Genomic DNA, 108880 nt, shown 5'->3' with positions numbered 1-108880 from the left:
TTGGTATTTTTTATTTTATATTTTCAAGATTTATTATATATGTATGTAATAAAAAAATTTAATTATATAAATAATTTTTAATTAATTAATTAATATTTTTAATTTGATAAATTAAAATAATTTCATTATAATTAACAATTAAAATTTAATTTGTAAAGGTAAATTATTTAAGTCATAATACTATCTCATATGCATATATTTCAAATAGTATAAAATAAAAAAAATTAATTATTTAATTTTTGTTTATTTTATGTCTTTTTTAAAGTCAACAGATTTCATTGCATATGATCTACAATTTGACACCTTAGACAAAATATGTGAAGATGGATTTGAATGGATAAATTTATGTATTCTTTTATATGTATTTGGAGGTTAAAGTGAGTGAATGTGGGGTGAATTTTGTAAAAAAATTGTAAATGATTTGACGTGATAGATAAAATATAAAATATACTAAATTACCCTTTATGGTAAAACTAATACAAAGTTTACTAAGTTACCTCTTGAAGACAAATACAAATAGGAAGCATCGTTTAGATCCACTTGCAGCAAAAACAACCACACCACAACAACAGGAAAACTCCTTAGCAAAATCTACCACCTACATAACAAATTTGGTCAAATTAGATCCACTATAAAATGAACCATACAACAAAGAGCATAAACTGTCAACCACACACCAAACAAACACCTCGACCAACTTGCAACACAACTCCAATATTCAACCTGTAGCATCCATCATTTGGTTAAAAATAAGCACATTCAGAACCCACCCACACTGCACATATCATGAACCATCATGACTCCCACAATGACATAGCTCTCTAACTCACACACACACACACACACTCTCTCTCTCTCTCACACACACACACACACACACGAAAAATCACTCCTAGACACATGAGAATCAGTTACGTAAACACAAAACACCTCATGGAACCAATTAGCTAATTGAATTCCCCTACAACAACAACACCTCCCCCTAGAACACTACTTCATCTTGACCAACACTTCTCTAAAGGGAAATTTCATTACTTACCTACGAAGGTTACAAAGGCTGAGGACCACCACCACCATATAAGCAAAAGCAAAAGAAAGCAAGTGCACTCTCTTTATAGTTTTAACTTGTAAGGATGAATATGAGGAGAAAAAAGATAGTAAATACATGCATCAATCTCTTTAAGCAAACACAACATATTAACCTTGAAACATTATATTATCGTGTATTCTTTTTAAAAATTGTTGAGATTTTCACAAAAACCTAAAATGCAATTAAGGTAAATTTCATAAGACTGTTTTGAAAAGAGTATGTAAAATTGTTTATGGACTAACAAATATATTGCTATGTCTTGTGATTATAACATTACATGATTAACATCAAAATAATTTTTTTTTTTTTACATTTGAAAATAATTAACCATTTTAAAATCAAGTATTTGTACGATGGATTCAAAATATTTTTTTAGGGTTAAATATGTTTTTGGTCCCTCAAGTTTAAGTGAAATTTGGAATTAGCACCTCTTAAAAATTTTTGATCAATTTAGTCCTTCACCTTTAAAAATGCGCGAATTCAATCCTTTTAACCAAATTTTGTTGACGTTTCAAGCACATTTCATGATAGTATTTGAATTGTTTACACCGTTTGACACATTTTAGCTTCAATGTTTGTAACACCCCATTTAATTAATAACTCTAATTAAAAGAATTGTCACACATGAGAGTATAATAAGAAGGTCGATCAACAATAGTTCAAAATAAAACCTAGAGGCAAGACAATACATAGCCCTAAAAGAAAAGCCCAAGTAAACAGAATCCAGCCCATGCAAGCTATGCAGCGGAGTCACCATTCCCCTGTTGACCACGAGGATTTCTCACATATGCTCACATCAATAAATTGTTGATCATCGCAAAAAGAGAAAACCACACAAATAGAACATACAACAAACAAAAAGGTAAGCTAGAGCAGAAAATGATTTATCATACAGTTATATAGAATTTTATAGCTCAAGATGTATATGTCAACCATTTATGTTATGACTTGCAAGCAATACACTAAGACTCAAGACACGACTCATCCGGATACATACACTACGCCAAAATAGTCAATAGACAACGTTTTTTTTGCTAATAGATAGCGCTTTTTAAGCGCTATTGGAGCGGTATCTATTAATAGAGAGCACTTGTAAAAAAAGTGCTATCTATTGAGTTCTTATAGACAACGTTTGGCAAAACAAGCGCTTTTTCTATGTATTTTCACAAAGACAACACTTTTCATAGAAAGTCCTCTCTATTAGTGTTCTTTTATACAACACTTGGTGACATAAGCGTTGTCTATGTATTCTTCAAAAAGACTTCAATAGATAACATTTCTCAAATAAGCATTTGTATTGGTTCGATTATTTCTTTTTATAATTTATTTAATTTTTCATTCATTCCTTCTTTTTTTATTGTTATATATGCAAAAAACATATTGCATGGGAATGTGATTCATAAATCTAACCAAATGTGATTCAAAAACATGAATGCATTAGCTAGGCAAGTATTTTCTTTCAAAGATAATAAACACTTATAAAAAATAAAATTAAAGATAGTAAACAAAGAACTAAAAAATAACATTTATACTGAAAAAGCGTACCATTCGATATCAAATCAAGCATCTAACCCAAAATGGTCAAGTAGCCGACCAATATCAAGCCACAAAGAGTTTATACATAAATATGAACTAAAAATAATAATTAATAGTATAAATTCTAGCATCTGGCTTGAAGTGAGCATTATAAATTTAGGCAACAAAATTGAACATAACTGTACCGATTGTTATGACATAATGATCAAGATTGTTATCTCCTTTGGATCCATCTATAGTCATCATTTGCCACCTTGTTTTGTCAAAACTTGTATTGGATCAGCCACTTTCATGGTCTACGTTCTGCCACACTCGCAACTTTTCTCTTTTTTGACACCCCAGTTTTCTTCTCAAATCTCTTTCTCTTCATAGCTTGTTTTTGGAATGATTGTGCAACTAAAGAGGGTTGTCGTTTCAATGCAAAGCTTTTCGCTACGTGCCCCAAGTGAAGTTTCTTAATCATAAATATTATTTTCAACTCTTCACGATGGGCTGTGTATGCTTGAACCCAAGAGCAAAATGCCTTCTCAACAAGTTTATATCTACCTCGGGCTGAAAAGAACAAGGCAAAAATTGGTTTGCGAATACACAAAAGCATCAAGTAATCCTCTTCATGAGAGTTTTTAGCTAAATCTTACGAAATATAACAACTATGGCCCATAGATCATTGATATAGTGCATGCTTTAGCACAAGGATTATGGCATATAAGAGAACCATCATTCACACATAAAACCAAGAGATATGTAAAAGGCGTGAGTAAGATGTAACATAACTCAAAAGATCAATCCAAAAAGCTTTTTTCACACAATATACAATTAAAGTCCATTAGAAAAAAAAGGGAGATGTGATGTGGGGACTTCATATTCTGATGTAACAAAGTAAGTCCATTGATGAAAGTCCTTGAGGATGCTATAAAAGATCATATCAACTTTAAGTTCTCATGATAGGATATATGCACAAATACACTTTTTTCACCAAAGGAAATTTCAAAAGAAGCTCATTTCATAGTACCAGAAATCATTTTAATAAAATAGAGTTGAAATTCATAAATTAACTAGTCAAAGTGCAGGACAATATCACATCATATATATAATATAACAATTAATAATGAGATGGTTTCTTAACTATTATTTTAATAATTTTTTACTTCTTTTAATATTGCCACGCATGTCTCGGAAAAACATCTCTTACTTTTTATCATCTATACAAAAATAATTAGTGATAAAAATAAAAAATACTTGCTTGTATAATTCTAATAATTAATAAAATATACTATTTTTATAATTAAATTTTAGATATTTTATTATAATTTTACTTTGTACATATTCACATAACACACACATAAATATATTTATTTAAGAAATGAAGTGTAACATGATAAAGAAGGACACATACCACATCATATGGGTCATAGCAGAGTGTTGTCATAGAATCAGTTTCTTTGTCAGCAGAGCCATAAGAAATATAGAGATATGGTCCAATCTCACGTTTTGCACTCCCATGTGGCAAATTTGTAGCTAAATTCAGAAAGCCCGACAAGGGATGCATGTATTCTTGAACTGGTAGAGCATCAATTACCTCAAAAAAATGAGCTGGAAACTACTCTTTGAATATTTGTGAAGAAAGCCACCTTTTTAGTTTGAGCGTCTCAGGCCAAGTATTTCTTTGAGGATGACGTTTTATAGACCTAGTAAAGTACTACCTAATGTTATTTCAACCTGTCAATAATAATACACTTTCAGTAGCTACAACTTGGTTCAATGGCAATACACAAAATTTCACTCCACAATATAAAAATGCGTTGAATTGAATAAATATTATTGTAAGATAGTTATAACTCTTTTTAGACAAATAACAGTATCAGTTAAGCAAATTAATTTAAAAGAATTGTGACACATACAATATAAAATTAGTTGGTATACTTACATCCCACCAATCCAAACAAGATTCAAGCACATTTTAATTATTCTCATATCTTATAATATTCTGCTCAAGATAAGTACAAAGCATGATCAGGGGATCCTAGCTGAGCTCTAGTGTACTTTGGAGAACATCTTGGACCACTATAGAATGACCTTTTCCCAATGTTTCTGAAAGTGCTCAAAGTTATCACAACTTATGTCCAACACTGTCGAACAAAACAAGTAATTATCATTCAAATTTTCGCTTAAAGCTTCTTCTTGCAACTGCTTGTATCTGTTAGTATTGTGATCGATGTCAAAACACAATGCGTAGCTTGAACTTTTATCTGAAGTTTCAGATAAGTCATAGTTGCAAATAATTTCTTCTACCTTTACTTCCATCTCTTTAATCCAATTGAAGGGAAAACACGTCTCAACTGAAGGTGGCTATTACCACAACCACCAAGCTCTATAGGAAGGTATGACAGACTATAGATGCCATTATAATTGATCCTCTCAGGAAATATCGAAGTATCAATTAAATTGACTGCATTCTGCAAAATCTTTTATGGTGGTGAATGTTTATTTTAAAGTTACAAAATGCTTTTGTAAATTTCAATTCATGAATGGCAAAGGAAAGATTCATTGCTTCTGAAATAGAAGTATATTTTAAGCTTTAAATCAAACAAGCATGTAGTAATTTGAGATAGGAATATTAGAATAGGTAGCATTTTTCATAATCGAGGCTATCAATTAGAGGTTATCCATATCATACATACAATGGATCAAAGCGGAGTGTGATATTATTGGTTGTAGGCATAGAGTAATGAAAATGAGATATTTGTAGTAAAGGTATAGGTAGTGGAAACCATAACTTCAAACCTGATCAAAGGGAGGTTGTGGTTTTCCCTTGCAGAAAATCTGCAACAACCTTCCCTAATGCCCAAGAAGCCTGATTATCCTTAAAACACAGAAAAATATTCAGCTTAGTTAAATTCACAATCAATCACATTAAAGAGAACCAACTAACTATATATACCTAGTGAAATTCACAATATATACACCTACAAACACTTGCATACATTTTTCTTAACAACGTTTGAGGATTGGGGAACAACAACAACACCTTTGTTGGAGTTAAGTCGGTATGAGTTTGGCACGACACATACTGGGATAAAATGCAGCATTCTGGTTTGCTCAAAGTCGCACTAACACACCGCACATTAAAACGAAATTTAAGGTTGAAACGAAAAAGGATTTAGGGATTATCAAAATAGAACAAAGAAATTTTGTGCAAAATAAAGTAAGGGATTTTGATAATACCTTGTAATTTCAGTGTCCTCTTACAATGGTGGGCTGGGTGCAGATGTCACATACCACACTAAAAGTGATGTGGACGGTACTGATGACGTAGATAACGGGACACAGATGCCGGTGATGACGAACAACACGAATGACACAAGATGTCAGTGGGAGTGAAGTTGAGAGTGAATTTTCTAACTATTCGCGAATGAAGTTAAGATGTGTGTGAGATGAGGGCAAAGTTTTTGAGAGTTGAGAATAATTTTTTGTAGGAGGAAGCAACATGGTGATGAGAATTTTCTTAAAATTTATTCAATAAATAATACCATTGTTTTAATAAAACCCTATTTATTGATATTAAAAAACATAGCACTTTCATTTGAAAACGTTCTCTATTGATATATTTAAATTTATTTTTCTTAAAAAAATATATATATTAAATATAGATGGTGTCTTTTGGATGAAACGCTATCTATATGTAAATATTTTAATAGCGTTTCTTTCATAAAGCGTTGTCTTTTGATTCTCTGTGTTGATTTAGAGCGCTTAACTAAAAAAGCGTTGTCTAAAGAGCGTTATCTATTCACCATTTTGGCGTAGTGATATAATTAGTCGAATTCAGCGGATGCTTGCACTTGTGGTGGCCTTTACTGCTCTACCGAGCTACTCTACCGAGCTAATTGTTACAATGTCTCATTTCCCTTACACACGGTTAACCCTTAAAGTGTTTCAAGCCTCCTGCTACTCTCACCACTAGAGTTAATACGCTATATGTGAGACTAACTGACTCTTTAGAGCATTAGGATGCAATCCTTATCTTGAATCCTTACTAAATTATATAAATGAGGCACCACCATGAACTCCCACTAACAAGGGTCATGGAATTACATCCTGAGCAACTGAGGCACCGCCATGAGATCTCACCTAGAGATTCATGGAATTATGTCCTAACTAATGAGGTACCACCACGAAACTATCGTGAGATTACGCCTTAACCACATACAATTCATGTTCCATCAACCAACTATGTACTTGTCATGCATACTAATCTCAAGCCAACATTCATAACCAACCTTCATTCATATTCCATACCAAAATCATGCCAAACTAATCATATTCAACTCATAAATCATTTCATATATTTTACTTCACTCAAAACATGCCTTAACACAATAATCCAACTAAACATGTAACATTCATCCAAGAACAAAGAAGTAAAAAAACAAGAATACATCCTCGCCCAACTCCTCGTTCAGGCAGAAAGGTCTCGCTCAGACGAGCTCCCTTCGCCTAGGCGAGAGCTCGAAAAGGGGAACAATGGCTTTCTGCGATTTCTCGCTTAGGCAAGCCCTCATTGCCTGAGCAAGACTGCATCTCGCTCAAAACGGAGACTCGTCGCTTAAGCGAAAGCTCGAGCAGGAAACTTGGGTTGTTAGTCTCGCCTAGGCGAGGCGTGCTCGCTTGGGCGAGAAAACCAGTGCTCACCATTGTTCTCTCATGTAACAGCCAAACATTCAAATCAAATCATGCTTTAACATATTCTCAATCAAACACAACAGCAACCAATCCATACAAACCTAGAACAGAAGTAAAACGAGCTGAAAATCGTAAGAAATAGGAAACTCTAGCTCCCCTTACCTGGAAAGAGCTAGTATAAGACCTCGACAACGAACAACAAAGCACAACAGCTCTAGGAATAGACTTAGAAGATTGAGCGGAGAAACGAGATCGAGCTTGAGCAAACTTGACCAAGATTGGGGTTAAACTAGCAGAGGAAGGGACTGCAACTCTAATAGAAAGGGGGAAAGCTTTTTCTGAAAAGTGAATGGAATGAGAGTGTTAGCTGGTTTGGGCCAGCCCTTAAGCCCATTAGACTGTGGGGCAACCCTTAAACATTGGGGCTGAAATAAGAGGACCTTACAATGTTAACTAAATATTATCATAAAATGCGTTTAAAATATCAAATAAACTAACAAAATTTGGTAAGAATGACTAAATTCACACATTTCTAAAGATGAATGACTAAATTAGTATAAAGTTTCGAAGATAGACTAATTCCAAAATTCACTGAAACTTGAGAGACCAAAAACATATTTAACCCTTTTTTTTTATTATAAAATGACCATGATTTCAAAATCTATTTTTTTCTTTTAATTTTGTAAAAATGGTGATTCTAAAAAGGGTAAAATATGTTTTAATTTTTTACCTTTAAGTAAAAATTAAAATTAATCTCTTTTAAAAATTATGGACAGATTTAGTCTTTCAACTTTATAGATGCATGTACTTAATCCTTTTAATATAATTTTGTAAGGTTTATTTAAGTTTAAACGAGTTTCATATTAAAAAAGTAAATACATGTATTTTTAGAGTTTGAGAAATTAAATTAGAATAAAATTTAAGAGAAATTAATTTTTTATTTTTCAAAAATTAAGAAGTAAATATATATATATATATATATATATATTTTATTTTGTTTTTCAAAACTAAAATAGTACTTGAGAAGAAGAAGGTCTTATCCATCTTCAAAATCGTGGTCGTGTTTTTGTGGCACTTGAGAAGAAGAGACACCAAAAATGGCTTCTTCTTCTGTTCAATGTTGCTCTGTTTGGTTTCCTTCTCTTCCCAAACTTAACACTAACACCCTTCGCTTCCTTTCAGTTAATCCAAACTCCGTTTCTTTCTCTTCCCCTTCTTTCAGAATCAGAGCATCTTCTTCCTCCCCAACCCTCGAAGAAGCTGCTATGAGCATCGACAACCTGCGACGCTTCATCAACCTTAACTCTGGAAAGTGGAACGGCTCTTTCTATGTACCATCTCAAAACCCCTTTTAATAATTTTTTCTCATACCCTTTTTCTTTCATGGACAAACTTTGTTTTTACTTCTTTCACTCTTCTTACTGCCATTGTACTTTGTCTTAGAATTCAAACACAGTTATAAGGGCTTTGATTTGTTGGTAATGTTTTTACAGAGTGTGGAGATTATATGCTGTTTACATTGTCATCCAATCCAGTTATAATTTCACATGTATGCTAACTTTGTTGAATTTCATGATAACTACCTTGAGAAATGCTAGAATCGCATATGAACACCCTTCCTTTAATTAGTTGAAACTTAATGAGTTTGAAGTTGTTAGTGTGAATTTTCTGTTGCCTAAAAAATCAAAAGGAAAATGATATCTGGTTCTGTTGGGGTACTGGCTAAATAATTAAAAAAAAAAATTGTTTTGAGTTATGGGAAAAGATGTTGTAAATCATTTTACAAGACCCAGAAATTAAACTACCTCATGAACAATCTAAAGGCATTTTACACTGTCATCTGATCACAAATTGACATGAAGGTTAAGTTTGGTGATTTTCAGAGTAACTGATGTAAAAGTTCAGCCAGAATGATTTCTGGTTAAATAGCAATGTAAAACTTTTTACTGTGGTAGTGTGTACAAATTAAAATTTATTGATTATTATGGTCTATTAAGTTGAAATTTCGAAGGAAAAGTACTCAACTTAAACAACTGTGCCCAAGTTATTTGCTATACATTATTGATCTCATTTCTTTCATGAGTAGCAATGTTTTCCTCTTTTGTAGCAATTTGATTCATGTGGGAATATGTTACAACAACTGAGTACCAAGCTTTCCGCTAGCTCTTACGGGGAAGATGAACTCATGAGTCTCATTCAAACGTAATAAACTTTTCTCTCACTCTTATCAGCATGCTTCTTTTCTCATGAACAAAGCAAAGGAAAATAGTGCAACACAACTAGAAGTTTAGAGGAACTGTAAGAAAAGAGCATGGTTGTTTTTACCTTATTTTTGAATTGATATAATGTTTTTTTTTGGACAAAATCTTCTTTTCTTTTACCTTTTGTTTTATGGTTTTCAGAATTTACAAAATAAACAAAGAAAATAACAAAATATTGTTTTCACTCTCTCCTCCTTGTTTTATAAACTTTGTAAAACAGGACTAGAGTTTAAAACGAATGACATTTTTGTTATTTTTAATAGAAAATGTCAATTAAAATAAACAAAATGCATCGGAAATTTTGTGTTACTTGAATCTGAAACACAAATGATATGGACCTTAACAAGGAGAGTGGATTGAATAAAATCATTTAAGTCTTAGAATTATTTGTTCATCATCAGGTTGCTTAGAAGTTTAGAGGATATCTTATGTTAATTGTTGCTCCTTTCAGGCTTTATATTAAACAACCTTCATCAAGCACTTCAATTTCTGGAGATGACAATGATGCAGAATGGGCTGAGTACAAAATTAAAGAAACCAATATGTTTACTGTCGACAAATATCAACAAGTGAGGTTTCCTTCTCATGCTGGAATGTAGAACTTGATGTAAACATCATCTTTTCAAAACATTTTTTGGTTCCTTCTTTATGATCCCATTGTTTCTTTAGTGTATCCATCACAATTAGTTTGCAGATAGGCTTTTTCCCATCTGAGAGGGCATTTGCATTGAGATACCAAACAGCTGGCATGTTAGAAACAGTATTAAGGCAAGGCGTTCTCGGAGAAGATGACACCGGTGAAGAATCACCAAGGTAAAAATGCTTGTTTTCATAGAATAGACCAGTTAGCACTGTTTGACTGATTTCTATATTGGTGAAGTGTAACAATTGCTGACCTTATGACATTTATCATGCATTATTGCATTAGTAAATGAAGTCTAGGCTGCATTTGGTTTGGTGAAAGACAATAATGGAGTGTGCTTCACTTGTTCAGATTGCCGTGGCATAGAGATAAATGGCTAATGAGTTCTTGTCAGATCATTTGGCAGCTTGCATAATATAAGTGCTAATCTGAGAAGTGTGGTGTGGTGGCACTATATCTTTATTGCTACTGTTACTAAAATATTAAACTAGCAAAATAACTTTTCTAAGCTCAATTTAAAATAGAAATTGAAATTGTGAAATGTCAACATTTAAATGTGACTCTTGATGATAGTAATTTTCAACTTGATGTGAAGTTTTATTCCAATGTAACATATGCTGGTGTTGCCTTATTATTTACATCATATTATTTTATCAACCTATTTTCCTTTATGCTGTCCAACTGTTGAGGCATATACTAAAATCATGACTTGATGCTAGTATTATAGTCTTTCAGGAAAAGTAGGGAAACAAATGTTTCAAACCCTGATTCTTTGGTTATAATTAACAATATATCCTGGCAGTTGCTTACTTAGTTACTTTGAAACCTTCGGACTTAATGTCATTTTGATTAATCTGGAACATCATAGAAACCAAGTTTTATTCGACTAGGTTGTTTTTCACATTGATTACTTGATGTCATTGCTGTATCAAAAACCAAGATCTTCTTTAGTAGTTTTTCTTAGGTTTTCTTGGCTTTTTTTAGTTTTACTCTTCCCCTTTTAGCAGCCTAATGTGCAAAACTACACCATTTGCCACCTTGCATTTGAAATGAGAACCTCTTCCTCTTTGGATTGAAGGTTTTATTGTTGAGTGATTTTACCATTGAGCTCCGACATGGTAAAAGGAAGGCATACTAAATTACTGATATGCATGTCTTATTTCATGCTTTAGATTATTTACTTGACACTTCCATATGGTGCAGAAATCTCAAGCTTCCCTCTCGGCGACCTTCTGTTGTATGTGAGAATTGCCTGTACTCTCTTCAAAGAGATAAGCGAGCAAGAGCCTTTCACATTTTGGAGCCAAAAGGTACTGTAGATATGCTTATCGTCTTCCTAGAGGAAAGAAGTGATGGAGCTCCTCCTCTACTTGACAGTTCTATGGTGAGCTTAACTGAGATAGGTGTAACTTTCTTTTATTGTGTGTATGTCCAATGCATATTTGATAACTGAGTTTTTGCTTTGTATGTTTTACTCATGTTGACAGCAGCAGAACAGTGTCTTATGTTTATGACTCTATAGTTTCTTATGACCTTTTTCATTCATTTTGAATTCATTTCAGGATGCAAATAGTAGGATTATACCTTTTCTTGGTAAATGGAAAGGTCATTCCATTACAAAACGAAGTGGTGTATATGGTTCTACAATTGCTAAAGCCGATACCGTTGTGTTACATGAGATGGATGACAATGGCCAACTTATTCAGGTATTTTACAACTCAATAACAAATGTCGCATAGTCATAGTGAAAGTTTAGTTTGACAAAATTGTTAAAGCACTGAATTATGCTATTTGCCAGTGAAAACAAATCAAAATATTTGCAGGCCCTGTTTATGCCCCTTTTTTTGTCTTCTGTTTGAATGTCTTTTATGAAGTTTTTACACTGTAATTCCCTTTTGCAATATTAGTGCTACTATTCAGATGTTTGAAATGGATTTATTAGCATACCACAGAACCAAAAATAACATCAAAAAATTTTCAGAAGATGCAGAAACATACTATATGAGATGCAGAGAATCTCTATTGAATGACATTTTCTTCTGTATACTTCATCACCCATTTAAAATTTATTTTATTGGAGCAATGTACTAACCAACATTTGATAAACAAGTTATTTCTTCTATTTGACTCAACATGAGTCTTTTATGTTGTAGACGGTAAGATATTTTAAGATTATGACCATTTCTGAATGCTGGAGGTTTATGTTGTTGCTGTTTTTGTTTGGATATCAGGATGTTACTTCAATATCTGATGGGGAAAATGTTACGACCAATGTGCATTGGAGTGGCACAATATCAGAGTATTTGGTGACATTTGATGGAGGTTATCAGATGATACTATTACCGGGGGACATGTACATGGGGTGCCCTTGTGATATAGCAAAAAGTGTGGCAGAATCAAAATCGTTCCATTTGGAGTTCTGTTGGTTGGAGACACCTGACAAGAGGCAAAGACTTGTTCGCACATATGATGTGCAAGGCTTGGCTGTCTCATCTACTTATTTTTATGAGACCAAATTGTGAATCCTATGTTGTCCTTTTTTTTCCTGAAAATCGATCCTATAGTTGAGTATGAAAATGGCCTGTGCAATAAATCTTCATATTTGTCTTTACATCCATCGGAGGAATGTGCTTTTCTAGTATATTGATTGAGCCTATGTGGGAATACAGGTTTTTTTTGGGTTACGTAATAGTGATGGTATGTCAACATAGATAAAAGTTAATCTGTCACCTTAAATATGTTTTTAGTCTTTAAATTTAGATATATAATTGAAATTCGTCTTTGTCTCAAATTTTAATACATTTTGATAAAAAAAAATGAATGAACATAATCTCTTCAATTCAAAGACATCAATATTTGAGTCAGAACATGTTAAATAATGTAAACAATTTAATTGTAAGTCTAAAAAGTCGTTTAACATGTCAAAAAATATTCACGCAATTGAGTTAGAAGATGATTATTTATTCATTTTTAAAATTCGAACATCTTGAGGTAAAAACAAATTTTAATTTTGTGTCCAAATATAAGGACGAAAATATATTTGACCTTTTAATTTTATAACCATTTCTCAGTCAATTTTTATTTCTTACACAATGAGACCTTAGTTACATGGTGATGGAAATGTAGTTTAGCTAAATAACACACAATATGTAAAACCCTAGAAAATGGTATTTTAGAAGTGATAATGGTTTTAAAATAGTGAAACTTGATTATTTTAATATTAAAAGGTTTTAGTATAAATAAAATTGTTATAAATGAATTTTATTATTTTAAAACACACAATCTCTCTATAAACCACTTTTCTAGATTTTTCTTACTTCTCTATAAGTGTTTTGTCTTTCTGATCGTCTGATTGAAGAACCAAGATCGTAGGATTGATCCTCTCGGTGAGCTCTTCAATTTGGACCGATTAGGTTCTCCGTTCGCGTAAGTTAAGTTTCCACTCTCTTTTTTTGGTTTTTTTCTGTTTTTTGTTGCATGTAAGCCTTCTTTCGCTTGCATGCGTCTGTTTTATTTATCAGCATGAGTCTCTGCTGATCAATGATCATAATAGTATGTTCTGATCGTTCTTGTGATGTTTCTATGTGCAAATAGAGCATCATGTGGAGTTAGAGGCGTTTGACGTTTATAGAGTTATTTAAGCACGATACGAGGTAAGGAAAGCTAATATCTATTGTTGAAATAATTATTAAATTTATGTATGTTAGAGTAATTAAGTCTAAAATAGGGAGTAGTGTGTCTTATGAGTCTAGTGCATTCTATGAGTTGTACCTAGGTATTTAGGGTAGTCTTTTGATCTTTTATCTTATAATGTATCAGTTTTTATCATTATAAATAAAAGGTTATCAGAGGGATCTAAAAAAGACCCTCCAATTGTGTATTATCCTTTTATTTTCACATGGTATCAAAGCAAGTGGTTTAAGTTTCTTTCAGTCCTGTTTGTGTTGCTCGCCGGCGGCCAGTGGTCGTCGGCGACTACCAGAGTCAAGTCTTTCAAAGACTCATGTCTAAAGCATCTCAATGTGCATCTTGCGTTCCTAATCTCAGTTCTGTCCACCGCATTTTCATTGTTGTCCATCGTTTGTTGTCGCCTTCCGCCTTTGGCCACCTGCCAACGGCTGTCCAACTTAGTTCATCCCTATCTAAAGATACCCACTCCCTTTTTTTTAAATGTTCAACAATGTGAACCACTGTTCTCTATTAGTGCGCCTCTGTCCACCGCCTTTCACCGTAGGCTGCCGATTACCGTCGCAGTTTCGTCCAGCGACCACCAGATCAGGGTCTCGTCCTCGAGCGACGTCCAACCCCGCCGAGATCAAGGCCAGTTTCCTCGCCACGAGCCACAACACGCACCGTCTCTGACGCTGAAGCCAGGCGCGTGCTGTCCACGCGCCACCGTCCTCTCATCGGAACGTCACCACGCCTCCTTCATAGCTTTTGCCGGAGCCTCCTTTGTCGGTTATGACCTTCAAAAGTTCATTTTGGGTGAAGTCCAGAAGCCACCCTCTTGATAGTCCCTCTAGGGTTTTTGGTTTTCCTTTACTGTTGTAGCATTACCTCACTGTTTACCAAAGTTAACGGTTGAAGGTTGCTCACAGCGTGAGGGGGAGTCTGTTTATGGTCATTATGTCTTCACAAAGTTGCTTTTGCTACTATGCGTATGATGTTTGTCTTGTCAGCCACGCCGTTCCATACATGCATTGTCTATTTGTCATTGTCCACGCTCAATGGTAATCTTCTAGTCTGCTGCAATTTGTAGCAATCAACCACTGTTGGGTCTGCTGTAGTTTGTTGCAATCAGCCACTGTTGGCCACCATTTGTTGCTGATGGCAATCTAGTCTACCGCAGTTTGTCGATGTCAGCCACTGCTAGCCACCATCCATTGTTGATGGTAATCTTGTCTGGCCGCAGTTTGTCATTGTCCGCCACTGTTGGCTGCCATTTGTTGTTGATGGTAATCTTATTCGTCGTAGTCTGTCGTTGTTTGTCATTGTTGGCTGCCATATGTCGCTAATGACAATCTTATTGGATTGATTCATCCTAATTGAAGTTATGTGCTTGTGCATCACCATTTAATATTATTCTCCATAATAGTTATCATAGAAGCTTAGAAGCTTTGTAATTATTATGAATGATGAGTATATGATATGAGATTGTTTATGTGAGATTGAGTTAAGATTGATTGATGATAACCCAAGGAGGATTAATAGTGATTGTGGTAGTGTATGCATTGAGGTAAGGATTGTTTTGGCAGTTATCCCGATGCTCTAATAACCATTCAAATTCTCAAGTAGAGAGGAATGGGGTATGCGGTATGTGGTGAGAGGAGTAGAAGGTCCTAGCCTAGGGGTTTTTCCTTGATCATAAGTGTCAACGGACTGACCTTGTATGTGGTAGAGTTTTCACTCTTAATATGTCGCTTTATAGAGCATGTGATGTCACTACAATTGCAGAACTGACTGGATCTGACCTCAATGCATGTATCCCGATTAGTTGAGTCGTAGTTTATATATATATATATATATATATATATATATATATATATATATATATATATATATGTATGTATGTATGTATATATCAATATTTATGATTTAAATTTTTTTTAAAAGTCATTAGTTTACCTTTCTTCTGTGTTTCTGTCTTGTGTTGTATGTTTTCCTTTTGTGATGGTCACCTATTCGGTGGGAGCAATGGTGGTTGAAGTTTTAGAGGCGCCTCTGAAGGTTGAGGAACCATCTTTTAGGTCAGAAAGAGGTCTCAATGAAAAGTTGTTGTAAGTGGTTAGCTTGTGTTTAGAGTGAAAAATGTTTGGTATATATAATTGATATATTTATATAATTGGATCTTTATAAGACTGTATTAATATATATTTGTTTATCAATTTTAAATATCAGATGGAACATTCTATTTTATTAGTTTTAAGCTGTTAAAATTATAATGTGACAGAGTATGTAAATAAATATGATCAAACCAATTTTCTATGACCACTCCAGTTGAACCAAATCCAAAAGGGAGAATAAAATTGATGAATCTGTCGTCTGTTCAACTTAAAAGAGGAGTAACCAATGATATTAAGGTTAAAATTACTCTTAGAAAACATGGAAGAAAGGTCTAAAACTATATGTTTACATTACTTTTAATAAATTTATGTACTAAAATATATTAATGTTTTTTTTCAAAAGATGGTGAAATATATTTATTTTAGCCTTTAAATTATTTCTCAAGAACTTTCGCACGACCTTTGAAATGTAGATGATTTTTTAACAATTAAATTATACATGCACTTACGTTATCATCTACCAATAAATCATAATCTATAAGTTTTTGGGCGATGATATTTCAAAAAAAAAAAATACCCACTTCAAATATTAACATTTTAATCATATATATATATATATATATATATATATATATATATATATATATATAAACTTAAAGTAATATTACATATTATTGTCTATAATCTATACGTAAAGGACATTTTCTTAATTTATAGTTGTAACCATTATTTTAAACTAAAATAATTATATTATAGTTTTTATTATGTAAGTGATTGTTAATTTAAACTTAATTATTTTCTAAATTATAATAATCATTTTATTATCTTATCTTTTTAAATAATTACTTATTCAAATTTAATTATTTTTTCAAAATTAAATTAATTATTTATAATAAAAAAGGACACACATAAAAGTGCATATCTCTTTCCACTAGTTTTATTCAAATAAAATATTAAGCCAGTGGTTTTTTGTTTTGAAGGATATGAAACTATTAATTTCCATGTTTTTTTAGTAATAAATATTATGGACCGAAAAAACATTATAGAAGCAGCATATTCCAACATTAGAACCGAGATGCTGATAACATGCCACCTAGGCGACAACGTATGGCACAGAAGTTGCGTTAACTACTTTACTTCAAAATCATGTCTTTTACAGTTACACCACAGTGATCAACCATGTTAATGCTCTGTTTAGTAACCCTTAACAATACAACATCATAAGCAGAAAAAAAAAAAGTTCAGCCATTCCTTCATTTTGTGTCAGAAATGAAAATCTGCAGCAGCACCTTATGCTTGCTTCTGGCCATGGTTTTGGTGATGATGAGCACCAACTTCATCACCATCATGACAGTGACTGAGACTCACATTCCCACCACTTTGGATGGCCCATTTGAGCCCGTGACCCGCCGGTTCGACCCGTCACTGCGACGGGGCAGTGATGACCTTCCCATGACTCATCCAAGGCTCAGAAAGAATGTAACTTTGAATTTCCCTGAACAGATTGCTCTTGCAATTTCTTCACCAACTTCTATGTGGGTTTCTTGGGTTACTGGTACTTTACCTCTTCTCCTTAGAATTTCCAAAAAAGCTGTCATTTTTAAGAGTAATTAGTCCATGATAGTTCATAGGGGTTTTATCTGGCATCTGATCTCAAAAGCTTGATAGTGAATTTGATCCTTAAAAGACTGTCTTTTAAGGTGGTTTTTGTTCTTCACATTCATCACTACATGTTATCATTAAAATGCAGTGCAATCTAGCATCTCCAAGTACGAATTAAATTGCATTTTAATGATAATATATAGGGATGGTAGGTAGCTACTTTAATGGACCTTTTTTTCTTAATTTATTTGAATTACAGGATTATATTGAATCTGTCATACACTTTGAGGAACGAAATGGAACATTCTACTGTCATAACAAGGATGGTTTATGATTTTCTGACAGTGTAACATTCTTAAAATTGAAAGTGGATGGAAAATAAGTTATTTTTCGAATGTTAATGGTGTTGTGTTCTAAAGCATTGTTACTTGGTTGTGTTGTTTGGTTTCGGATAAGGGGATGCACAGATTGGACTCAACGTGACCCCAGTAGATCCTGCATCTGTTGGAAGTGAGGTGTGGTTTGGGAAAGAGAGTGGCAAGTACACAGGTGTTGGGAAAGGTGATTCTGTTGTTTACAGTCAGTTGTATCCCTTTGAAGGCCTATGGAATTACACCTCTGCTATCATTCATCATGTGAAACTTGAAGGTATGTTTGAGTTTCCTTTTATTTGTATTTCTGCTCAAATGGAGGGTAGTAGTGTAGGGAATATAAATGTCAGTTTAAGTTCCATATAGTGTGAGTTTAAGTCCCACATTGAATAGAGATAAAAAAGTTAACTAACATATAAGAAAGAATATCATTGTCTTAAGGTTTTAGGTTGGAAGTGATGTCAGTCGCTAATGTAAGTTAAACTCATATTTCATTGGTGTTGTCATTCTTCAGTAGTAAGTCCCTCCTCAAAAGATTAAGTAGGGCAGCCTGCACATGATCTAGTGGAAAAAAAGGCTTGATTGTTGTTGTTATTGTTAATCATCTTAAGTTCTTGGAAGCAATACTTTACAAAGTTTGATGTTTGTCATGTGATACAAATGTTGGATAAAAGAACTTACATTTGTGATGTGATAAAAATCCTTTAAAAGAATGTGACATATTTTGTGTGAGTTTTTTAAGATACAAACTATAAGATATAAACCAAGTGAATAAGTGCAATGACACAAATTTATTATCAGTTTGGAGAAAGTTCAGAGACACTTCTTTCCTGGTGCAGGTCTTGAACCTGGAACAAGATATTATTACAAATGTGGGGATAGTTCTATTCCAGCCATGAGCCAAGAGCGTTTTTTTGAGACTTTTCCAAAACCTGGTCCAAATAATTATCCAGCTAGAATAGCAGTTGTTGGAGATCTAGGCCTCACAAGAAATTCTACATCAACTATTGATCATCTAATTCATAATGATCCTTCAATGATTCTAATGGTTGGAGACTTAACATATGCAAATCAGTATCTCACAACTGGTGGAAAGGGAGTTTCATGTTATTCATGTGCATTTCCTGATGCTCCTATTAGAGAAACTTATCAACCTCGATGGGATGGGTGGGGAAGGTAAACTACCTCATGTTCTGAGTTCTATGACAAATTATGTAATCAAGTCTTAGCAAAACATAACTTGAAAAAAAAATTCTACTTTAAATGAGTCCAAGTTCCACATCGAGTAAAAATAAGAAATTTGAAAACCAAATAAAGAAGAACACTCATAAATTCATTGTCTTAAGATTTTGAGTTGAAAGTGGTGTTAATCCCTTATGTGAGTTGGACTCATGTCATATTGTTGTTGTATCTCCGGATACACATAGTTGAAAAGCAATATGGTTTCTGAAACATCAGGTTTATGGAGCCTTTGACCTCAGAAGTTCCAATGATGGTTATTGAAGGGAATCATGAGATTGAACCTCAAGCTGGTGGGATCACATTCAAATCATACTTGACACGATTTGCAGTTCCTGCTGAAGAAAGTGGCTCTAAAAGTAACTTCTACTACTCTTTTGATGCTGGAGGCATACACTTTATCATGTTAGGAGCATATGTTGATTACAATAGTACTGGTAAATGATAACTAATGCTTCCCTTGTGTAAATTAACCACTGAATGCACATAATTTCAGATGCTTCAACTTGACTTGAAGTATTTCAGGTGCACAATTTTCTTGGCTGAAGCAAGACCTGCAAAATATAGACCGTAGTGTGACCCCCTGGTTAGTAGCTGCAATGCATCCTCCTTGGTATAACAGTTATGCTTCACACTATCAAGAATTTGAGTGTATGAGATTGGAAATGGAAGAGATTTTCTATCAATACAGGGTTGACATTGTTTTCAATGGTCATGTGAGTTAGATTCTGTATCTAATTCTGCACACAGTTTTTGCAGTTACTCTTTTGAATAGAATTATGAGCAATAGTGTTGAAATTAAGATTGTTTTACAAGTGGGGTTTTCCTATTTGTGTTGTCACATGATGTCCATGTTGCAGGTTCATGCTTATGAGAGGATGAACAGAGTTTATAACTACACATTGGATCCTTGTGCACCAATCTACATAACTGTTGGAGATGGCGGAAATATAGAGAAAGTAGATGTTGATCATGCAGATGACCCTGGAAAGTGTCCTTCTCCTGGAGATAACAAACCAGAATTTGGAGGAGTTTGCAAATCAAATTTTTCCACTGGTCCTGCCAAAGGAAACTTTTGTTGGAACAAACAACCTGAGTGGAGTGCATTTAGAGAAAGCAGTTTTGGACATGGGATACTTGAGGTAAAATCTTCATATTGTAATTTTTTTTCACAGTATAAGGAAAATTTACAATATATAAGTGGGTGCAAAACCTCACCTTACAAGCTGGTTTTGTAAAGTTGAATCATGTTTAAAATACACTATTTAAGATGATATCAAAGAAATTTTAAAGCCTATTTTAGTGAAAATTATTGTTTATTAAGCCTATTGTGCCACCTTTTATCAGACCACCCTTAAATACCTATTCCTTGCTCGAGACGTATATGTCTTGATATGATGAGGTGTGTTGGAAATTTCATGTTGACTAAAGACAAGGAAAATTTTCGGTATATAACTCGGTGCAAACTTTATCTTACAAGTTGGTTTTGTAAGGTTGAGTTACACTTAAAATCTACTTCTTAAGAATTTTTATTGCTGGGTTCAATTAGCTTAATCATCTATTGTTTTGTTCTGGTTAAAGTTCATTGGAATATGAATAATACTATTACTCAAGAACTATGAGTTTGTTTGGATAAAGTTTTCTATACACTTATAAGAAAAAAAATGAAATAAATTTCTCCATAAGGTAAAATAGGTTATGTATAAGCTATTTTGTAGAACTTGTCTTAGATAAATATTTTATAAGACAATTTTTTAACGAGTTGGAGAAGATTAGAGAGAAAAAACAGAAGTAACGACTACATTATCTCGTTGATGACAAACTCAAAGAACAAAATACTTAAACAAAAGTAAAAAAAAAAAAAATATTTTGAGCACTCAGGTAGAACGAAACCTTTTTTATAATTGAAAAAAAAAATCCAAATTTACAAAGTACTTAAAATTTAATCAAATCTACTATAATTTAATCCTTAAAATTGGAGAGTTCTCACAAGAGATTACAAATTCAAACTTGTGTTGTGTGTGTATCATTACTTCTCATAGAAAGTCTTAAATACACAGTCTCTCCTTTATTGAAAATTACAAAATTTTGTAGAACTATTGGTGTGTAATGATAAGATACAGAATATTTACACAACATGAATTGTATACTAATAATTAACAACAAGATTACTAAGCATGATTAAACAATATACTAACATCTGTAATTATATATACTAATTAATTTTGTTAGTGATACAAACATTCAAAAACACTAAAAAAATCTGTCTATATATATATTTTTTGGATGAAAATTTTCTTTGTATGTGACTATATATAATGTATTTCATTGAATTTTTCTCTGTTCATGACATTGATATCTATCCTTTTCTTCAAAATTTTATCATCAATCTTGTTGCAGGCTGTGAATTCCACATATGCACTATGGACTTGGCACCGAAATCAAGAAAACTATAAAGAAAATGCAGTTGGTGACCAAATATACATTGTCAGGCAACCAGAATTGTGCATGAAAGACTTAAAAGTAATGGTTTCATAAGCTTTAGTATGCACAAGCTTTTTTCTGAACGTGAGGATTTTAGAGATTTTATATCGATTAAAAATAAGACAAATTTACAATATATGAATGGATACAGACCTTACCTTACAAACTAATTTTGTAAAGCTGAGTTAGATTTAAGATGGTATGAGAGTCATTTAAAAAGTCTATCCTAATGAGGTTTATTGTTTATTAGGTCTATCGTGTTATTATAGGGGTTGGAGATCTCATTCTAGGTAGACAAATTTACAATATTGGACACTGGTATTTTGTCAAAAAGTCGTCAAAGAACCTTTTTCCTTACCGTATTTGAATTGGTTAAGTCAGTTTTGTAAGATTAAGTTAAACTTAAAGTTTACTTCTTAAAACTTTTGTTTATAACTCCATTTCTAAACTTTTCATAGCATTTCAAGTTTTATGTGACTTCAAGTGTGAACTAACATTCTCTAAAACAAAGAAAAATTGTTTTATTCACTTAAAATCCTTGTTTTGTTGTTTTCTACTGACAAGTTTTAGAAGGTGCATTCAATACCATTTCTAACCAAGATTTTTTTTTTCTTGTTGTCTTCTCTTTCTAAAACTGAATTTATATCACTAAGGATTTATGTTATGTTGATTTTCAGTTTGATGAAAACATGTTTGATCATCCTATATAGGTTTTCACATTAAAATTTTGTCTTAAACCTTTGTGCTTTGTAGAAGTAAAAGTTGTGTTGTTTTTTTAACAGACTAAAGACTTTCCTTTGGAGTGTTTTTTTAATTTGAATTCAATCTATTAAAATTTTATCCATACATAGTAAAATTCACTTGATAAGTATTATTTTTTTTGCAATTTTTTCCAACTTGTTGGTTTTGGCAAGAGTTTCACTTTGATTTCTATTTGTGTAGAATAGAAATTTTTCACTTGCTGTTTTACTTATTACAAAAGGGTTTTTTTTTTCATTTCTATAGTTGATATTATCTAATATTAATTTTGTTTGCTTTACTTTAATTGTCAAATTTTCACACACTAAAAATATTTAAGTTATTTTTTAGTTTTGCTATGATTTCAATTTTCCTTTGGCTTTGTTGTTACAGCCACAAGATTCACAACAATCACTTCCATACAATTCAAACCCTAAATCCTCTCATGCTCCTACCCATCTTTCTAAGGTATGCTCCTTAGTGTTTATTTTTTACTTTAAGGGTTTTTGTTTGGAAACATTTTTTTCATAAACAGATTTAAGAGAGAAATAAATAAATAAAGCAAAATGAGTTTTTGAAATTAGTTCATATGTAAGTTAATTTGAAGAAGCTTTTCAATTAATTTTTATTTTTTAACTTGTGCATAAATTAATTTTAATTTATGAAAAAAAAATATTTTATTTTTTTCTTTTTATTTGTCTCTCGTAGAATTCTATCATCATATCACAAATCCTTGGGCTTCTCTTTTTAAATGGTCTATATTCTCAGGTAAATATGTTCTAAGTTCTGTTGTATTGGTGTTGAAAAGAGTATTGTTCTTTTCTTAATTTATCGAAAAATGTATACCTAAAAACTTGAAAAATTATTAATGAAAACTATGTTGAAGAATTGATTCTGATTGTTTTATTTTTCTTTCATTTTGAAGGTGAAATGGAGCTAGGTTTCATTGTATAAAACACAAGACTATTTGAGTGTAAAAAATTGTGTCTTGATATTTCATGGATATACGAGATTTTATTTAGGTTTCTAGAGAGGAAAATCACTTTTTTTCTTCTTTAAATAGAAAAAAAAAACACTTATTACCTGTTCACTAAACCAAGTAGATTTTCCTCTCTAATGCTTTTAGTTATGTATACATGGGATTGTTAATTACACTCTTATTGAGATTGTTTAGCACTTCGATGAAGGATTTATGCATTTGCTTGTATTTTTATTGATATTTGTTATTCAACTTTAAATTCGGTCTTATCATTAGAGTTAATTGTCATATATTTAGAGTTCAAATAGTTTTGTCACGATTTTATTCTTAAAAATCATCTTAAAGAATTGAAGGATAAATGTAAATTTTAAATTTTTTTGTCTCAATTCTTAAATGATATAAGATTATTGGACATACAAAATCAAAGCAAGTATAATTTTTATCACGGTTTTGTTTTTAAAAAACATTTCGAAAAATTGAAGGAGGAAGATAAATTTAATTTTGTTTATTTTCAATTTCTAAACTATACGAGACTATTAAATGTATTGAAGCAAAACAAATCTCTAAATGGAGATAAGAAAGATAGGAGGATTCATATTTAGAACCACCCTTTTATTCCTTCAATTGAGGACTAATTTCCTTGAAGAAGAATGATATAACATGTTAAAAATACATGTTAAAATACAAAGGATATAACATGTTAAAAAATATAGAGTAAACTCTTTAAAAACATAAATGATAGACTATGCAAAAATATATAGAATATATTCGTTGCAAATACAAATCGATGTATGGACATATTGGTCTAATGTGTATTGTTAGACTCGTATGATCAATGGATTGACAAATTCATCTACTATCTAATGTTAGACTTATCTAATCAATATATGGACACACTAATCTAATGTGTATTGATACCCTCATCTAATGTGTATGGACAAACTCGTGTAGTGTGTATTTCAAGACACTTCTAATCAAATAATGGATAAAGTTGTCTAATATGTATTAATAGACTTGTATAATATGTGTATAAATAATCTTGCCTAATGTATATTGCTAGACTCATTTAATTAGTGTATAGACAAACTCATCTAATGTGTGTTGCAAGATTTGTTTAATCAGTGTATGGACGGATTCGCCAAATGCGTATTCTTAAACTTGTCTAATTATTGTATGAAATGACTTGTTTTATGTTTTATGCATAAAATACTTGTCTAATTCATGCATGTATAGACTGTCTAATGTGTATTACTAAACTCATCTAATTAATGTATGAAAAAACTCATATAATATATATTGAAATATTCATCTAATTTTTTTCTAGACTTGTCTAATTATTGTATGAAATGACTTGTTTTATGTTTTATGCATAAAATACTTGTCTAATTCGTGCATGTATAGACTGTCTAATGTGTATTACTAAACTCATCTAATTAATGTATGAAAAAACTCGTATAATATATATTGAAATATTCATCTAATTTTTTTCTAGACTTGTCTAATTATTTATGAAATGACTTGTTTTATGTTTTATGCATAAAATACTTGTCTAATTCGTGCATGTATAGACTGTCTAATGTGTATTACTAAACTCATCTAATTAATGTATGAAAAAACTCGTATAATATATATTGAAATATTCATCTAATTTTTTTCTAGTGATGATTAAAATGTGTCAACCCTAAACCCTAAACCCTAAATTTTTAGCGAAGTTTCTTAAGAAATTGATTGTGCTTACTTTATAGACTTCATGAACATAATTAAGAGTAAAGTTTTTGGAATAATAACATAATATATCAAAGTCTTCTATTCACAAATTCAGAAAATTGAAATAATACTCTTGAATAGACAAATTATCTTATTTGTAATTATTTATTAGTATTACTAGCGTAAACACAGACACTATCGTGCCTGTGTATACGCATTTTTTAAATATGCATGATATTATATTAATACTGAATGATATTATAATGTTATAAGCTAATAAACAAAATAAAATTATATTTATAAAAAATAAAGTGAAATATATGGAAAAAATATGAGAAAATAACTGTTGATGAATAGAAGATTAAAGAAGAAGGAGATAAGTAGATAGTTTTATAAAAACTTGTAAAAGTAACCGTTAATTTTAAAAAATTTAACAAATAATTACATTGTAAAGGGTAAAGTTGGAATTATGAAATGTGGACACAAAAAAGAGGGAATCCCCTTTATATATAGTTATAGATTATTATTATTATTATTTAAAATATATAATCTTTAAAAAATGGAAAAATTGTGTTTCTTTTAAATTGATTTTGTAAAATAAAAGAAAATATTATTTGAGAACTTTAGTTAATTATTATTTTTTATTGTTTGATAAACAATTGAAAATTAATGGTTGTCATTATATTAATACTATTAATATTCAAATATTATATATTACTTTGATTTCATTTAAAATGTTTATTGAATGTATAAATTTAATTTGACTTACCATACTTTATTTTCAATAAAAAAAATTATATTATATTGATAAAATACTAGTTTATGTATAAATAAAATTATTTTCTGATTACAAGCATATTTTATTGTATTAATTTTAATACTATTTTTAATTATTTTATTAAATTAAATATTGGTTCAAAATATTTTATATTTTAATTTTACAATATAATTTAGGAGTATATAATGTGTTAATTGCAACTATAAATAAGAATAAAAGCTCATGTACATGAATGTTACCCTTCATTTTACCATGTCATATATTATACCTTAGTCTTGTATTTTCATATTGTCTCTCTTCTTGTTTAATCAAAACTTGAAATCAATAATGAGGAAAATCAAATGATAACTCACCATTACACCCTCTAAAATTAATAAAGAAAAAAAAAATCATCAAAACCTCATCACGTGTTTGTTTTTCTAAAATTTTCAACAACCCATTTGGATGACTGAATTGAAAGCCATGAATTTCTAATTCTCTCCTTGATTTTTCTCCAACCCCTTATTCCTTCCGAAATGAATGGAGGACAGAGAGAAAAACAGGGGAAGAGAGAGAAAATTTGGGGAAGGAGGGGGTTGTTCATTTCCTTGTTCTATTCCACAACAAAGCCACCATTTTTCCATGTGCGTCTCGCACACCCTCTTGGGAAAACCCAAAGGGTTGCATCGAATTGCATAGAACAAAGACAAAGAGACTCAAAATCAGGGAAGAAGAGAAAAAAAACCAACAACAACAACACAGGAGAAAACAAAAAACAAAGAACAAAGAACAAAAGTTGTTGTTTTTGTGAGAATTCGAAATGCCCCTGTTTTCGGGTTTTTCTCGTCTCCCTGTATTCTGAGCTCCTTTGTTCTGGGTGTAGCAACCACATTGGAGGTGTTGATGTAGGGGAAATTCTCCCCTACAATCGACATCGTCCATTTTCTTGTTGTTTTGTTTTTGTGATCATTTTCTTGTTAATCAAATGGGTTGCATTAGCTCCAAAAATGTGGTTGCCAAAGCTTATTCTCCATCCCCATCGACGGTGAAAACTTCAGAGACGATTCGCGCTTCTAGCAAGGGCCGTTCTGGATTGACCATTTTGGATTCTAAAGGAAATGTAGATAATGAGAGGAACAACAACACCAACAAGTTTAAGAAAAATAGTTCAAAGAAGAGTAATGGATCTCTTAGCTTAAGGCAAGGGTTGGTTCACAGAAATGTGGAGGCTGAACAAAACGCTGTTGGTTGGCCTCCTTGGCTCACTGCTGTTGCAGCAGAAGCCATTCAAGGATGGATCCCTCTCAAAGCAGATTCTTTTCAAAAATTAGAAAAGGTAAAAAATAATAATAATAACAAGGTTAAAAACTTTATTTGTTCATGTTTTTGTTTAAATATTTCAAATTAGGTCTTAAGATATTTTTTAGTTTCAATTACGTACGTATCGTAACAATTATATCTAATTCCATTAGTGTCATCTCCTATTATGTGTCATCTCCTATTTTTAGTATGTATTATGTGTCATCTCCTATTTTTTTAACTTTTTTTAATTTTTTTTAAAATTATTCATATCACATGTCACATCAATATTATATCATATGTTAAATCAATAAGGTGACACACGTCAAATCATTATCTGAATCTTAATTTGATCCCTATATTATTATTTTGATTATAATAGGTATATTGTTTATGTTTCTCTTCTTGTCTCTCACCAAATAAAATAAAAATGTGAAGGTTGTTTTAATGACTTTAAATTTACTCATTAATGACAAAGTGTTTAAACCTTAATAATCTTTTGGATTGTCAACTTAGTAACATGACAAAATTGTTAGAAACTTTCCTATTTTGTAGACAAATTATGAATTTTCCTTCTTTCAAGGATGGAAGTATCAGCAAGATACACATTTGAAGGCAAAATTGATTATTTACCCTATCGAAAATAAACTAAAATACTAGTATTGATATTTAGTATATATTTTATCTACGTGAAAATTTAGTATCAGTATAACAGTCATTTAAAATTTCAACTATGGATTATAGGTTAGTATTGATATTTATCATTTATTATTTATTATAACATTTTATTTTGACATAATATAAACCATGCCATTGACATAAAGTTTTCATTTTTATCAGAAAAGTAATTGAAAATCAACTAAAGTGTTATACTTCAGTTTTGTTTGGTTCATGTAATAGTTGTTGCTTATTGTATTGTTACATTTAAAATTTTCCCACACTTTTCTTTTCTTTCTCGTTTTTTTCTTCTTCTCATAATGATATGTTATTTTGAAAATAATATAAATCATGATACTCTATTATTTTACTTTTAACTTTAGAAAATAATTATCTTGTGAGTATATCTTGTTGTCATCATCTATTAAAATATTTTTTAATTTTGAATAGATTGGTCAAGGTACATATAGTAGTGTGTTTCGAGCTCGTGAAGTTGAAACCGGAAAGTTGTTTGCTTTGAAAAAGGTGCGGTTTGACAATTTTCAACCTGAGAGTATTAGGTTTATGGCAAGAGAAATAACCATCCTTCGAAGACTTGATCACCCAAACATCATGAAATTGGAGGGCATAATCACTTCTCGTCTATCAAATAGCATATACCTCGTATTTGAATACATGGAACATGATCTAGCTGGTCTAGTGTCACGTCCTGAGATAGTATTCACTGAATCACAGGTTTGTTTACATCTTTGAACGATTTTTAAAAATTTTGTTTCGTTCTTGATATAAATTATATATTTATTTCGTTCATACACTTTAGAAAAATGATGTAAAACATTATTTCCAACAAACTACGTGTGAAGGTTATTATTACCACATCCGTATGTTGTTTGTTGGAAGGATATTTTACATGACTTTCATAAAGTGCAAGGATGAAATAAACATACAGATTATATTAGAGATAAAACACAATTTTGAAAAATAGTTTGAAAACGAAAAACATATTTAACCATAAATCTTATCTGTTGTGTATATTAGACAAGATTCATTGCAAGTTTGGATTATTTTTACATTCATGTGTATTGTTTCTTTCGATAGATAAAATGTTACATGAGGCAACTTCTAAGTGGACTCGAGCATTGTCATATGCGTGGTATTATGCACAGAGACATCAAAGTATCAAATATCTTATTAAACAATGAAGGTGTTCTCAAGATAGGAGATTTTGGATTAGCAAATACAATTAGTACAAGTAACAAACATCCTTTGACAAGTCGTGTCGTGACTTTGTGGTATCGTCCTCCTGAACTATTGATGGGATCAACTAACTATGGAGTGTCAGTAGATCTATGGAGTGTTGGTTGTGTATTTGCAGAACTTTTTCTTGGGAAGCCTATCCTTAAGGGAAGAACTGAGGTAATTCTAACAATTGATGTATGTTAAGTATAATTTATATTTAGGTTAAATATGTTTTTTGTTCCTAAACTATTGTCATAAATTGTGTTTCATCCACAAATACTTTCCTACACTTTAAAAAATTCATGTAAATCCTCCATAACAAACAATATGTAGAGTATTTCTAATGTGACAAACTGAGTTTCATAGTGGACTATGATATAACCTCTGCATGCCATTTGTAGAAGATAATGTTTTACATGACTTTCACAATTGTAGGGACAGAATTATCTTATAGTTTTAGTTTTAGGACGAAACACAATTTTTAAAAATAGTATAGGGACAAAAAAACATATTGAACTCTTTATAATTATATATGGTCAATTTGCACTTTAAATTTTTTGTTGAAAACAAATTTCCATAGCTTGAATGTGCTAGCAAACACTAAACTTATTTTGTAGTTTGACATGTGTGTATTTGTTGAGTGTATAGGTTGAACAATTGCACAAAATTTTTAAGTTGTGTGGTTCTCCACCTGAGGAGTTCTGGAAAAAGACCAAACTTCCTCATGCAACCATGTTTAAGCCTCAAACAAATTATGAAAGCTCTCTTCGAGAAAGATGTGCAGATTTTCCTGAAACTGCTATAAACCTACTTGAGACTTTATTATCCATTGACGCAAGCAATCGAGGAACTTCCTCATCTGCCTTAATGTCTGAGGTAAACATTTCATTAATTTGTATTTTTGTATAGTGTATTCTTCGTTTTTGGAAAAGTTCTTCTTTATGATCTTACATTGTAATAAATAGTTAGTGTTTTATGCATATGACTTCATAATTGTTTTGCCAAAAACGTTAACTTATTAGGAAGTTTGTTTAATAAGGATCAATTGTGTACAACTAACTTGAATTTCTAATTTTCTTTTTGTTGTATACTCTTTATAGTATTTTAACACTAAGCCATACGCTTGTAACCCATCAAACCTTCCAAGATACCCACCGAGCAAAGAAATGGATGTAAAAGTTCAAGATGATTCATCCAGGTACACTAGTGTAGTATTTCTTGTTTATAAAAGGATAATAGTCGGTTCGATACAATAAACATTGACATATTTCATTTTTAGTATAATAAAAAAAATACTATTTGAATATATGAACTTTAATTCCATTAATTTTGTTTGAAATCCATTAATGGTTAAAGTATTTAAACACATGTTTGATCTACGATAATGGTTACATGCATTTATTAAAAGAAAATATAACACTAACATGTAATCAACCCTGAAGAACCTATAAATTTTGTTTTTGTAAATTTAAAATCCTTAGAGATTCTCTTAAGTTCAAACACATGTTTAATGTTAATTTCCGCTTTAATAAACACATGTGACAATTACTAAGACAAAATACATGTTCAATTACCTTAATCATTGTCGGAGTTCAAACAAAATTAACAAAATGCAAAGATTTGTACTAAGATTGTAATTTTCTTCTTCTTATATTAAAATGAAATATGTCCATTTGTCCTGATTATTTAATCTTCATTGTCATAGATATAATTATTTATTTAGTTGAATTATTTTACGCACTAAGAGTTTGAGTTTTATTAGTAATTACGGCACATGATGTTGTAATTGAACTCACTAGAGAAATAAAGATTTATTGTTAATTTTTAGTATTTTGGAATATCTCATTCCAATTAAATCAAATGCATTTTCTCTTATTTTTAGGACTAACTCTTAATCCTTACTCTTAGGAAAAAGATTGAAGGCAAAGTGAGAGAGGTTGCAACATCAAGAAGACAACCAAGACGAGTCAATAAAGTTTTGCATGATCAAAACAATTTTGGTAAATCAAGTTCAAAAGAGGTATTAATTTTCAATGGAATGTTACTACACCACTTAAATATCATTATTTTTACAATACTTATCTTAGAATTTAGATTATTTGTTGGATTATTTGTATTGTTCCTCTATTGTGCTTTCAAAACACTTTGATGGTCACTGATTTTGAAATTTTAAAATATATTATAAAGATATTTAAAGTACCAACATAGTGTATTTGTAGTGTTCAGCAGAGGACAACACCAAAAAACTTAGAAGAAAATCTAAACTCACTTATCTTACCTTCTTTATGTAGAGCATGCAAAATATTTCCCAAAATGGTCATAAAGATGATGGTAAAACACATGTTACAAAAGGAAAAGGAGGAGGCATGTACAAAGAGCACACAAAGCCTGCAATGGATACCATGTCTGAGACCTCCCAAGTGATGAATGTTGTTAATGGTAATGGATACAGTGTGCCAGTACAAGTCTCAGGATCTACTAATGATTATACATGGGTAAAAAGAAGAAAACAAGATGCATCATCAACTTTATCAGATGGATCAAGAAGCAAAATTAGTGCACTAGATCCCAACTTTGCCAAAGGAACATATGATTTAACTAACCAAAGGGTTTCAATGGATTTTGATCCTGCTGAATTGGTGAATGCTCAGGTAAACATTATCCCCAATTAAATATTTTAAATTACCAAGTCACAAAACCAACAACTGTATGTTGTTAAATTAAACTTGAGGTGTTAATAGTTGCTAATACAAATTAACATAAGTTTTAGTATGGCTAGTTAAAATTAACACATGACATATATGGCTATAAATTATTGTTAGGAATTCAAGTTTGAGTTTAAGTTTCACATTGAGTAAAGAAGAAAAAGTTAGGTACTATATAAGAAAGAATGTCCATAAATTTAGTTTTAAGATTTTTTGTTAAAGGTGATGACAATCACTTACATGGATTACACTAATTACTCATTATTATTAAATTTTCACATAAATTCCCTTCAAAATACTCATTAATTAGTACGTGGTATAATATTATAATTGTCTTAGATGACAATCTTTACATGACATACGAGCTTTATAAAAACAAATTCTTGTTAGTTAAAAAAAGTAAGCTAGATGTTAATTTCTATTATGACATCTTTTTTCTTGTAGACAATGAACTTGAATGTCCTAGCTAAAATATTTGTGTATTCTATTTATATCAAATTAATTTATATTTTATATGTAATGTTTTACAGGGTCGTAGAGAACATGATGCACAACGTGCAATTCGTAAATCGAGATTTGGAAGAGGTAAATAAATATATTTATATTTGAAAAATATCATTCATATGAGAGAGAAAAGACAAAAGCTATATGTGAAATAATTTGTATGATAAATTAGACAACAAAAAAGAAGAAAAAAATATGAATAAATTAAAATGTAATAAATTATGAAGGGATAGAGATAAAAAAAATTATATTGTACATAATTTTACTTAAATTGTCTTCACAAGAAGAAAGAAATAAAAGAAAAATAGTAATGTTATACAAATTGTTATATAACTTGCATATATAACACAGTTAAAAGTAAAATAAACAAGGTAACTTTTATATTTGGGGTGAATAAGAATTTGTATTGTAAAAAATGACATTATAGGTGAACTAATGATGAATACTTATAGATGAATTTGTTGTTTACAGATAAATGAGATGACACAAGGATTGTGAAAGCGGTGTAATCTTCATCATTACAAGGGTGACTAAAAAACATTTATGCTATTGATGAACTCTAGTAGGGACATTTGAACCATTTTAGTTTTTTACTTCACCTTTGTTGACATCTTGGTGTCATTTCCCTCCTTTTGATCTCACTAGTTAATTGTTCACACCCTTCAATCTTTAACATTATTAACATTCAAAAACAAGATTACACTATATACATGCAACAAGAAAAAAAAAATGGAAGATGATACAATACAATAATGTTTTTCATTTGTCATGAATTTTCACTTTCCCCACATGCAAATTTTGTCCAAGTGTAAGTTTGGTTTTAAGAAAAAAAAAATATAAACAAATACTCTATCATTGTGTGTTTCACTATCTCTATCTTTATCTCTAAAGTAAAAATTCATTTTTCATCATATTTAATAATTATAAATTATTCATTTCATCCTATATCTATTACTCACGTATGTTTTTTTACTATTCCAACTATTATAAATAATTTTAAAAAAATTTGCTAAGGATTTAATGTGAAAAGAATATACATGTCAAGAAAAGTTATAATTGTAAGGTCAAATAATTATAAAAAAAAGAGTAAAATTGATAAAATTGTTGATTCAATGAAATTGATAATAACATTCATTCTATGTAATATATCATTTGAATGCAGTCACACAAATGAAAAAAAATGTGTAATCAAAGTGGTGACAAAAAGAAAAATATCTTGGAGATATAAATAAATTTGGTGGATATAAAATTGGTTGAATTATTGAAACATAATGAAATTTTTTAGTGAAACAAAGGTTCTTCAAATAAAACAAACTTATGGATTAAAAGGGAAAAAAGGAAAACAAATTTTTAATATTACCTACTAAACCAAAGGTTTACGTGATTGAATTTAACACATAAAATTGAAAGTGAAACATTTTCATGTAAAAAATAATAATGAATAAAAGTACTAAAACAAGTATATTTGAAAGATAATAATTAAGCATGTGCTTTCAAAATTATTTGATAAAACTTGAGGCTTGTATTTCCTGAAATTTATACCATTTACCATTTGAACAAAATCACATAAAGAAAATTATGTTATCAAAATTGTGATAAGAGAGGAAGTTTCTTCATATTTGAGTGAACCTTTTAAATTTTTAACATGTTGAATAATTAACCAAAGGGAACAATGAATATAAGTATTTTAGACTACCTAAGTGTTTTAATTATTTTAAATAGGGATGGTAACAGCACATCCGAATATTACTGATTTAATAAAAGATAATAAGAAAAAAAATTATAATTTCTGCATTTAATGAAAGCATTTCCCATGGCGCGGGAATTTGAATTTTTATTAAACCGCCGAATTAGAAATTTCGGATCCAATATAACATAAATTCTTACAATTTAAAACTCAATCCAACTGTAATTAAAATTACATCATTTTATTCAAAACATGAAACTAAAAGCTTCAAAATTAAAATCGCATGACAAGCCCCGCTTCGACTCTACTCCTCTGCAACCTCACCTGAAACATCATCTGCTCCTGCATAACGATTTACGTGATCATCGCCAAACACAAATAGATAGGGTGAACTCAGAGAAATAACATAATAACAACACCATTATCTTACAATAACATTAAACTCCTATTCCCCGATTTGCTAAGTTAACTAGCTGGTCTTGTATTTCTTCCATGCATACTCAGTGCCCACCACGGTTGTTACCGTGAACATTCGGGTTCTACGCTATTTGATGAATACCTATGCTGATACTTGTCGCACGAGTGTCTACTCGCCTCTCCGACTACCAGTCACCACTGAAGTAGTCCACACACGAGGATAATTTATCCCTACCTCTCATCGAGATTCAAGTGGAGTTTCCCAGCATGAATCGTGGTTCATACTTGTCCCCAGACTACCAAACTCGCTGAATACAACCAGGGAGGGCAGTTTGCATGGACCCATCCGTGCTAGCCACCACTAAGCACACTCGCACTGAACACCTCAAGACCCAAAAGGCTATACCCCTAAAATGGGCACGTGTTTCCCCAATATCGGTTGCACTAGTAATTGGACCCCCAACAAGTCATCCTCATAGCGTATGTCACCCAGAGCCTCGTAGAGTTCCCTCCATCAAGCCATCTCTACCGTAAATTCCCTGGTGCGACTCCAGAGTTTCCCAGCAAAATTTGTGTAGGCCGTTTGGTGAGATGCTTGGCACCACCAAGCGCTAGCCCACTAAGTTCTACTAGATCTCCGGAATTCACGTTTTCGCTTGGCAGCCTTATTCTACCGTCAGGCGTCAAAGCACTGGAAGTATTTCTAGATCAAAAGCGTCCGCCTGGCCGGACTTAACTGCGTTTCTAGGCGCCAGTAGTTCTACATTCCTCAGCCACCTCTGATGTGTTATCCGCCTAGCACGCTACCTCGCGCCGCCAGGTGCCAACTCCTAATAGGGTTCTCCCCACTATTTCTTGTTTTTAGGGCACATTGAATTGGTCCCCATTTAGACTTAATTCCATCACACATGTCCTAGTGAATAGAATACACATGTATATGCATATATCCAACCAAGGCAACTTATCACAATCATCATTCATACATAAAATTCATAATTAAGTTAAACTCATACTTACACCCTTTAACACCAATACATATCAACATAATTCAATTTCAATACTTTATATATATATATATATATATATATATATATAATATAATGTTTATATATTAATTATATATACGAAATATTTATATACATTTATATTATATAATATGTAATATTTATATCACATGGATTGTCCCTACTGGCCCTACAACACATTAACATGTGATATGAGAATTATAAAGCTTGCACCAAAAGTACAAAGAATGAAAAAATACAAGGGTATGTCGTGGGTTCCCCAAAGTACCAATCTATCAATTTACTACTTAACATGGGTCTCATGGGTTCTAACAACCCCTAAAAATGTGAAAGAACTTCAAAGAAGCAAAAAGGGATACTAAAGCAATGTCTTATCATTAAAAGGAAAAGGAAGATCCCACTATTATATGGTTTGAGTATTTTATGGTTTGACATAGGTTTCCCTTCTCTCTACTCATTCTTAGTTTTCCAAGCCACCTCTTGTAAACCCACACAATACTACAATTGCATTTCATAATTTAAGAATGTATATATATATATATATATATATATATATATATATATATATATATATATATATATATATATATATATATATATATACTTAAATACCTCTTTGGTTCTCATTTTCGCATAGTTTGTTGCGGTTGGTCCTCATTTTTTTTAAATGTTTAAAATGGTCATCATTTTTACAATTTGGGCTTAATTTGGTCCTTTTATGTGACGCCGTTTAAATGAGTAACGGAGCATTATACAAGTGGTACTGTTTGCATTAGATCTACTATTTTTTTAATTATGTGGACTGTTTCTGTATAGTGAAGTGCACAAATGAGTTTTAATTACAAAATTGGGGATACATAGGTGAGGTAGGGTTTTGAAAAGGAGATGGTGGCCTGAAGAAAGTTTGAGAGTAGTCCTTCCTCCATCCACAATCCCTCTTGGTGCCTTCATTATCTAGGTATGTCACGCTCCCAATCTTCTTCCTCTGGTTGTAATCGTTGGAGGCAACGTTGTTGTAGTACTTCCTACGATCCAAAACCCCAAACAAGATGATGTAAACCCTAAACCCAAACACACAAAAAACACACAAAACGTTCGAAGTTCAAAACGAAACTACTAACCTCGTCGATGATAAAAACTTGCGAAGTTGAAAACGAAATCCCCAAAGTCTTCATACCAGGCTCAATGAATCCAATCTGCTGCAACCTCCTATTTGAATTTCTGCTCCCAAAATCCCTAATTACATGGTTTTCCCTAAATCCCTAATTATAAAATTCATTTGTTCACCCCATTGTTCACAAATAGTCCATGCAATTACAAAATGGTTGATGACATGATACAAACAGTGTCACCTGTACAGTGCTCTATTACTCATTTAAACGACGTCTCATAAACGGACCTAATTAAAAACAAATTGCAAAAATTAGGACCATTTTAAATATTTCAAATAAATAAGGATCAACCACAACAAACTATGCGAAAATGAGGACCATAAATGTATTTATGCCATATATATATATATATATATATATATATATATATATATATATATTCTACCCACAAAAACTAGACGTGATAATAAAAACAAGACAACCACAACCCCAAACCTCTGCTAAGGCAATTCACAAAAAGAAGAGAGAAAATCAAAGAGATGGAGGACGTGCATCCTACTGTGACAACAACCAAAATGTCAAAACATTGTACCTAAACGTAAATGGTGGAAAAGATTAATACCATACAATTGAGACAAGGCACTTGCATGAATTTTATGAATAACGAAGGCACTACACCAATTATTGTGAAGGAAAACAAGACTGCAACCTATATTTGTGAATGGATCAACTAAAACAACATTGTTATCCCCTATCCTCTAAAATAAGCCACCTCGTGATTCTTTACGATTAAACAAAGCACTCTTAGAAAATATGATACCCACGCGTGTGATATGCACATAAAAAATAAAGAGAGCAAACAAGAACGAAACATCAATTCCTACAAAGAGAAAATAGGATAAACGAGTTCAACTCCCCTATATTTCTTTGTTCAAAAAGATCTTAGACGCTTGATTCTTAATTAGAACGTCGAACTCTCCAAGTTCTTCCTAGCTTTGCTGAATTCCTCTCCAGTCACTTTTCTCTCACGTCTCTAATATTCAAAAAATGTTTTCCCCCAAAGTCCTCCAAGCTGTTATACTAAAAAATATTTGTAAAATAAAAGAACTTGTTTTGCCTTGGCCAAGGTTCAAACTCACCATCATATAATCACGACAACCTACACGTCCATACCATATTAAATAAGTTAATAAATACAAGATGACATACACAGGACTTTCTTAGACAACCAAAGTACTATCAACCATTTGACCTAGTACTATTCCACATCCTATCTCTCCTCATTAATTACTTTAAGGTCTCTCCCTCTCGCATTAATTAATTAAATATTATTTATTGATGTTGGATCTTACAAGAACGCTATGAGAGTAAAAATGGGTATGAGAACGAGAACATGACAAATATGTACATACTTATTCTCATCCCATACCCATATCTAATCAATAAAAATATTTATAATCAACATTAGGATAACTTTTATATAATACTTGTATGGACGAATTTATTTGTCATTCCTAAGAGTAACACTACATTTGAATATATAGTTTCACATTTTTTAAGACATTCAAATGCATTCAATTTGAATTGATATCATATATAATTTCGTTTTCCAATATTTTTTGTATAAGGTAATTTGAAGTTAAGAAATTTTAATTTTCTCATTCGGATAACATATTTTAATTTTCGCATTAGGATAAAATATTTTAATTACCATTAAATAAAAAAAATTAAATAACAAATAATTGTTAATTAAAAAAATATTAATATTAATAATTATCGGTTTATGTTAAATACTAAAGATTAAATCTATGTTTAATTACCTAAATATTGACAAAGTTCAAATAATTATCAAAGTTAAATCTTTTATATTAAGATTATAGTTTTTTTTATTATAGTAAAAACAAAATATGTTGATCTATTAAACCGATTATTTACTCTTTATCTTTTAAAATTCATAAGATTTTAATGGTTTTTCCTTAATAGCTTTTCAAGCGTTAGATCTTGAATCTGATTTTATTTTAATATGTCATTTTAATACACAACAAATAATGAAAAGTGCACATTTATTTGATAAACGATACAAGTACAATCTTATTTTATGCTTGATAAAATACTAATATTTTTAGGTGATAAAATGCACATAATTGAACTAACTTTGTATCAAAATAAAAAATACAAAAATATTATTCTATATCGTAGGACATCTTTACTTCTTTCCTCTAAAATAAAAAAACACAAAAATATTATTCTATGTTGTAGAGAATCTTTACCTCTTTCTTGTAAAGAAAAACTTATTAGACAAATGGCAAGTAATATAAAAAGAATAGAAAGAGCCAAAGTTGTTTTTTTTTTCTTTTCACTAAATCATTAAACAAAACATTTTCAACATTAAAAAAATGGTCTATTTTTAAGATGAATTAATAAATGCGTCTAACTATGGAAATGTTTTGTTAAAAAAATATTTAACAAAATATTTCTATAAAATAAGTAAATTAGTTAAAACTTAACTATTCATCTAACAGAATATTATCATTATTGATATATAAAACAATAATTATCTGAATATATCATACTTGCAAAAGTAATAAAAAAATTTAAAATCATAATTCAATTTTTTTTTTGTATTTTTTTATTTTCACAAAATTATTCATAAATTATAAAATGTTAAAAGGAAAAAAAAACAAATAAATTGCTAAATTGAAGACCAAAAATAAAAATATTGACCAGATGTCATCGGAGTTAAATTGAATAACCATATGCTTGGATACAGAAATTAAATCATAAAAAAAAAGAATTTAATAAAAATTTATTAATATATATATATATTTTTTTTTTTATATTTTTAGAAAAAACACATTATTTATATTATTATTTATTTGTTTATGGAGAGTTTAAGAAAAAAATGAAAGAGACAAAGAGTTGAATTGCGTGGCGTGGCGAAGGGAAGAGAGGGGGTAAGAGAAACGCAGCATCTCACCGTAATAATAGCAGCAGCGCGCACCAACGAAGAGTGCAAACAATGCTCTCTTGTATCTTCCTTCACAATCCACCACTCTAATCTTCCTTTTGCTTTGGTGAGCGTGCTTTTCCTCTTTCCAAATTCGTCTTTTCTCTTATTGCTTTCTCGGATCTTAATTCTCTCATGCCTTATCTCCCTTCCCTTCATTCCGATTTTCTCTTCTCGTTCGTTTGTTTCCTGGATTTGTCGTTTCCTTTTCAATCTGTTCGACTCAACTTCTAAAATGTTTTTCTTTACCAGATTTTTTGTTTTTGTTTTTGCTTCTTTATTGAGTTCGCGGTGTTTGTTGTTGTGCGTCGGTTTGAATACATTTTGCACGCCTGATTGGGGGGAATTTCTTGAATGGAGGGAATTAGGGTACGGTAGATTGCGACATTGATTTGATGGATTACATTGATTTGATGCTAGTGTGGAACACTTGAGAGAAACAGGTTATATTTGGTGGAAACCGGAAAGGATTTGATTAAGGTATGATATAGGAGGAGGTAGGTTTTTGAGGAGAGGGGTTCTTTTGTCTTGGGTTGAGGTTGACTTGAGGCCCTGAAGGGTTTAGATTGGTTTGACCTGAGAGGCACCCGTAGGTTGCATTATATGTTTAACAGAAGAGAGGTAGGTGCCAATGGGTTGCATTTCATGTCTAGCAGAAGAGAGGTGCCAGTAGCTTGTGTTGTGTGTGACGTAAAGAAGATTTTCAAAGGCCTGGCAATTCGGTAGATGTCTGGATATTTGGAATCTTTTTTAACAGCTACTAGTAGAGTGTGCCTTGTGTGAGCCGACAAGGCTTGCTGAAAGGTGCCACGGGTGTGGGCTGGGGCAGCGTCTCAATCAGCGGGAATGAGAAAACGCGATCCAATAGCTTGCATTTGCCGAAGGGGCCATAGGCATTGGCTGGGTAGTAGTACCTCAATTAGCATGAGGCGCCAAGTAAGATGTGCCTTATGGTGCATATGTTTCGATTTTTCCCTCTGTCAACTCTTCTATGGTAAGTGAAATTTTTTACACCAACTAAATGCCAGAAAAATTATATCGTTTTCTTAGTTGTACACCATATGCTTGCAATTAAGGAGCTGTTTTCCATGAAATCAATGGAGCCTCATTGATATTGTTTTAATCTACGTGCTTGTATTGCTTGCGGTTTAGAGTCCCAAACACTCGATGATGGTGACAGTAATTTATTTAGACTATTTGTCAGTTTTTCAGTGTAACATTCAATACTTTAGATTATTGGGCATGCTGTGTTATTTATGGCTATCAATTACTCTGTCCATTTCAAAATAATTGTTATTTTTCAGGTTTCCAAAAGCACTCATTACTTTTTTCAACTTATCCTTGTTCTTTTTGGTATTTACTTTTGGAATGAGAAAGCATTTATGAAATGGGATGGTAATGTAGTAAAAAGGAACTTATTTTTTTCTTTAAATTTTAAATAGTCACAACTTTCTTAATCCTCTGCAAAACTTTACAATGACAATTATTTGGAAACAGATATAATTGGCAGGTGCTAAAGGTGAGTGCCTTACTTGCACTATAAAGGTATGTATAAGGGTTTAATGATACATTTCGTTGAAAAGCAGGGTGCCTAACCAGTAAGCAGGGCTGACAACCATTTTGATGGCTTGCCTCAATGCTTCTAGCAGTGTGCCTTTTGATGGATTGGTTGATATTTGTGGGTTCTGTCCATTTTATATCTATAAAAGAAAAAAATTGTCGGGAAAAAATCAAGCTGATTTCATATTTACTAGAATTTGAGTTTAGGACCTAACTTAACCATACAAAAACCAGTTTGTAAGTTGAAGACATCCCATACCTTATATGGATTGCATTTGCCATATATCTTGTCCGCATGGGATTGGCACCTCAAAATACCCGACACTAGACAGCTGGAGTGTGGACAAGTGCTGGTCACCCAATAACAATTCCCCTTTGTGCCTGGAAATAAACATTTATGGAATAGATAATTAGGGTGGTCCTATAGTAGATCTAGGTTAGGCTATGTGATCATATTAAAGTTTTGGGTTTAGAGCTCAACTTAACTCTACAAAACAGCTCACTTGTTAGGTGAGGATTGCACAAAGTTTGTAAGGATGACATTAGCCATACCTCTGATCAATGTGGGATATCAATAATATTGGAAGATAGCAAGTTCAGATTATTGTCTCGGTCCAAAATTTAGCCTCTGTAATTGGCACTTTGCATACTTTTGGGTTTGGTTTCTTGCAATACAAGTGAAAATTATATGGATCTATCCCTCCCTTCATGGAAAAATGGGACCACTGCCATTCTTTTAATAAACAAAGAAGAATTTATTGAGAGAAAGAAAGATGCAATGGCAAGGATAAAAAATATCCAAGGGAAAAAAGAGAGCAGAGTAAAGTCTGAAAGGAAAAAAAAATGCCAAAACAACAAAGATCAAGGTCCATGAAGCAAAGCAGGCCAATCCCTCTGAAGATGTAATAAAGAGACACCAACAGTGACACTCTCATAAAATGACCAGTAGCAGACTTCCACATGGCAGGTTCAAAAACTACTCAATCCCAAATGGGCTTAAGAGAAGACTGCTCTGACTAGAGAAAATTTGAGCATTTGTTTCTGTTCACCAAAGAACTGCAAACTGGGTGCATTCACAAAGCTTTTTGGTGTCTTTGGTAGTATCAGAAACTCTCAAAGTAGTTCAAAAGAACTGCTCAATATCTGTGGGTGTTGTGACAAACCCAATGTTTACTTGTAACATCATACAAATTATTCAAAGATTCGAAGCTGCCGATATAAAAACCAAATCTAGAGTTGGAGTTAGCAATGACAGACTATGGTGGGTTATGGCAGATGGCATTACTGTTTATGGTAGAAGCATGGTGTACATGTGCATGTGTGTGTTTATCTATACAATTCAAAATTGCAATGTATAGGTATTGTCTAGCAGTCAAAGAGTAGTAGTAACATTGAGTTAGAGAGACAAGAGTGAGGTTACAAGCAGAGACAATTTAGAGAAACCAATTGAATAGTGGGGTGGAGGGAGTTGAAGAAGGGTTGTAATTGGAGATCACTATTGCTAGTAGTGGTTGTCAGAAAATCACATTAAAGATAGGGGAAGTTCATTGCTTGTGGCTTGGGCTCATTGTTTGAGAAAATACAATTAGTTTGGGTTTTAGGTGGGTGGTCATTTTTGTTAATGGCTGGGTCATTGGTTGGGAGTTTAAGGTCTTCTAAATTTGGGCTTGGGTCTAGCTTCTGCTTTTTTTAATCTAAGATTGGGTTGTGGCTGAGATGATCCGAGATCCATATATTTTCGCATCAAATTTTTTCTCTCATCACAACTTTCCCATCTTTGTCTTCGATTCTGTCATGACTGTTGCTTTTTGCGTTGGCTACTGCATGAAAATTGGATGCCATAGAACTGCCATGTGAAACCTGCCATGCCGGTGCCATTTAATGGCTGCCAGTGAGAAATCCACATTGGCTGCTTTTTAACATCACTGTCCATAGCTTATGGGGACTAAAGCAAATGAGAACCTTAATGAGTTAAAACAATGGGGCTAAAATTTTGAATCAGATTTTAGTCCGTACTTCCTACAGTTTCTATCAATTTGAGTTTTGATCCATAAGGAAGGGGTAGGGATCAATCCTTCATGGAAAATAAAGATATACCTTAATGAGTCAAACCTATCACGAATTCTAACTCAGAAACTGACATGTACTTGACAAATGTCATGCATAGAGTGTCTAACATTTCGTTTGGAGGAGACGTTGTTAGGAATCGAAGTGTGAGTCTAAGTCCCACATTGACCAGATATGAGAAAGTAGAGCACTATATAAGAATAAAGACCCATAAACCTATTGTCTTAAGGTTTTGGGTTGAGAGTGGTGTTAATGCCTTATGTGGTTGGGTTCAGGTCTCATTGTGTTGTATCTCCCCAATGAAACCCCCTCTGTAAAACCTGACAGGCGTGTCTATGCTTTACAGCTTGCTATAGTATTTTTATTCTTAGCTGCCACACACAACTGTGTGAGCCCTGTTGAAGTTTTACTAACTCACTGTAAAGTTGTGCTTGTTATGCCAATGGAATTTGTACAACTATTACAAAAACTCTTAGCATTGTTTTAGCATTTCACGCATGGTACCAGTATATTTGTTTCATTTGATGTGATGAAATTCTTCAATCTAATTTTCATTTGTGAATCTGGGATTGTATACTTTTATGTGACTGATTTCTCATTTTTTTTTCCTGAATTGTCTCTAGATTATAGAAATGGACAGATCAACTGGCCGTGGTGGTGGTGGTGGTGGAAGTGTGGACAAGTTTCTACCAAATTATAAGTTGGGAAAAACACTTGGCATTGGATCCTTTGGCAAGGTGAAAATTGCCGAGCATATACTGACTGGTCATAAAGTTGCTATAAAGATCCTTAACCGCCACAAGATAAGAAACATGGAAATGGAAGAAAAAGGTCTGAGTCATTTGCATACATTCAATATTTACTGTTTGTCTAACTGTGGGACCTGGTTTTAATTGTTTTCAGTCTTCCAATACTTTTCAGTCAACTTTATATGTATATGTACATGTACAGCTGTATTCCTATCATTAGTTTTAAAATTCTACATGTTTATACCACTATGTTTTGGGATATTGTTGAGAATTTTCCTTAATTGTTGTGATCCATAGCCTGTCTTAACTCCAGCCAATTAGAGTTGGTTGAAATCTTCGAAGATTGACTGAAATGTTTTTGTGTGGCCGGACATTGACTGTGTGGGGGGTGGTGGTTAAGAATTAAATATTCTATCTATATTTTCTTACCTTTAATTTGTTGCAGGGTTAATAGCTGAATCACCTTACTTATGGTTTTCACATTTTGCATGTTTGCTATTGGTATCTAGCAAATGGTTGAATATACTTACAAGTTGTAATGTTTTTCTTCTCAAATATGCTTACATGTTGTAATGTTTTTTACTTCAATTTGTTGCAGTTAGAAGGGAAATCAAAATTTTAAGATTGTTTATGCATCATCACATTATACGACTTTATGAGGTCATAGAAACCCCAACGGACATATATGTTGTTATGGAGTATGTGAAATCTGGAGAGCTCTTTGATTACATAGTGGAGAAGGGTAGGCTGCAAGAGGACGAAGCCCGCCATTTTTTTCAGCAGGTGTAATTTGTAATATTTTTGTGCTCTTCAGAAATTTGTGCTTGTTACTGATTATATAATCTAACTTGTGTTATGGAACATTGGAAGCAGATAATTTCTGGTGTGGAGTACTGTCACAGGAATATGGTGGTTCATAGAGACCTGAAGCCTGAGAATTTACTTTTGGAAAAATTTAATATCAAGATTGCTGATTTTGGCTTGAGCAATATCATGCGTGATGGTCACTTCCTTAAGACAAGTTGCGGAAGTCCTAACTATGCGGCTCCAGAGGTTTGTAAATAATTGGATTGTAGTTGAATAAGATATTAATATTATTACTTCACTATTTCTGAGAATTTACATTTACCTCCTTTTGTGATTAATCTATCAAAGAATAAACTGTTTTTCATAGGTTATCTCTGGGAAATTGTATGCTGGACCTGAAGTAGATGTCTGGAGCTGTGGTGTAATTTTATATGCTCTTCTCTGTGGCACTCTTCCTTTTGATGATGAAAACATTCCCAATCTTTTCAAAAAAATAAAGGTAATATTGCTCTCAATTTTCCTTTTTCTGTATATGTTCAAAAGATTGATAGACAAATTTCCTGCCACTGTCATGTCAAGTTATTTTCTGACATTGTTGCTGATGGAGATTTTGACAAATCTAGAGTGGTTTAATACCTTTTAGGTCAATGCATTATATCTTTTGCTGTCTTTGTTTAAAGGAAGGTTGATATTGTTCCTCCTATATTGCGAAAACTAGTGGTTATCCATAACACTTCTACTTATGAAATACTCCTCGGAAAATCAGTAAATTATCTTTATAATCCTTACTAAAGGCATAAGTAACCTGCGTAATTCTCGGTGACTCACTAAAAAGGGATTTAAATTATTTCATTTAGTTTGTCCAATCTTTTATGTTAAAATGGATGATGATTTTGGATTTATCCATAGCATATTTATACAGTAAATGATGTTATCTGTAAACAGATTTAGTTTATCTTCTGATGCACACCTTACTAATTACCATTTTTTGTAGGGTGGGATATACACTCTTCCCAGTCATCTATCACCTGGTGCTAGAGATTTGATACCGAGGATGCTCGTGGTAGATCCCATGAAGAGGATGACCATACTTGAGATACGTCAACACCCATGGTTCCAAGTTCGTCTGCCACGATATTTAGCAGTGCCACCACCAGATACACTGCAACAAGCCAAAAAGGTTTTGATTTTACTTGTTTATGGGTTTCTTCTTTATTAAGTTTGGTCTATGATAGACGAATACAATATGTGTATCTGAATAATGCGTGATATATATATATATATATATATATATATATATATATATATATATATATGCATGTTGCAAAACATACTAAATTTTGTAAAAACATGATAAATATGTGATTGTTATAAAATAACATGTATTAAATTTTGTCAAGAACAAAAAAGTTATGAATTATTATCATCATAAAAGTATTAGTACTTTATAAATTAGACATAAATAGTTTTTTTGTTTACTTAATTTTACACGATTGTCACTTTCCAAAATATTGGTGGAAAAAGCTGTATGCTTTTGTCAATGTGTTTTGAACTATGCTGTTATTAGTTGTGTAAGTTACTTTAATCCAGTGGTGTTGGAGCTGAAGTAAAATGTTGCATTTGCTGAATCATATAAGCTGAGGCCAAAGAGTTCTGTGTTTCATTAGTTTGCTTGCATCATTATTTGTTAATTCTATGTTGTCTAAATACACTACCTTTTTATCAAAGTGCTTAGGTACAAGCATTGAGTATATTTGCAGGCCATCTGTCAGGACTCTCAAGAACAGAAGCCAGTGTATGAGTGTTATTGAATTGTAAAGAACTGAGCCAAAACTCTTTTAAGTTCACAACTAATCCCTCAGGTCCTTCAAGAAAACTATCTCTATTTCTGAAAAAGAAAAAAAAAACTTACAATTTCCTGACTTGCTTCACACATCTTTTCTATGTTCCTACCTCTCTCCTAATCAAATCATAATTCCCTTTCCTCGTGCCATTCCATTGCCTTCTGAAATGCAGTGTTTGGATCACATGTTTCTTTGGGCCGTGTCCAAATGCAATAATTGTCTAAGCCAACTATTTGGTCATCTGATTTAGGCCCATAACTTAGTATCCTATCACGATATACCTTTTTATGGTTTTTGTTTCATTTTGCGTTTCTGTAGCATACTAAATGCTTCAGTGGATTTTGTATGTATTTTTTTTTCCCATAGTTCAACATCAAACACATAAGTATTACAGATTGTTTGTTACTTGATTTGTTATTTTCAATCAAAGAAAGGAAAATCAATGAATTTCATGGTTTTGTAGATTGACGAGGAGATTCTTCAAAAAGTGGTTGAAATGGGATTTGACAGGAATCAATTGGTTGAATCTCTTGCAAACAGAATACAAAATAAGGTTTGTGATCTTCATTTTCACCTTAAGTGTGTACCTGCCAGATTGTTTCTTATCTCTGTCTATGAATTTCAGGGTACTGTAACATACTATTTGTTATTGGACAACCGGTTCCGGGTGTCTACTGGTTATCTTGGAGCTGAATTTCAAGAGACAATGGTGGGTTTGTGATATAACCATTGTTTTCTATTCTTGATATTACATTTGTTTCTTTTAAAACGGGATAGGCTTATTAGTTTTTCTTTTGTAATTTGACTGCATAGGATTCTGGTTTCAATCGGATCCATTCTAGTGAAGTTGCTTCTCCAGTTGTTGGACACCACAGCACAGGGTATATGGATTACCAGGGAGTAGGAATGCGGCAACAGTTCCCTGCTGAGAGAAAATGGGCCCTAGGGCTTCAGGTCAATATTTTACTTATTAGCTGTTTCATACTGAACCGGATTTCAAGTTTATTTTTTCATGTTTAGTGTATCTAATATATACTACTATCACCATGATAGTTCTTAGCCTTATAATGAATTAATTATGTCAATTGTCCTGAACTGGTTCCATCTATCTTGTGAGTGAGGCACATATTTGTTGATCGAAGGTGTTATGTGTGCAACTTGTTTGCAAATTGTCATTTTTAATGAGTTCTAGGAACAGACTGTCTAATACATTCTGTATTATAAGTTTACATTTATTGGAAATTACAAAATCGTGAGATATATTATATAAAATTTGAGACTCAAATTTTTGTCACTTTCAATCAATTTTCAACAATAGAATGTGGTACTAAATTGATTGAAGGTGTTAAGTGTGCAATTTGTCTCAAATTGTGATTTTTAATGAGTTCTAGCAGCTGAATCCTTCTAATACATAGTTAAAGTTATTGGAAATTACAAAATCGTGAGTCATTATATAAAATTTGAGACTCAAATTTGTCACTTCCAATCAATTTCAGTCAATAATAGAATGTGGTACTAAATTGCTAGCATTCTCCATTATTAATAGTTGCTATAAGAAATATTGAAGTTCTGATTGTTTGGTGGTGACTTGTGATTGAGGCCTTTGTTGGTTATGTTTGTTAACATGTGACAGTCTCGAGCACAACCACGTGAAATAATGACTGAGGTCCTTAAAGCTCTGCAAGAATTAAATGTTTGTTGGAAGAAGATTGGACACTATAACATGAAGTGCAGATGGGTTGCTAGCATTCCCGGTCATCATGAAGGAATGATTAACAATTCTGTGCATAGCAATCATTACTTTGGAAATGATTCCAGCATTATTGAAGATGACGCTGTTTCTAAGTCAAATGTGGTCAAGTTTGAAGTGCAGGTAATTTATCTTGACAACCATAATATCCATTGTACTTGGATTTAAATGTGGATGTTTATTGACAAGGTTAGTGGTATTTTTTTCGTTTTTTAAGAGCCTTTGTATTTCCCTTCCTCCGACCTCTTTAGTTTTTAATATTAGAAAATTAGACTTCTTCTTTGGGTGTACAGTACAATAATCCTTTCATTGCAATGACTAGTATGCTAGTAGTCCATAATTTGGCAAATGAGATTTTCTTGTATACTTATTCTTCTGTCGTTATTGGATAGAACTATTGTCACTTTTTTTTTTTTTTTATTTGAACATTCTCAAAGTCTGATAATTTCTTTGGCAGCTTTACAAAGCTCGTGAGGAGAAGTATCTACTTGATCTTCAAAGGGTCCAGGGCCCACAGTTTCTTTTCTTGGATCTCTGTGCTGCTTTCCTTTCACAGCTTCGTGTTCTCTAGCATAAAGCTCATAAGTAGTCACAAAGGAGACCTTGTGCTGCATGTGAATAACCTTACATTGTACATACCAGTGCCCTTCAGTATGGGTATATCTATCTGTCGGTACTTTTAGCCTACCCCCAGTTTTTATGGGTTATCATTATCATGATCGAGGCAACCTACATATGGCATTTGCTTCCGAAATCATGGTGTCTGACTAGGTCCGTCTTTTTACCAGTTATTTTAATTTTCTCTATCCCCTCAAATCCCTCAGATTTTAATCAAAGCATTCTCCTCCAACAGAGACATCTGTTTTTGGTATTGAACTTATTGTTGTAATTGACTGCTTATGTCTGTTGTCGGAAGCCGAGGGGTTGTTTGCCTAGGCTGCATCCAACATGAGCTTGCAGATCAGCATTTTCTCCCCGCTTCCCTACTCAATTAATGCTCCTTTTATGGATGCATTTTATTTGGCAAATCATGGCTTATGTATTTTAGAATCTGTGTAAACCATATTTTTGTCGGCCATTCTTAATTAGTTTTTATGATTAATCAGGCTGCTTGAGGCTTGTGTTATGTATTTGCTATGTTGATTAGATTATCCTTTTCCTTGCCCCTTTCTCTTTTCTACCTTCATGTTGAGTAGCATTTCCATGGTAGTGAGACATGTTGGAAATGAATTAGGATAAATGTTAACAAGTAATTTGGCCTATCTTTTATTTTTTTATTCATTAACTAACTTGTGCTTAAAACATTTGTCAATAGAGTCATGAACTTAGGATTTTACAATATTGGTCCACATGTGTTCACATGGTGAGTGATGACATGTCTTATATGGTTTTCCATGGATTTGTCCTGTAATGTGTCGTTTGAAGCATAGGGGTGTATGTTGCTTTTGTAGACAAATTTCATTGAAAATTCTTGGGTTGATTTAGTAATGCTTTACTGATTAGTTTTTAATTTTTTTTTTTATGGTGGTTCTTTAGTTTTATTGACTTGCTTTTCAGCCTCAATATGAATCCACCATTCCAAGATGAGTGCGCTTAGACCCAAACGAAGCCAATGGATACAAATTGTTGAACATCTTACAAGAGTGAGATTAATATTTGTAGCTATAGAGATTTTTAAGGTTAAACTATAGAAATGTTTTCAAAGGCCAATGATTCAAATGGTAGTTTTGGTGTTTGGAAACCTTTTCAAATGCTTAAATGTTTTATTTGTGGTAATTTCTCGTGCATTTTGACCCAGTTTTAACTACCTCAGGTCAGTGTTTTGATAAAGAATTTTAACATTTTATGGAATGTAAAATGAATAAGAATTTAATTTAATTAATTTTCTTTCATTCTTAAAATGGTTCGTTTGCATTAATTGACTTAAATTTCCCGTGTTTCTAATTTGTTATTTGGGTAAAGTAATGTAGTTTTGATCACATAAATTTGTTCCAAATTACTTTATATTCTTTATTGTCAAAACTAAAGTAAAACGGTTGTTTGTGTGATAATTGAATTATGATAATTGTAAGGATGAGAATGAGTCGGTAAAGTTTTTAATTGTCATGAAAATTATTTAGTTTAAATGTAAATCCTATATAATCAATATTAAATATAAAACCTACATTAAGTACAACTTCATAATGAGTATTTTAAAACAAAGAAATGTATTATCAATCGTGTTGTACAATTTTTTTAATAAATAAAAAAGTTTTATTACTAATACACAATTGATTTAAAAACTTGTATTTTGAAAAGAACATTAAAACTAAACCATTGACAAAGACACGACATGACAGACAAACAAACTACTTCCAGATTTTTATATAAATGGTTAATTTATTAAACCCAATGAAAGTTATTTAACTTTGATTAAAATATTATTAATTTACGTTTTATTGTTAAATATCTATAGAATTAAGTTATTCCAGTTATCATTGTATTTAATAACATTATACTATAAAAAAAGTGGCGTAATTTATCTTAATTTTCATGTGTGGAATAACCGATTTCCGTTTATATATATATATATATATATATATATATATATATATAATCAGTTAAAAATTAAGCAAAATTAGGTGACTTTTTTCGAAGAAAATCACCGAATCTGTCACCATAATTTTCAAGAATAAGAATGTATGTATTGAATAAATTTGTATTTAGACAAAAAAAAAATTACATTGTTCTATTTTTTTTATATCAACACTAATATATAATAAAACATGGCATAAGTGTGCCAAAACCCCTTTTCAACTAAATTTGGAATACATGGCAAAGATAACACATAGTCATGTTATACTAGTCTCAAGTTCATTGTCAATACTAGCTTCTGTTACAGATTGAAATTCAATGTTACTTCATCGATACTAAGAACTATGAATAAAATAAGAAAATATAACCCGTTTCAATTAGCAGAAGATATTACTCCATGCTTACTACAAAGCCTAATGTTACAATATAATTGTTCTCAGCATAAACAATGTTACACAAAATGAATGATATTGCTAATTGAATGAACCGTTTTCTAGCAAGTTAACAAAGCAAATTGGAGGAAGATCAAGTGAATTCCAAAGTAACAGTTCTCCATCAACACCAGAAGAATCCATGTCAGGTGTTGTTTGTTGTTGGTGTTCTTCTTCTTCCTGTTTCCCATCCATTGTTGCCATGTACTCTTTCTCCTCCTCATTCTTCTGAAGCCTGTTTTTGCTGCATGCCATTTGAAGGCTGGTTAATTGATCAGTTATGATTCCTCTTCCCTTCATGTTTGCTGATTCAAGCTTCAACTTCAAGCACTCAGGTATTCCATTGAAGGCATAGAGAGAAGCTGAGAACTTCCTCTCATATGTCATTCTCTTCATCATAGCTCTGAGCATTGAAGGCTCATCACCACCATAGTTCTCTGCCTCCACAGGCTCCTCAATCTCTTCAGCCATCTCAAAAGGAGAGTAGTAACCAGGTGGAGCAATGTTGTCAAGAAACCTGAAATCAGTGCCTTCTTCTTCACTGTCCTCCACTCCTGAGTTACTGTCATCATTATTACTTGGAGTCTGTGGTGTCACAATTTTGTATTGCACATCCACTTTTGTATCTTCAGTCAAACATGATTCAAAACTGCTAGTAATGTACTCAATCTGTGCACTGTTGTTGATGAACTCATTGTTGCTGGTGCTGTAATCTTCATCAGGGTCATTGAGAAAGTCAGTGAATTGGTCAATTGAGAACTTTGTTGATGCATCAACCTCTTGTTGCATATGTTGGTGGTTGATGAGAAGTGAGGATGAGGATGAGGATGAGGAAGAGGAGAAAGTGTTGTTGTCATTGTTATTGTTGTTGTTGTTGTTGTTCCTTTCTTTAAGCCTTTGAAGGAGTAGATTTGTGATTTTTGAGGAAAGCGCAGGACTTGTGGAGGATTGAGAACATGGCCAGAAGTTTGTTCTTGTGTTTGCACCTCTGAGCAAGCATGCAGCTTCATCATAGGCTCTTGCAGCTTCCTCAGCAGTGTCAAAAGTTCCTAACCACACTCTGATCTTCTGAATGGTGTCTTTGATCTCAGCCACCCATCTTCCTGATGGCCTTTGCCTCACCCCAACAAATCTCTTTCTTGCTCTTTGAACTCCTCCAAGTGCTGCAGCTTGTTTCATCATCTCATCCCAAGCCATGCTTCCCTCACACATGTTTCTCTCTTCCACAACTTCACCACCCTTTCTCTTCCTTGCCATAGAGTTTTTCTGTTTCTTGAATTGGTTAGGCTTAAAGGGTGATTCTTTGAGAGCAATAGCTACTGTGTGCTTGCTTGGTTTGGTACTTTGGTTGAGGTTATACTAAAGGGTGAGTGTTAGAAGGAACTGAAGTTTAGTTTGGTTTGGTTTGGTTGCTATGCTTTTTGCCTTGGCTGGTTTGTGCTTTTATATGTGCAAATGAGTGGTACTTTGAACTGGTTTAGTTTCTGATCTGACCAAGTCACAGTTTCTTGATCATTTCTGCTTCTATATCCAAACATTTGGCAGTTTCTCAGGCTTTGTAATTGGTGAAGATTGTTTGACTTGGACAAAGGGCAAATAGATTATTTCTATTGTATGATAATAGAACTTCATTCAGTTCAGCATATTCTATTTCACAGTGCAAGCCTTAGTTGGTCATTTACCATCTTCCACTGTGATCCAAAGCTAGATACTAAAATAGTGTGATCTGTGATCTTTTTTAATTACCATTTTCACTTTGTCCAAGGCAAGAAGTGAAATGTGAGACAGAGGGTTTCACACTCAGCTGCCAAAAAAAACAGCATGTAAAACAACCTGAGTAGCCAAAACCTATGTGCTTGTACAGCAGAAACTAGACTATTTTACAAGCTGCAGTTGATGTTTGGATTTTACCTCACTTATTATATAGTTTGGTTTGTCTTTCCATCACCAATTCTGATACTTTATGAACTTGTTCTATAGATCCACTCACATATGTTTTGTGTAGGGAATAGAGTGAGAGTAAAATAAAAAAAGTACATTGTAGATATGGTAAGTACAGGTAATGCTACTAATCTTTGTTTAGGAAATCAAGGTTTTCAATATTTTTTACCTTTCTTTTCAGGTCTATTTACAAGTATGGTTGATGTTATCTAAATAGATTTAGTGTTGTCCAGTAGTAATATCCATCTGTCCAGTTAATATCGCTAGAGTTAATCACTGCATATAATAATTATCTGTTTTGAAATATAAAACTCTATTACAGTTTTGTCTTTAAAAGTATTTGAGAGAGTTGAAGGGGAAAGATATATTTATTTTGTTTTTGACCTCGACTCTTAAGCGACCCTGATGGATTTGGTTCTTGGATAACTTTCAATGTTTTGGTTCTAATCCTAAGTCCGTTGAAAGTCAGTCACAATCTTGTTCTGAAAAGACGTTACAGATAGTTGAAAAAAAAAGATGTATATAATTTGTCTTTAGTTTCGATTTTTTACTGATGTAAGACTCTTAGGTGTACCGATCTGTACCGAACCAAACCGTTTCCAAGGTTTTGCATTGGAATGCGAAAGATGTTTCATTCCAAGTTATTCCCTAACAAAACCACTGCAGCATGATGGGTTGGTTCTTGGATACTTGTTAAGCATCAAACAAACATTTACTGAAGTTAATAAGAGTGGGTAGGAGAAGTCTCTTTCATCCAAAACAAGGACAGTGGCATTATCTTTAACACACAAAATACTTAACTGATGTTTTGTGTTCGTCAGTGGTGATGAGTGTCAATAAACGCGATTCCCCCAATGCCCCACCATGGACATCATGCCAAGCCTAACCCACTTGAAAACTCAACAACAAATGAAAGTGATTTTCTTGAAAAACTTTTTGTAATGTCGTCATCAAGCATTGATTGATGAATTATTTTTCGTGATGATGAAGTGCTTGAATGTGTGTGCAAAACTTTTATGGGATTTTCGTCATGCAGCCACTGCAGATGGTGACATTTCTGGACCAACTTAGGAATCATCTTCCTCTCAAACATTTTCGATTCTTGCTCTTAACATACATCACATGCACTTAAGCTGAAAACCAAGTTCTAATTATGGATTCCACACTTTTCTAATCATGATTTCTTTCACCATTATTTAAAGGGTTAAATATAATTTTGGTTCTTAAAATTTCAGTGAATTTTGAAATTAGTTTCTCTTCGAAATTTTATACCAATTTAGTCATTCGTCCTTAGACATGCGTGGATTTTAGTCTTTCTTACCAAATTTTGTTCAGTTTATACAAAAAAATTAATTCCAAATTTCACTTAAACTTGAGGACCAAAAAATACTTAACCCTTATTTAAAATTCATTTTACTTTCTTTTTTCATCTAACAAATAATAAATTTTGCTAAATAATAGATCCATCAAACAATCAATTTTGGTAAGATAAACTCTAATTCTTAACTCTAATACTATATTAAAAATTGACTTTAAATTTAATACATTTTTATAAAACTGATTTATAAAATAAAATTTAATTGTACTTATTTACTATAAATTGATTTTCATGGAAACTTATATGTTTATGATATATAAAAATACTATGAATCAATATTGCAAACAAATATAGACATTAAATTTGTCATATTTTAGTTAAATTGGTAAATTCATTATTAAGATAATTATTTTAAAATCAAACTTAAAAATTTTCAGATTTTCATTGAACTGGACAATTGTTTTTCTTCTCCATTTGGGTACATTTCATTTGCTTTGACTTTCTAGGAATCTTGCATTGTCTTGATAAGAACAAACACGAAACGTTGAAGAAAAATGCCAATAGTCTTATAATAATAATAATAATAATAATAATAATAATAATAATAATAATTAATTAATTAATCAATTGAAATGAATGATGGTGACTTGTGAGAAAACGAATCGCACTGTGTTATTAGTTAAAATAATAAGCAAACAAGTTAAAAAAATATTAAAATGACGTGCAGATGAGACAAATTTGGCCTTTTCCCTGTTTACTAGTTTTTATTTTATCATCACATTGATATTAACTAATAATATCATTGCTTAAAAAAAAATCTAACATCATTGCTTAAAAAAAAAAATCTAACATCATTGTTTCCTTCATACATTTTTTAATTCTTAATACTATATCACATACACCATTCTAGAATACCTAAATTCATACAAAGAAGAGAAAACTTCCTAAGAACAAGTTTTACAGTTTTCGTAATATCTTCAAATTAATAAAAGTAGCATTCGCATAATTGGAAGAATTTTTCTAGCAAATTCAAGATAGTGTTTTGACTAATTCACATAATTCTATAAGCAATTTTAACTAATAAAAAAGTTTAGAGATTATTAATAACACTTTTTTGTTAGTATTAAAAGTTATAATAAGGGAACTTAGGTGGTGTTAATGGTCATTTATGAAGATCTTTTAATCCAAACAATATATATGGATTAAAAATTTATTTAAATAGGATATTGTGTTAAATATTTATATAAATAATACAATTTTGTGTCAAATATTTATATAAATAATACATTTTTTTCAGGTCAGAATTGGTCTTCAAAAAATTAAATTCCAAACTATGTTGGAGATGAAATTGTTGGAAAAATAAATCACTCGAAAAATCAATTCTAAACTATGATTTTGGAGAAAATTCGTTCTGAACTGAATTTTTTATTTTTTCATTTAAAAAAAAAGATGATATTTTTGAAAAATTTCACAGTTCATAATTTGATTTTCCAGAAACTAATATAAACACTTTTATCTATATTTTTGTAATATAGGTATTTGGAAGTAGAAATTGAGCTATATGTTCAAATCAGAAAAGCAATTTTCATTCACGAGTTCCTTTTTTTTTTCTATACACACACATATACATATATATATATATATATATATATATATATATATATATATATATATATATATATATATATATATATATATATATATATATATATTCTTCTTTCTCATGTGCGGACAAAATAAAATTCTAAAAGAAATACCAATTTTGTTAATATTAATTGTCTTAAGATTAAGAAATAGTGGCAACCAATGTGCAAGTCAGAGGAAAAAACAAAGACATGAAAAAAAAAAAAAACAATACATAGAATTATTTTAAGATTTGGTATGACCAACAACCAAAGAATGAGACAAAGTCCTTCACAAAACAACAAATTGTGCCTTTATGTTTTTTATTTGAGTTTTCTATGATCAACCCTTTGATATTAACTAACATCACTTTCTTTCTCTCCCTCTACATAATCATCCTATTTTTTTATCCATAGATTTTCAATTTGATCACAAATCTCAATCACCAAAAAGGAGTATGTCATATAGTGATAAAATAATTGAAGGAATAAATTTTCAAATACTATATATTAGTAAACTATTGGTAACAATTTTCTTCTCCTTTTATTTTTCATTCTTGAAAATGAAGAACAAAACTAGCTCAATCGGAATGTATGCTTCATCTTGGGTACATGAATGACTAATTACAAGGTGTTTAACTATTTTGTTATTTTTTAATTTGAGAAACAAAATTTCATTCAATATTGATCTTTTGATAACCCATGACCATATATAACATACATTACAAGAAAACTTATAGAGAATGATCAATTTTAGTGACCAATAATAATTAGTATCTATAGTAACTAATTTAGATAATAATTTACAAAACTAAAAATTATTGGTTACTAAAATATTTACTATTATGAATAAAAAATTATAATTGGTAGTTGGTAATATACTAAAAATTAAAATATTTAAATTATAAGTTACTCTTTTCAGACTCTATCAGAAGAAGGTGTTATTGAGCTTATTGGAGCTCAACAAGAGTCAAACTAGAGCTGTCAAAATGGGTTGTAACCCGCGAGCCAACCCGGCTCACCACGGGTTCGGGTCGGGTTGAAATTTTTTTACAAATTTCAATATGGGTTGATTTTTGACCTGACTCATTTAGAACCCGGCTCATCCGAGTTGAACCCATGGTGAGCCGGTTGGCTCACCAACCCGTAGATAAAAGGGTTACACAAGTGTTTTTTATTAAGTTGGACTTTACATTTGGGTCATGTTAGGTTTTTTTAACCAACACATAAATAATTTGTATTTTTTATTTTATTTTGGTTTGTATTTAGATTGTATTAAAGTTTATTTAGATTTTAATTAGAATTATAATTTAGTTTTGACTTAAAATAAAATAAAAAAATTGTATTTTTTTTTTAATTAAGTGAACTCGTGAGCCAACCCGTTTAACCCGCCAACCCGTGGTGGGTCGGGCCGGGTTCAAATTTTTTTGGCTCGCTAAAAAGTGAGCTGGGTTGGGTTGGCTCACTAAATCATCAACCCGTGGTGGGTCGAGCCGGGTCGGGTCAGGTTACCCGTTTTGACAGCTCTAAGTCAAACTACTGCATTTATTTGGAAAAGAGGGGAAGACATTTAATCAAGTACACACATTGCGAACTTGAAATGTCATTCTTATTGGGTTTAAGATGTTAATATGTCTAATCTTTTCATTATTATGAGTTTTCATTGTATATGAGTTTTATTGTTAAGAGTTTTCATTGTTAGGAGTTTTCTTTGTTAGAAGAACACTCTATCGATCTTACTTTCCCCAATATTGACTCCTAGGAACTCAAATAATGAGTTCTTAGAATCATGACCATGCAAACAGGACACATGTATTGGATTATAAAGTTCAATACAATTTCTTTTTCAAATCAACAAAAGCATAAACTCTTGAAAGGAAGCTAAGGAAAATTATAAAATACTTATCAATATGGTTACTAAGGTACAAAAGCACAAACTCTTGAATATCCTTATTAGTTGTATCAACACCAATGTGAAACCCTGCTTGGTGGAATACTTCTACCTAAGTATAGCAAGCAAAGATCAACATAAGAAATGAAAGAAGAAAATATTCACTCTACATATTTAAAATGTAATACCAGTCATGTTGCCTTCTTTTGAATCTACCTATCAGTTGTATCAGCATCAATGTGAAACCCTACTTGCTGGATCTGATCTCGCACATAGGAAAGTGTAACATAAAATTTAGACTATAACTTGAAATATAATTCCTGGACATACCATTGAATCAAGTTCAAAGGAAACTAAGAAAAATTCTAAACTAATTATCAATGATAGCTTAGGATCAAACAACAAAAGAAGACTCACACATGTGCAATTCATTTTTCATGTTTTTGACATAGTAAAATGTACAAAATTTAGGACTACTTTCACCTAAATATATTGTAATAGTATCAATAGTAATACCATTAGGTTACCTTCTTTTGAATCTTCCTATCAGTTGTATCAACAGACCAAACAACAACAGTATTAATGAAGATTGCAATAAGCCAATGATCATAAATATAAAAAACACATAGCATTATTGGACAACCAACAAGATCCAAAACTTTGTTACGTGCATATGAGAATATTGAAAACCATAAATTCAAGGAAAATTATGACTAAGCAAATGCAGTCACAAGGAAGGGTAGGTTGTAGTGTGAAACACAAAGCTTGTTTGAATTCTTGTTTGGGAAACATTTCATGTGAACTGCCTCATAAATCATAATGCTAAACTCCAAGAGAAAACCCAATATGAAAATGAACAACATAATCATCCCTAAATCCTAAATCAAGAATAATATAAGAACATCCTTGTACCTCAAACCAAATTGTCATCGACGAGGCTCCTTGCATCGACAAAATTTGCTCCATTCAGTGACACTCAAACAAACAACAAGGGTGGCGAGGCATTGCAAACCAATGGTTAGATCATGAGCACCAGCGGAAAGCCCCATAGACTGAACCTAGAGACACCCCTACAAACTGGAAAGAGGGTTTTTGAAGGCAGTATTGGATGGGGAACTGAGCTATAGGAAATTAGGAAGGAAGAATTTAAGGCGAATTTTGGAAAAATGGAAGATTTAGGGAGGAGGACAACGGGGAAGAACAAGGCTCAACTTGAGAATGGAGGAACACCCCCTCTAAATTTGAAATTTTTATTTTAATTATCCTATTCAATTACCAACGGTCAACATTCGTAAGTAAACAACCGTAACAACCTTATCGATTGAATTTACTAACAAATAATTGAACCACCATAACCCAACTTACTAATTGATGGAAACTTATGTCGATAAATAAAATATCAGTTTGTATGCATTTTATATCTACACCGTTTAGTACATCCTATATTTCCTACACTACAAGAGGAAAAAAAAGTTATTTATTTACATTTTTCCCCTCATATATTGGCTTTCAAACAGGTGGAAGAAAAAGGTTATGGATAGGGTTCACTTGGACTGTTGGGGGTAAATAAAAGGTAACTCTGATTTGTCCTTCGATGAGAATCGACACATTCAGAGCAAAGAGAAAAGTAATGGTAGAGTTTCTCGTTCCCTAAAATGTTACAGAATTATTCACTGCATTGGTTTGTCATGCATACCCCAGAAAACAACCACAATGTCGACGAAGAAGGGATCAGGCATGTTGGGAGCAGCCATCTATGATATGGTTACAAAATTTTGTTTTTCACACACAATCATAAAATAGGGAAGTGAGATAAATATCACATAAAAAAATATAGCATATCATAATAAAATAAAATGAAATGAAAATTCTCCCAAATCCATAAAACTGGATTTTTATTATACTTTTATAAAGATATTGATTAATTTTGTAGTGACTAGTCAGGATAAATGAGCTCATGGCCAACAAAGTAACTCAAGAACATCTCATCTTGAGTAATACTAACTCGTTTAAATCCCCAAGGTCATACCTCCAACTACAATAATCAAATATTTATTTATCATAAATTTTATTTCAATATTTAACCATATAATTATATAAATAAATAAATAAATAGGATCAATGCATAATTAAAATAAATAAAAAGGACTAGTACGTAACTAGAGATAAATGTAAATAAGAGTAAATATAAATTGAATAAATAAGATCACTACACAATTGGAGATGAATATAAATAAATAAATAAATAGGAAGGAGAACTAAATTAGAATGAGGTTAGAGACACCTCAATTAAGGTAAATATAAAGATAAAAATAATTATGAACAGATAAAAATATAATCAAAGTAAAAAGATAAAATGATAGATCTCCCTTACCTTAATTATTGTGAAAGATATATCCCAAAGCTTTGTGAACGTTTCAACTTTCTTCTCTTATTTTCTTCACTGCCAATTTATACTCACAAACTCCTCTTCTCTTTTTTTTTTCTTTGATCTTACTGTCTCATTTTCGTTTCACAATCACCACTCCTATTTATACTACACACATAATCATTACATTTAGTTCATTTGGTTTGAAACACTGTTCCATTCTGTTTTCTTCTTTCAAATTCTCGTTACTTAGGTTTGTTATGGATTAAGCTCTCATTTTTTTTAACCTGTAATTTCACATACATTTATTAGCATCTTATCTCATTCCATTAAGTGGAGCAATGAGTAGATAATTGTGAAGAGTTTATTTTTCTCTTTTCCTCTCTTTCTCTTTTTTGTTATTATCTAAGAATATGTCCAATTTACCTATACATATATGTAAGTTTATCCTTTATATATATACATACTTACATAACTTAACTTATTTATTTTACATTTCTTCTTTTATTATAATAAAAATATTCTTTCTTATTGACATTCTAAAATATTTAATATATTTCTTATAAAATTATCAATTATTTGTATATTTTGGATATTTATAATCTTTACATTTATATATGTTCATAATTTATTATAATAATATATATATATATATATATTATATTCATATATATTTGTAATAATATATATATATATATATAATAAAATGCTTATAAATAAAGTAATACATTATTTATTAATTTATAGACATAACAATCGACATATTTTCATCATTTAAATATTTTTAGTAGTGTAATATGTACGAGGACAAAACTATTAAAGAGAAAAGTATTGGAAAAAAATTGACTTATTCATAAACTAAAATTATCTTGATACCTATCGTAAATTTTGTAAAAGAAAAAAAGCCAAAATTAGCTTATATACAAATTATAACTACAATTTTGATAAAATGGTATGTAGGAGCTTTTACAAGTTAGTTTATGTACGAGGGGAAATTAATTATTTTTATATTTTTTTTATTCTACGAATGAGGTCTGATTCATGTAATAGCTGAATAAAAAAAATTATATGAATAGTCGAAACTTTTTAATAATGAAATGATAAAAGAATAAATTGCAATTTTCGGGTTCTTTAAAATTTTAATTTAAGATTGGGATCTCCTTTTTTTTTTTTTTTTGCGTGAGATTTTAGTCTGTAAATTTTTAAAATTTGTAATTTTGATTTAATCTTTACTTTTAAGTGCGTTTTATTAATTCACTTCGGTATTATTAAACTCCAGACCTTCATTTAAAATACCATCAAGCAATAATTTAATTAATCAAAACTTAAAAATAACGTGTACAAAATATAATTTCACTAGAATTTCAAATATTATAAAATCCGACCATTAAAATAAATAAATAAAACTACATATTATCAATAAAAGTGACCAAACCTATAATTAAGTGAGTGATAAATTATTTTATGGATATAACATAAATCATGCTTACATATCAAATTAAACCCTAAATTTATAACTAAATGGTGACTTTCAAACATTGACCAACCCCTTTCTCCCACCTTCCTCCACGTGGCAGGCTCTTAACGAACCAATTGTCTCCATTTTACTATAATGTTTTCGAACTTCGTCAAAATTGACAAAGTTTCATAATTTTGTTGCTGAAAATAACGTTTGAATATGAATCATGTTCATTGTTTGATCAATTATATTCCACACACATGCAATTCTATTATATATACTTCACAAAGAAAAATGTTCACATTATTTTGTACTTGTATTTTCTCACCTCAAGTTAAATTATTATATATTTGAAGATTTATCTACCACTTTCTTGTTTTAAGATATACAAATAATAACTTTTTGAACCTATAGACCTAGTTAAAATCTGTTGAACAAAATGTTTATTATATTAATATGTATGAAGAAGAAATAATAATAATAAATTCATGATGATGTGCACAAAGATACAAACTTTACCTTTTTTGGCTATTTATTAACGTTTTAATTTTTCTTTTCAATCCTACAATTAATTTTTCTAATTAAGCCAACCCACGTTAAGAATTATTAGTTTGACTTATATTATTCACATAGTCTATGATAAAATTAGCATCATATTTCGTAATTTAATTAGTGGTAATTTAACTAAGTATTTACGGAGAGAAAATTTCTTTTATAATAGTCTTATTTTACTTGAATTAGTAGTTCTATACTTAGAATTGTAACTTTTTATTATTTTATAAAAATTAATTAATTAATATTGAAACCGTGGATACAAGTACAAGTATGAGTATATGTCCATTATCCGGTAAGAATGAAGATGAGATAAAAGTTTGGTATCTGTTAAATTTGAATATGAGAATGAAAGATAATTTTTTTTTATAGAGATGGATATGAGATACTACCCGTCCCGTCTCGTTACCATTCCTAATCACAATGCATAAAAATTAAGATAAAGAGTAAATTATATTTCACGGTTAACTTATATCGTTATAATTTTATTTTGTGTTTTAAATCACGCATTCTCTTTGTTATATTTTAATATATAAATAATATTTTAGTATTTTTCGCTCATAGAGATTCTTTATATGGTTGATCATAAACGATTATCGTAACTCTACACTATGGAATGACAATCTTATATGAAAATCCAAAAATAAGGATAGAGGTGTTAAATATTTGTTACTACTTTCAATACTTTCATCACAATTTTATTTTTAAATTACATATTAATAAACTAAAAAAAATGTTTATAAATTATATTTTTTCCGAATTAAAGTGAGACTTGTAAAAACATGAAAATGATAATATAAAATGACAAGATTACATATTGTTGAGAAGTCTACAACATATCAATCTAAGTGACAAAAGCCTTTACATATATTGACAAAAATTTGCTTTATGCAAATTAATTTATTTTCAATGATCATTTCGTCACAAGCATTAATCACCAAAATAAGTGCATGATGACATATGAAGAGTAAGAAAATAGTTTATTCATTTGATATCAGAACTCAAGTTGCAAACAATTTCTCTTCTGCATTATTCTTTTCATATTCTGAATGCTACAATCATTGGCAGCATAATATGGAATATCCTTCACCTTGCTTAGCAATCAATGACGAATTAACAATTGTTTATGTTGGATTTCAAATTATTATTTACCAAAGTTTTATATTCAGGTTAGAAATTTTTGTCAAAAAAATATTCTTTGAGAAAATTTGCAACTTTTATCAGAAAAGTTATGTGAAAATAATCATACTTTTATTAAATATAAGTCTCAAACTATGTTAAATTTATATTATATTTTTATTTTTTATTTTTAGTTTCTTTTGTGTGATATTATTCAGTTTTGCAAGGACTTGAAGAAAAATGTGAGATATAATTATTATATTATGATTGTTTCCAGAGGATGTTCTTTGTGCTATGCTCATCTTCTGCCACATGGAAGCTACTTTGAACAAGAATTCACCGGAACAAAATATTGGATGTATTCACATAGTTACTAGTTGTAAATTTTTAAGTAATAGTTATGTATATATTTTTATGCCTCTATAAATAATGTTTGAAGTATATAAACTAAATAAAATCAATTAATTAATTTATATATACGACATTGAAAATAACTTGATCTTCATTATTTATGGATTGATGGCTAACATATCTTTGCAATATGATTATGTTCTTACCAAATTTTGTCCAAGAATCACTTTTTATATCTCTCTTAAATATCTTATTCAGGCATTAGAAGATTTAATGCCATATTGTATAATAATTCAAGCACTTTACAAACTTAGCTTTGTCAGATAACCTAAACTTCTTCAACACACAATAGATATACATATTTCTAAAAAATAGATGATACCAGGGAATGAAAATAAAAATCTCTAAGAACAAAAACCAAAGAATTTTGTTAAAAGAGACTAAAATCAAAACTCATAGTATTACAAAAACCAAACATATTCAAGTTTTCTTTCCTTATGAATGCTAGATCTCAGAAATGAGGCCTTGCAATTGCTTATACTGATATTACAAGTTTCTGCACTGTTGCAATCACACATTATGAACTCCAACAATTTACAAAGAACACTACAGACATTATCAGCTCCAATAATTTACAAAGCACACTACAGACATTATCAAATCCAACAATTTACAAAGAACACTACGGACATCCAAAGGACAATCAAATAAAGTTGTTAGGAATGTAGCTATGAACTATTCAGAAGTGGAGATCTGTGACTATCAGATCTCTCAGAATACTTCTTTGGCATCAGAGCTGGATCATTGTATGCATTGGCCAACTCATCATAAAATTCAGACATATTATGCTGGTTCTGGTCTGCTCTGTCCTTCTTAATCAAACACTGCATGTGGGAATATATCCATTCATAAGAACACAGAAGTGGAAATACAAGGCATAACTCACTAGAAAAACATGTCCTTTGAAGCAGAAAGAAATGCCAAAGATTTGTCAAGGTTAACATAGTTGAAATGAAACCAACCAAACAAGAACATGGAAAACCATCGGAAGTAACATGACTACTAATAGGTAGCTAACTAAGGTGGTGTAATGATAAAATCTTGAAGGGTCTTTTGAGTTTTCTTTGTAATATACACTTGTAATACAATTACCTTATACAAATTCAGTTAGAAAATTGAGTTTTCTCTTTTGACAGTTTTGTGGAGTTCTAAGTTACAAGAACCCTAACTTTGATCTTTTCAGGGTGACATGTTGAGATCAACTCCATGACTTATTACTCATCTTTTCTTCTTTATTGAGTGTGGCTTTAATATCCTTCTCCAAGTTAAATATCAAAGCGGTCTACCCTAGTTTCTCATCATGTAAATAACTACTAACGGGATGCACCTAACATAAACTTGAGTTCACAACTAAGTAGCAAAAAAAGATTTTTCCAAGAGAACTGCATTTCAACATGAGCCAGCAACATACCTCTGCAGGATAATCCTTGAATATAGGAAAAAACCGTTTCTGGCAATATTCATTGAACAGAAGTGTGAGAATTGGAAGAGGAATAGTCAATATGGATGCAAGGGGAAGTTTCTTCAAGCCAAAAATACCAATGCCTATTATATGCATCAGTACCAAAGAAAAAATTGTGGAGTTGTGCACTGTAGGCCAAAACTCTCCTCCAGTCTCAAACTTTGCCACATAAACTTTCAACAGCTGTCACCAAAAGATATTTAAGACATCACTATAGTTACATTACAGATAAAAAGCAATATATATACATTTATTCATCATGAATGAATATATTGTAACATCAATAAAGGAACAAAAATGCATGTAGTCTGAAGGGTAAAGAAGCAATTTGCAGACCTGGTTGCGGAAAATGATGTATCCCATACAAAAGTAGATCAAGAGAAATGGCAGTATCAAAGGAGCAAGGATGAAGTATGTTACACCAAGAAGACCAAAGAGACGAATCCTCGGAATTTCACTATGATAAGGTATTGAAGGGGGATCAAAACCATCATCACTATTTCTACAAAAAGTTTTGCTCACAAAATTGTAAAGAAGTGTAGTCAATTGAAATAGTTCTGATGCAATTGTGGTCCATCCAGAAGTTACAACATATGCTATGAAGAAGGATGCCTGCACCATATATATAGAATGTTAAAAAGGGAACTTGATGACCTCAAATTTGGGGAATAATATCTAATAAATATCATATAAAAACATAAAATTAAATAAAACTAAGAAACAAAACTGCTTATAACTCAATCTAAATTTGGATAACTTTTTGAAGTTCATGCAATTATTCTCACCTGGGATGGTACAGCTTCCGCTAGTATTCTGGGAATCTCTTTTGGCTCAAGAAAGACGTTCACTCGATAGAGAGCTGACCCTGATAGCACATTTGCAAAGAAAATGTTCCAGATAGTAAACCATAATACTTTAGTGCATGCACTCTTTTGTATTTGACTCCACGAAATGTATCCTTGCATGGATGAAAGCATGATCATAGTAGGTGGAACAAATGACAGAAACAGCTGAAGAATCAAACTGGGAAGGTATCCTGTTATAACTTGGCTCACAACTGACCTGAAAACAAATATTGGGAAACTTCAGATGAAAAACATTGAAATTGTCAATGCTAAAAGAAAACAATACTCGTTCACACAAATACAGAGTCAACTGTTCAAGAAAAGATAAATGAGCCAATTATGAAGGAAAGCATCTACGCAAGGTAGCACGAATAATTTGGTGAAGTTTAATTTACTTTATGAGAGAAGGAATAACAAGGTTTTAAGTCATCAACCAATGTCTTAAGGTGATAAAGGAAGTGAATGCAAGTGTACTATATTATATCATGACTCCAATGTATGTGCTAATAGAGAAAGATAAATTAAGGTAAAATTCTCCACTTACAGTCTTAGTATGCCTTTCAAGAAGGGGAACCACGTCTCCAATTGATCAAGATGGGTAAGACCTTGTACTATTGCAACTGGGATCAAAAAGAGAACTGTAATAGAAGTACATGCAACAAAAACTACCACCTTGCTGATCCATCTTTTGAGGAACGAAACGGTAAAGAAAGGCCAATAAACATCATGAGGCTCAGGAGCTTTCTCAGTAACCCATTCCGTGGGATTCACACTTTCTTGAATGCGCGAAGCTATGGCAGCACCAAACCGTGTCTTAAATGAGACAAAGGCAGCTTGAACTTCCTTTAAGTTGAAAGGGATTACAGAATAAGGAGGTTTATTAGACATCACCAAAAGAATCATAAAAACCTAGGTGTTAATGAATAATATATATTGCAGGAAAGAATATCCATTGCACAGCACAACCTTTCATGATCCAAATCCAGTAATCAACATATTGTTTACAGGAATTAGTGTTGTACTGCTGTTGTTAACATATTTGTTATTACATTAGTTAATCTGATAATATATTTGTTGTTTTTGTTTGGAGTTGAGTAATAAATGGGCATACTAGGTTCTTTTATCTAACAAAACAAAAATGTTTTCTAGTTCAGCACATAGTTAATGATTGACAATTCTGGAAACAATTTCATTTGAGTTTCTTTCCCTAGCATATTTTCTTTCTCTGGTCTCGTTTGGCTTCCTTCCACCTTGTATTTTCTTTCTTCCTTCCCTAGCATAGTTAATGTTTGTCATTATTGGCTACCATATTGCCAATAATGAACAAAAATAAAAGTCTTAATATCACAAATTAGGTTAAATATTCTGAGAGTCAATTTGGTTTATGCAAATGATAACTCAAGCATCTCGGTTTGTTATTAGACAGCTTAGAATTCAAACGAGACATTAAACAACTCTACACTTAAGAGGAAGAAACAAAATTATTTTCTCAGAATTCCAGTAATGTAGGTTATTAGTGTCTAAACAAGATAGTTTACCTTTGCTTCTAGAGAGGATTGTTCCAGTCTCACATTATCTTCTATATCACCCAATCTCCTTTCATAGTGATCTACAATATCGACTTTGCGGCCAAAAATTCCCAAACAGCCATCCCGTCGTTGCCTTTTAGGAGCATCATTCTTTTGTTTCAGATTGGTAAGCTTTTTGTACAGTTTATCTGCATCATTCTTCAAAGAACAAACTTTAATAGTCAAAAAAATGGAAGTACTATTTGAAGAAAAAACTGACTTTATTTACAAGGAAAAAAATTCCTGGAAGTTCAACTTCAACACTCCTGAAGAAACATAATGCCTAAGTCAAACAAAAAATGCACAATTCATCCCCTCTTTCATGAGAGAGGGGACGAATGGTGCTATTAATATGCAGTACTTGCTTTTAATCTAATATATCAATAATTTCTTTTAATCTGCAATACTTAATTTTCATTATTCAGTATGAAAACATTATATTGAAGGTAGTTATGCAATACAATAAGATATAGATTTTTTGCATATGCAATACAATACACAACAAGTAGGATTGTACCCAAAAAAATGTGAAGTTGAAAGTATAATAAATACATAGTCTGGGACCATGAATTCATGAAATGTTATTTATTCTAATATGGTAACAAGATACAATAATTTACGGAATATCGTGCTATTATTTACTCAAACATGATGCTTTGGAATTTGTTCTTCTTTCAGGTATGTTGGAGAAGAAGACCAATGTTTATAGGATAGGCTATTTTACTGGACTCTATGATTTAGCTCATGGATTCTCCTTCTCACGGAATTTCTTTTCCCAGGACTGGTTTGCTCTCACAAACAGCTGTTCTTTTTCACTGATCCTCCTCCATTGTAATTCTTCTCTCTTAATGAGTTCTTCTTTAACAGGGTAAAATATGAAGGTTTAGCACTAGACATGCAAGTACTTGGAAGATATACCCTTCCTTTTCAAAGTGAGGCATTACATGCCAATGATTTACGATGAAAACAACAATTGATAGAAAAATATTGAACCAGTTGGAGCTCTAGAAAAACACTTACAACAAGACTTTGAAGTTTGTTGTTTCGGCGGATCACCGAATGTGAGAGATATGTGGAAGGGTGATACTCCAGGAAAAAACGCTCAACAGTATCATGACATGTACTTCCAGGTGGAATAGGAATACCACGGACTAATAAGGTAAACTGCTGAGGCTGGGGCTTGGATGAATAGAAATAAGCAATTCTTTTGGATGAAATGTACAAATACTCCTGCATAAGGAATTAACATTAAACATGAAATTATATCCCTAACTTCATAAAAGAAGAGGAAAATTAAAAGCTTACTTGAACAATAAAACTTACACAATAAAGAAGATAGCAAACAATTCCAGTGAAAATATATGCAGCACAAAAGTGGACCCATAACCTGGAAAAAGGCCAAATGAACACGTAAGTTTTTTGCTTTGAGAATTTAAAATGAACATAGCAACCAAAAATTACGCATGACATAAATCCTAACAGTTTTGAAATGCCTGGTTAATATAGGAGCCTTGACAGGCTATTTTACTTTATGCATGAAATAACTAAATTTTCACTTTCAGTCCCTGCTACTTGCTTTAGAGGTGAAAAATAAGATTTCTGGCATAAATTTTGATTTTTACAAGCTTTAAAGATAGAGTTTTGCACAATGAACAATATCTTCCATCAAGTTTGTAGGTAATAATACATAATGACTGAGTTGAATCCATATAGTAGTTACAATGGTCATAATAGTTTTAGAGCAAAATTTTTCCAATACCAATTCCTCACTATTTTCTGTGAGCACATGAAATCCAGTTCCATGAGAGCAGAAGATACCTCTCAAATGAAACTGGGTCAACAATTGGAGAAAATGAAATGAAAGTAACTTAAGAATTGCAAATCAATATTTTATACATGTTCTGCATCATGAATAACTAATTCCCAACAGTTAAGACCATTTTGATCAATTACATTCACCTGTTTGAACCATTATTAACATTAGAAATACTGAACGAATCCAGAGACTTGTGTTGAAAATCTGAATCATCACTAAGTTGACTCCCCGCATAATTAATTGGAAGAAGAACAAACATGCCAATAATTCCACCAACAGCAAATACTTTCAAACTGTACAATACCACAAAAAGAGGGAAAAACATTAGTTGAAACAAATAAAAAGTTCTTCAAATAAACAGAACAACGTCATAGAAAATAGAAAGACTTGCACATATTTTACAGCAAAACAGATAGAAATTGTAAAGAACAAACGATTGGCTCCACAACAAGATAAAAATTAGATGTCACTTAAAGCAGTTGGTTGCATATGAATATGTGTATCATCATGAAAACATTACAATTTACATTTAGTTAGACATTGAACAATACAAGCAGTAAAACTTGGTGCCAATAAGGTGAAAAAAAAAATTAAGATAATTGAATTGAATATACAGCAGTGTAAACCAACAATAGTATAATGCAGAAAATCCTCTTCTGCTTAAAAATCATCTACGCTCATTTCCAAATAAGGTCATGTTAGGCATCACTATGAATTTAGACATTTTAGCTAAGCTGACATCCCAAAATCAATCATCTATACTCATTTACGTATACATAAAAATATATATAAACTTAAGCTTAAGATAGATCATTGACACATGTAATGCAGGAATTTCCATAAAAAACTATTAAAACCTCAAAAACCTAAGTTATCTAGCAGATTTCAGTTTGATAAGAAATGTCATGATACATCTTCAAACTTAGAAACAACCAAACATTTTGTCACCTAAAGATAAATATGCGCATGAAAACAAAAGCATCTAGGCCTGAAGATGATAAAAAATCGTCCTCGGAAGGCTGCCATGCCTGCTTCACCCAACCAGCAGTAGGTAACAATCTTTCCAAGTTAAAATGACCACCCTCTTTAACTTTTCCTTCAGCAACTAGGCGTGGTGCATAGACAGTGATATTACCGGGCTGCCTTCTCAATATGGAATATAGGGTGAAAAATAACAAACAGAGGCCAAGATTAATTCCCACAGAAGTTAAAAGGGCAGAAAGAATCATTGTGGAAACTTCGTTCGGAACCAGCAGATTGACTTTTGCACCCAGTAACACCACTGTACGCTAGAAGAAATCAAACAAATTGGAACTGTTCATGGTTGAACCTGCAAGAATAATATACCATTAATAGTTGGAACAGAATCAACATGAAGTTCTTCTGTCTGTATATGATGTGCAAAATGCAAACTATTGACAATTTGGAAATCCAACATAGCAACTAACCAACAAACATATAGAAAGGCCACTACTTCAGCACCAGCACGTGGCAAAAATGACAAGAATGGTATCTTACAAAATAGGAGAGTCTATAAGCATGAAATAACTGAAAATTCCTCAACCTTATAAAAATTCAACTCTCATGTACACTACTTTACTGGGTTGGATTAAAGCTAGGTTATGGATTCTTGCATAAAGTTTGTGAAGAACTGCAGGTTGATATATTTCTTCCTCAGGTTTCAGGTGTCTCTACATTGTATTTCCTCTAAATAGCAAACTTCAAAGGTATATTAATATTTTACACTTCCCGGGTTCTAGTGCTCCTCAGATCTTAATGATGGAGAAGTTTAAAACCAGATTCTTTTCTTGTTTCATTTATCTGATCAATTTCATTATCAACGGGTAGAAGGGTTTTGCCCTAGTGTTACTTTTGGTAATTGTAAATGTCTCCTTCTGCCATTAATCCTTGAAAGGAAAGGGTTTTGGGAAAAGCAACAGGACAGATAGATATCGCAGCAATGTGCTTGTTACCTGCTAATTGGTATATTTGGTTGGATTTATCATCGGAAGATTTTTGGGCTAATTTTGGATTCAAGGAAAGAGACAACATAGAATAACACTAGTTTCCATTCTTTGAGTCATTTATGATAGGATGAAGTGGAATAGAAGTTGAATAGAATTTGACCCATCAGAGTCAACATAGCAGTGAAGGGTTTGAGCAGTTTGCACCAGGTCCTAGGTTTAAAACCTTGTTGTCACCATTGTACACCTAGAAAATGGAATAGAGTCTAATTAAATGTACTCCACTTCATCCAACACCTCTGCTTTTCTTCCCAAGTAGTTCAGATTCCAGTGAATGCAGTTTCAGGATTCAAGAATTGCAGTAGTTTCAATTTCAAAAAGTAAAATATGCTTCATTTCTAGTTTAATATGCTTCAACAAACTTACAAAATATATCATCATTGGTAAAGAACAAACCAGAAACGCTATTGCTTTCAGAATTCAAAGTGCAGAATGAAAATTTGCTAATTCTATGTCTATTATCAAACAAATATAATATGCATTCACCCAAGTAAGAGAAAAAAAAAAAAATAGACTCAAATGAAAGAGAGAAAGAGAACCTGGAAATGAAGCAAAAGAGAGAAACGTGTGCAGTGAGGTGATGAAAAAAACAGAAGTAGGAAAGTAATAGGAAAACACTGAACTAAACAAAGTGTTTCGTGTCACTCTCGCATCGAAAGCCAACTTACACGTGCAGCTACCTCATTTCTTTCTTTATGGTTGGTTTTCTTTCTTTCTTTCTGTACTTTGTTTATTGCATTTTCCGTATGTTATGGCTTTCATATCAAGAAAGTAATTAATGCTTGCATGTGAAAAATTGTTTGTTTATTTTTTATGATTCTTGCTGTGATAGTGATTAATTAACTTATTTTTTTAATACCACAATAATTATGATCTAATATGATTAAATTTGGAGTTTCTTGAAGAATTTATATTTTATTACATATTCTCTAGATGCAAATATTATTGGAAATCACATTTTCAACACTCTACTTCGTTAGTTAAACGATGGAGATTAAAATAAAAAGAAGTTAAGTTTATAAAAGAAAAATAAAGATATAAAAGATGAGAATAACTTTAAGTAAACTTTCTTCTTATAAAATCCAAAGTTCTTCAAAATAGAAGGGATTTTAAAACTATAATAGTTGTTTACAGTAAAGTGTTAAATGCATACTCTTTTTTTAGGTGGCAAGTCAATCGAGGGACCCTTTTATTCTTTTATTTGGATAGATAAAGAAAAGAAAAACTACAAAAGAAATATTTAAATAATAATAAATTTTAATGGCAAAAAAATTAGATTTTATAATAATTAATTTAGATACCAATTTCTAAATTAAAATTATTAGTAACTAAAATAATTTTTAAATTAACTTTCTAAATTGATTAATATAGTAAATTAATTTATAATTGACTAGTAAAATTAATTATTTAGGTTTTTTTTATCAAAGTAATTAGTCTTTAATATTAACAAATTTAGAAATTAATTATTTTGGTAAATATTGTTGGTGACCAATTTAAAGATTAATTGATTAGAGAGACTAATTTAAAAATTATTTTAAAAATTATTTTAATTATTAAAAATTTTTAGTTTATAAATTGTATCTAAATGATCATTACAATATCCAATTATTTTTTATTACTAAAATTTGTCATAAGAATTTTCTTACGATAAAAGTACAAAAAGGAATAAAAATGGAACTGGGAGAAAATAAGCAAAAATTGAGTGAATTTCATTTAGCACACATGATTAATGTAAGAAAAAAATAATAATGATATGGTTTCTAAATTATCAATAAGCTATTAAGAGTATAAAAAATATTTTAATAATAAATAAATATGAATTAATTAATTTATGTAATGAAAAAAATATATTTAGAAAAAAATTAATTAATTTTTTTAGATTATATATATATATATATATATATATATATATATATATATGAATTGGAAAATGATTTTTTTTCATAGAATTATATGAAAAAAATACAAAAATGTAGTATTTTAAATTTTATTTAATAAAATTATTTTCGGTGTGTTTACAATTGTTAGTTAGCAATTGTGAATATTCATTGAATTTTAATTAAATGAATGGTTAATTAAAATTATTGGTTTCTAAGCATTAGGAGCATACTTTAACATTAATGCGGGATAAAAAGAAAATTGAAAAACTGATAATTATTTAATAAAGGGTTAATTATGTTTTTGGTCCCTAAATTATTAAGCGATTTTGGTTTTAGTCTTTCTCCTAAAATTTGCTCTAAATAATCCCTATCCTTTCAAAACTCATTGGATTAGTCTCCAATATCTAACGCTATTAATATCTAACGTGGCAAACGGTATTCTACCTCATCAATTCTTTTTAAACACGTGGCTTTTTCACCTCCCGTGAGACAGCTCTACCTAGATCTTCAATGTTGCTTCCCCTTCCTCCAAAACATCACCTCCATCTCATTCCACTTTCACCCTTCGTCTCCATCACCCAACACAACCACATATTCTTCCATTAATGCCAATAAACACACTACATTTTTTCATTTTCACAAAACCAACACATAGAATCTTCATCCTCAAATACGAACACTCATGAGTTACAACGCAAAGTGCACATTTTCATCATCAATAAAAATAACCCAAAATCAAGAAGAATAACTAATCGAAAAAAAACAAAAACAATTAAATGGGGAATTGGTGCCTCCGATTATGAACGTTGTTGTGCTAACAATAGTGGATCCTGTGTGGCCCGCAGAAGGAAGAAGCCATGGAAGCTTGAAGCAAAACACGTATGAGCGAATAGAAATAGAAGGGTTTCGCGCGATGGCTGACGTGGTTGACGCAGACAAGCACCTCGACCTCAAGCGGCAGCGACAGCTCTGAATGGACGAAACAATTGTAGTCGTGGAATGGTGGCTGGATTAGGATTCTCGCGCGCGGAAGAAAAACATAAATGCAAGGTGCGACTGCATCGTCAACGAGCTCTTCAACGGTGTCTGCATGCTCAAATGGGGAGACAAGGGGAAGCTACATCCCACGCAAGAGAGAAGAAAAAGATGAAGATCTTTTGTGTCGTTGGATTTTGCATAATGGAAGGAGCGAGAGAAGCTCTAATGGAGATTTGGGAGAGAAACCTAGCCTAACAAAGGAGAAGAAGATTAGTTGGAAAATCAATTTTATTTTTTAATTAAATAATTTGCCACATGTTTAAATAGATTTGTTGACATAGAATACCGTTTGCCATGTTAAAAAGAATATTAACAGCGTTAGATATCGAGGACTAATCTCATGAGTTTTGAAAGGATAGAGATTATTTAGAGCAAATTTTAGAAGAGGGACTAAAACCAAAATCGCTTAGTAATTTAGTCCTTTAATAAATTATTTGATGATTTAAATTTAATTATTGAGAGTTGCATAATTGATTATACTAACATAAATCATTGATTACTTTTAATAACAATCTACTATGGATATTAGCATATTTGATTATGCAAGTTACCATAATTGATTATGATCTTAGCACAAAATTCCTAACAATTTATATATCTTTTTTTTCATGGACAAAATGTAATTTATTTTCTCATCTTAAAATGCTCCATCATTATAAATATTATTTTATTAAAATATATATTTTAAAAATCACATCTAATTATGTAATTTTTTACCTCTTTAATTATTTAATTAATATATCCAATTAACTTTAAGTTATATTTATTTAAATTATTTATTCGAATTTCAAGTTTACACGCTCGTGTACATACTCATTTCTAAAATATTCATATTAAGACTATAGTTTAATTATTACTTAGTACTCAATAATTTCATTGGTTGAATGCTAGATTTGTAGACTTGTAAAATCAATGATGCAAAAGGTACAATGGTTCTTTAGCTTTACTAGTGAAGGTCCACACAACACGATTAAGAAAAATACATATTCAATTAACTTTTATTCATATTATTACTTTAAAAAAGATACATTAATTTAAGTGTATTAGAGTATTGTGTAAATAAACTTTTATTTGGTATTCAACTTTAAACAAAACTTAACCTCATTACTTCCCAAGCTTAAAACATCCCAACTCACAATAATTTTCAATAGTTCACAATATAAAATTTTGCATTTATAAATACATAACCATTAAACCAATATACAAATATAATAAAAATTGATGAAGACAGGGAAAAACCAACAGTATTGAGTGTTCAAAATTACAATAATTTGATTTCTATCTTTCTCATGCATAAATAAATAGTGAATTTTTTTTCAAGAATCTCAAATTTCAAAAGTAATATAATAACCAAGAATTGTTTTTTTAAGTAGGATGGATATAAAACCATATTTTTTTTATTAATTTAGCAAAACTATAATATTTATAACTTTGTTGGAATTTTTAAGAATGAAAATGTAAACATTTTACACACTATTTACTGAATAAATAATAAATAAATTAATAAAATAATAAGAAAAAGTCAAGAATTTCTCCTAATGATCCTCCTTAAATCAATTTCTCTCACTAAACTCAAAAATTAGTTTAACAAACCCTCTGACTCTGACAGACAAACTCTCATCATTCTCTTCCACTACTTTCCGCTACCTTGTCGTTTTGATCAATCCCTCAATCAAAACGCACATTCTCCCCCTTTCTCCCAAACTTCGCCACCCTTTCTCCGCCCAATTTCCCGCGGCTTCAACCTCCGACGCTATCTCTGGCCACGCAGGTATCCTCCTCGCTTCCGATCTAACGCTCTCACACACGTTTTTCTCTTCTCGCTTCGTCGATCATCGTCGACTTACGTTTATGCGTTCGAATAGGGTTTCGGTGCCGGATTCTTCATCCCTGGGTTCCAATTTCGTTTCTCTAATTTCGTTTCCACGTTCTCTTAGTTTCATAACTTTTCGTTTTCTTGATCATGAATTGAAGCAGCGAGTGAAGAAGGTCGTGGACGATGAGCAACGTGTTCGAGGGATACGAACGCCAATACTGCGAGCTCTCGGCGAATCTAACGAAAAAGTGCACTGCTGCTGGTGCTCTTAATGGAGGTACTGGAAAATTCTAACTTGATTCTTCTTTTTTTTTTAAAATTTCCGGCTGTTGTGTTGTGTTGTTGATTTATTTTGTACTTGATTTTATAAGGTATAAATTTAGGTATTTTTGTGTACTTGTATGTCTTTCTTTTGTAGGATATAGTCCAAAAGTTTGTGTTCTCATTCTTGCATATTGTTAAGATATGATTCAAACTCCTTTATTTCTTTAGTGTAGAATTCAGTTATATTGCTTTGCTTGAATTTAGATATTGAATTTATATAATGACGTTTAGGATGAATTAGGATCATTTAAGTTATTGTTGTGTGTACAGTTAATTAGTCAAGTTCATTTGCTTATTTTGTTTATAGGTACTTCTTTCTATTTTAGAATATGATCTAAAAGTATTCTACGATGTGATCTAAAAGTTTACAAGATCTTAGTTTTTCTAAAAATATATGATTGAAACTCTTTCATTACTGAATTCAGTTACATTGCTTGAATTTGGACAATGACACATATCGTGAATTAGGATCCTTTCACTTATTGATGTGTATAGCTCCTTTGGACCCGTTGTGTAGCTCTCCCTGGTGGTTGAAATTCTCTCCAGAAAATTTCTCCTCTCAACAGTTTCCAAGATGTCACAGCCAGCTAGTATTGTTTTTCTTTGGTCATGACTAGACTAGGGGCACTCTTTTATTTGTGTCTTCTATTCTATATTCTATATGTCATTTTAGAAATGTCTCATATACAAAATGTGTAAATTTTGGAGAGACAAGGTTGAAGATCTTGCTAGCGTTTCATAATTGCAATCTGTAATTTCTGCATTTCTTGATGTTGTAAGCTGTGTTTTGGAGCAGATACTGCATTCTGTTGATTTTGGACATTTGGTTATAAAGGTTAACAATGACTATGTAAAGTGACCTATCATCTCTGTTTCGTTGTACTGTACTCTTTCAGAACTTGTTTTCCACCCTCCTGTGTTTGTTGCTGCATCTTTTTTTTGCACTTTTTGTCAGTTGAATGGGTGCGGGGAGGCATTCTAAAGTATGCATCATAGGATAAAGTGAATTCTTGTACACATTTGGTATGCCATCAGATTTTTACTCTATAAATATAAATTCTTATGGATCTTAACGTATTTATAGAAGATTATCTTAATTCTTGAGTAATGAATGAACTATAGGAATGTCAAACTATTGAAAGTTTTTATGTGGATGGAGGAAGTGTTGAATCTTATGATTATTTTGGAGCAATGCACATTTCACTATAATTTTTACGATTTTCTGTTTATTTTCAGAGCAAAAGAAACAAAAAGTTTCTGAAATAAAGACTGGGATTGATGAAGCTGAAGCTTTGGTACTTCTTTTTCTTCTGCATTAGAAAGTTGTCTTTATTTTCCCTATACTCTAATTCTGATATGGTTTATGTAATGAATATGTAGATTCGAAAAATGGACCTCGAGGCAAGAAGTTTGCAGCCAAACGTCAAGGGTGTGCTTCTTGCTAAGTTGCGGGAGTATAAATCGGATCTAAACAATCTTAAAACTGAAGTGAAGAAAATTCTATCTGGTAACTTAAACCCTTCAGCTCGGGATGAATTGTTGGAATCAGGCATGGCAGATGCTATGACGGTATGATTAATTTATTTTAGCATCCTCTTTTGATACTTGAAGATGATTAATTTTGTTATGAAGCTATAACAAGGATGCAATTTCATTATCTTTTCCCTCTGTTTATATATACTTCTCTAGTCAAATCAATGGGTTAAGCAACGCCTTATTGTTGTTGATATTTCTTTTCCCTTTCAAGCAAGCCATGTACATCCCTCACTAGTCATTTTTTTTTCTAGGCAATTCAAATAAAAGTTGAGTTTAGATTACATTGGATCTGTTACACCAATTATCAATTAACGGACATCTTTGAAGCTATTTGAATACTAGAGATAGCGATGCAATTAAGACCAAATTATGTGGACCAAAGTAGTATTTGACCCTTATTTATTATTCTTCAACACATTGTTTATATTATTATTCCATACATGACTAGGTTGATTTCTATGTATGTACTTGATAATAACACATCATTTATGAAATACATCCCTCTTATTAATGGTCAAACAAAGCGAATGAAGTTTAAGCAGTATCTTTTCACACTGCATGAAGGATACTATACCTTTAATGGTAGATAAATTGTAAAGATTAGGTTATAATTTTGCTGGCAGATAGTTATTGTATATCAAATACAACCTTAATATTAGATCTTTTAGAAATTATATTTAACTAATTTAAACCAATTAAAATTATTGATAACATTCATATTTATCTAATTTAGTACTAGATTAGGTTACGCATTAGAGGTTTAATATGATCTGAATGGATAAATAGATTTATAATTTAATTAACTTTTATTCTATTAGATGCTTTGATATTAATAAATTTGTGGTCAACTGGTTTGTGGGACCTCCAAGATTAATATATGTTAGATTATAAATTTGCTGGGCTACATCCAGGGCCAAATCGCAGTTCTATTTTCTGATTTCCAGATTTGAATTCCGTCTTCATTTCTGAACCAACCCTAAACTGACATAATGCAAATACATTAGGCATCTGCTGACCAGAGAACAAGATTAATGGTGTCAACTGAGAGGTTGAATAAGACCAGTGATAGAGTTAAGGATAGTAGGAGAACAATGTTGGAAACAGAAGAGCTTGGTGTCTCGATTCTTCAAGATTTGCATTCACAGCGCCAATCTCTATTGCATGCGCATAACACGGTAATCTCCTTTCATTCTTGTTCAATGGATGATATGTTTTACTATTAGTGACATGAAATTTTACTTTTCAATTAAAAGTAATTTCAAGTCTAATATGAAATGTTCTTTTCCTTGAGTCAAATGCGTAGTAACAGTAGTGTTAACACCATAAAAAGTACATATCTTTTGATCTACTGATGGTTGTATTCCCTCATGCAGCTCCATGGAGTGGATGATAACATAGGCAAGAGCAAGAAAATTTTGACCAACATGTCAAGAAGGATGAACAAGAACAAATGGATTATTGGTGGCATTGTTTTGGTTCTGGTTATTGCGATCATCGTGATCCTGTACTTCAAACTTTCTAAATAGCCAATCAATTACCTTTCCTTGTAATGGTCATAAAGGTCGCCAAAATACAATGATTACTATTATTTCCCATTGTGCCCCCTCCTCGTTTGTGATTTGTGAGTGTTTTTTGGTCAAAGATGATGCATTGTGCAGTGTTGCCATTCAGCTTCATACTGTTAGCTTCTTTCAATGTATGTATCTAATGATGGGTTTGGCATGTATGGAGTATTGATTTTTACTTTTTTTTGTGTTCAGTTGTTACATGATTTTAATCATGAAACCAAATTTTGTGTGGTTATGGTCTTCAAATATAGACTAATATTGGTTCTAATCCGTTGGAGTAAAGTATGCAGCTACAATTTTGCATGTAAATCACCTGCTTGCCATCCTGTATAATAAAATCTTCAGAACTATTACAGAAGTTTAATGAGAAGGATGATGTGAAATGTGAACGGAAACCATGTTAAATAATCATCATGCGTATTAATTCCGTAAAGCATATATTCTCCCTTAATTTGATTAATCAAAATGAATTTCTTACTTTCTTTTCTAATCAGATTTTCTTTTTAATTTAAGATATAATTAAACGTCTTCCCATCTATTATCTTAAAAAACTAAACATTATGGTAAAGGGAAAAAGAAATATTCTGTAAACTATAAAACAATGTTTACCTTTTACAATTCATTAACTTAATCAATATATTAGATTAAAATTTAGTTAAAAGGTAATATACACACACACACACACACACATATATATATATATATATATATATATATATATATATATATATATATATATATATATATATATATATATATATATACACACACATTTCACCTAATCCAAACTATTGTAATGGAATTGAATGCAATTAAACTCTTTTTACCATACATTATTATTGCACCAAATTTTGTTGGCTGAAATTCCTTAAATTTGTTGTAAAATGTAAATATTTTGAAAGAAATTGACGAGAGAGTGAGCATGCATGCATATAATTTCCTTTGCCTTAACTCCAGTCATCGCCATATGGTATGAGATGGTCACATTCACACATCAGACAACATCACTGTCCTCTCTTCTTCCGTTCTCTTCTCCGGAGATGCGCCCGCGCCTCTGCCCTCCGTCCCGGCGAGCAGCTCCACGCCGCCGCCACCGTTTCCGGCCTCCTCTCCTCTCCCTCCAACTTCCTCCTTAACGCCCTCCTCCACCTCTACGCTGCTTGCTCTCTCCCCCTACACGCGCAGAAACTGTTCGATCAAATTCCCCACAGTCACAAGGACTCTGTGGACTACACCGTCCTCATCCGCTGCTCCCACCCCCTCGATTCCCTCCGTTTCTTCCTCAAAATGCGCCAACGCTCCCTCCCCGTCGATGGGGTCACGCTAATCTGTGCTCTTGGCGCGTGTGCCAGGCTCGAGGAGGACAACCTCGTGGCTCAAATGCACGTGGGTGTGGTGAAGTTCGGGCTTTTGAGGCACATCAAAGTGTGCAATGCTGTGATGGATGGTTATGTTAAGTGTGGGCTTTTGGGTGAGGCTAGAAGGGTGTTTAGGGAGATTGAGGAACCCAGTGTTGTTTCTTGGACTGTGGTGTTGGAAGGTACAGTGAAATGGGAGGGCGTGGAGAGTGGGAGAGTGGTGTTTGATGAAATGCCGGAGAGAAATGAGGTTGCTTGGACTGTTATGATAAAGGGGTATGTTGGAAATGGGTTTACAAAGGAGGCTTTTATGCTTCTCGGAGAAATGGTTTTTGGTAATCAACATAGGTTGGGTCTTGCAGAAGGAGCTAGTCTGTCACAACGTGGTGAACCGAGGTTTAAATCTCCTTTGAGAGTGGTAACCACATCAAGTGCCAGGCAATGGCTTCAAGAAGAGAAAGACCGGGGTTTTGATAACCAAGAGGCATTCTGTGATGTGGAAAGAGCTAGCCTCCTACAATGTAGCGAATCAAAAATTGAATTCCTGCGGGAAAAGATGTCTACTTTTAGTATTCCACAATATGTTGGACATGATTGGTTTCGAAGAAAGACACTTGTAGAAAACCAAAACGAAAAGGAGATGGTTTATTGTTGTGGATTTGGGTTGAATTGGGTTACTTTGTGTTCTGTTTTATCTGCTTGTTCTCAGTCTGGTGATGTGAGTGTGGGAAGGTGGGTTCATTGTTATGCTGTTAAGGCTATGGGGTGGGATTTGGGTGTTATGGTGGGGACAAGTTTGGTTGACATGTATGCCAAATGTGGGAGGGTAAGAGCTGCGTTGATGGTGTTTAGGCACATGCCACGGAGGAATGTGGTGGCATGGAATGCCATACTTGGTGGGTTGGCCATGCATGGGATGGGGAAAGTTGTAGTGGAGATGTTCGAGTCCATGGTGGAAGAGGTGAAGCCTGATGCTGTTACTTTCATGGCCTTGTTAAGTGCTTGCAGCCATTCGGGTCTTGTTCAACAGGGTAGGCAGTGTTTTCATGATATGGAGTCTGTTTATCGGGTACGACGGGAAGTAGAGCATTATGCTTGCATGGTGGATCTTCTTGGTCGAGCTGGACGATTGGAAGAAGCTGATGTTTTGGTGAGGAAGATGCCAATTCCTCCAAATGAAGTTGTTTTGGGGTCCCTTTTGGGTGCTTGTTATGCACATGGTAAGTTGAACCTGGGGGAGAAGATTATGAGGGATTTGGTTGAGATGGATCCCCTCAACACAGAATATCATATCCTGCTTTCAAACATGTTTGCATTGAGTGGGAAAGTAGACAAGGCAAATTCCCTCAGAAAGGTTCTTAAGAATAGGGGTATCAAAAAGGTGCCAGGAATGAGTTCGATATATGTTGATGGCCAACTTCATCGGTTCATTGCTGGGGATAAATCTCACCCAAGAACTGCAGATATATACATGAAGCTTGATGACATGATTTGCAAACTGAGGTTGGCTGGCTATGTTCCCAACACAAATTGTCAAGTGCTGTTTGGTTGTTCCAATGGGGATGATTGTATGGAAGCATTGGAGGAGGTAGAACAAGTGTTGTTCACTCACAGTGAGAAACTTGCACTTTGTTTTGGCCTAATGACCACACCACTCGGTTCTCCCCTCTGTATTTTCAAGAACCTTAGGATATGCCAGGATTGTCATTCTGCTATTAAGATTTCTTCTGATGTCTATAAACGTGAAATTGTTGTTCGAGATCGTTATCGTTTTCATAGTTTCAAGCAAGGCTCTTGTTCTTGCTCTGATTATTGGTGAATTACACTTATAACTTGAAGCCACCATTTGGACCAGGAAATTGAAGTCTTTCGATGAGGACAAAGAATAACAGTTTTACAGTATATAGATATATCGTACAATGCTTTCTGCAATAATATTCTGTTTTTCTCAATCATATGTTGCTCACATTTTTATAATTTTCTGTCTCTTTCGTTGTTAATATTAAAGATTTGTATCAATAATATATATGATTATAAGAAGATTTCGTGTAAATTTGGGAAACAGAATCTCTGTTTTCATTTTACTATTTTTGATATTGCGCCTAATTCTTCTGCAAGTTTTATCAATATAACATATTCTGTGTCAAATTTTGGGTTTGAAACAATAAATGGTAAGAATTGTTTTTCCTCCATAGATGTTCCACTAACAAAAATTGATTGTATGAATATAAGTTTTCTTGTCTGTATGAAAATGTGCTTTTACTTTCAAGACTTGTTGTGCATTCACTTTTCTCACATTTGGATACTTTTCCTCAAATTGGAACAATGTTGATATTGAGCAAGGGATTCCAACAATTTTAAGAAATTGAAATATTTAATAATTGAATTATTTGTAATTAAATTTTCTTCATTTTATATGTAATTAGTTTGGATGAAGTAATTGAAATATCTTAAATTTTAATTTTCTTGTTTGGATAAAACAATTTAATTTTTATTTACAGCAAACTTAACTTTACTTTTGAATCTAACTTAACTTAGTTCGACCTTCAATTTAGTACGACTCGTCTTGACTTTTGGTTCAAGTCGACTTGAGCCGATTTGACCTCCAATGTTCGACTTAGGCTGATTCAAATAGATTCGATCTCGACACAATTGAATCAATTCAACCTTAGCCAATTCGGTCCGAGTTGAATCGACTCAACCTTCAACTAGGGTAGATTAGTTTAAACCTTATGTTGACGCCAACTCGACTCAACCTTGGACTCATATTGACATGGCTTGACCTCCAGCTAGGGCCGGCTCAGCTTAAAGCAGTCTTGTTTGGACCTTCTGGCTGAGCCAACTCGGTTTGAACTTCGGTCCAGGCTGAATCCACTTGATGAAGGTGAATGACAAAGACAAGTAACAAAGACAAACAATAGAGACAAAAATACTAGGGTTGATATGAAGAAGAAGACACACCAACATGAGAGTTTTTATGTTTGTTTATCTAATGTTAGGATTGAGATGCAACATAAGTGAACAATGGAGGCAAATGAAAAAAATGAAACAAAGAAAGATGCACTACAGGAGTTTTAAGTTTGGTTCAACCTTCAACCAGGGCCGATTTGGTTCCAAGTCATAGTCTCGACCTTCGGCCAGGCCATCTTGTTCTCGACTTTCCCAGATTAACAAGGTTGTCCTTAGATCTAAGATGACTCATTCCAACCTTCACCTGGGACCGACTCGGCTTGACCCGAGGTCTAACATGACTCAACTCAACTTGGGGCTCAGGCATACTCAACTCGACCTTACGTTTAGGTTGAATCAACTTGACCTTTGGCTCAAATCGACTAGGCTCGACCTTCAGCCAAGGCCAACTAGTCTCGACCTTTGACCTAACTGACTTGACTTGACCTTCTATCTGGCCGACTAGGCTCAAACTGTGCCCCGGGCTAACTCAAATTGACTTGTTGTTTGGCTGACTAAGCTCGACCTTCGACCAAAATGACCCAACTTAACCGATCGACTCGACTTAGAGAAATCTCGTCTCGACCTTCAGCTTAGAGTAAGCTCGTCTTGACCTTCAGCTAGGATCAACTTGACTCAACTTGGGGACTGGGCCAACTTGACTCGACCTTTGGTCTGGGATGAATCATCTTAACCTTCGGTTCAGGCCGACTCATCTTGACCTTCTTCTCGGGTTGGCTCGACTTGATCTTTGTCCTAGGCCAACCAAACTCAACCTTGGTCTGGGCTATTCTGACTCAAAATTCTGCTTGGGCCGGCCCCACTTGACATTCGACCCGAGTCGGTCAAACTTGACCTTTGACTCGGGTTAGCCCAACTTGACTTAGGGCTTGGGCTTACTCGGCTTGACATTCGGCTTGGGTCGACTCGGTTTGACCTTCGTCCCGGGACAACTCGACTCGACCTTCAACCCGACCTGACTTGGCTCGACCTTTAGCCCGGGCCAACCCGGCTCAGCCTTTGGCCCAACTTGAACCAACTTTATCTTTGACCCGGCTCGACCTTTGGTCCAAACTGGCTCACCCGACCTTTAACCTAGGCGGGCTTGGCTTGGCTCAACTTGAGGCTTATGCTAACTCGGCTCAACCATTGGTCAAGGCCAAATCGACTCGACCTTCGACTAAGCTTGACCTTTGACCGAGCTTGACCTTCGACCCAGCTTGACCTTCAAATCGGGCCAATCAGGCTTGACCTCTGGTCCAGGCTAGTTCGGCATAGGCCCGCCTGACTCAACCTTTAGCCCTGACTCGCCCAACTCGACCTTTGACCTAATCTGACTCGACTCAACCTTATACCCAACCCGACTCGACTTTTTGGACATGTGGACATCTTTTGTCCTAACGAATGAACAATTTCACAACTTTGAGAAATTTCAATTTTCTTTTTTTTTGGAGTAAATTTCAAATTCTACTATTTTATTTATTTGAAATACATTCTTAAAATTCTTCAATTTCAATTCCTTCCAATTTCATCATTCAAACATATAATTTTTCTTGAAAAAAATTTCAAATTATGCAAATAAATGAATTACTCTCTTAAATTATCTCATCCGATTACAAGAATAAATAAGGATTGCAATTGTTATTATTTTCAGCACATCCAAAATTTGATTAGATAATTTAATTTATGATTTGATTAATATCTAAAATAATTGGAATGAAACCAAATTAACTAAACCGTAATGTAATATATTAATTTTACTACTATATGTAATTAAGCCTTCACAAAAAAAAAGTTTAATCATGCCTTTGGTTCCTATTTTCGTAGCAAAATCTTAATTTGGTTCCTCTATTTTTTTTTATCTCAATTTGGTCCATTCCGTTAGTGGTACAGTAACACCTTAAAGAGGGTGTGTCACGTGTTCCTGGATTTTTTGACTTTTTTATTTTTATTTTTTGATTTTTTTTATTTTTGATTATATTTTTTTGAATTTAAAAAAAAATTGTCACGTGTCAAGTTGTCATTGTACCATATGGATGTGACAGAGTGATGTGGTAATGACAATGACACGTGTCACTTATATGTCAGGTGTCATTTCTACTTTCTCAATTTTGTCCCTTTATTTTAATTTTTATCTCAATTTAGTCCCTATTTTTGTAAAAAATGAGCAACTTTGTCCCTCTCCAATTTGAAATCAAAGTTGTTTTTTATATAAATGTACACAAATATTTCTATCAAAATTGATATTTCAAGTGAATATTTTTAACAAAATTAAGTTTATTTAATATTGTTTTAAAGTTGTTAATAGAAAAAAAATTGATAAATTATATTGATATTTTATTACATCGTACTTTACTATTGTTTTTTTATTTGAATTTATATTTTAAATAATTGTATATTTTTAAAATATGTAAAGTTTAATGATTTGTACACAAAGGTTTGAATTGGTGTAAAAATAACAATTATAAAAATTTTAAAAATAATTTTAACTAGTTCATGTAATAATCAAAAACATATAAATTTAAAATTTGAAAACAATTTTAAGCAAAGCTGGATGTGAAACACAAATTTAAATAAATTTAGTTATGTTAAAAATATATAATAAAAATATCAATTTGAATAAAAATATCAAATTTAATAAAAATATTTGTATAACATTTATATAAAAATTAATTTTTTTTTTAATTTGGAGAGGGACGAAATTACACTATTTTTACAAAAATAGGAACTAAATTGAGACAAAAATTAGAATATAGGGACCAGATTGAGAATGAGAAAATGATACCTGGTATAATACTGACACGTGACATTATCACTATCACATCATTTTGTCACTACCACGTGGTCCGACTACAGCTTGATACGTGACAATTTTTTTATTTTTTTTTTAAATTCAAAAAAATAAAATAAAAATAAATTCAAAAAATCCAGAAACTGACACGTGATACCCCATCTAACGCTGTTATTGTACCACTAACGGAAAGGACTAAATTGAGATCAAATCTCCCAAAACAGGGACCAAATTGAGATAAAAAAATAAAGGAACCAAATCGAGATTTTGTTATGAAAATGAGGACCAAAGACATAATTAAAAAAAAATCATAAAACTTAAATCAAGTTATATTTTACAAAAAAAAACTTTAAATTAACAAATCCAATTTAAATAAAATACAAGTTGTACAAAATATTTGTATTAAATAATTTTTCAATACAAAATAGCTCAACAAACGTATAACTTTTAGAAAATATTAAAACAAAACAGGTTGGATGGTAAGAAAAAGGATCCGAAATCATCTAAACAAATACATCAAATCTATTCTCAAATTGTAATATCTCAAAATTAACTTTAAACGATAGGTACGGTTCGATCTCTTGCATCTTGGCAAAATGTGAATGTGAAAAGCGCGTAGATATTTATTAGATATTTTGGTTGATTTTGACTCCAAACGATACAGCATAAGTTTACGTTGTTGTAGTTTGTACTTTTAGTGTTTATATTATTATAAGCAACACTATCGTGTAATGAAATAAAAGTGTGGAAAATTTTACAAATATATAATATATTTTTGTACATTATTTTTCTATTCATATTATTTATTTTAAATCTTCAATTTCGCTTAAACATGCAGCTTTCAGTAGTTGGTATATAATATATATATATATATATATATATATATATATATATATATATATATATATTGAAACACTTCTGGGATTAACAATTACAAAACATTTTTTCAAAATATGTATATAGTAAATTGTTTTAAGATTTTAATGTAAAAATAGTATCAAATGTGTTAATATATTTGTAATACAAATGTTTTATATGAAAAATCACAATCTCCTTCTTAATATGTTAACTTCACTACCTACATATAATTAAGTTTTAGAAAAAGAAAAACTAAAACTTAAATAAAGTTATATTTTACAAAAAATATATTTTGAAATGAACAAATGCATTTAAATAGAATCCATGTTGTATAAAATATTTTTATTAGATAATTTTTTATCAATACAAAAATAGTTCAAAAAACTTATAATTTTTAGAGAATATTAAAACAAAACAGATTGGATGGTAAGAAACAGGATCCGAAGTCATCTAAACAAATATATCAAATCCATTGTCAAATTGTAATCTCTCAAAATTAACTTTAAACCAACCCTCAAGCAAGCTTAGGGGAAATCAATGTAGTTTTAATACAATTTATTTACAATCTAAAATTAATTTATATAAGTTAAAATTTAGATTTCCGAAAAAATATTAAGAAAATAATTTCTACGCCATTAAAAGATCTTTCACATTAAAATATTCAGTATTAATTTTTCTTCTCTAGTTATTATGTTTAATTTATTATTCTTATTAAATTTATAATTAATTTTTTCTTGATTGAAGGTCTATGTTATTTTTTTTTTCATTATTAAGAGTTTATTTAATTATGCAAAAGATCAAATTGGTGTTCTTTAAATGTTTGCATGACTCTCTCTTGCAAAAAGTCTTTTATATATATATATATATATATATATATATATATATATATATATAAAAGTCAAAACTTATTTGAGAAGACAAATATAATGACTTTGTCAAGAAGTCATTGTGTTTCTCACACTCCCATTGATCGGTAGTTTAATTCAATTTAATATTTAATTCCTTGATTAATATTAATTTTACTTGTTTTAACTACTATATTTGAGATTTTTTTCAACTACGAAAATTGTGAAAATTAGACTCTAAAACAAGATGGAAGATGAATTTTTTGTTGATTGTTTGATTACATACAATATTGAGAGAATGATTCTTGATAAGTTTGATATATATATTATATCATTGATAAATTCTATGACATGAAAAAATGACGTGCACAACTTAAATAAGAGGTATCATGTATTTCTTTATTGTGATTTAATTTTTATTAATTTTTTTTCTTTTGAACCCTTTCTTGAATTTCTGGATCCATCTTCTATTATGATGGTTGTGTTTGAACATTATTTTATCACTTGACCCATTTTGATGTATACTAAATGAGTTAAATATGTTTCTAGTCTCTAACCTTGTACATGAAATTTGAATTTGTCCCTATTCCAAACTTGCATACATTTTGGTATCCAAACTTTAAAATTATGGATATATTATTCACAACCCAACGACATTTTTGGTTGTTTACCAAAATAAGTGGCTTGTCAACAAGAAGGTGACGACACAACGGTGGTTGTAAACGAAAACTAGAACAGAGATTGGAGGCAGAAGACGAATAATAGTAGTGTGCCTCTACAAAATACGAATTTGAACCCTAAATAAAGCTTATGGCCTTAATTTAATTTTTAACCGAAGCCATAAACATGAATTTGACTTGGTTCTCCTCTTCAGCAAGGCCAACCACCATGCTAATGGCAATTTTGAAATATCAAGCAAGTTTTCTGTATCGATTAAAAAGCGCAAAGCATATAGGGATTATGTCCTCGGTATATATTGATTGAGGCAATATCTCACATAAAATAATAATAAAAAAAATGTTAATTTTGAAATTTGAACAAACTTATTTCGAAGCATAAAAAGTTATAGGTCCTGATTCTTGGGAAATTGAAGTGAAAAATCATGTTCTACTTCAATTATATAGTAAATCAAGACAAAAAAGTTGACAAAATAGTCAAAATATCATCGCATCCTTATTATATGTTTCGTTTCCATAAAATCAAAACATAATCGCGATTTCAAATCCCAAAATTGGACTAATGCAGGAACTAATAACTAATGATGTATTAGCAAAGGATTAAACAAATCTAGAAAATGAAAGGTGTAAGTAAAATTTTATACGGAATTAGATTACGTGTTCACAAGAACAAAAATATTAAAGCCAAAATTAAAATTAATACCAAATAGAAAATGAAAACAAAAACATATCCAAGGAAGAAAACATTACAAAAACAAAAACGTATTGTGATTGTGATCTGTTAAAACCACACGCAATATCTATGTATCTGCTGACACGTCTTGTTTAGAACATTTCGTTATATATCGTTGTTCTTGTTTATCATCAAACGATTATATCACAATATTTAGACAAAATCAACTAATCAAATTTGTTGCTTGCCAAACTGTATTAAGTAAGAAAAAACAGAGTTTAATCATTATATATACTCATTTAATTAACAATAATTATTGAATTTAATTTTGAAAATAATTATGATAAAAGTTAATACATAATAATTTATGATTAAATGGTAATACAAAATTATTTTATATTTTTAGTATATGACTATTTTTTTTTCTTTTAAAAGCTACCTACCAAAATATGTTGCTTGTATGCTTGAAGTTGAGGGAAACAAAAACTTAAGGACTATCACTTAATAAGTATTTCAGTTCATTTGAATTCTTAAATTGTTATAACAAAAAAGTCGTATTCTTATTTGTTAAAATAAGAGATGAGAACAGAAATTCAATTCAATAAAGTAATTTGAGTTTTTTTTTTTTTTTATTAGGTTCTTAAATTGTAATCTGATTGAATACCTGATCTTTCTGGAATTTTGTAACAGGATTTTTAAAATAATCCAAACTTTCATAAATTGTAATCTTTTTGGGTTTCAAACTATTACAAACTAATTTTAGGGGTCTAATTAAGAAAATTGAAGAAGATTAAGGGTCTAATAGACATATTGGTGAATTATACCAAAATAGCATTAACACTAAACAAATCATATCTTATAATTGTTCAATCATAAATTGATATGATCAATTTATTTTACAATTATTACTGAAAGGGCATAGTTACCATATTTACTTATTCCATAGAAGAAAAAAAAAACAGAATTTGAAAGTCATTTGAAAAAAATAATCCATCCATGTACAAAGTGCAGACTGAGAAGTCTGAATCACTCTTTTGTCTTTACAGAGAGATTCATGACAGTTAATCAGAATTAGAAAGTTAGAACACTAAGTCTGAACAGGAATCTTCTTGGTCTTGTTTCTCTTGAACCTGTTATAATCTTGCAATAATCTACCATGGAATTCCTGCTTCATTTCATCCCACACTGTTTTGAAAATCTGTCAACGAATTTATTGATCAACAACTCATCATCAAAAGAACTTGTCTAATCAAATGTAGTTTCATTGCAATGTTTGATGGTTTTTTTTTTTTCTTTTATGTCAAAACGTTAAAGCAATAAATTTATAAATTTTTTTTTGGTATATCAATTATCGTTGAGAATTCAAATGTGAGTCTAAGTCTCACATGAAATAAAAATGAAAAAATTGAATATTATACGGAGATCTATAAAAAACTCACCGTCTTAATATTTTAGATTAAAGATTAAGAATGATGTCGTTGTGTAAATTAAATTTATGTCTCTTTAATATTAAATCTTTCCGGTAATTTTTTTAAATTACCTAACAGTTATTAGGGTTAACTTTTTCATTTTACTGGACGTGAAAATGTGATTATTTTTGGAAATATTATTTCTAAATAGTTTTACGAGAACTAGAACAGGAAGAGAAAGGAAGTGTTAGTTGTGCAATTCAGAGGCAATCTAACCAGCTCTATGGCATTCTGCAAGACACTTTCAGGAATGAAAGCTGTTGCTGGAGAAACACAAAATGCTATCTCCATCTCCATCTGATTCTTGAGCCAACTATGTTTTCCCGTCCTTTCTGGGTATATGGTGCCTCTAACATCAAGGTTTATCTGGTAAGGGTCATTGTAAAGGGCACTCAGACCCTGTAGCTCCCACCTTGTCTGCAAAACAAACTCATCATCATCATCATCATCATCTCTGCATAAGTACTTGTGTATAAACTCAATCTCACTTCTACTTTTTTTTCTTTCTTGTAAGTACTTGTTGAGAAGTTCATCTGGAAAAAGGGCTTACAAAGTGAAGCTCAAGAACTTTGGTGATATGATGAGGAATGTGAGGTGGGTAATCTTCCCCTTTAGACTTGAATGTTAACCTCACATCTGCTACTGGTTTCACACTCAGAAATAAGCACTGTATGGTAGGCATGTTAATCCTCCACTCTTCCTGCATACCAAAACCACTTTCTCGGTTAAACATTCTTCACTCATGTTTCTTACATTGTTTTCTTCATGAAAAGTTGTTTAAGTACCTCATTGATCTGTTTTGTTGTTGCTTTGTCACCAGAAAACACAGCACTGAGAACTCTGTGTTTGTCATCCATGTATTGATCAAATGAAGCCTGCAAAGAACATGCACACCTTCATGTTAGACTCGTTATAGCATGAAAGTGAAGTCCACATTTTTTTGCCGGAACTTTTGGCAAGGAACAATAAAATCAATATCTATTGGTGTATTTCGAAGATACAGTATTTATCAATGTATTTTAAAGATATAACGGAGAAATATAGTATAAAACTTATCAGAGAATTCAAATTTATGAAAATGTGAGATGGAGAGGATAGTGAGAATGTGTCACCCCAGGAAGTTCATGAATAGGGACATTGGCATTGCTTTTGAAACTGAATGAAGAAGTTTTCTGACTCCTGATAATGGAGTTTGATGGTGGTGATGGTGGTGGCTTTGGATGACAATGGCTCTGCAACTTCTTCAGCAATTGATGCTGGCAAGGAACCATGAAAAGGGTTGCCATAATAAGGTTGACTTGGAACAATGAATAAATCAGATGATGTCTTTGTTCATGTGTGTGTTTATGTACACACATCATGGTATTTAAGTACATGGAGTGGTTTCAATTTGTTTACTTTCTAACTTTAGATTTGGGTATTTAAATCCTTATCCTGTTTTTGTTTTCATGATTTATCTTGAAGTTTATTTATATAATTATAATTCTTTCATACTATATTATTTAAGGTTCAGAGAAGAAGAGTCTTATCTCTCTAATATTGAACATGTGGTAGTATTGTATTTATTTAATATTTTTTAAATCTTATTTAATAAATATTTAAGTGGATACGGATTGAGACTATAAATACAACCGTCATTCAAGAAAATTGAAATAAAACACAAATAGAAATAAATATGAAATTTTATTTATTGTTCACCAGTGAAAGGATTATAATGAAATTTTACTTTAAAACAAAAAAAAACACAAAAGTGAAACTGGACACTTCGGTCACACAAATCACGTGTTATCTCAGGTGTAGTACAATAATTCATTTTCTGTACGAAAATGTGCCGCCAAGTTGTCTCAGATATTAATATATATTAACTCTTTTAAAATAAAATAATTAATTTAAGATTTAATTGGTATTTTAATTTCATTATTTATGAGATTTATTTAATGATTTTTTAATTTTCTTAATTTAATTTTTATTTTATAAAATATGATGTTTTGAAAGTAATATTAGTTTTTTATTTGTTTTTATCATAACCTTCTATACAATTTTATTTATCTTTTATTTCTTTTCTTTTCCATCGTAATTTTTTATGGATCTATATCACGTATTTGTATATGATATTTTATAAAAAATTACCAATACTTATTAATAAAATATTTAATTTATAAAACAATAATATTTTTTTATGATAACAATAATTTATAAATTTTATGTTAATAACTTTAATACATATTATTTCAATTTGAATTTATAATATCAATCATATATTTATTATGTCTTTAAAAATTATTATACATTTTTTCAATAGCATATATTATATATCGTATCTCACTATTTTCAAAATAAATATGTCGATAAATATTAATTTTTAATTTTTGTTAGGGGAGGTTATGTTATGTTTATAGAGGAGTTTTATTGGGAAGATACAACACCAATGAGACTTGAATCCACCACTCTCAATCCAAAAACTTACAATGAATTTATGAGTCTTTATTCTTATATAGTACTCTTTTTTCTCATTTCTCATTTCTAACCAATGTAAAACTTAGACTCACATTTAGATTTCTAACGGGTTATACTTACAGCCTCGCCTACTTACATTTTCTTTTTCTTCTCTTTTTTCATCATCCACTATTATCATCTTATCGCTCTTTTCCCGCCAACAATTTTTTCTTCTCTCTTCTCCACCATCCACTGTTATATCCACAACTATAGTAAAAAAAAAATATCCATTTTACTTAACGAACAACTCCTCCAAATCATTCAAAAGTTTCAAACCTTAACTCGTAATTCTTGATGAAAATCTTGTTGGAGGAAATTCTCCAATCCGTTGAGTTGTGGTTCAAATTGATCAAAATGATAAAATGTGATCAACTTTTAAATAATAATAACACTAATTTAATGAAAATAACGATATTAAGTTCTTATAAATAAAACTGAAAAAAAATTAAAAATTAAAAAAATTACATTAAGTAAACCTGACGGGTATTAAAAATAAAATACTAATTAAATCGTTAAGTTTTTCTTTTATAAATTATTTCTGAAAGTCGGTGAAAATTATTTTGTATCTTACTAAACTTATTATTCTTTAAAACTAAAACAATAATTTCATGAAATCTGTGGATGTTGCATTTTTGGCTCGTGTAAGGTCCGTTAATATTATTCAGTATTCTTTTTGCCCTAAACTAAAGGGTTGTCCTTTTAAGTGGGCCTAAGGGGCTGGCCCAGTAGATAAAGTCCTTTTCAGTTGCCCTAAGTCATATTTTCACTCCATTTTCAGAGAACTTGAGCTGCAGCCGTCAACCCCCTCCGCTAGGGTTTTGTTCCACTATCACGTTAAGCTAAAGAAACTTATACTCCATTTCTGCGAGCCCATCTTTGAGTTGTTGCGCTCCAAGGTCCCGTGTCGAAGCTTCGATAGCCCTCTTCCAGGTACGGGAAGTTAGGGTTTCTAGTTTCGAGTCATTTTTTATCTGTGTATGAGTTGGTTGATGATTTTATGGTTTGATCTTTCGTTTTGATGCGCGAGAATATCTTGCATGAGTTGTTTGGTTGGAAAACATGGCTGCTGCAGGTGAAACAGTGGTGAAACCTGTTAATCTCGCTCAGGCGAGCCAGCCTCGCCTAGGCGAGACAAATAGGGGCTCGCCCAGGCCAGTTTATGCGAGTGGTCGCCCAGGCGACCCGCTCTTTATTTTGAGTGAGCGAGCATCTCGCCCAGGCGAGAGGGGTCTCGCCTAAGCGAGATCCCGCGTTGCTTCCTGATGCCCTTTTCGAGCCCTCGCCTAGGCGAAGGGGACTCGCCTGAGCGAGACCCTTCAGCCTGAGCGAGGGATTGGGCGAGACTGTTTTGTGTTTGGTTGTGTGTTTACTCTCTTAAGATTGGAATTGTATGGGTATGACTGCCATGATGAGATATATGTACATATGTATGGATATATGTCTAATGGATTGCTATGTATGCGTGACATGATTCATAAATGATGAATGATGGGTGTTGTGGGAACTTGGCATGTGAGATGAATGAGTGTTTTGGAACTAAAGGAACATGGTATTGATATGACATGAGGCCCTAGACTCATGGGGTGGTGATGATCAGATGTATGGATTCAAAATGTGATGCGTATGAGAAATTAATCTCAGAGGTTGGTATGAAATTATAAATATGATTTAATGTTCTCTTATTGTTGATTTATGAATGTTGGTCCGCGTCAGCGTGTAATTCCTTGGGGTCTCTAGGTGAGACTTCCAGGGCTGCGCTTCAGTGGTCGGGACGTAATTCCATGGCCCCTGTTAGTGGGTGCCCATGGTGGTGCCCCATCTGTATAACTAGGTAAGGACTGCATCCTAACACTCTAAGGGGCCAGTTAGTCTCACTTAGAGCAGACTGACCCCTGTGGTGAGAGTAGCAGGAGGCTTGTAATTCATTAAGGGCTAACCTTGTGGTGAGGAAAAATGATTCAATGAAACACTTGTAACACATAGCTCGGGGGTGAGCAGAGGTATCCACCACAAGTGCAAGCGTCCGTTGAATCCGACTAAGTTATATGTATCCGGATGAGTCGAGTCGAGTCGTAGTGTATTGTTTGGAAAGTCGTAATATGCTTGTGTGACGTATGTATGATGGACTGTGAATATGTATCTGATTTCATTGATAAAATGATTGTATGCTCTAGCTTACCCTACTTTTATTGTGGTGTGTTCTGCTGTGTGGTACTCTCTCTTGCGATGATCATCAACTTGTTGGTGTGAGCAGATGCGAGGAACACCCGCGGGCAACAGGGAGGTGATGGTTCCGCGGCGTAATCTACATGGGCTGGTTTTAGTTTCTTTAGTGGGCTTCTCTTTAGGGCTAAAGCCCATGTACTTGTTTGTTCTTTGATTAATCTACTTTTCCTTGTAAACTCGTTAACCGTTTCTTTTTGGGCATCGTGATGTGCCTAGGTTTTAAGGAGTTGGGTTTTGAACTTCACGATTGCGCTTTTAAGTTATCTGTTGTGACGCTTCCTTTAATTTCGTATATTAAATTAAATGGGGTGTTACTAGGGATGGCAATTAGGGCCTGGCCCGCGGGCCCGGCCCGCAGGCCCGCAGAAAAAACGCGGGGCGGGCTAGGATAGTGAGCCCGCGGGCCCGCGGCCCGCACGGGCTAGCCCGCAAGCCCGCATAAAAAAAAAAAAAAACTTGCACTTGTGTATATTAATTACTTCTTTTATGGACTCTTGCATTAACATTTCAAATTTTTGTATAACTGGAAAAGACAAGTATTATGTAACTTTTAATGTGCTAAAATTCAAAGAATACATTGTGTATGTCATAGTATGAATATGATGAAAATGTTGAATTATCAATTTATCATCTAATTTCCCAAAGTCTTTACTTAATTTTGTGAACTTCTTAAAGTTTTCCAATTTTTAAACATTGAAAGTTTTATCATAAAAATAAAATAAATTAAAAAATTAAAAAAAAAAAGCGGGCCAACGTATATGCGGGACGGATCAGAGTATGCGGCCCGCATAAAATGTGCGGGGCGGGGCGGACCGACCCGCGATGTGCGGGCCTTATGCGGGACGGGCCTAAACGGGGCGGGCCGGCCCGCATTGCCACCCCTAGGTGTTACAGCTCGAAAACGCTTCTTATTTATTTAAAAAGTTAACATAACAAAGAAATAAAATTTTAATGACTAAATTAATCATTTATTTGTCAAATATTAAGATGTAATTAGAGAATTGAACTTCTTTTCGTAATATTATTTCATATACATTAAATGATTATATATTCAGAGTTTGTGACTTGAACACTATAAAATAAAATGCAAACGAAGACTTTTAAGACTTACTTACGGGTTGGTGAAGGGACCGCTTCCCTTTGGTAGGACGGTAACAAAAGCTTGCAAGATTGGTAGATCATCGTTGCTTTCAAATATCTTCCCAATATTGGGACCACATACCCTATTTAGTAAAAGCAAAACTATTATCATTTTTATAAAACAATAATTGTAATATGTAGATTATTGAGGATAATGACAAATTTTAAATAATAACTTGGAAGGATTAAACTAGTATTTTAAAAATAAATATAATTTTAATGTTTAATTTTGTAAAAACAATATCAGACTTCATTTTTTACTTATTATAAAGTACTATCTAGTTTAATATTTGTTTTTTTCCAAATTAGTTTATGTAAAGTATGATAATAAACTTTAACATCTCAATTAAATTAACATTTCAAGTCAATCATTTGTTATACTGAAATAAAACATTAAATCATTAATATTATATTATTATTTATACGAATAAAAGTCAAAATTAACCAACTTATCAATAAAATAATTTTTTCACAAAAAAACTTGGGAAAGTACATATAATTAAAATTTCATTTGAATTTATTTTTTCACTTACTCACGAAATTAATAATTTGAAACTACATTTTCCTCTTCTTTCCACATATTACATCATTCTCATCTTGTAATGAATATATATATATATATATATATATATATATATATATATATATATATATATATATATATATTATTCTTAATTAATAACATTACTAATGTCTGTCTTTATCCTAGAAAAATAAAAAAATATAAATTCCATGAGATCGAGAGATTAAGACTATCCAATTTATGTTAAGATCGATCGGATCTTATTTAAATTATTGTTTTTAAAATATGAAATAATGACGATAAAAATAATAATATTAATAATTATCTCGTTTTGGTATTGATATATCTGTATCGTACCTAAATGTTAGGAAACAATCTTTTGAGTGGTTATATTTAAAATTGGTGTAAATGGGTATAACTAATTTTGTTATTAAAGAAAAAGCAGTGTGGAAGGAAATATGTGGTGTGGGAAATCCTAGTTTAGTTATTTAGGTGGTGTTCTTGCGAGTTGGCAACAAGAATCAGCACGCAAATCTAAAACAGAGTATGCTTCGACAAAGATGTCGGCAAAAATATCTAGAAACAACCCGACAAAACTCTAACATTATTACCATACAACTCATTCTACAATGACTTTCCCAATAATATCTAACTTTCATCCCCTAAATTTTTTTTCCGTTTTAAGTATTAATTTAGTAATGTTGCGGTATCTCAACAAAGTATACGTCCTTTAAAAATCGAGATCAAATTTAATTTAAATATATATTTTTTAATTTCTAAACACTTGTTTCTTAAAGATAAAATAATGAAGTTTCACGTTTCAAATCAAATAATATTTTAGAAATACGGTGATTAAAAATAAAAGTTATAATAAAAAATTATATATTACAAAAAGTTTAATGTAAAGAGATTAATAATATTTTTTTATTTCAAATTTTAAGATAAAAAGGATAATTCTGTAATTTTAAAAATAAAGTATTAAATAATAATTTCATGAACCATTAAGCTTAATTTAAGATATTTTTAGATGATAAAAAATAAAAAATAAATAAAAATATTTAAAATGAGAAGAGATGAACAAATATGTTTTAAAAATGATTTAATTTAATATATTGAGGTTTGTATTCTTTGAAATACAGTACGTTATTTGAACAAAATTATACAAACGAGAAAAAAAAATGTAATTGAGGTTCTATGATAGAAAATACCTTGAGATTCAAGTAAATTTTGTGAGTAGAAAATATAAAAATGTACAATAAATGTATTAAACTTAAATGAGACAAAGGACCAAGGAAAATAGTATAGAGCTTTTTTTTTTTTTTACCTAATAAATTAATGATGTCTTAGTGTTTTAAAATAGGGATGAGTACTCTTGAGGTTGTTGTTGTGTTGTATATAGATTTGATAAAACCAATCATGTCATTTTACCTTGAAGATTAAAGACTTAGTTGATTAGGGAGTGTCCTTTGATTAGATTGTATCTTCATTAATTTATCTTTTATAGTTTGATCTTATCAATATCCCCTACTTGAATTTGGTTTACAACTTAACTTAGTATTAAGAAATTTTTATTTGATTAAAAGATGTTTTTAATTAGTTAAAATATTTATATATCTTATTACAAAGAACATTTTAATTAATTAGATAATCATTTTAATCAATTAAGATTACTTAGAATTATGGTTAATTATAAGAAAAATTTTGTAATATGTTAAAACAAATTTTTAATAGATTAAAATTAATTTTATACGATTTCATAAGATTTTAGGTTACTTTATTATAATCTATTAAAACATAGTTTTAATCTGTCAATTTCGCGAGTAAATGAAAATAATAAATTAAAATGAAGTTTTAATCTATTAAAACTGATAACTTAAATTTATATCGCTCCCTTTTTTATTTTGTTTAAACTTAGTTTTCGAACAAATTTTTTTAGGAGTCACATTTACTTTTGAGAGAGTTATACTTGAGCAAAAACAAAATTCTTAAAATGAACATGCTTAATTGAGCAAGAAAACAATGAAAAAAAGAGTAAGAGTATTACCAGAAGAGTGTTGTCCACATAAAATCTAAACCTCATTGTCAGAAAGTTCGATAAGTTCTTAAAGAAAAGAGGTAAAAAAAACTTTATATAATGTTAAAAATGTTTTTCTAATCAAAATATTATACATGAAAAAAAATGTACTTTTGATAATAGAATCTATTAAAGGTGACAAATCAAGTTTTTTAATGAAAATTAGTCATTAATATATAATGACTAATGAAAATAACTCATCTTTTAATACAAATGCTATGCAGTGTCTAAATAATACAGAAAAATTAAACAAAGGTGAGTAGAAAAAAAATCAAATATTTAATAATTATTATGTTAAGATCTATTTAAATGAACTTTCCAGATTTAAAAAGAAAAAAAAATAAAATATTTTTTTCTTAAAGTTAAAATTAACGAGTATAAACTAATTTGTATAGATTCTTGTATAATTTTTAAATAAGTGTTTTTAATTACATAACCTAATTTTAAACTGTAAAGAAATGTTTTGTTTTATTTCATTAGTATTTCTGAAAAAAAAAACTGATACTAATATATAATAAGTCCATACAATTATTTAAGATTTTATTTTTAAGCGGTATATTTGATATAGGAATGGATACAATATATGAATTGAATTAAACCACAGCAAAATTGAACCAAATTTTAAAAGTATTTTGAGGAAACTGAATTGAATTCAAATATAGCATAATTTTTTTAACCATTCTAAATTGTTTGAACTATATGAATTTTTATTATTACCAGTAGACGTCTTATTTTAAAATATATTTTTCACCTGAATTATAGTTCAATTTAGCATAATCAGACTATTTAAGAGTAATTCAAACTTTAAAAACCAAATTAATAGAACAATCGAGTACAGTGTTTATTTTAAACAATTCAATTCTTTTACGTAATTGAATTCGGTTCAGTCCAAAGTTTGGACAACCTAGACTATTATCTTGAAATTGCATGCAAAACAATTTATTTATTTTCTTTTCTTTTTATAGATATATCACCAAACACTCATAGCAATATCATTAATCAAGATATTAGCTCTTCTGTTTATACTTTTAATAATTGAATTATTTGTAATTAAATTATTTTTATTTTTTAAATAATTAATTTGGATAAAATAATTGAAATATTTAAAATTTATTTTTTTTATAAAATAATTTAATTTCTATTTTATGGTGAACTCAACTCTATCTTTGAGTAGAAATATCAAAACGGATCAAGTTCGATAGGCCTCACATGCCATTATATGGGTTGAAACAAGCTCCTCGATGTTGGTTTGCAAAACTTATCGATGCTTTGAAACACTATGAATTTACACAATCATCCTTTCATCATTCACTCTTTACACTGCGACGATGTGCAACTCTATGTGTTGGTTTATGTAGATAGTCTCTTGATTTCAGGAAATGACAATGTTGCCATTAAAAGCATTCAAAATATACTTGTGTGCATGTTTTCATATGAAAGACCTTGGAATATTGAAATATTTTCTAGGCATTGAGGTGACTCGTAACTCTACTGGAATTTTCTTGTGTCAACGCAAATATGCGTTAGATATTATATCTGAAGCGGGATTGTTAGGAGCTACGGTTGGCTCACCCATGGATCCTCAACATTGCTTATCGTTAGCTGAAGTTGCTCTTCTTCCATATCTAGAAGGTTGGGTTAGCTAGAACCGTTAATTTATTTGTCTGTTACTAGGCCTGAACTTTCTTATTGTGTACATACACTTACACAGTTCATGCAACATCCTCAACAGGAACATTGGGATGCTGCCCTACGTGTTGCGCGATTTTTGAAGGCTAATTTCGGACAAGGAATTCTGTTAAGTGCTGATTGTGATTTACAACTCTATACTTGGTGTGACTCAGATTGGACTAGTTGTTCCTTGACTAGAAAATCTATTACTGATTGGTTTATTTTTCTTGGTAATTCACCTATTTCATGAAAAATTACGAAATATCAGATTGTGTCTCATTCTTTCGTAGAAGCAAAATATCATTTTATGGCTACTACCATTTGTGACCTGAAATGATTGAAGGAACTATTATCATGTTTGGACTTAATCATATACCTATAAAATGATATTTTAGATGGTACATTTTAAAATATAGTCTTTATACTTTTGGAATATACAATGTATTTTAGATTATATATTCTGAAACTCAAAATTAAAAAAAAAATTAAGTATATAAAGATGTAGGAATGCATTATAGAAATGAACGAAGAACTTTAACTTTATGCACGTAAAGAATTTTATGACGTTTGTTGGTTTTACAGATTTCATTCCAATCATATTGTCCTTAAACTTGGTTTAGAATCGGGTTTTGTTTTGTTAATGAAATGTATTTCTTTTTTCTCTTATTTGTGAATCGTAATTTAGATATAACTGATAAAAATATCATATATTTTTTGATTTTAATTATATTAATAGAGGTATCATATATTTTATTTTATTTTATTATTATTAGATAATTCTATTCTATAATGAAATATATTATGTTTTATTCTTCCCCTCTCTCTTTACGTTATGTGATAGTATATTCTATATATTAGATAAATTTATAATAAATTGGTAAGAAAACTTTCATTCTCATGATTTCAATAAAGTATTTTTCTCGTAATTTTCTCTAATATTTCGTCAAAGTATGGTATCAACATTTTATGCAAAAAGAGTATAAACATTTTACGTGAAAAGGGTAAAACAAGATTGCTTTGGTATATGTTTTCTAACGTTAGTGAATTTTGCAATACGTATACTAATGATTATTTGCGAGATTTGAAATGATTCTATGATTTATTTTTCAATTTAGCGTAATATATAAGAAGATTCATTTGAATATAATCACTTCATCATGATCTAGATAAAGTCATCATTATTACAGACATTACTCATTTTTTATAAGCTAATATATATTATTAGCATTAGAATAAGTTTAATACGGTACAACTATCGAGTACTAATATTACATGTGTTTTAGTTTTTTCAGGATTTCATCCCACATTGTTTGAAGTTAATATATTGGAGATGCAATAATAATGGCTTGTTTATTTTCTTCGACATATTTTAGTTTTATTTATATTCAGCTACAGTAAATAATTTACCATATTCAGTAATTTGGTTTGAAATAGATAATTTAGTTATGATAATGGTTTTATTGTTCAAATTGGTTAGTTGCAACTTTTTATTGCATTTTAAGGTTAGATTTGGTTTCAAAAAGAATATTTTATTAACCAATATAAAAAAAAAAATTAATCATTTAAATTTAAATGAACATTTTACTTCACGTTTTTAATAAGTCACTTTTTATAGTACCTATATTTAATCAGTTTATAAAATAATCGTAATTTGTACTAAACAACTGACGTGAAAAAAAAAATATATTTTGCACTTATGGACACTCTTAATTGTCCAAGAGAGCCTTCGTCAAATACATACCAAAATCAAATTAAAAAATGTTTCAAAGTAAACACCGTTTATTAAAAAATAACATCGATGCAACTCAATTAATTATATTTATAGTACTTTTTCATGACCCAAAGATAAGAAAAAAATGTCTTGATGGACTTAAATATAACCAAAATTCAATTTCCTAACTTTTATTTAATGTTACTATTTCAAAAATAATCTTATATTTAAATTTAAACATCAAATTTGAGTAATATAATTGAATGTAATTTGACAAAAAATACTTCTATAAACCCATTATTCTAGAAATTAGTGGATAACCAATATATATATATATATATATATATATATATATATATATATATATATATATATATATATATATATATATATATATTATAATAGTCTAGTTGTGAAATAAAGGTGCATGTTTTCTTCGAATCTTACTCTTTGCTCACAATGTTCACTATCTTGTTTATGTAAGTAATTCAAAATTTATATTCTTAGAAAGAACATTCCATAATAGGTTTTAAAACCTTTTGGGAAATGCCATTCCTTAGTGATAAAATTTATTGTGTATTTTGGAATCAATAATCTAAATTGGTTAACTATTAATTTCAAAATGTATTTTGGATTCCTTATTCCAACATGATAATTGCTTTTTGCACCCCCAACAGATTTATTAATCTCACGATACAAGAAAAATACTCGGATATCCTTTATCATTGTACTAGCCTATGGGTATATGTGTTTTGCATTTTCTTAATTTTCATAAAAATTTGAGTTAAAATAAATAAGAAATATATAATTAAATATAAAATTTGAAAAATAAAATATGTATCTAGAAGAAATTTTGAACATAACGATTAAAGATAAAAGAGATTTTAAAATAATAATTAAAGATAAAACAAAAATGTTAAAATGTGAACATAGAAAAGAATATCTTCTTTATATATTGTTATAAATTACACCATCATTATCATTGTCGTCGATGTTATTGTTTTTACCTTCCTCAGATCGTTATGTAGAGGAAGAAGAAGAGAGAATATAGTAAAAGAAATCATTTCAGAATTTTTTTTCCAAAAATATCTCATCTGTATCGAATTTTTTTTCTGAAACACATTTCATGTAGGAGTGTTCAAAAAAATTTGTTCCGAAAAATACTATATGAGTTCCAATAATCTATTGTGAAAAACATATTCTGAACACAATTAGGAAATTTTATTTTAAACATTTCGTTCTGGAAATTTTGTTCCGAAAAATTTTATTCTGAAAATACTATTTCAAAAATTCCCAAAATTATTTTCTGAAAGTGTGTTTAGAATTAATAATCTGGAAGTCACTTTTACAAGGGTAAAATGATCATTTTCTTAAAATTGTTGGGGTGCATGAAGAAATTTATGGGGTGCAGGAAGCGATTGTCTCTCATTATTGTTTTTGAAACTGCTCAATCCATTACTTTTTTAATGTATTCTCATAACACCTTTGTAGAGAGTGTAAGGATCTTGCAAAGAGAAGGTGCAGAAAATAATTGTGTAAGTAGCAAAAGCAATTGTATAACCTTTTTTGGAAAGAGTCATGAACCAAATTGGACTGTTTGTTGACTGGCCCAACTCATGTGATTGTGATTGAGCATGAGAACCCAAAAGGAAATCAATAATTTACGATTTTTTAGAGAATTTTACTTTCTGTACTTTCTTAATTACTAACGGCATCTCATTTTACTACTTGTTACAACCATTAGCACGACTGAATCTTCTTTTTTAGACTCCTTGAGAGCAAGAATGAGAAGATGAGAGAGAGTAAAACATTAGATTTGATAGAAAACTTGTTTAAGAAAATATTACAAATCACATCAGAGGTCGAAAGGAGAAAGAAGTATTTAAACTGTGTTTGACCTCAAATCCTAAGCGATATGAGATTTATTAGATATACCAGAACATTTTCAAACTTAAATATTATACACATTTATAATAATACATTTTTACAGTATACATTTCTTATATTTAGTTATATCATATTAAAAAATAAAATAATTTATTAAAACAATATATATATATATATATATATATATGGAAGAAAATGTTGTATTTATAATACTAAATACACAAATAAATTGAACATAAAAATAAAATAAAATAACTAATGATATGATATTTATGAATATTTAATTATGATTGATTCTAATATCTTAAAATTAAAATATTCTAAGAATAAGGTTTAATTACTCGGATAATACTATGATAAAAGTGTGTCAATCTAGTACCCATTTTTTAAAAAGTGTCAATTGCATCCCAACTTTTGAAATAATGTCTCAATTAGGTTCCTTTCAGACAAAAATTACCAACGTCGTTAACGGCGTGTCACGTGTCAATATGCGGTTTTTTAATATATTTTTAATTTTCAATTATTTATTTTTGCAAAAAAAAATTGCCACATGTCAGGTCCCTAGGGTGACACATGACATTGTTAGTGTCAGGTGGCAGGACAATGCCACATGTCAGTGTCACTATCAGATGTCATTGTCTTGATTTCAATTTAGTCCTCATTTATGTCTTATTGATCCAATTTTGTTCAATTTTATCACAATTTCTTTTAATAATTAAAATATTTTTTAATCCACTTTTAATAAGATTAAAATAAATTAAGTATAATATTTTTACAAAATAAAGTATTGATATTTATATTTAAAATTTAGTGGTAAAAGTTATTTTATTAAGTCATTTTTAATAAAAAATATTAGTATAACATTCATACAAATAATAAAATTGGTCTAAAATTGATGAAAGACAATAATAATCATTACATTTTGAAAAAAAAAAGTAATGATTAACAAAACATGAGTTAATAATATACAATAATGTAATATGTTAAAAAATTATTTTTAATAAAAAATATTAGTATAACATATATACAAATAATAAATTTGGTCTGAAATTTTAGATAAACAATATAAATATCAGTACTTAATTGTTGTAAAAATATTTATACTCAATTAGTTTTAATCTTATAACAAAATGATTAAAAAAAGATTTTAATTATTAAAAAAATTGGGTCAAAATTGAATCAAAGACACACAAGTAGGGATTAAATTGAATCAATGAGACATATATAAGGACTAAAGTGAAATCAAGACAATGACATTTGATAGTGACACTGACATGTGACATTGTCCTTCCACGTGCAACTAACATGCCACGTTTCACATCAGAAATTTGACACGTGACAATTTTATTTTGCATAAAAAATTAAAAGAAATTCAAAAAAAATCAAAAATCACAAATTGACTTGTGGTACGTCGTTAACAAAATTAGCATTTTTTGTCTGAAAGAGACCTAATTGGGACACTTTATCAAAAGTTGGGATGATGCAATTGACATTTTTTAAAAGTGGATACGAGATTGACACTCATACCAAAGTGGATACCATCATAGCAATTAAACCTAAAACTAATCAATATTTATCTTCCTATTTTGTCTGGTGATAACAACATCCTTATAATCAACATTTTCTTCAGAGCACCATTTGAAATAGTTACACCACACCACATCAGAAGAACCAAATTGTTATTGAGCACAAAAATTACAAATCCAATATTAATTCCAAACAAAAAATTTTATTATAAAAAAAAAATTGCATTATTAATCAAACCTTGTAGTTGGGACAATCCTAAAATTGTGTACAAAGATTCTTTGAAGTTCTTGTCATTCTTAAGACTGCTAGGTCTCCATAATTACAAATGGATTTATGCCCATTCCCCTTGAACCACCACCATGGAGGGAACTATTACAACAACACTACCCCTAACTATTACAACAAGAGGAAGAAGATTGGCAATGAGACATACCTTCGCAATGAACGCATAGGATTTAAGGGGGAAGTTTGCACAACATCTTTTTTCACACTACAAGAAAAACGCAGTGCCTTTTATGAACTGCAAACCCTATTTAACTTTTTATCCCCATCTTTTCATTTCAAACTAAATTAAACATTGTAATGGATATATACCTCATAAACCCATAAAACGGGCCACGTAATGAAATATAGCACACGTCATGCAAACAATGCCAGAGTGTATAGTATTATGTTAACGATTTTAACACCGTTACTGAAAATGACCTAATTGAACATTTTTTTTACGAAAATAGGGACCAAATTGAACATTGAAACAAAATGAAGACCAAATTGAATAAACTAGAAAGTTTCTTAGGAATCTTCTCCTGTTTGTCGATCCAAGGAAACCTTTGAAGTATTCACTTAAGTTCTTTTCATGGTTATAGGGGTACCTAAAAGTTTTGAAGTCATAGAACATCTTGAAAGGGGTAGAACCTACCAAACACAACAAGGTGAGGGAAGCTAGGACTTCTTACAAATTTGCATGTTGATTTTTTTCCATTTTGGTTATATACATGTTGAATACGTGATGTGGGTACATATAGTATGATGCATGATGTGTATTTTGGATCCATGAACTAGTTTGATTTGTATTGATTTTCCAGTTGAATATGTTTTGGTATGTATGTTGAATATATGCTCATTTATATTGTTGGGAGTTTCAGTGAAATAAAGTGTGTTTGGAGCTAAATTGTAAAGTTGGGAGTATGATTGAATTGGGTGTTTTTACTTGAGTTATTGGTCTAATTGGTACAACGTTCAACATGTTTTTAAAACGGATTGAGTTAAGAAAAGAAAGGGAAGTACCAATTTGATCAATTAGAAAGTTAAAACTATGCATTTTTTTCATTTTTTGTCAAGGTGTTGAGCGAAACGAAGTGGGCGTTGAGCGTCAATCTTCAATTTCAAAGTTAGGGAACAATTTTTTGACAAAGCGTTGAGTGGTGGTTTGTACCATTGAGCGCCAATCTTCAGTTTCAAATTCAGTGAGCAATTTTGTGGCAAAGCGCTGAGTGGTGACCATTGAGCGCCAGTGTAGTGTTTTTGTTTGTTATGAAATCCTGATTATTGATATTGTAATTGGTTTTATTTACTGAAATAAACTAATTTCCAATGGTTGTAGTAATGATGTGAGTTATTATGATTTAAGGAATTCCATGGGGAAAATCCTAGTGTTGTGTTTTCTTTAGTGATGCATTGATGTATGAATTCAAGTACGGAGATATCTTAACGTTCTAATAACCATTCACACTCATAGAGTAAAATGATTTATATGGTGAAAAGTAGCAAGAGGTTCTAGTCTAAGAACTTTTTCTTATCTTAAAACACGAATGAGATTAACCTTGTGTGTGGTAAGGTGAAACTGATTAGCAATGACTCTACAAAGCGTAGAGGCCATCATAAGTTCATGCAGTGGCAGATCTTGACTAAATATTTTGGAGGGGCCAAAGTAATATAATTATTTGATTATTAGATTGGATCATTAGTAGAGTACTTTAAAAAATGTCTTCTTTAATTAAACAATTAAATCATAAATATAATGCTTCAAAATATCCGTGAAGAAATAAAATTTGTGTTGTTTTCATCTTCATAAACCCTCTTATCATTAAAAAAACATATATTATTTTATTCTTCATAATATACCTATTTTTTTAATAATATT

General features: G+C 31.1%; 9 protein-coding genes across 15 annotated transcripts; 6 read left to right on the top strand and 3 right to left on the bottom strand.

Moving 5' to 3' along the window:
- The first annotated feature begins 8322 nt into the window (after positions 1-8322).
- LOC114181347 (glutamate NMDA receptor subunit epsilon-1, putative (DUF3598)) lies at positions 8323-12894 on the top strand. 2 transcript variants are annotated; one of them, XM_028067772.2, is made up of 7 exons: positions 8323-8637; positions 9414-9508; positions 10019-10136; positions 10262-10380; positions 11414-11594; positions 11773-11916; positions 12442-12894. In XM_028067772.2, exons 1-7 carry the CDS (start codon positions 8404-8406, stop codon positions 12730-12732), a joined length of 1182 nt encoding a protein of 393 aa, XP_027923573.1. In that variant the 5' UTR covers positions 8323-8403; the 3' UTR covers positions 12733-12894. The 2 variants fall into 2 exon arrangements, with proteins under 2 accessions (XP_027923573.1, XP_085528263.1); XM_085672137.1 differs by lacking the exons at positions 8323-8637; positions 9414-9508 and adding an exon at positions 9586-9604.
- Positions 12895-17153: 4259 nt separating this feature from the next.
- On the top strand, positions 17154-23644 carry PAP23 (purple acid phosphatase 23). Of its 2 annotated transcripts, XM_028067846.2 has the most exons (10): positions 17154-17548; positions 18052-18243; positions 18806-19142; positions 19425-19642; positions 19731-19921; positions 20066-20347; positions 21606-21728; positions 22821-22895; positions 23136-23195; positions 23353-23644. In XM_028067846.2, exons 1-10 carry the CDS (start codon positions 17263-17265, stop codon positions 23365-23367), a joined length of 1779 nt encoding a protein of 592 aa, XP_027923647.1. In that variant the 5' UTR covers positions 17154-17262; the 3' UTR covers positions 23368-23644. The 2 variants fall into 2 exon arrangements, with proteins under 2 accessions (XP_027923647.1, XP_027923648.1); XM_028067847.2 differs by lacking the exon at positions 23136-23195 and having other exon boundaries at positions 17155-17548.
- Positions 23645-26486: 2842 nt separating this feature from the next.
- Positions 26487-33047, top strand: LOC114181735 (cyclin-dependent kinase C-2 C-like). Of its 2 annotated transcripts, XM_028068271.2 has the most exons (9): positions 26487-27206; positions 28277-28561; positions 28925-29242; positions 29714-29941; positions 30166-30263; positions 30974-31085; positions 31357-31716; positions 32301-32355; positions 32746-33047. In XM_028068271.2, the coding sequence occupies exons 1-9, from the start codon at positions 26856-26858 to the stop codon at positions 32751-32753; spliced, it is 1815 nt and encodes a 604-aa protein (XP_027924072.1). In that variant the 5' UTR covers positions 26487-26855; the 3' UTR covers positions 32754-33047. The 2 variants fall into 2 exon arrangements, with proteins under 2 accessions (XP_027924072.1, XP_085527939.1); XM_085671813.1 differs by lacking the exon at positions 32746-33047 and having other exon boundaries at positions 32301-32363.
- A 6375-nt stretch (positions 33048-39422) lies between these two features.
- LOC114182100 (SNF1-related protein kinase catalytic subunit alpha KIN10-like) lies at positions 39423-49429 on the top strand. 2 transcript variants are annotated; one of them, XM_028068856.2, is made up of 11 exons: positions 39423-39589; positions 43773-43980; positions 44497-44681; positions 44772-44951; positions 45073-45204; positions 45700-45885; positions 47013-47102; positions 47175-47258; positions 47363-47503; positions 48183-48422; positions 48757-49429. In XM_028068856.2, exons 2-11 carry the CDS (start codon positions 43782-43784, stop codon positions 48868-48870), a joined length of 1551 nt encoding a protein of 516 aa, XP_027924657.1. In that variant the 5' UTR covers positions 39423-39589; positions 43773-43781; the 3' UTR covers positions 48871-49429. The 2 variants fall into 2 exon arrangements, with proteins under 2 accessions (XP_027924657.1, XP_085528791.1); XM_085672665.1 differs by having other exon boundaries at positions 47013-47258.
- A 1795-nt stretch (positions 49430-51224) lies between these two features.
- On the bottom strand, positions 51225-52883 carry LOC114182570 (uncharacterized). The gene has a single exon (XM_028069460.2). The coding sequence runs from the start codon at positions 52559-52561 to the stop codon at positions 51347-51349; it is 1215 nt and encodes a 404-aa protein (XP_027925261.1). The 5' UTR covers positions 52562-52883; the 3' UTR covers positions 51225-51346.
- Positions 52884-64386: 11503 nt separating this feature from the next.
- Positions 64387-72386, bottom strand: LOC114182283 (hyperosmolality-gated Ca2+ permeable channel 2.3-like). Of its 2 annotated transcripts, XM_028069118.2 has the most exons (11): positions 72240-72386; positions 70625-71006; positions 69820-69969; positions 69184-69247; positions 68881-69090; positions 67831-68019; positions 66837-67135; positions 66233-66509; positions 65784-66059; positions 65397-65630; positions 64387-64809 (listed from the first exon to the last, which is right to left on the bottom strand). In XM_028069118.2, exons 2-11 carry the CDS (start codon positions 70903-70905, stop codon positions 64654-64656), a joined length of 2136 nt encoding a protein of 711 aa, XP_027924919.1. In that variant the 5' UTR covers positions 70906-71006; positions 72240-72386; the 3' UTR covers positions 64387-64653. The 2 variants fall into 2 exon arrangements, with proteins under 2 accessions (XP_027924919.1, XP_027924920.1); XM_028069119.2 differs by lacking the exon at positions 72240-72386 and having other exon boundaries at positions 70705-70907.
- Positions 72387-76206: 3820 nt separating this feature from the next.
- VTI13 (vesicle transport V-snare 13) lies at positions 76207-80039 on the top strand. Of its 2 annotated transcripts, none has more exons than XM_028069396.2 (6): positions 76207-76389; positions 76596-76711; positions 77995-78053; positions 78139-78327; positions 79299-79469; positions 79668-80039. In XM_028069396.2, exons 2-6 carry the CDS (start codon positions 76618-76620, stop codon positions 79818-79820), a joined length of 666 nt encoding a protein of 221 aa, XP_027925197.1. In that variant the 5' UTR covers positions 76207-76389; positions 76596-76617; the 3' UTR covers positions 79821-80039. The 2 variants fall into 2 exon arrangements, with proteins under 2 accessions (XP_027925197.1, XP_027925198.1); XM_028069397.2 differs by having other exon boundaries at positions 76213-76389; positions 76593-76711.
- A 675-nt stretch (positions 80040-80714) lies between these two features.
- LOC114181322 (Pentatricopeptide repeat (PPR) superfamily protein) lies at positions 80715-83260 on the top strand. The gene has a single exon (XM_028067747.2). The coding sequence runs from the start codon at positions 80835-80837 to the stop codon at positions 83037-83039; it is 2205 nt and encodes a 734-aa protein (XP_027923548.1). The 5' UTR covers positions 80715-80834; the 3' UTR covers positions 83040-83260.
- A 7587-nt stretch (positions 83261-90847) lies between these two features.
- LOC114181625 (uncharacterized) lies at positions 90848-92883 on the bottom strand. Its single transcript, XM_028068129.2, has 5 exons — positions 92595-92883; positions 92268-92357; positions 92033-92182; positions 91699-91899; positions 90848-91211 (listed from the first exon to the last, which is right to left on the bottom strand). Exons 1-5 carry the CDS (start codon positions 92856-92858, stop codon positions 91101-91103), a joined length of 816 nt encoding a protein of 271 aa, XP_027923930.1. The 5' UTR covers positions 92859-92883; the 3' UTR covers positions 90848-91100.
- Positions 92884-108880: the final 15997 nt, after the last annotated feature.

The sequence above is a fragment of the Vigna unguiculata genome, chromosome 4 (genome assembly GCF_037176805.1).
Source record: "Vigna unguiculata cultivar grain cowpea cultivar isolate G323 ecotype 2 chromosome 4, ASM3717680v1, whole genome shotgun sequence".
NCBI lineage: Eukaryota > Viridiplantae > Streptophyta > Magnoliopsida > Fabales > Fabaceae > Vigna > Vigna unguiculata.
This window is presented reverse-complemented; position numbering and strand designations above follow the sequence as displayed.

Excerpts from the sequence above, each read along its gene's own strand:
- LOC114181347 (XM_028067772.2), top strand. The coding sequence starts at position 8,404 with ATGGCTTCTTCTTCTGTTCAATGTTGCTCTGTTTGGTTTCCTTCTCTT. Across the intron at positions 9,509-10,018 it reads CTCATGAGTCTCATTCAAAC|GCTTTATATTAAACAACCTT; the intron begins GTAATAAACTTT and ends TGCTCCTTTCAG. Across the intron at positions 11,917-12,441 it reads ACAATGGCCAACTTATTCAG|GATGTTACTTCAATATCTGA; the intron begins GTATTTTACAAC and ends TTTGGATATCAG.
- PAP23 (XM_028067846.2), top strand. The coding sequence starts at position 17,263 with ATGAAAATCTGCAGCAGCACCTTATGCTTGCTTCTGGCCATGGTTTTG. Across the intron at positions 18,244-18,805 it reads TCATCATGTGAAACTTGAAG|GTCTTGAACCTGGAACAAGA; the intron begins GTATGTTTGAGT and ends TTCCTGGTGCAG. Across the intron at positions 19,922-20,065 it reads ACATTGTTTTCAATGGTCAT|GTTCATGCTTATGAGAGGAT; the intron begins GTGAGTTAGATT and ends TCCATGTTGCAG.
- LOC114181735 (XM_028068271.2), top strand. The coding sequence starts at position 26,856 with ATGGGTTGCATTAGCTCCAAAAATGTGGTTGCCAAAGCTTATTCTCCA. Across the intron at positions 28,562-28,924 it reads TAGTATTCACTGAATCACAG|ATAAAATGTTACATGAGGCA; the intron begins GTTTGTTTACAT and ends TTCTTTCGATAG. Across the intron at positions 31,086-31,356 it reads GTAAATCAAGTTCAAAAGAG|AGCATGCAAAATATTTCCCA; the intron begins GTATTAATTTTC and ends TTCTTTATGTAG.
- LOC114182100 (XM_085672665.1), top strand. The coding sequence starts at position 43,782 with ATGGACAGATCAACTGGCCGTGGTGGTGGTGGTGGTGGAAGTGTGGAC. Across the intron at positions 47,504-48,182 it reads AATGGGCCCTAGGGCTTCAG|TCTCGAGCACAACCACGTGA; the intron begins GTCAATATTTTA and ends AACATGTGACAG. Across the intron at positions 48,423-48,756 it reads TGGTCAAGTTTGAAGTGCAG|CTTTACAAAGCTCGTGAGGA; the intron begins GTAATTTATCTT and ends TTTCTTTGGCAG.
- LOC114182570 (XM_028069460.2), bottom strand. The coding sequence starts at position 52,561 with ATGGCAAGGAAGAGAAAGGGTGGTGAAGTTGTGGAAGAGAGAAACATG.
- LOC114182283 (XM_028069118.2), bottom strand. The coding sequence starts at position 70,905 with ATGATTCTTTCTGCCCTTTTAACTTCTGTGGGAATTAATCTTGGCCTC. Across the intron at positions 67,136-67,830 it reads AATCCTCTCTAGAAGCAAAG|GAAGTTCAAGCTGCCTTTGT; the intron begins GTAAACTATCTT and ends TTCAACTTAAAG. Across the intron at positions 64,810-65,396 it reads TCAAGGATTATCCTGCAGAG|TGTTTGATTAAGAAGGACAG; the intron begins GTATGTTGCTGG and ends TCCCACATGCAG.
- VTI13 (XM_028069396.2), top strand. The coding sequence starts at position 76,618 with ATGAGCAACGTGTTCGAGGGATACGAACGCCAATACTGCGAGCTCTCG. Across the intron at positions 76,712-77,994 it reads TGCTGGTGCTCTTAATGGAG|AGCAAAAGAAACAAAAAGTT; the intron begins GTACTGGAAAAT and ends GTTTATTTTCAG. Across the intron at positions 78,054-78,138 it reads TTGATGAAGCTGAAGCTTTG|ATTCGAAAAATGGACCTCGA; the intron begins GTACTTCTTTTT and ends ATGAATATGTAG.
- LOC114181322 (XM_028067747.2), top strand. The coding sequence starts at position 80,835 with ATGAGATGGTCACATTCACACATCAGACAACATCACTGTCCTCTCTTC.
- LOC114181625 (XM_028068129.2), bottom strand. The coding sequence starts at position 92,858 with ATGTACTTAAATACCATGATGTGTGTACATAAACACACACATGAACAA. Across the intron at positions 92,358-92,594 it reads CTATTCATGAACTTCCTGGG|GCTTCATTTGATCAATACAT; the intron begins GTGACACATTCT and ends TGTTCTTTGCAG. Across the intron at positions 91,900-92,032 it reads AAGTTCTTGAGCTTCACTTT|ACAAGGTGGGAGCTACAGGG; the intron begins GTAAGCCCTTTT and ends TTTGTTTTGCAG.